This window comes from Zootoca vivipara, chromosome 7 (genome assembly GCF_963506605.1).
Source record: "Zootoca vivipara chromosome 7, rZooViv1.1, whole genome shotgun sequence".
Lineage (NCBI taxonomy): Eukaryota > Metazoa > Chordata > Lepidosauria > Squamata > Lacertidae > Zootoca > Zootoca vivipara.
In genome coordinates, this window is record NC_083282.1 from 50,309,603 (window position 1) to 50,431,498 (window position 121,896).

The following is a 121,896-nucleotide window of genomic DNA, read 5'->3' on the forward strand; positions in this document are numbered from 1 at the left end:
GCTTTAGATACCCATATGGCACAGAAGAGGCGAATGAGCCTTAATAATGCTGCCTGATCAAAATACTGTGGTTTGCAGAGTTCCAATGGAAGAAAGATATACTGTAATGAACAGAGTTGAAGAACTACAAAAGCAAACACTCACAGAGGCACTCGCTTCGCTTTCACATGCAAATATTTGGTCCACATGCACTTCATTTATTGATTGCTTAATGTAGCTCTTGTGCACTGAGTTTCTATAGAGACTCACATCACTCTCCCTAGTCAGTCATTCGTTTTCTCTCCATCATCCTTACAAACAAGCCATTTCAGTTTGCTTGACATTTCAGGTGGGCACAACCAATTCTTTGACCAACACAACTGTTTGTATTCCGAGCCACTAAGCTCCAGAGTCTGTACCAAGGGAGCACAATTTCATGTTTTGGGATCGTCTAAAGGAATTCAGTAACTTTGCAGGCCTTTGCTTATCTTGCACAATTTGTCAGCTTTCAAGATACAGGTGTGGTTTGGTTGTTGTTGTTTTTACATTATCCGGGTTTTCAAGATCCAGGTTTTTATCAGCATTTTGGGGTAAAGAATGGGTTGACAGTGGAGAATGCAGACACCTTGTCACCAATTCACAAGCAGAATAGGAAGCCTGGGAATGACTTCCAGGCACAGTCCTGCAAATAAATAGGGCCCCCATTTGTGGTGCACAGAGCACAGACAAGAGGGAGGATGATCACAGGCGAGTCATTGAGTGGAATGAGGTTTCATGACAGTATGCCATGCTTGACCCTAGCAAAGCTTAAAGAGAGGGAAAGTAGGGAAAGAAATCAGACGTGCTCCACATTCCTGAAAGGGTGAAAACAGGGGGTTGTGGAAATAAACTGCAACCTCCCAAGAGCATTATTGCTTGGGCAAGATTTGCACCACCATCTACAGAATTTTCAGCCACTGGCCATGCTACAGTGCTATTCCCAGCAGACTGGCAAACTCACTAAAAGGGCAGAAAGGGAAATGGGCAGGCATGCTCATGAACAGACATAGGCATGCATGCACACCTATAAATATGTTGGATCAAATACTGCTATAAACTGTTGAGCCAATAAGGCCCGGCCTTCCTAAGTGCATTGCCCCAATTGCTATGCCTCTGCCGCCGGGGAAGCGGGGGGAAGCACGGAGCATAGGGGTACCTGGAAGTCAGCTCTTTAAGCGCAGTCTTTATTTCTTCAGGGTGGCTAATCTGTTTGCACCCAAGGCAAGGCAGGCAGACAGAGATTGAAGCTGCCTTACCTGCAGTGTTGTGAACAGGTACCTTATCTGCAGAGGCCTGAGCAGCATTGCTGTGCTTGTTTATTGCTTTGGAGTAAGCTGCCAAGCGATGGCGTGCAGGTGTTTTTGAGACGGGAGGCTTCTTTGGGACGGGTAGCTTGGAGAAGAAGGGATGCTTATGGGCTGAAAGGGGTTTGGGCATGGAGGGAGGTTTAGCTGTCGATGGAGGTTTAGGGGTGGATGCAGGTTTAGGGACCAAGGGTACCTTTCGGGTAGATTGCACTGGTGTGGGGAGAGTTGAAGGTGGCTCAGGTTTTTTAATGGTGGCTTCAGGTGTGGCTAAGCCACCAGACGAAGGGAATCCTGAGGAAGTGGCTTTTTCAGTTCTTGATTCTGGGGAGGCAGGACGAAGAGTTGTAACTCCCATTGTCACCAAAGAGGAAACAGTTGCATCTGAGTTTGACAAGTCTGAAGTTAGCTCTAGCGAAGAGGTTGGCCCTTCAGCTGTTGGAGAGTCAGATTCTGCTCCTGTTTGGGGACTGTCTGGCGTATCAGGTGCTGAATCTGGTGTGGTTTCCAGAGCTGGGCTTGCAGTCAAGACACCTGTTGGCTCCAGCTTAGGAGATGCGGTGGCGTCTCCCATGTCGACATCAGATTCTGGTGGGGGGAAAGAGAGACCAGCAGAGCAATCAGCAAACAGATGCACAAAGCCATACCCTCCTCCCAGAAAACCAGTGAGAACGGAAGGCTGATATTTCACTTTTGCACAGAAGGTGAGCCCTACTTTGAAACCAAGTGTGGCCAGGGTCACAGGTAGCAGATTCTAGATGCCATCAAAGGGCAGCACATTGCCACCCGTTTCTTCATAACTTGGACTGGAATGTGATTTGAATTATCTCCCAAAGGTGCAAAAGCATCTTGGGCAGAACTCAGTGAAATGGCATACATAGCATAGCACTCAAGACATAAGACACCCCAAGTGGAGACAGAATGTATGAAAGGAATGTCATGGCTTGCAGTGCCATCCCTACTATTAGGGTGAGGAGGTCTGTTTCAGATGGAGCAGCATTAGGGGGCAGCCAATGGTCAATTCATAAACTACAATGCCCAGAATTCTTTGAGGGGGGAAATCTGTTCCAAATGTGCTTTAAAGGTGTAGTGTGTACATTGCCTGTATTTGCATGGAGTGGCATAACCATCCATCTGGGGACCAATAAAGGCTAAGACCTCTAGCTTAGGCTCAAGGTGTGTGTGTGCTGCATGAATTCATATAAGCCAAAGTGCCACTTCCTGGTGCTATGGTAAGGAAAAGAGAAGCTAGCATGTTTTAAACACACTGCCATCACCCTGGGAGAAGAAGGGGATTAATGCTGGCAGGTCCTTGTGTATAATGGTGGTGCACTGAAGGCAGGAGACAGGTGTTTGCAGCTGAAAGGGAAACTGTTCCTCCAAGCATTTTTGCCCATCCTTGGCAAAGCAGCAAAACAAGAGGGAAGAAGGAATTTACTTCTCCTGTTGGAGAACAGCTTTGACAAGGATAATCATTGGGTGAAGGCAGCCAAGGAAATCACTACACTCCTGGGCGGCTGGATAATCTGCAACTGTCAGCCAGTGGAAATTTATTTCACGGTAATCCTGAGCGGCATTAATTTGGGGTGCAGATAAGGAGCTCTCTGCCTTATCTGCTGGCTCCTCTAGTTCCACTCGCTTACCACAGAGAGAGTCCTTACAGGAATAGCCATCTGGGCACATGGAACATGGAGCCCCTTCCTTGTACGGTTTGCGTCCCTTTACGTTCCCCCTGGAAGTGAAAAGACCCAGGCGTTACTCAAAAAAGGACTGGGCATTTCCCTAAGGAAGGAGAGCGTTGACACAATAGAAATAAGAATTTCATTAAATTTTTTGTTGCTCCCCCCACATTGACAGCTGCACCTAAGAACACACTATGATCACCGTTGAGTTCATCTCTCCAGCTCATCACTCGGAAGATGGAAGGTGGCCAGCTCAGCTAAAGAGGATGCTTTGAGGGACTGCCAAAAAGCATCAACTATTTGGTGCCTAGTTACAGGTAGGTAGCCGTGTTGGTCTGAGTCGAAGCAAAATAAAAAAATTCCTTCAGTAGCACCTTAAAGACCAACTAAGTTTATATTTTGGTATGAGCTTTCGTGTGCATGCACACTTCTTCAGATACACATCTGAAGAAGTGTGCATGCACACGAAAGCTCATACCAAAATATAAACTTAGTCTTTAAGGTGCTACTGAAGGAATTTTTTTATTTGGTGCCTGTTTGTGGCTTTTTTGTCCTGGATTCTAGAGCCAGTAGCCCTTATGATGATGTTTGGAAGTTGCCATTTTAAAATGAAGTAAAGGAAGGCAGAGAGAGGACAAAGATCATCGGGAACATACTGACCAATTTGACCCCATTTTCAGAAACTCGCAGCTCTGTAAGTCCTGGAATTAATACAAAAACCTGATGCCAAGAGTAACTGCAGTTTAACTAAGGTTGATTCCTGAAGTGGATCTTCATTATCTTGTATATTTACAGCACCTGTTAACTCCTGCCCGAAGTACACATACAATGAAATCCAAGTAACTGTTCGCTGCCTTGATCTGTAACTATTGCTATTATGGTGTCCCTTTACCTACCCCAGATACTGATGGCCAGCAGTCCTCATAATCTCTTGCCATGCTGCCTGGTCTTGATGGGAGTGGAATATCTGGAAGGCTCTACTTGGACTATCCTTGCTATAATTCCTTGTTCACAATACTATGACACCCCACCCCCAAATGATGAGAGAACAGCAAAACTCTGCAGCCAAGCTGCCAAGAACATAATGCAACAGTTCTGAAGGAGTAGTACTGGCTGTCAATAGGCTACTGTGCTTTGGGTGGAGGGTGGAACAGATGAATCTGTCAGTTTCAGTTTTTCTCAGTTTCTCATTTTCCTCTTCATCAGTCCTTCGCACTTCCATATCAGTTTGTGATTTCCCCCCCCCCCAGCAAAAAAACAAGTCTTCATGAGCATTTCTCCTAATGTACACATTATTAAATTTGCTTAATGTACACATTTTTTGTAAACCAACTTTCCCTTCTATAATATGCTATTTTCATTAAAATATGCATTTCTATGTACACTTAACCTCAGTACGTTCATTACTTGGCTGTAAACTGCATTGCAAAATTAGGAGAACTGCAAATTGCAAAAGGCATCTGGGTTTGGGTTTGGGAGATTCACTTGTCAATGCAAACTGGATTGAATTTCTCCCCCCACCCATAGTGCTTGTAGTGATATTTAAAACCCTACATAGCTTAGGAGCTGGACACTTGGTGAAATGCCTTCTCCCATAACAGACCTCCCTATCTGCTAAGACCAAGGGGGGCACCCTCTTGCCACTGCCATAGTTTTGGGAAATTTGGTACTATGCATTACCACCCACCAGAAGAGCTCAGGGCGGCTCACAGCAATCTATATATATAAAAATGTAAACTGGCCATGTCCGTTAGTATCCACTTTTCACCAAAACCATTCAAATTTTGACACAATGCCACATGCAAATATGAGAGTGACCCCGTACCGTTTTCAAAGACAGATGTCACACCTGTGCTAGGTAAAAAACCCAAAACCCCGTGTTTCGAAACACACCACTCTGACGAAAAGGCATGCTGGGAAAAGAACCAGGTTGCAAACCAGCGCCCTCTAGCGGTGGCTACACTAGTACTGCACCTATAAAACCTTCCCTCTCAACAGCACCTCGGCTCCCGTTTACATACTAGACCAAAGCCTTTACAGACTAGGCCGAATGGAGGTACTGACTCGCCTGGGTGGGGGTTGGGGGGAAGAGGGAGGAGGGGACGGGATAGGTCAGGACATGGTGGGACCAGTCACAGGGATGAGCCGGGGGTGGGGGGGAAGAGGGGGCTTGATACATCATGGGTCAGGACAGGCTGGGGGTCACAGGGATAAGCCGGGGCGTGGGGGAGGAGGAGGCGGGATACGTCATGGATCGGCACAGGGTGGGGGGAATCACACGGATGAGCCACAGCAACGCATGGCCGGGCCAGCTAGTGTAAAATAAAACATCAAAAACAGCTGAAAATAAATGGCAGCAACTGCACAAGCAGGAAGAATCAACATGGTTCAAAGCACACATTCCAGCCAGGCAAAAAAAACACTCAGGAAAAAACCCTCCGCCCCAACAAAATGAAACTTACGGTGGCTCATAGTTGCAGACTACCAAATGCATGTCGGTGTCATTCAGGGATTCCAGGGTTTTGCAGAACACCGTCCCACAGCCCACACGCTCACTAGTTGCCCAGACCACCTACAGCAGTAAAGAAGAGCAAGTTCTGTTTGCTATTGCAGTCAGAAAAAGAATGGACCGATGTTGCCACCCTAGTCTTTAAGCATTTGTATTGAAGCCACTGGTCCCCTGATGGCAGCACAGCCCAGGGGACTTCGCGGGTGACATCTTTAATGCTATCTCAGCCATGAATTAAAACTGAAGCCAAGACACCCTCCACCTTTTGGACCCAAACAATAGAGCCCCATCACTATAGAGTCTGTTCATTTTAGGAATGATATGGGGATGTACACGAGAAGAGCCTGCTGGACCAGGCCAACTTCATTTACTTCAACATCCTGAGGTAAAACACAGCCATCATGGCTAATACCCTCAGCTCTTCCCAGGATGACATAATCCAGAGGTTTTCATCCTTTTCGAGCTCATGGCTCCCTTGGCCAACTACATTCTTTCTGTGGCACCCCTGCGGGGCTCAGGGACCCAGTTATGTCACCCCTTGCCGGCAGAGCTGGCAGCCCCTCACCCTTTTTTGAACACCCTCCCTTGTGGAATGTTCCCTCAGCCTTCTCTCCTTGAGAGTCCTCTGGGCAGATGCTGCTGCCGCCACCCCTGATCTCTGAGCTGCCCCCACCCCCACCCCAAAGAGAGGTGCCTCCTCACACTGCCCCACAAGGGCCTGGGACTTGTCTGTCCATTCCCAACAGCGAGGGCAGGTGGACTGGCTGGCTGGGCTCCCTCGCCCACTTGCTCTCTTACTCCAAGGCTGCTTCAGCTCTTGGCAACCAGCACCCCTGGCCCGGGCCAGAGGCACCATTCACCTAGGGAGCTTGTAGCCAAGCTGCTGCAACAAACAGTTGTGCAAGCTTTTGGGAGGCAGAGACTTGAGAGGGTATCAGAGGAGGGAGGGAAGGAAAGAGGGACAGAGGCCAGTGTTGCCCGCGGGACCCCTGACCATCATTCAAGGCACCCCGGGGTGCTATGGCACACTGGTTGAAAACCACTGATATAATCAGGTACCTGTGTATAGTGACCACACATCTGCCCTTCTTGGCAGGTTAATGTTGTCATATTATAAAAGGCGTACTCGTTGTACCACTCATCCACCGCCATCTTCACATCCAGGTCGCCAGACATGGCAAAGAGGTTCTCGCCTCGCCGTCCGCGCGCCGCATTGTGTTCCCAGGTGCATTTTGTTGCGTAGTCCTTGGCAAAGGCTTCTAGCTCTGGATCCCAGCTCTGAAATTAGGACAAAGCAGGACGTCACCATCATGCAGAACGGCTTCTCATACAGGCCAACCGCAGGAGTGCTTCCCGCTGGAATTTGGTCAGCGTGCCTGGCCGGCCTAGCAATAGGAAGGCCTGGAGCTCAGCCCAAGGCGAGGGAGCTGTTGTCATCAGAAGGAAAAATGGGAGTCAGTCCTCCAGGCAGCTTTTCCAGCTTCAGCTATAAATGGTTTTCACATGTACCTTTCCTAATTAGCTAAGGTATCCAGCAGCAATACACACTTGTTTAGAGACCTCTGAGTGGTTCAAGGCAGCTGTAAGGCACAATCACAATCATTTCTGGCTATTTGGAGACCACTGGACCTCTTCAGGTGCCTTTGCAAATACCAGTCCAAGGCAAATCCGTCTGCAATATCCACGAATAGTGAAAATATTGCAGCATCACTCAACCTGCTTTTCTGCTGAAATGGTTGAACCACAGACAACACAAGATGTTTCCCAACATTACACTCTACAGTATATTCATTTACATAAATAAATTTAAATAAATAAATTTAAAGTAGCAAAACATTGGTGTTCAGCTGGCTCTTTTCTTTTAGATGTGGCAAAACATTTTTAAGCCAGGGAGCTTTAAACATTATGCAGGATGAAGAGCTAAAATTATGGGGCAGCCACTCTAGACTGCAAGTTGGAGATTACATTTTTTTAAGGCTCCAACTCTTGGTTTGCAATAAACTAGTACACCAGCAAAACAGAACTAGTGCTGTCCTCGCTCTGATGACCTAGCTTACTACAAAAAAATTGGTTTTAAAAAATTACTTATTGTTTATTAACTGCATTTATAGCCTGTTCTTCAGCCAGAAATGCTCCCAGAGTGGTTTGTGTCAACAAAAATGACACCGTCTCTGCCTTCATGACTCAAAAGGAAAAGGGGGTGAGGAGGGAAGAGGAAAAACCAAGCAAACTAAGGCACAACATTCTTAATGTTACAAAAGATCTTATAACAGCCAGCTAGGATGAAAAGGGGCTTCTCGGAGTTCAAAAGGCAGGCCTGTCAGACCCCAGAGAAATAGTCTGGTGACCAGATGGAATCTGCCAGCTTCTTATCACTCCTGTCACTAGAGGTAGACCTGTTGCGGTGGGCAGCTGACTCCACCACTCCCCATGCCCTGAGCAGATTGTTTGCTGCTCTTCCTCACAGGGCAGTTGTTTCTGAAATCCTCCGTGAGGATGTTATGTGGAGGGGCGTTTAAAAAATGCTTCCCAGATGTCATAATCCAGTACGTCAGGGAGAGGGCTGCCATCCAGGACTCTCACAGCCTACCACTTCATTTGGCATAATGTGCAGGATGGGCTCGGACGCCAGTAGCAGAGCTGAGGTACAAAGCCCCCTCTCTCCCTTACAACCCTGCTAAGAGGAAGGTACAGTAAATATGCAGAACTCCTCCCTACTGTGAGGATAAAGTCATGCCCAGTTTAACAGCTGTGCTTGGCCAGAGCCAATGCAAACATCTGGAAAGCTCGTTACTTAACAGAGACCAACAGCTGCTTGCCAACAGATCCCTCTACTGCCGCGATAGACAGTCCCTTCTTATCCAGCTGCGTCCACAGGCTACTTTAGCAGCAGCAGTTGCTAAGCAGGAAGAGCAGGGAGCGTTTATGTACAAGAGAGTGCAGTTAGGGAAGATTACAGTACAAAACTGAGGCAATATTTTCTTCTTCTTCAAAGGAGCTGCCAGTGCTTCTGAGCGCTGCCATCCAAAACAGTCGAGCAAAAGCAACAGGCAGCCTTGACTAACAAATTCTGAGGCCCACCCCTCTAAGACATCTTGGAGCGAGCCCTTTGCCGCAAGGAATGGTGTGTCATCTATTTGGTCAGGAGGAGAGAGAAGAAATGGTTCCACTTTGCTTCCAAGCGTGAAGCTATTCCTGACACGGAATCCAGCATCCCTATGGTGAATTTCCCACCCTGTTCTGGCCGCAGGTTTCGTTGAACTCAACACACACACTGAGTTTCCTCTCAGCTTTCCAATGTGACAGGCAGGATTGGGGAGTTCCACAAAACAATGCAGACTGAAGGGTGGGAATCTCAGCACAGAGCTAGGAACAATGCACAATGGAATTGTATGACTATGTCCATGTAGAGGAAGGTAGGGGGGGGAGCCCTGCTGAGTCAGACCAAGGGCCTACTAGTCCAACATCCTGTTACCCAAAACGACCAAACAGATTGTTCCGCAAAGTCCACAAACAGGACATGCAGACAATAGCCGTGCATGAATTCATACACCTCTAAGTTGTCCCCACTTTTCTCTAAACTAAATTGCGCCAAAAATTGTAACCTTTCCTTGTTGGAAGCTGCTCCAGCCCCTGGAACGCTTTGGCTGCCCTCATCTATACCTTTCCCTGTCCTACAATATCCTTTTTGGAGGGGCAACAGCTTGAACTGTGCAGAATATTCCGACAATTTGGCAAAAGGGCAAGCGGTGCAGATCTCTGAGCAGAGGCGTCGTATGCAGAAAAGGTCGCACTCCTGTGAGCAACTGCCCTGCCCCGTACTAACTGCAGCTTCAGGATCAAGTATAAGGGAAGCCCCAGATAAGAGTGCATTGCAGCAACCTCAATGTGAATTTTGGAGAAGGAAAACTCTGGTCCTAAACCTCTGCTGCCTTGTGGGATATCTCCGGGAGAAGAAAACTAAGGAGTAAACCCTGCACAAATCTGGAGCAGAGTCCCTAAGACGGTTGGATGGCGCCTTGTATGCCTCCTTCCGGCAACTCCTGCAGCCAAGCTGGTGCCAAACGTATTGCTCTCGCTTTCCCTTTAGACCTCCCTGTGCACCCTCAGGCAGTCACTCTAGTGCTGCTATGGTTTTTCAGTGGTTTGACTTCACCCCCAGAAGTGCATTCCATTGTCTCTCGAGACTGATGGATGCCAACACCAACATTTTAATGCTATCTATGTTGATATTTCATTTGGTTGATGTCAAAGCAAGATTTAAGTTCCCCATAGCTACTCCATTGTAATATTTGGTGGAGTTTTAAGAAGGAAGGTCTCAGTAAATCAAAGCATTTCAGAGAAGGAGTCTCCTGCGGTTTTTAAATAAACAGCTGGAACTTTATTCAGCCCAAGTGGGATCCAGCAGTAGGTGAAGGCGAACTTCTCTTGAAGGTCACTTTGAGGGTAGCTAGTCTTTTTATTGATCATTATTGTTGTTATTTTATTATTATAATTTATTGCCCGGCCTTCACCCAAATGTCCCAGGGTAGGTTATAATAATTGAAAACAGCTTGAAACAGCTTAAAAGCACAGAAATAAGGTGGGTCCTAAAAATATGCATCTCAAGGGTCAAAAGCCAGGATAAAGGGGTGTGTTTTCAGCATTTGCCAAAACATGTGTAATGAAGATGCCAGACACACCTCTGTGGGGAGCTTTTTGTTGCATGACTTTTGAGGATGCCAAGGAGTGCATACAGAAGCAGAACAGGAATCTTCACGGTCCTGCATTGCAGATGTGAATTTTCAAACTCCCATAGGAATACATGGAGACTTTGCATATAAATACAGCAGAATGGTAGAAATCTCAGCTGCTAAAATGGACTCTCCTGTCGCAACTCTACACCACTTCATGGAAAATACCGTTTTTGAATGCATCAACATGTGGAAGTTTTTTTAAAAAAACTTTTTGCCAATAAAAAGGTAGCCTGTCAGGGTAAAAGTTCAAGTTCCTTTATGTCCTAGTTTTCTATTTGCAGGGAGTTGATTATGCAAAGATCTGTTGTAAAAAGTGATTCGTCCACCTGTAGTCTGGAGTGACATAATCCATTCTCAGAACCATATTCATCAACCTGGTGCCTTCCAGATGTTCTGAACTAGCGCTTTCATCAAGCTTAGCCACCAGAACCATGCTGGCTGTGGCTGTTGGGAGATAGAGTCAAAAATATCTGGAGGGCACCAGGTTGTCAAAGACTGCTTTAGAACTTGCCACTTCATTTGCACCTCATTCTGCTACAAGGATGGAAGCCGCTCTCAATTGTGGTTCTCTCCATTTCTCATTTTCCCAATCTTAAATCCAGTTCTCCACATTTTGCAGCTATTGGGAATTTTTAAAATAAAAAAATAATCAGCATTTTGGGTGCAGGTTTCTCCTAATATATGGATTTTTATATGGTTTTTTTTAAAACAAAAACAAAACTAATGTGCACTTTTTGCAAGCATTTTTTCCTAACCTCGTGCATTCTTGTGTGCTATTTTCATCAATATATTCATTTTTACACACACTTTCCCCTAATAGATGCATTTTTATTTTTAAAAAAACTGTTTGGTGAAATTCAGATACGTGCAAATTTCAAAGGCTAGCTGCATTTCGGTTCACAGGTTATTTCTCAAAGTGCAAACCTGGATAGATTTGACTTCGAATGAGACCTGATGATGTCATATGTGGGCATGGTTTGGAGAAAACAACTACCTTAATTATGCCCACAGTCCCCACCTCCATGGCCTTATGTCAGGCATAGGCAAACTCCGGCCCTCCAGATGTTTGGGACTACAATTCCCATCATCCCTGACCACTGGTCCTGTTAGCTAGGGATGATGGGAATTGTAGTCCCAAACATCTGGAGGGTCGGAGTTTGCCTATGCCTGCCTTATGTTCTTGTTTTGGCTGCTGCATCCACAATGCAGGTTACCCAGAATGCAGTGCTGGTAGCAGCACCTGGCACCTATGAGCCTTTCCAAGACCACTCACTTCCTGCCTGCTATAATATGGTAGCACAGAGTATTACAGAATATGCAGTTCTTTCAATGGCTATTACAACTGCCCTGGACCTGAAAGCACTCTCCTCCTATAGTACAACATATCCCTTCACTTAAACAATATTATGACGCCCCTCCCCTTTTGATCCCGGAGAAAGTTTTGGCAGGTTGCAGGAGGCAGTTAAGTCAGGTGGACTTCACACTTGGGTTTTGATCTGTGCTGGCAGAGGAAGCTGGGGGTTTGGGAGGCTGGCCGCTCATTTTGAGAAGGGTCTTCCAAACTACCAAGGTTGTCTCCAATTCCTTCAATTTGCCGGACTCTATGCTAATAAACATGGCGTCTGGGTCAAGAGGGAAGGTCCGCTGCCGCCATCTGTGGTGGTGAAAAAATATAATTTCGGAAAGGAATGAAAGGTCCTACTGTTACTGCTAAAAAGTAAGCCCAGACCAGAATGCTGAAGGCAACACCAATTGGCCATTTGCAAACAAGGCTGTCAGATTTGGGGGCCTTGGAGAGAATAGCCTAGCTCAGTGGTTCCCAATTGGGGGTCCACATAATCTACCCAGAAGGTCTGTGGCACCATTCACATAACAAAAACATTTTCAAAAGTAGGGAGTCCATGGCTTGACTTTTGAAAAACAAGGGGTCCACAGTACTTCGCTAATTGGGAACCACTGGTCTAGCTCAGAGTTTTCTGGGGAGAAGGTGTTACCATTAAAACTATTAGGTCTGTGGTGCAATCGTTCCCAGTTTTCTTGATCAAAATAGCTTTGAAAGGTTGGAAGAACAGACGGTCAGCTCCCGGGACACTAATGTCTCCCCCTCTGGGGCAGCCCTCTGTATAATTTTTGGGAGGGGCTGAAATGGCAGGTCCAGCTTGAGTTTATTATTCCCCTTTTCGTGAACCAGAGCCAGACTCCATATATCCAACAGCTGGTTTTCTTGTTCCATTAGAATATAGTTTGGCAGACATAGCTTAATGTATATATAAAAATTTCCAAGGCAACCAGTTCTGCTGATCCAAACAAAATTGAAAAGTGTGACTTCAGAGAAGGGGGGGGGAGATTGGGAACAGAAGAAACAGACTGCAAGTTCTGATGTTAAAGCGGGGGGTGGAAAGCATGGGGAGAAGCCTGAAGCAGATGGAGGTAACTTTTAGCATCCACATTTTGAATAGAGAGGAGCATTTCCAGAAGTAGTACTAGGACTAGGACTACCACGCAGGATACATCTAGGAAGTATAGCATAGGGGCTGACATAACTGAAATTGTTTAAGCCCCACGGTTGCCATGTCACCTGAGCAGATCCCGCTCAGTTCATTTTTTGGACTAGCAGCCATCAGCGCCATTCCCATCTGAATTGCAAGTATAATCAAACACGAGACTCCTGAGACACACCTGATAATCTCAAAAGCCTTCAGCTTGGAAGCAGCCTCACAACATCAGCAGGTCTTTCCCACTCTTCAGGCCAGAAGTGAAACAAAAGATAAACACATTGGCAGGTTTTGTTCCACTAAAAAGCCAAAGGGTCCATCCAGACGAGTAGTTCTTCACATTTTCACAACGTCCTGCTGAAGGCCAGATGGAGCATATTGTTCTGGTAGTTGTTGATCTGCAGCTGCTTCCAGTTTTAAAGCTACTTGTTCTTACCTTAAGGTTTAAATGGCTTACAAGGCCTAGGTACTGCAGAGCTGCCTTTCTCTGCACGTTCCCTCCAGTGTTTTCTGGCCAACATCAGAAGCCACAACTGAGACGGGGTGGGTGGATACAAGAAGCAGGGTCTTTTCAGTCATGGCACCAATGCGTTGAAATGTCTTTGCTGAGATCTGTCCGGTCCCATCTTTATATGCATTCCACCAGCTGGCTAAATGTGGGTATTTTTAGAAGACAGATGTTTTTCTAGCTATCATTCTGTCGAGATTGATTATATATTGCTGTCTGATTATGGGTCTGGTTTATTGACAGGGTATTATTTTAAATGTCTTGTTGTTAGCTGATCTGAGCTCAAGAATGGAGGAAAAGTGGGCTATCATTAAAAATAAATAAATCCATGACCTGCTGCAGGAAATCACTTAAGGAAAAAGCACACCACATTCCATGCTCCATTACTGTTAGTGATCCACTTACTGAGAACCCCAAACCCACACACCAACTGCAGAAGGACATACCTAATTAGAGGGCTATGAATGGTTCTTACAGCAGGGGTGGGTAATCTCAGACCCTCCTGATGTTGCTGGATTCTAGCTCCCATCAGCCCCAGACAACATGGCCAGTGGTTGGGGAGTTGTAGTCCTTTAACACTTGGAAGAGCACCAGGTTAGAAAACCTCTAAAAAGTTTTAGACTCTTACTAGTTATCCTCTTCAATCAGAGCTGTTCTTTTTGTGTTTCAGTTGCACCCCTACAGTCACTCACCACAGACACCTGGTGGAGCTCATCTGCTGGCTTCTTTTGGGAAAAGCTAAACCCACCACCAGAAGGTTGGTGAAAACATAGGACAGAGCCTTTTTGGTGGCAGCACCCTGGTTGTGGATCTGCTTCCCTAGGGAGGTTAGACCTGCCCCCATCCCTGGTGAGTTTTGTTTTGGCACGGGGGTAAAAACATTTTTATTCTGGCTGGGTTTTGACATTATTTTAATGTTGGTTTTAAAAGTTTGGCTTAATTCTGTTAATGCTTTGAATTGTATTTTATTTTCTTCTAAAGCCACACAAAAGTGGTGTATAATATTTTAATTACTTTTAAAATAAAGTATAATTAGCATCCTGCAACAGGCAACTACACAATTTGTATGGTTACGCTTGTACAATTCAGAAAATTCAGTATTTTTAAAGAAAACAATTGCAATATTTCAGAAAGAAATGCATATGTACAAGAACCATGCAAAGATTAATACAGGTATGGTGGAGGTATAAAAGGGAAATAAAATGAAATCCATCTGTATCGGCCTAGAAATGCCCAAGACATACAATGCACATAAAATGTCCTTTTAAAAGTGGTTTTTATGCTGAATAAAGCCAGCATATTTCACATAGCTAAAATTTGTTTTTCTGAATAGTACAGTATTTATTGAACTTCTAACTCATATTGTACCTATACACTCGTGCTTAAAAGAAGGCATCCACCCATGTATGTTTGTAGCATCAGCTGGTGTCTGCCATGGCTTCGAGTAGAGTATTCAGCAATGACAGGAGACAGTTCATATATTCAGCTATGAGTCACCATATGAAAAAAAAAACCTGTGCAGTAAAATTTTAGCCTGTGTGTGAATCTGCCCCAAGCAAATATGGTCCACCAAGCAACAACAACAACAAAGTAACTAAGGGTCAGTTTATTCTTGAAGGTATTTTTGTTGGCTGTATGTTTAAGTGTGTGTGCTGGAGCTTGCTTGTCCCTCCTCCCCCTCAATCCTTTTTCCTTGTGTGTCATGCCTTTCTAGAGATTGTGAGCCCGAGGGCAAGCTCTGTCTTAGTACTGATTTTCGTAAGCAGCTCTGAGAACTTTTTTTTTGGCTGAATGGCAGGGTACAAATGCCATAAATAAAATAAACATGATCGTTGCAGATCTTGCTTAGCCAACACGAATCTAAGGACCTGCTTTCCGTTGTATGATTAATCTCATCACAGAGAAGCTGAGAAAAGTGATAACTCCAATTAAGGCTGGTGATCATTTGTCATCCCGTCACTTATCACTCACATTGAATGGGAGACTAACTTTGGGTTAATTTTTATATTTGGGGAAAAAAATGGTTTGTCATCTGTACACAAAATTGAATCATAATGGGGGCAGCCGCTGCTGCCCAAAAGAGATGCTGTTCAAAGTCATCCCCTGCTCACCTTGCTAAGCCATTCCCATCACCTTGTTTCCTCCAAAGCTTCTCCTACCTGCTCCACTCATGGAAGCATCACTTGCTAGCTATGCTAGCTAAATGCGATAGCTAAGTTCAGAAGCAGCATACAGTTATGTGCTCTCTGAAAACATCACAGACGCATTTGGCCAGCCACTGCACGAGCCATCCTAGATGTGATGTGGGAGATCCCAATGGGTCAAAACTGGAATACAGGCACCACGGAAGGGCATGCCTATATCCACTCCCAGCAGCAGGAAAACAGTTTAGATTTAGGCATCTATTACAGGCATAGGAGCAAAGTTTAACCTGCCTCCCAAGCCCTGCGGCTCTTATCTCCTCTCCTCCCCACAGTTGCTTTATAAATCTCAAAAAGAGTCAATATTCGGGAAATCCCATATTCCATCTACTTTGACTCTTAAGAGGTCTGGCTTACATGCAGATGCGCTACTTACTGAAGACCACAAAAAGTACAAGGCAGAGGTGCAATTCTAGCCCCAAACATTAATTCTCCGGATCACCCACCACCACCACCATTTCCCACTGGCATACCCCCCCCCCAAAAAATCAATTCATTTACTCCCAAACTCACTTCTCCTGCCCCGCACAAGATGGGGAAACCCCTTTTTCTCTCACCTGACTTGTGCTTGCCCAGGCCTCCCTCAGTATAGCCTGATTTCTTGTTCCTCCCTCTGCTTCCCGTTCAAAGAGGCGGGGCTCAGATTTAAAATGTCCAATCAGCAGGCCCTCGACATCCCAGCCAGGCCAGCCTACCTCCAATAAATTGCATTCTCCATCCAAACATCGTGCAGGTGCCGGTCCTTCAGCTTTCACTGCAAAGCAGGTAGGCAGTGAGTTCTGCCACCCCTTTCCTGAACCTAAACAAACCTGAATCACCATCGTAGGAGGGGCAGCTGAAGCAATAACCCCAGCAATGAATAAATAAATGTAAAACAAAACTTTTGGGGGGGGGGAAAGATGGGTAGAAGTAGGTGTCAGGGTGTTGTGGATCTTGTCAACAATGATGGCACAGGCACTATCCAATAGATTCCTGATGAAACTAGATGATACACCAGGTCTCACTAGTAATGGTGCTACCATCAGCTGGGCTGGAGGAAGATTCATTTGTAATCAGCCATGCCCAACTGATGTTTGAGTGCCAAGTTTCCGGCAACAGTAGCACAAACAAAAGGGAAGAGGTCTGTTTTGTGTCCCCTGAAACTAATGAGTTACAAATGTGCAGCCTTATCATTTTTTTAATCTTCTTTTTTTCTTTCAGTATGTATAGAAGACTAAATGATGCTCAAGTAGAATTGTGATCCAAGTAGCTGTGCACTCTCAGTACAAACAATAAGGGTGGGAGGGAACAGAGGAAAAGGAACTTGTCCCAAAATGACCAAGCTGCTTGATATCATAACCAGGCACATAATTCTGGCAGCTGGGTCCAAGCTGCCTTCTTTAACTTGTACTGATTCATCACAGGAAGCTGATAAAATGCAGGTGATCCCTCAATTTGAAAAGCTCCAGTGAAATGCTTAGTGCTAAGGTATATACAAAGCTCAAACTCATTAAGGAAACAGACTTCTGAAATTAACAGAACACCTTACACACAAATAGATCACAGTGCTTATAACAAATATTTGGCATGTAAAAGGACACCATGAAGATCTACACAGAAAATCAATCTAGGTGCTCATTTCAGTTAGAACCGAAAAGCTTTGCACTTACTTGTCTCAGTCACCAGTTAGATGCAGACTCACAAAAGAAAGGGAAACTCTAAACCATCATTTTATTAAACAAACAAACAAACAAACAAACAGATGCTATTTCCAGAGAAATATTCTGAGCAAGAAGACAGAAAGTCTCTGAACCCCCACATTGCAGCAAAGTCCAGGGCTGCCCACAACTCACTTACCCTTTTTAAAAATTATTATTAAAGATTTTCTTGATTTACAAAGATATACCGGTATGCAATGTCTCTCGTAATCACTTACCATTTTCAGCATATCTGCGGCTGGAGGGGAAACCTTAGCACGATACTGATTGTGCAGGTCCACAAGTAACTTCTTGTCCTCATCTGTAAAAGAGCAGCCGAGCTCCATCGCTGTGAGCAACAGGAGGAGGAGGAGGAGGAGGAAGAGGGGGGGAATTTGCAGGCCTGAGCTCAGCATTGTGGCACTGTCTTGTTTTAACAGCCCACGGGTCTGGCAGACAGCTTTAAATCCCTTCCCAGAATAAGGAACACCCAAAGCCCAAGATCGCTAGGAGGAAATTTATCTTTTTATTAGAATGCCTTTCGGAGCCATGGAGGGGACACACCCATCTCACAGAGTATCATTGATGGAAGAAGAATAATGGTCCTTAAGGGACGGTCAGATGAGCCATGCCCATTCGATGAAATCAATTGTGTGCATGAAAATGAGGCATCAACCGTTCCTCCAGTAAGAGGAACTCTGGCTTGCGGGGTCATGGTAACCTGATGTAACCTGATGCTGAAGCATACCAGTAACCCTAAGCATGATCCAGCCCATTTGTGCACATAACCCACCCCTCCACGCACTTTCCAAATATTTTACATGTCAACCAAACTCAAAAACTACCCTCAAGGTTATCTTCACTCATTAGCAAAATTGTGCCAGATGCAGTGACTGCATGCGATGGTGCTGCCATAATAATAATAATAATAATAATAATAATAATAATAATAATAATAATATCAGGACCAAAGCCATTATCAGACTTGGATCAACCCTGTGGTCCTTCCAGACCATTGTCTATCTACACGGCTCAGGGTGGGGGAAATGGGCAAGGATAAGCTATATGTCTGAGCAGCAATGAGCCCCTTGTGTGTTGTAGCGCAATGCAGATTGCAAATAATGCAGAGTACTGCCTTCATATTCAACAGAGGGAAAGACTTTTGGCAGTTTTGCACCGACAGCAATGATAAAGGACAGCAACAGCAAAATAGATGGTGAAGGCATATGGTGTTTTAATACTCTGGTGGTATCATCATCTGGAAGTTGAACCAGATATGGCAAGATCTGCATGTCCACAAGAGGTTAGGAGAACTCGACATGAGGATTCATTACCCAAGAGGCCGTTACTCTACATGGAAGATCAGGCTTGGGTGGAAAGACATGCCATCTACAGAGCTGAACGTGCAGATTTTGGAAAATATCTAGCGAGAGAGAAGCAGCCTGTATAGCTTCATGGTGCTTCCCAATGGTGTTTTCCAATTGATGCATATAAATTGTGAAGTTGTTACTTCTGGATCCGGTGCCACATGTATTTCCGGAAGATAAAACTTGGTGTGAAATAGTTTTACTTCTGTGAAAAGTGGTAATTGCTTACTGTAGCAAAATTAAGCTGTTTTCCCCATGAAAACCTAACTGCAATTTTGAATGCTCCGTAGAATGTGGCTGCATGCCGGAGACACTGGTTAGATATGCCTGGGGTATCACATGAAATGAGGGAACAGTTGTGCACCACCACCACCATCAATAATAATAAAATCCTTTTTAAAAATGGCTTTCTAGGCTATGCTCCTCGCTACACTTTCAAAAGGGATAGCAGTGCTAACCTCTTCCCTCAGAACTGCACCGAGGTTGTGACTCCTCCTCCATCTCTCTCTCTTCTTTTCTTTTCTTTTCTTTTGAGTTCTTTGAAGGCTGTGTGCTGCTCCCCACTCTCTCATAAAGGAATGCACATCTGTACTAATCATTTTTGTAAACTTGCAAACATGGGAAATAGGACAAGGTTATTCCTCTGCAGCAAGGCTTCTTCTCCTTTTTTATGCAACTTAACATTGTTTTAGAGCAAGTATAGTGCTATAGTGCTGGTTTTGCCCAGTACAGTAGTGATGTATGGAAGTGAGAGCTGGACCATAAAGAAAGCTAATCGCTGAAGAATTGATGCTTTTGAATTATGGTGCTGGAGGAGACTCTTGAGAGTCCCATGGACTGCAAGAAGATCAAACCTATCCATTCTTAAGGAAATCAGCCCTGAGTGCTCCCTGGAAGGACAGATCGTGAAGCTGAGGCTCCAATACTTTGGCCACCTCATGAGAAGAGAAGAATCCTTGGAAAAGACCCTGATGTTGGGAAAGATGGAGGGCACTAGGAGAAGGGGACGACAGAGGACGAGATGGCTGGACAGTGCTCTCAAAGCCACCAACATGAGTCTGGCCAAACTGCAGGAGGCAGTGGAAGACAGGAGTGCCTGGCGTGCTCTGGTCCATGGGGTCACGAAGAGTCGGACACGACTAAACAACAACATAGTGCTAAGATCTGGGTGATTGATTGATTGATTTGATTGATTTAATCAGTATTTCATGGTTAAACAACCATCTGGAAAGACCCTAATCATGGATGGAGAGAGAGAGAGAGAGAGAGAGAGAGAGAGAGATGATAGATGAAAGAAAGAAAGAAAGAAAGAAAGAAAGAAAGAAAGAAAGAAAGAAAGAAAGAAAGAAAGAAAGAAAGAAAGAAAGACAGACAGACAGACAGACAGACAAATAGACAGATAGACAGATAGACAGATAGATAGAGATTGATTTGTGGCTTTATACCAGGCATTCCCAAACTCGGCCCTCCAGCTGTTTTGGGACTACTATTCCCATCATCCCTGACCACTGGTCCTGTTAGCTAGGGATGATGGGAGTTGTAGCCCAAAGTTGTAGTCTGGAGGGACGAGTTTGGGGGTGCCTGCTTTATACCATGAAGGTTTCAAGGTGACCTAAAAATTATATACAATAAAAAGTGATGTACAGCAAAGAAAAATGTTGGAAGTAGCCCCAGGGTGTTGATTATAACCACCCCAGCAAATCATATCCAAAACCCTCCAACTATTCGTTCACATCAGTTCCATCCCAGTAAAGGGATAATCCACCAAACAATACATGGATTGCCTTTTACAGGCTATCTGTTGTAATGCTATATGAAGACGACCTGGCCATTCCTATCCTTCTGCAGGTCACTGCATTGTATATAAAATCCTAATTTGACTCCTATAAGTGAATTAGAAATAGGTAAGCTCAGTCCCTGTCTATAGCTGAGAAATACACCTGTCTTTTTATAACGATTGATGGAATATGGAGGGTAGCTCCAGTAATCTTGTCCAGTAAAGGCACCTTCTTCACATTAATATAAAGCCATTTGAAGCTGAAATACAAGAGCTAATAGAGGAGATTGAGAGCTTATCGGAGGTACAGTTAAAGGGAAGCAGACTGTGCACAGGCATGGCTGGTCAAGATAAGCTCCGTTTTATATAATATTTAATAAGAAAGTTCATTAACTAAGGGACTGGAAACACTTTAGTTTCAATGCAGTCTATGTAGTAAGATTGTTTTAATTATTTATTTTTAACACATTGCAAGTATTATGGGAAGCCTAAATGCCCATGGTATATAATCTGCAGCTTTTGCAGGTAATTAAAAAAATAGTGGTTTCTCTCCACTGAATGAACCATAACCTCATGGAAGAGGCAGGTTGCTTACCTGCATCTAATTCTTTGAGTGGTCACCTGTGCTGCCCCATATATAGTTTAATGGGTGTTTTTCAAAAAACAAAGGTAGTAACTTTGGAGGTAAATTTCTCTTTGACTGGCACAACCATTTTGCCTGTGGGAGGAACATAAACTCACATTTGCAATATTAAGAAATCCACCAAACACACACAACTTAATAGATTGGCAAATCAACTCTATGAAAGTGGGCAGCCCTCATCCTGCATCTCATGCTTTCACACTTATCTGACACAAAAGTCTTCAATGTGAGCTTCTTGGACATGCTCCTAGTGGTCTCAAACCCAAGAGGGAAGTCTTCCACACAACCCACTTGCTACATGAGTACTATAGACTGCAATTGACATGAAAGACATTTGAGTAAGTACCAAAAACAAGTGGAAGCAAGAGGGCTCATTGTGTAGCCAACGAGAGCTGTCACAGCAACTGAAACCGATTGAAGAGACAATAGCAAGGGCAAACGGGGTGAAACTGAACTTGTTGTCATAGTGGTCCTGGCCAAAGAATTAACTGCAGAGATGGCCTGCTCCCACAGAGTTGCTCAAGAGTCTAATATGACATGCATTCTTTGTCGATTTCTGACAGTGGGCGGCAAGAGCCTATAACATGGGCAAGAGTCTATAAGACGTTTCTCACCCAGGCAAACCAGCTGTGGCCAGAGGAAGCTTGCTCCCACAGCCATGACATTCTTTTTTAAAAAAAAATGCCTGATGCGCTATATGTGGAACTGCACAGAGACCACTTAGAAAGACTTAAGTTTTATCTGTGCTTCAAGGTCAGCTACCATGGCCAAACATGAGTGCAGTTCAGGCTCGAGTTTCCTAGAAAAACAGCCAAGTGCTTCCTCCACAGATCTTGCATCAGCTTTTGATTTCATTGACTATGGTATCTTTCTGGATCATCTACGGAATAGGGGGGCAGTGTTTTAACAGTATCTCCCAACTGCATAAAAGTGTCCGCTTATTTCACACTTTAAAAAAAAAAGCTCTTGTGTTTTTATCTTTTAATTACCTTACATGCAAATCACCTTGAAACAGCAGTTTAGAAAGCAATTCATAAATTGTAATCATCATCCTCACTTTACCAACATGTATACACACATGGCTTCTGCTCTGTCGTGCTCCAGACCAATTTCACTATAATGAGTACAGGGATTAAAACTCAGAACATCAGGAATTTTAACAGAGTACTTTAACAACCAGTCAGTTGGCACCTGTCTGTCTCGGGAGGCAATGGAAGAGTGCGTGTTCAAGGGTGAAGTCAAACCGATGGAGAGTTACAGTGCCAATATAGTGCTACTAACAAATTGCACCAAGTTTATTGGCCAATATAACCTAGAAGGAAATATTCGGTGTGAAAACAGCTCAGGAAACATTTTGAAAACTCATTAGCAGCAGAAAAGAAACCGGAGAACCAAAAACAGCCGCTTAAATTCTTGCTTGCAGCACTTCATCAGGACACTGCAATGTGAGTGAATGCGCCAAAGGGGATAAACAAGCAGGTGAGCAAGCATTCCAGTAGCGATGGAGAGAAAAGAGAGGAATGCAGAAAAGCAACTGAGGTGACTTCAATCAGAGCAGAAGTGAGAGTCTGAAAAGCCCAGTTTGAAATTTATTAATTATTATGATGATTAAATTTCTATACTGCCTTTCATCTGAGGCTCACAGGGTGGGTTACAATATAAAAACACGAATCTACCTAACATAGTAAGAAACTAAAACAATACCCATACAAACACAGTTTAAAGGCCATAGGTTGCTTAATTAGCCAAAGGTCTGGGGAAAGAGCAATGCTTTTGCCTGGCACCTAAAGATATGTAATGAAGGCACCGGGCATGCCTGCCAGGGGGTGGCATTCCACAAATGGGGAGCCACTGCAGAAAAGGCCCATTCTCACATTGCCACCGTCTGGCCTCCTCGCTGAGGAGGCACACGAAGAAGGGCCTCAGGTGATGATCGCAGGGTCTGGGTCGGTTCATATGTGGAGAGGCAGTCCTTGAGGCATTGCGGTCCCAAGTTGTTTAAGGCTTTATGGGTCATATAGACTTTGAATTGGCCCCATAAACTAACTGGCAGCCAGTGCAGTCAGGCCAGAACTGGCATTACGTGCTCAAACCATCTTGCTTCCAGACTGCCATTCTCCCCTCTATTTCATCCCATGACCTTGGAATCCAGTTGCCCGGCAGCACCTGCACCTGACCCATTTCTCTTGAGGCTGCAGAGTCCCAAATGATCATTTGTTGGATTTGTATCCCACCTTCTTCCATAGAACAGTCATAGAGCAGATCACAGCAAACATAGTACATCAACTCAGCACAATATTACATCTGACTGTGGTTTAATTGAAACATTTCTATGCATCTGGATAATATTAACACTGCCTATGCTATTGTGCTGAACAGTAATGAAAAGTGGTTTGGGAAGGTTGGGTTGGGTCCCCCCCCCATTTCAGGGTCCTATCCAGAACTGTTTGTTTTGGAACTGATATTTGTTACACCAAATTCTAGAAGACAGATCGACTTCCCACCCACAGACTGACGAACTTGTCTTCTACGGAGCCTGCTAGACAAATATTAGGTAAGCGCATGAAAATGTGGCTCTCATTATTATTATTAAGTGCTTTAGCATAGAAATGTATGGTCCAACCATAACAAGCCCGGTTGTAAGTGGGGGGAAACAAATGTGGCTACGTAACAGCTGCATGTGCTTCGCATTTTGACACATTGTAGACTAGGAGCCAAGATGACAGGCATGCAGTGAGGCCCTTTATTTCTGCACATAAAATGTTAGGAACATATGAACTGTCCTACTGGCTCAGTGCTGGGATGCAGCTATTGTATCCCCTCAAAGGACAACCAAAGCCAGATGTTTCAGATGAATGCCAGGAACCCACAGTGGGCAGATGTGGGCTAATCCAGATGCACGGTGGCTTCATTCAATAGCTTAATATTGCATCAAGGCAAAAAATAATAACGATGCTCTAAACATTGTTTTGATTGCCGTCTAAATAACACATCACTCTTTTTATCTTTCTACACTACGTATTCCAATATATTGCTCCGTGTACAAGTTGTGTGCAACAATCTGTGAAAGATGCTTGAGTCTCACTGGAGCTTCAGAATTGCAAGGATAACCTGCACATGATGGGAGTGGCCTTGAAAACATAAACACAGTTCAACATACCTTGATCACTGGAGAACCATAAAAAGTCAGACATTTGTCCATTTCTCTCTCCTCTCCACCCCACCCCACCCCCTTCATGCAAAATGGGTCATTCAAAGCGTGGCCCAAACAAGGTAGTTAAAAGCATTTCCAAGCAAATATGGAAGAGATGACATGGAGTGCACACATGGTCAATACACAGTGCCCCAGTTACTACAATAAGCAAGAGGACTCCCTAGCAATTGGGTGGGAGCTTTTTTCGGAGGTGGGGAAGCAGTATATTAAAAAGTGGTATGAGCTTTCAGTGTACATAGAAATTTGCAGCACCCATAGCCCTATGCACAGTCAAAACGTGGGACGGGGAAAGTTTACCTAATGCCGGAGATCAGCATTGTAGCCCTGAGGAAACCAAACACGGCATAAGGAGAGAATGTTGGGCGGTGGGGGTTCTGCTGCTCCTTCTCTGTTGGGTCCACAGGAGAGGGTGCTTCCAGGAGGAGCATGTGCAATATGTCTAAGCTCCTTTTACTAACAAGCAAATGTATTTCCAAGTTTGATCTCTAAAACAGAGACAGATTCAGGCTGCAGTAAAGTTCCAGCATGCTGCTCACATAGCCTGTAATAATGGAACGTCTGATTCAACTTAGTGATGACCATAATTACGGTAATACCTTCATTGTGCTCAAGCTTAGAATGCTGCAGAAGCATATCTTTGTTGGTGGGTTAGGAGCTTGAGTTGGTGCATCATGAGGCAATATGCGTCTTGAATTCTGTGGACCAACAAGAACGCCCTAGATTTTGTGTCTTTTGTGCAAACGGTCTGTGAGCACCTAGAAAGAAACGCTGTGATCACTAAAAGTCAGCATGGGTTTCTGAAAAATAAGTCATGTCAGACTAATCTGATCTCATTTTTTTGACAGAATTACAAGCCTGGTAGATGAAGGGAACGCTGTGGATGTAGCCTATCTTGATTTCAGCAAGGCGTTTGACAAGGTGACCCATGATATTATTGTAAAGAAGCTGGTAAAATGTGGGCTAGACAATGCTGCCATTCAGTGGATTTGTAACTGGCTGACTGACCGAACCAAAGGGTGCTCATCAATGTCTCCTCCTCATCCTGGAGAGTAGTGACTAGTGGGGTGCCACAGGGTTCTGTCTTGGGCCCAGTCTTATTCAACATCTTTATCAATGACTTGGAAGATGGGCTTGAGGCAAGGGCGTACCCACCACGGGGCAAGTTAGGGCAGCTGCCCTACTCTAGAAGCCAGCTGCCGCCCCCCCACAAGGGCGTACCCACCGCGGGGCAAGTGGGGGCCGCAGGCTGCCCCTCCCTAGAAGCAGGGCTGGTGGGCAGAGGCGGAGCACAGCCCGGCGGAGCGCGAGTTCGCCATTCCCGTCGCGCCACGCCGCACCCTCCCTCCAGCTCCCCGGCGCGCCCTCAGGCAAGGCCAAGCATGGCGGGGAACCAGGGAGCGCGGTGCGGCGCGGTGGGCGGGAACGCCGAACTCGCGCTCCGCTGGGCTGGGCTCTGCCTCCGCCCACCAGCGCTGCTTCTAGGGAGGGGCACAGCCCGGCGGAGCGCAAGTTCGCCGTTCCCGCCCGCCGCGCTGCGCCCTCCCTCCAGCTCCCCGTCGCGCCCTCAGGCAAGGCCAAGCGCGGCGGGGAACCAGAGAGCGCGGCGCGGCGGGCGGGAACGCCAAACTCGCGCTCCGCTGGGCTGGGCTGGGCTCTGTCTCCGCCCACCAGCCCTGCTTCTAGGGAGGGGCACAGCCCAGCGGAGCGCGAGTTCGCCGTTCCCGCCCGTCGCGCCACGCTCTCCCTCCAGCTCCCCGTCACGCCCTCAGGCAAAGCCATGCACGGCGGGGAACCAGGGAGCGCGGCAGGGGGGCCTTCCTGCCCTGGCGAACTCCTGCGCCCACCTTTGGCCAGGGTCTTTTCGATTGGGCCATCGCGAGGCAGCGGGAGGAGCTTGGCTCCGTCATCTGCCCGCATGCAAAACCGTGCAGGGGTTGGCAGTTGCTGAGAACAGGGTTGCAAGGAGAGAGGGGCGTCTGCGCAGTTCCAGATCTCTCTTTCTCTCTCTCTCTCAATCTCCCAGCTGGAGGGAGGTCGCGCCACGGTGCGCTCTGTCGGGCTGTGCTCCGCCTCTGCCCATCAGCCCGTTGCCTCTGACTGCACTTTCCCCGCCCACTTTGTGGCCCCTCCCCGTCCGTGCCTTGGCCCCTCCCCTTGCCCCCCCTAGTTTTGATCCTGGGTACGCCCATGGCTTGAGGGCATCCTGAGCAAGTTTGCAGACGACACCAAATTGGGAAGGGTGGCTAATACCCCAGAGGACAGGATCATGCTTCAAAATGACCTTAACAGATTAGTCAACTGGGCCAAAGCAAACAAGATGAATTTTAACAAGAAGAAATGTAAAGTACTACACTTGGGCAAAAAAAATATGAATGGCACAAATACAGGATGGGAGACACCTGGCTTGAGAGCAGTACATGTGAAAAGGATCTAGGAGTCTTGGTAGACCACAAACTTGACATGAGTCAACAGTGTGATGCAGCAGCTAAAAAAGCCAATGCAATTCTGGGCTGCATCAATAGGAGTATAGCATCTATATCAAGGGAAGTAATAGTACCACTGTATTCTGCTCTGGTCAGACCTCACCTGGAGTACTGTGTCCAGTTCTGGGCACCACAGTTCAAGAAGGATACTGACAAGCTGGAACGTGTCCAGAAGAGGGCAACCAAAATGGTCAAAGGCCTGGAAACTATGCCTTATGAGGAACGGCTTAGGGAGCTGGGTATGTTTAGCCTGGAGAAGAGAAGGTTAAGGGGTGATATGATAGCCATGTTCGATATATAAAAGGATGTCATATAGAGGAGGGAGAAAGGTTGTTTTCTGCTGCTCCAGAGAAGCGGACACGGAGCAATGGATTCAAACTACAAGAAAGAAGATTCCACCTGAACATTAGGAAGAACTCCCTGGCAGTAAGAGCTGTTCGGCAGTGGAATTTGCTACCAAGGAGTGTGGTGGAGTCTCCTTCTTTGGAGGTCTTTAAGCAGAGGCTTGACAGGCATATGTCAAGAATGCTTTGATGGTGTTTCCTGCTTGGCAGGGGGTTGGACTGGATGGCCCTTGTGGTCTCTTCCAACTCTATGATTCTATGATTGTCTTGCAGCACAATTCAATGTCATGTTTTATGTCTATAAAACATCTAAATAGTTGGGGTTCTATCCTCTTAGTTTTCATTTCCTACACAAGCATCTCTCCTATTGCATGCCATGACAACTAAAATTCCATTACATCCACCGGGGGAACTGGGTGGCTCTGCTACCCCTGCAGGCCACTGTGACAAGTGGGTCAAAATGCCCACCTATCTATCCTCTGACCATGACATCAAGTGGCCTAAGAGATCTGGACTGGTTGCCGATTTGTAACTGGCCAAGTTCAAGGTGTTCCTTTAGTATAGAAAGCCCTCAACAGGTTGGGATCAGTTTACTTGCGGGATTGCCTTACTCACTCAACCACTTCAATTTGTGGAAACGGCACTGTTACTGCTGCCACGCTATACTCATTCCACAGTTGTAAGAAATCAATCTGTTAGTGTGGCACGATCTTTTTTTTCTTCTTCTTCTTTGCTGTTTAAAAACATTTTAAAGATTATTAAAATTAACTGTTTTTACTGATAACCTGAATATTTCCCATAAACTGCTTAGAGAGGATTTATTACAATCAAGTTTGTTAAATAAATAAAAAATGCAGGGGGAAGGGGAACTTCAAAGGAAACAAATCCAGATTGCGCCCCTGAGTCTTTCTTTTATTCCTTTGTAGGCGCAGCTTGGGTTCAAGCCACGTCTGCAAAAGGCAATCCCTGCCACAGGGATGGGCTCCACCTGGGAGGTCCCAAATGGAGTCGATCCCAACAGAGCTTGCACCTGGTTCCCAATTATAAAGGCACTGAATGCAACCCCCACTTGAAGAAGAACTCTTGGGAGTGCTAAGCGGAAATGATGAGGACTCCTGGTGGGCCTATCTTGGCCAGCGGTACTTCATGCCTGACATAAACAAGTGTGCCTCACTCTTCCAGAAAACCAACCGAAATAACACAACTAGTCCTTTCCTGCATCTAAAACTTTAAATCAGCTATTCTTTAACAGCAACAATTTCCAGATGGTTGCTAGAGGCCATTCTTGATCTGAAGAACTCCCAAAGGGAGACTCCATTATAAAACCACTGAATTGTGACTTATCAAGAAGATCAGTTCTAACACCCATGGCCTGACGGTAGCAGGTCTTATCCCACAATGGCAGGATGTCTGTATCACTACCAGAAATCTAATAATTTTATATCCATTTGCACTGTAGCATAATTGCAATGCTCTGCTTATTTATTTATTTTTCGCATTTCATTTCCATCGGATCACTCTGTTTACAGCTGACCATTCCCCTTCCACCTTCAAATCATGTGTACATGTGTACAAGGATAACATTTCATGCATCTGGTGAAGTGAACTCAAGTCCTTGGAACCTTATATGACTTTTTTTTAAAAAAATGTGTTACTCTTAAAGGCAGGTGGCTAACCTTTGGCATTCCAGATGCTGTTCAACTACAAATTCCATTATCCCTGTCCAATGGCAATGCTGTTGGGGCTGATGGAAATTAAGAGTCTCAGCAACATAGGGTGGTTTAGCCACCCCTGCATTAAGATGTCGCAGGACTTTATTGTTTCCCCTTAACAGTGGGGACTGATGCCACTTTCTAATTTTTGCCATAAACACATTTTGCAACAATTTAGACACCATTTGTCAGTCATCCTAACAAAGGATCAAAAGAAAACACATCAAATGCAAGTCAAATACTTGTTCTTTGAAGGACACCACCTTCTACCCCAGGATCAACCTGAGATAAATATCATTTTAACATTTCCAACATTTGAAAGCATTTGGGTTGTTGTTGTTTTTTAAATCCATTTACCTTCACTGAGGTCACATACCATTGATATATTATTTTCCTCCTCTCTATGGATATTCCCTCAGATCTGAAACTGAAATGGAAGAAATTCCTTCCATCATTTCTCATGCTCTGTTTAATTTTCAAAATGGTACAAAAGCAAGTCATACAAAAGTAGCACACAAATAGGAAATCAAAATCTAACAACTAAATAATATCAGAATGGCACTTATCCCTGTGACTTCAATCTGTCTCTTCCCAGGGGGGCCCTGCTTTTGAAACCACCTTTTCCCCTTGTGTTCCACTCTAATACAGTATTCAAATGTGTCTGTCTTCACTATATCACCTGCACTTCTCCCCCTTTCTTCTTTTTGACCCCAAACTTTAGCAACAAAACCCCCAAGTTCTACAGAGCCAAACGCTACAATCAAAATTAGGCAAGCTAATGTAACTTGGCCTTGTTTTCCAGATTTATGTTTCCTTGGAAAATAAATTGCATATTTATTTATTGGCAGAAATGCTGTCTTTTCAGAACTGCATGGAAGGGTATACTTGAGATTCCTAAAAAACATATTCCCACACACAGATTTCATTAATCTATGAAGGAGGACAAAGAAAACAGTGGCTTTTAGTGACACTTTGTATTTAATAAACAAAAAGAGCCATATGGGGGAAAGTGCATCAACAGCTGTATTTAATTGCAAAAAGTAGAAATTGACCCCACCCACAAACATACAAATCTGACATATTTACATTATTTACAGGCATTTCCCAAGTATTTACAAATGGTTGCAATATATTAATCTATAATTGTTCATAAAATTGCATATTTACATTCTTTTATTAGAAACAAGAGTTCCATAATTTGGTGTATGCGCTTGTCCAAAACTGTATGTGTACATACAGTTACTTTCCCTATTACCCCTGAGCCATTATAATGTATAACAGTGAGCCATTGTACCCATATTCCCTGAACAGACAAAAAACATTAATAAAAAATAAAAGTCATTTGTTCAAGTCTCAAATACAACAGGAAAGCCCAGCATTTCCCACATTCAATGAAAGAGCAAATTACATAGTTTCCTTTTTAAAAGCCATCATTTTCAGGCTTCCTCGAACTATACATTTCCCTACATAAGATAAACAAAGAAAAAGAGCCCAATACTCTGAGATGCTAATGCCTTCCATTCACTGGTTACAAAGCAGCTGAATTTCTTGACACTTGTGATTTGGTCTTTGTGGGCCCAGGGAGCCCAGAGACGCCAGTGTAGCTAATGAATCCTAAGGATGCTCATCATCTGGCAGAACAGTGGTTCAAGGAAGGCCTGATCCTGCAAGCCCAATTCATAACGAGTCTTAATTAAATGGGCTTGCCCCTTCCCTTTCAAATCTAAAACTATCCAGATACCTTAAACACACACACACAGTATCTTCTCCCATTCTGCATCAGGAAGGGTTCTGCTCTGTCTATCATTGTTGAAAAAGACTAAGAATGCTCCAAACTCTCCTTTGCTTCAGAAAAATTGCACAGGGCTTTTAGAAATTACTGTAAGTCTGAAGGTTGCTGAGAGGGGTGTGTGGGGAGGGAATCATGCCAATTTAAACAATAGATGTCCATGGAAATAGGTGTTCCTAGGCAACTGGGAAAGCCTTTATTTGAATGCCTTATGTCCAATAAGCTTCTCTCCTCCCCATTCACTTCTTCCTGCCATTACTTGGATGAAGGTATTGAGGGGATGCTCATCAAATCTGCAGATGACACCACCCTAGGATGGGTAGCCACTGAAGACAGAACTGGGATTCAACATCACCTTAACAGATTGGGGAATGGGGCCCAAACTGACAAAATGATTTTCAATGGGGACACATGTAAGCCAGGACACTTAGGCAGGACAAGAACCAGCTGCACAAATATGAGATGAGGGACATTTGGATTGCCAGTAGTACATGTGAAAAGGATATAGGGATCTTCGTAGACCACAAGCTTAACGTGAGTCAACAGTGTGATGCAGCAGCAAAGAAGCTAATGCTATTCTAGGCTGCATCAATAGAAGCAGAGCGTCCCGATCAAGGGAAGTAATAGCCCCGCTCTATTCTGCTTTGGTCAGACCACACCTGGAGAACTGTGTCCAGTTCTGAGCACAACCTAAGGAGGATACTGGCATTCTGGAATGTGTGCATGGGGGCAAGATGATCAAGGGTCTGGAAACCAAGCCTTATGCGGAATGGTTGAGAGAGTTGGGCATGTAGAGGAGGGGCATGTTGGACATAAGAGACTGAGAGGAGATTTGATAGCCACCTTCCAATTTCTGAAGGGTTGTCACATGGGAGATAGAACAAGCTTGTTTCCTCCTGCTCCAGAGGGTAGGACCCGAACCAATGACTTCAGGTTACAGGAAAAGAGATTCTGACTAAACAGCAGGAAGAACTTTCTGACAGCAAGAGCTGTTCAACAGTGGAGCAGACTCCCACGAGAGGTGGTGAACACTCCTTCCTTGGAGGTTTTTAAGCAGAGGTTGGATGGCCACCTGCCATGTATTATCTAGTTGAGACTGCTGCATTGCAGAGGGTTGGACTTGATGACCCTTGGGGTCCCTTCCAGCCTTGCAAGTCTATGATTCTATGTCACGTCACTTCAGTTTACCAAGGCGATCTGATTTGCTCATAAGGAAAAATCTTTATTACTAAGAAACTGGCAAATGGTCTTCATATCTTGGCTTGTCAACATTAACAACTAAACCTGCCAACCCATGGCGCCATGACGAGCCCCTCCTTTGGATTTTAGTCACAGGATTTAGGAATGTGCTGTAATTTCAGACAGTCACTGATCTCTGTAAATACTGCAGCACAGCAGATGAGACAGTTTGCTTCTTCAGAAGATTAAAAGAGCAAAGCAGGCCAAGGTACATGGCTAAGATCACAGAAGGAACCAAAAACATTTTCTTCAGGAAAGAATTAATGGCGTGCAACAGAAGCAATATATAGGATTCAAGGGGTGTGAAAAATAGTGAGAGCCAATATTTGCATTTATTCCTTGCTGAGCTTCTCTTTTTAAAAAGTGTGTCACCAGAACATTTCATCACAAATAGCAACGGCGTTTGGAATTTGTCCAACTTCCAAGGGTTCTCAGCACATGCTTCTTGCAGACTTTTGGAAACTATTCCATTCCAATGACTTTGAGAGTTTTGCTTTGTTGGGGCTGACTTGTCTCCAGAATAGGTTTCTTACGCTTAATATTTGCATCATTAGATAATTAGTCACAGGCGCTAAGTTCTAGTTCGCAATGAACTTGATCTAGGCAAAGTTTCTTTTCTATATTCTCCAACCATAAATGCAAAAAGGTGCCGACACAACTTCTCTGGCCATTGCCGAAAAGGATGGTAACAGGTGCTTAAAAACACTTCAGAATGGTAGCTTGCACTCCAAAAATCAGACAAGAGAAACTCTGATCTAATTGAAGGCTCTTAATCAGTTGAAAATCAGAGAACTTGGAGCTCTGATTCTTGTTGGGCAATTACTTGTTTTAATTCCTTGCAGCTTGTGAACGAGAAGGAGAAAATGTACTGGAAGTTTGAAAACAAATGATGTAAACTCCAGAGGGAATGAGGCTTGGACATGTGCATAGCACCTCCTAGACAAAGATCTGGAAACCTATGCAAAGACCAAGAGCACGTGGAAAGCCAGTCCGTATGCAGGACAAATTCATTATCTTCGGCCAAGAGACTATTTCCTGACTGGCATTTGAGGTTGGGAAAGAGAAAGCATTTTTATGGGAACACTTGTGCAGCACATGTATAAACTGGCCTTTAAAACTATTCCTCTCTAGAGACCCCGAGTTGACTGAAAGACTGATTCTTCCCCACCCCCTATTAAGCCAACTATTAAGCAGCTAGTATCACTAACACAATTCCCTAAAATCCAGGCATTTCACTATCAAAGCTTTGTTCATGTGTTGACCAATCGCTGTATCTTCCATCATGTAAATTTCTACTTTGGATTTGTTGCTATTTGCATTACTTGCAAGGGGGGGGGGGAAGGATGCCAACACACCACAGTTCATGGCATACTGTACTCTGTGTAAATCTACAATAACCCTTGGTTAAAAGCTGGTACATAAGAATTCCGATACCTGCTAGCTTCAGTGTGTAAATCCCAGCAGCAGAGGGGCCAGGAGAGTAAAAACGATGATGTCACGGAACTTCTATTAACTTATGTGGAATGTGGTCCTTTTCAACTTATCTGAACATGTTGTCCTGTAAATGTTCAATTAAATCGCTCTGCTTTTTCGTTAGAATTAAACAAAGTACATTTTTCCTACTGAACTTGCTATTATCACAAATCTGCTTAAAATGATAAAGTAAAGGGACCCCTGACCATTAGGTCCAGTCGTGACCGACTCTGGGGTTGCAGCGCTCATCTCATGTTATTGGCCAAGGGAGCCGACGTACAGCTTCCAGGTCATGTGGCCAGCATGACAAAGCCGCTTCTGGCGAACCAGAGCAGCACACGGAAACACCATTTACCTTCCCGCTATTTACCTACTTGCACTTTGACGTGATTTCGAACTGCTAGGTTGGCAGGAGCTGGGACTGAACAACGGGAGCTTAAAATGCTTAAAATGATACTTGGGCTCTAATGTAGAGTTGTTGTTTTTCTTTATGGACTTCAAGTAGGTTAATAAAAAGTGTGATAATTTCCTCTATGCAGAAAAGGAAGGTGGGGGAAAGGTTCACCATCTGGTTAAGGGAAACGCTAAAGAATGAGGCAGATTAAATGCCAATCCTCCAAAAACCCAAGTCTCTATAGTGCTGCCTCTTATTTATATACTGTACTGATCTTTTAAACACACATGTATCCAAGTTCACTGTCATATGCATCTCCCACTTAAGACTGCAAATCAGTTTATGCATGTTTCCAAAATAGAATATATACTGGAAAAAGGTGGGGAAGATGCAATCTGCATATCTGCAGAGAATCAAGTAGAATAGGACCCAGTTAGGGACCCTTAATTGCTATTATCATAAAATTAATATACCCCACCTTATCTTCTAGAAAAGATAGATTGCTTGAATCTCTTCCTTTAAAATGACCTATATTTACAAATGAACTTTTTTTTTTACTTTTCATGTGGAAAGTTGCATTGTTAACTTGATTGAAACAAAATAATCCCCAATAGCACATAAAACATGCTAAATTGTATGCCCCAGCCTTCATTACTGGGATCCAACTTCAACCTCACACATCTGCAAATTGTCTTAACGCAGCAGGAACCTAAAAGATTCACTCCTGGGAAGCACTACTACAAATGTAGACAGCACATGCTTGAAACTGATCCTCTCTAAAGGCACAGATGAGCCCATGAGCAGCAAGGGGAAACGCACAAAGCTTGGAAGGAGCTCAAGAATAATCAACATGTATTCAAAAACATGGATTAAGACATGAGAAAACACTAACAAAACATAGGGGGAAAGAAGAGGGCAAGCGTATTCACGGCACAAGCCTTAAGAATCTGTTTGTTCCAATCTTGCCCGTAAAAGCATCCATCCATCAGCATCTTTGAAACAAGAGCTGGACAGTGTTCAAGCAAAATATGCACAAAAAGTTTTAATTTCCTAGGCAGTGATTAAATGAAACCAAGGTAGTCCAACCTAGACAGCTCAAAAAGACCTAGTTTTCAGAAGAGTAGTGCTTGGCATGTTCTGAAATGTTTAAAAAAGAAGAAGAAGAAGAAGAAGAAGAAGAAGAAGAAGAAGAAGAAGAAGAAGAAGAAGAAGAAGAAGAAGAAGAAGAAGAAGAAGAAACCCTCTAGCAAATTTGGCTGCTTGATGCAACTATTAGTCATTTTGAAAAAAATCTTGGATCTGGCATTAAACGGACCCAGGCCAAGAAAGCAGCAAGAATGCGTATCTCAACACTAGGGAAGAGGTGGAAAAAGAAACATGTAGAGTGCATTGCACACTTGTAGAGTGTGTCAAAAGAGCAATTCCACCCTCACCCCACACCAGAACACATCTGCTTTCAAAGAGAAATCTACACACAAAGAAAGGGGAGGCACCTCCAACTCCTACCAAGACGTTTGAAGGACAGGCCAAAGTTATCTTGAAGGTCAAGAGAAGATGCCCTTCTAAAGTGTATTCCTTCCTTCACTGCAGTCACACACAACGGGGTAAAGATACATCCTTGGAAATGGTGGCTAACCATCCTTAAATCTTTCGTATTCCATTTCCTTTGCCTTGGATCCCGAGTGCTCTTATTCCGCAGAAGGCCCACCTCTCGACAGTTTTTAACTGGCAGATCCATCACAAACAACAGTAGGTTCTGATCCCCTGGAGTTAAAGCCCGTTATCCAATAATCCACATTTGCAAAGCCTTTAGGGAGAAAAATGAGAAAACATTGGAAAAGTGATCTGCATTACTATTCTTTTTAAAGACAATGCTATTGACAGTCTTCTCTATGAACTGAGCTTACCTTTCAAAACGTACCTATATGTTAGGATTGCATCCAATGCTGTGTGTGTGGAGTTCTGCTCACAGAAAAGGATGTCCCTTCCCCTCCGCTTCCCACGTACCTCCAAAATCTGCTCCTGAGGGTTCCCCAACCTTCAGAGGAACCTTTAGAGGGTTCCTCTGAAGCAGATTTGGAGGATGCAGAAGGGATGGCAGGGAAGAAGAGTGGGAACTTCCATGGCACAAATGCAATGGCAGTGTTGGGTGCAGCCCTTAGACTTGAAGGCTCCACTCCATAGAAATTAAATTAGAAACAGAATTTCCCTTTAAAAAATCCTCTCTGACTGTTCCTTAGGCCTAACAGTGAAGAAAGGCATTCTATATATTTCTCCTGCCCCGCACTATTGATAACAGAGCATCTTAAGGATTAAACACATTTACTACCCTGTTTCCCCTATTTTAAGACGTAGTCATAAAATAAGCCACAGCAGGATTTTTAAGCATTGGTATGTCAAGTCATACAGGTCAGTTCTTCTCTTTTTTCAGAACCCTAAAGTTTTACAGAGACTCCCACAGTACCGTAAAAACCAATGAATGTATTGTGCTACATGCTTTCATAGCCAAAAATCTACTTCACTAGATGCACCCAGTGAAGATGGATCCTGTCCTATGAATTTCCATGACACAATATGGATTGTATCCAAAGTAGTGCTAAGTAATTTGTTCTGTTAGCATAAGGATTTACACTTGTGCAACAGAATTTCTCCCTTTCCTCCCCTGGTGCTTCCTAAGTCTGTTTCCCCAACCCTCTGCAACACATTTGGAGAGGGTTCTGTGCATGTGCAGAAGACAGGGGAATATTCTGTAGTGCTAAAGGGATGAGTGCAAGGGATTCCACCCCACATTTCTAAATCTTTAAGGTGCCATGAAACTCCTTCATTTTTACTACAGCAGATCACCATAATTATTATACTAGCACACCTCTTTACACCTGAGCCCTTCTCTGTTCCTTTCCCACTTCTACACTCTCTTCTTTGAAATGTAGCAAACGTTAAGTCTAGTGTTCTATATCAAGATGGGTTTGCTTAGTGGCGTAGCGACGTTTTGCAATATATCATGCCCTTTACCCTAAACAGTTATTTGGCTTTTAACTGCTACAAAGCGCTGATCGCAAGCTTCCCACAATGGCGAGGCATCCTTCCAGGTTGGGAAAAGCCAATTCAGAATACCACATTGTGTATTCAGAGTTCATATTTTCCCCCCAATAGACAGGGTGTGGAATACATTTTCTCCTCTGCTGCATAATAAAGATTAGAACATTTAGCAGGGCATAATCATGAGCCACAAGCCGCTGCTTGCCTTTTTCCAGGGTATAAGGTACAATGGGATGCAATGAAAAGTTCCCAGAATGCAACATTTGCTGCTGTGTCACATCATCTGTATTTGTATTTACCAATATCCCCGGCTTCCAGCTCCACTATCACTGTTTTGCAATGTTCTCTGCACAACGGAGAAGGGATAACATTCAAGGTAAGCTGACCACTTCCAACCACAAAGGTGCTCTGCAGTCTGTATGTCTGAAAAATATGAAGATGAAGAAGCTTCAAATTATCCCATGCCCTTTCAGAGCTTTATCGGAAAGCAAGAGAATGAAGGAACACTTCCCTGCAGAATTAACCCAGGTGACACAAAGATGCAGAAGTATCATTCTGGAAGACATCCATGCAAGAAATTTGTAACATAACTAAGCAAGTGCTAGAAATTACCCCAGAATTGGTTTTACTAAATATCTTTCAAGATAACAACGCTCACGCAAATCATAAAGAACTTATAATCCATCTGTTGTCAGCAACCAGAAGCATCATAGCCAGGCACTGGAGGGACTTATCGGGAGTGGGCTTGGACCAATGGTACCAAGTTGTATGGGAAACAGCCCTGCTAGAAAAACTGACCAGTAAGCTGAAACTGACACGGGGACAAACAGAAGAAGACACCTTCACCCCAGTATGGTTCCCCTTCATCACTTATACAACCCAACAGGACAATGACAAACACTTACCGTCAGCATACAAATCAATATGGCTAACTTGATCAAAACACCCTCCCTCCCCACTCACGCAAGAAATTAAGGATCATCACAGCCAACTATAAACAAACAACCACATTCTAAGACACATCCTGACCTCTCTCACCAACAAAGAAGCACGAACAAACAACAGAGAACCTGCACAAACGACGCTGACGCCGAACCCCTACACATATCAAGAAAAACAGAAACATCGGCAATCCACCACACCCAACTCCCCATCCCACCTACCTCTTTCCCCCCCTTTCCCCCCTTCCTCATAATGTCTCAACAAGTTAAAAATTGATGTGTAAAAATGATGCATGAAAAAAAAAAAACCGAGACATTGCACTACCTTTGTAATCTAAGAAAATCTTTAATAAAAATAATTATAAAAAAAAAACAAAGATGCAGAAGAGCTGACTACCACAGAGCTGTTTCCCATAACTACCATCTGAAGCACTTTGCCTTTTAAAATGGACTAGGTGCTCTGTGCTACAGCCGCAACCTACATGTGCATTTATACACTTGGGGAGAAATGTGGACAAGTAGTGATCACCACCACCATTTATCTGAGACAGCCAAGCATAACACATTGGGACAACCGCAGAAAATGTGCATGCATTCCCCACAAAGAAAGGGATCCTTGCCATTGTCTGGGTGAAGATTTTCTGTTGATGTTTAGATGCCTGTTTTGTTTTGTTTTGTGGTTCTTGGTGTGCATTTTATTGTGATGTAAAGTACTTTGAACTTTTGGAGAAGCAGCACAAAAATATTTCAAGAAGCATTAAAATGCTCACCTTATCCTGGAGGCCTGAGTTGTGGATGAGAAAGCAGCTTTTTAGAGAAATAGTCTTTGGAAGCAGCAGCGAAGAGAAGATGGGAAAAATCTCCTGCAGAATCCGAGTTTTATCCAGAGGATTTTGCCTATGGGGCATTTTAGAGAACCAGACTGTACTTAGCATCTTACATTGCTGCCAAGTCCCTTCAGAAGATATCCACCTCTGTCATCCTGAGTCACTATTATTGCCTCCATTTTGCAAAAGTGACCACAAAGGGGGGGGGGCATAAGAATGTGATTTTCCCAGAGCTTGAACTAGAGACTGGGACTCCTTGGGATGAGTTCAGATCACCTATCCCCTCCCAAGAAAACAATATGCTCAGGGAACAAAGAGGCTGATGCAACAACAATATATATTGTTTAATATATATATATTTAAATGTCAAGTTCATTTAATAAAATGCTGATGAAGGGAAATAAAGGAAGGCGTCACCTAGTCAAACATTAACTAAAACCACATGGGAAAGAGTTTGGGAATCCTAGCCTATTCACCATTCCAAGAAAAGGGAGGGCAGGGATGCATTTTAGAAATCCCAGTGTGGGGATCTGTCATGATTCACAGCTTGATATTCTGCACCCAAACTGTCTAGCACAAGTTCATAAAGTAAGAACAGCACTGAATGATATCAACACCGTGTCCCACAATTATGAAGTGCCCAAATGTGACTCAAAGCCTAAAAGCTTTAGGTCCTGAATCTATGCACACATTCGCTTCTTTTTAGGATTGTAGCCTTAAGTTGTTACTGCATGCGAGTTTCTTTGGCAATCTCATGAGCAGCAGCCTCTGAAGTGAGCAGCTTAAACAAAGTGACTTAGGTGATGTTGTTGCCTTTGAGAATTTATCTCCAAGCAACTGAAGATCCCTTTATTCTCTCTCACACACATACTCAACACGGGAGCAATTCAGTATGGGGCTGTTAGATGACATTTTAAACAGGAATTGGCAAAACCAGCACCCAGCATTCTTTGGAATAAAATACTATACTCAAAATTGTTGGGGTAGGGAGAGATTTCTGCAGAAATTCTGGGGGTTGAGCAAATTCCAGCCAAATATGGGCTTCCCTGAATCCATTAGTTACCCCAGGCTGTAGTTGGCCTTTTTAAAGGCCAGTGAGTAGTGGCAAGTATTGGTGGCATCACTTGTATGCACTGTAGAGGCTTCTGCAAAGTCTGTAACCTGCACAATGTGAATTGGACCTCTGCAGTCCCTGCATTTGGAGGAAGGTTACAGGCCTCTAAGAGGCAGAATTTGACCTTTACATTCTGGTGCACCAGTGCTCTGTGAAGAAATAGTAAGGTCTTTACTGATGAGGGACCTTCTAGAAACTGGGGAAACCAAAATGGTTTTGTTGAGTTTCACATCCCAACTCCATTGTATTTTTCTGTGTATTTCACCTCAGCAACCAAACTTTCCGTCAAACCATGTTTGGAAAGAAATCTGCTGGTATTTTTAAATGCTTAAGGAGTCCTACCACAAAAGGCCCTCTCAGAATCCCAAGGCACATGTGCCAAAATGCCACATTATAAACTTGCTTGCCAGCCTGGTGTAGTGGTTAGAGTGTCTGACTAGGACCTGTGAGACCAGGGTTCAAATCCCCACTCAGTCAGGAAGTTCACTGGGTGACTTTGGCCAGTCACTCACTTTCAGCCTAACCTACCTCACAGGGTTGTTGTGATAAAACAGCAAGAAGAACTACATACACTACCTTAAGCTCCTTGGAGGAAATGTGGGATATACCGTTAAGTGTAATAAATATAAAGAAGGAAATAAAATTGAGCGGGCCAATTTTCCATTTGGGTCAAGATGACACATTACATATTAGAATAAGACAGCTACAAAAACAGCAAATCCATATCATCCTTTCTTGTGTTCTTCATTCGCCACCCAGCCTTTTGGAAGACACATCACAGAAAGTTCACTTGGGTCAAGTTCAAGAAAGGGTGTGTGTGTGTGTGTGCAACTTCAGCGAATAGCTCAAACTCACCAGAAAATGTGAACTCCTTGCCCTGAATGACTGCTCCATCTCTCAGCTGATTCCTCCAATATGATGAAATCTGTCAATCCAGGGTACAGAGACTGAAAATGCTTCATTTCAGCATAAGACCGATACTGTCCTGTCTTGTAAGAAAGAGAGGAGATGGAATGGTATTTTTATGAGTTATGTCTTCTCATACAACCAAGGAGTACGCCACATTTTGACAGGCATCCCACACTGTGCAGTTACCTTGATGAAGAGAGGCTGAGTTTGCAGTAGTTTTTCTGATAGCTGCCCTAGGTCAGCAGCAGCCACAAGGTTCTTCACGGAGCAGGAGCAGTTGGCAGTCTGAGACACATTCTGTCTACAATCCAAGCCCCACCAGTCTTGACACTCTTTGAAGCAAAAGGATATATAGGTGGTTTGTGAGCTCCAAGATTGCACTTAAGCAAACAGCAACAGATTCCAAACATTACACTTGTCATTGCTATCTCTGCCGTGGACCATCATGAGATAATTCATTGAAAAGGAGACTTTAAACTTGATATAGCCAACACCTGTCACCCCATTTGAGAGCAAACAAGTGGTACCTCTCACAGTTCTGTCTCAGAATGAGCCCCACACCCCCAGATGGCAATACACACTGTGTTGCTTTTGGATCTCTGTAACCTCCAACAACATTAGGTACACCTTTAAGAGGGATACATTCTTGCTATTCAATGTAGTAAGTGGTTCTTCCTAATAAAGAACTAGCATGGCTTCCACAACTATCCCTTGATTGTTATCCAACAGTGTCAGTAAGCATATTGATAGGAGTGATTCAGTAGATATTGTGTACTTGGACTGTCAAAAAGCTTTTGATAAAGGTCAACGACTTTGTGTGGGTGCTCCCCCTTTAAAAGGGTCAACAAGTTCCAGCACCTCTTTTTCTAGGGGTGAAAAAGCCCTGCTTAACCCTGTCCTTTTTAACTTCTTCATAAACAACCTACTTAGGGGTGAGCAGTGAGGTTGCCAAGTTTGCTGGTGACACCAAATTATTCAGGGTAGTACAAACAAAAAGGAATTGTGAGCAAATCCAAAATGATATTTTCTAACTGGGTGAATGGGCATTAAAATGGCAAGTGTAAGCAAGTGTAATTGATGCACACTAGTGCAAACAATCCCTATCTTCACATACAGTATATGCCAATAGGGTCTGATCTGGTGGTGAATGACCAGAAATGAGACCTCAGTGAAAATGGCAGCTGTGAAAAAAGCGAACTCCATGTTAAAGGGACTGAAAATAAAAATGTTTAAGAACATTGCAACATTGACAAACCAATGGGACAGAGGCATCTAAAATACTGTTATCACAGGGCTGGAAAAGATTCAGAAAAGGGCAACCAGAATTATCATCCAATGTCCAACATTTGGACTTTTTAAGTTTAGAAAAATGCAAGTAAGGGGGTGGTACCATACAACATAAAAGTATAGGAAGTAGATAGAGAAAAGCTTTTCTCCTTCTCTCATCACACTAGATGCTGGAGTAACCCAGTGAAGCTGAAGGGTGGCAGATTCAGGATAGACAGGAGGAAGAACTTATTCACAAAGCACATAGTTCAGACTCTGAAATTCACTACCAGAAGGTACAGTAAAGGCTACCAAATTGATAGCTTAAAAGGTGATTAGACAAATTCACAGCAAATAAGGCTATCATTGGCCACTAGCTATGATGGCTGTGTACTGCCTCCAGTATCCAAGGCTATATGCCTCTGAATACCACCAGTTGCTGGGAATCACAAGCAGAGAAAGCACTGTCACGATCCGGTCCTGCTAGCAGGCTTCCCACAGGCACCTGGCTCACCACTGTGGGGGAAAAGGACCCTGGACAGACGGACCTTTGGTCTGATCCCACAGGGCTCTTCTGGCGTTCTTATGCAACAGGAGCATGTGATTCAAATTACGGGCAAATTATATTTGAGGATCAGGCATTCTGTTTCTAATTTTAATAGGAAAAACAGAGCATAAGCAATTTGCCTGGCCTCATTGGAAATCAAATTTCAGCACTCCCTTTGGGGAATCAATCTCCTTTGATTAGAGAGACTTAGCTTAAATGGCCATTTTACAATACCATATAATACAACAAAATAAGTAAGGCTTTGTCTTTTATTGGTTAGACTTTTTGTTGTTGTAGCTTGCAAGTGATAGTTAACATATGACCCCTTATTGGAGGGAAATGAAGAGATGGTGGCTTATTTCCCACCAGGGTCTCTCCCCTCCCTTTGCAAACAGGTAACTGTAATCATGTTATACAGAACGACATCTCAAGAGCAGAAAAGAGAGGAGTTTTTTCATCATTACACTTTTGAGAAAGGGATTCTCTCAAGAGACAGAGGAAACCACAGTGGTTAATTCTTTATGGCTTGTTCATTAACATCATTATTTATCAAATTTCTGTACCACCCTTCATCCAAGGATCACAGGAAAGCTTGCAATATCTGACTGAATGCTGTGTTTCATGTGCTACCTCTGGGATGTGTTCTAGAAAGATCACAATATGACTTGTTTGTTATTGGAAAACTTGCATCAGAGCCTTCTTAAAAAGATACTTGATAATGACATTGTATTCCTCTTAAGCACACATACAAATTCTTGATGTTTTAGTAAGCAAGAACAATTGCTTCAATGTGCACCTCCCAACGGCACAGAGGCTAAATGACAGCAAATCTCTTATACACAGAGAGAGAGAGATCCAATGGGGCAGAAAGAATCAAGAAAAAGAGGTTGCAAATGATAGCCCTTCAGGGGGCTATGTGGTATTGGTGGGTACGGCCAGAGGTAAAAAGGGACAGAGCAATTAATTTGAATTTTACTTTCGTACAATAGGCTAGGTTCTACACACACTTGCACACTCCTCTCTATCCTAAAAGCATTATCAGAGTTCAAGAGCACATTCTAACCAGGCAAATGCACTTAGGAAGGGTACAAATCAGGGCTGGTAATGTTATTAGCCAGAGGGATGGCTACCCAACAGACAGAGAGGCTGGGGAGCTGCTGCATTGGCCCCAGACCTGCGGATCCCCACTCCTGATCTTAAGGATCACCTTCTGTAACAAGTGATCAACAATGCTTCCTTTGATTTCCTTCAGTACACCCTAACAGAAGACAATACGAAATTCATGGAAAAGGAGGACCGTTAAAATGCTTCTGATGCCTTTAAAGTCTTTGAAGCCATTTCAGGAGGTTTACCCAATTTGAATGACTGAGATGTTTAGCACCGCACAGAGCAATCTGTACGGCTGTGCATTAATCACATCCACCAAACAGAGCCCAAATTATCTTTGCAGCCAATTCTGGGTATTTGCATTCTCAATTGCATGATTCAGGAGGTTTTTGTTTGCCATGAATAACCCACTCAAGTATTCCAAGTGAGCTTAAAAAAAATTGTTTAATCAATCTGAGATTTATTGTTGAGGGTGTTCCTTTGTACACCAGAAAGTGTGTGACTTGCATAAAAAGTGCAGTGGGAAAAGGGAGGGAGGGCAGCAGGCTAGCCTGGATTTGGAGAGAGACTGAAGGGTGACATGGAAGAATAACAGACTGAGCAAAGAGCACAGGCAATGCAAACACAGATTGTACAAGAGGATTGAACTGGAGTTTGACACAGTAGTCTTCTCTCCCCTACTACCCTCAGTTACGCTCCTGTGCATTCCTTTCAGATTATCGGTCTGTCTGTGGGCATACTCAAGGTGTATTTGGCCTTTAAGTGTCGCAGGCCTTGATCAGTTTGCAGCATAGCCAGTTTGTAAATTCACAACAACAAAAAAAGAATATTCAAGCTGGAATGCTGTAGTTAAAACATGTCTGTTAAGGTTTCAAGAGCAATTGTGTTTGATTCCAGGGCCAGCACCCAGTTCTAGATGTGTCCTCACCACCAGTCCCTACTTTCATAAGTCTGCATGCAGAGAGCAATCCTTTTGCAACTACAAGCAGTAGGGCTACAAATATGCATACATACAGGCTCTCATCAGTAGGATCGCCTCCCCACCAAGACTACAACATAGATCAGGCATCCCCAAACTTCGGCCCTCCAGATGTTTTGGACTACAATCCCCATCTTCCCCGACCACTGGTCCTGTTAGCTAGGGACCATGGGAGTAGTAGGCCAAAACAACTGGAGGGCAGCAGTTTGGGGATGCCTGACATAGATCCTTGAAACAAGCAGCTTAAGATACCACATATCTGGGGAGGCTCTCCTTCTCAACTCTTAAAAAGAGGCATGCTACGGTATTTCCAACACTCAGTTCATGTAACTTGCAGTGATGTGTATATCTTCACCCGCCAGTTTAAAGAGACCAGGCACACACAAGAGATTTGCAAAGCTGAGACTAACATAGAAGTTAGTATAAATGAGCTGCTGTTGCCATGACAAAGAGATAACGAAGCTGAAATTCTGCATTTATCTGGCAGAGGATACGGAGACCCACATCATTTAAAATCCACTAAAGGAGGAAGATTCTGTTGTGCTATTACTAAGCAGTATATTTCTGTGCCAAAACACCAAGGAGGATATTTTGATCCTCATTAGACAGCAGAGTCCCACTTTGGCCAGGTCCACACGTCACATTAAGCCAAACCCTAGCTCAGCATAAATGTACATGCTCCTGGAGAGGAGCTCACAGCCACTTCGCTCCTCCCTGGTTCTTCTCACTACTGCACTGTGCATCAAAGGATGCTGTAGAAAAGGAGCAGTTTCTGCATCTCTCCTTGGAGTCTCAGCAGCTTCATATGGGAGCCAGCCTATCACTCAGTCCTGAGGTCAGAGTACTGTATCATTACCAACTGTTTCTCTTGGCTGTCCATACAAACCACCAGGCACTTTTAATTTTTTTAAACCCATATAATCAACATTTTATTCTTTCAGTCACTTCAAATCACTTCACATGCAATAACAACTTTTGGCATGCTAAGAAGCTAATTTGATAGGAAAGATGGACCTCAAAAAGCTAAGGGGGTTGGGAAGTTAAGACACAACAGACTAGATCCAGAGAACTCACAACTGGCCACTGGCTGGGCCCTTTCCTGGAGAAGATGGACCTACCACACCTCCTAGGTTGGGCTGGTTAACTGCAAAACACTCAAAAGTAAGGACTAACCAACTAGCCCAAACATGTTCTGATTGAGAACAGACTGCTTTTAATTAAAGGGCTGGTGCTGTGCTGTTTTGTAATTATTTGTATGGTTTTAATATTTTTTTTTTTATATAGCTAGTTTAATTTTATCAAATCTTAAGTACCGTCAGGGGAAGAGGAGGGATATAAATAAATTTGGTGGTGGTAGCTTTTTGGAGCATCCAGTCAGTTGCCAAGCCCCAAAATGTTTGTCATTGCCTTTATAATTTGGGACCAGAATATTTAAAGGATCATCATCTCCTACGTGCTTAGGACTTCCACTGCAGCTGGTGGGTATGCAAGTCAGAGACTTTATAGTTATTGTCCCCATAAAGGGGAACTTTCTGTCCTGGGAGGCTTTTTGGTTGACATTTCAAGGCCTGGTTGACTGTTTCATTTCAATGTGCCTTTGGCACACAGAGCTTAAATTGTTGTCACCTCCACCCCTTCCTATTTCAAAGTTGGCTCTAGTCACTGGTTTTGTTTCTTAGTGTAGATGTGGTTTTAAGCTGTGCTCGTCTTAAGTTGCTGCTCTCTTATTGTTGTGTTTTAAAGATTGTTTTCTACCCACCATAGGGGTCCGCCTATGTGTGGGATGTAAATATCTGAAAACCAGCCAACTAGCTCAGACAAGCTAGTCCCTAAAGGGGATTTTAGACCAACAATACGCAAATAACAACGACCTGTGGTGCATGCCAAATTGCTTTCGAAATTTAAGGAGCATTTCAAAAGCAGCTTGCGATACAGCAAAAGTGGCTATGTTTCAAAATGTTCAAAAAACCCTCTGGCATGTACAGCCCACTGCGTGTACCTAAAGGGGGCCTTTTGATCCTCAAGCATGTGAAGAACTTTCCCCAGAATGATATAGAAACTGGACAGACAAACCAGAACTGCACATTTTGTCCATAAATCTTAGGTGAATAGCATGTGTGGTGACACTGATATCATACATTCATTTTTTTAAATAAAAAAAAATTATCTTTCATGCCATATAGGCTAAATCATACTACAAATAAACTCAAGTAACACCACGTTGAAAACGTTTTTGCACATCAGGAGCCGAGTAAGCTCGGCAACGCCACATGGTCTCCAAGTGTTGGCTCACACTTTGATTCCAACCCGCAAAATCTGTAACATGCATCCGCCCTGCATAGCCTTGGTAACAGGCTGCACCATTTCTTGGCATGACTAGGTAGAAGTGTCATGCCTGTACTGGACTATCCTGTGCCAAATTATTTATTTGATTCAGGACAAGTAAAGTTCTCCACTAACAGATGAGATCACTTCAGGCAATGTGTCTGCCTCCTTTGGATTTATGCAGGTGCACACATTCAAAATGATGCTAAGATCCTTTAAAGCATAAACTATGAATAACCTGCAGTAGCGGAAAAAAACCCCACCAGTTGTACCATGCTCTACAGCCGCCAACATTACTCCAAGCAGAAGTGATTTTCCCCTGCTTAGCAGACATCCTCAATCTCAAAACATGGCCATATAATGCTCACAATTGCTACCCTCATGTTTTTGCTACCCTCATGACTTGTTTTTTTCTGCAAGGAGAAATATGTATATCAGAATAAAACTAAAAACAGGTTTAGTTAGGGAAAGCAAACCATTATTTTGATTCATTTAAAAGTAGGAGCACAGATTCTGACTTCATTTAGACATTAAAAAAAAAACCCATAGTGAGACTCAATTTTGCATCTGCAAGTCACCAAAAGTAACTTGCAGAGACCTGGACAGTATGAATCCTTCACATTTGAGAGTAAAAGACTGGGGCAATTAAGAAAACAATCCTATGCACACTTCTCTTGGAGTAAGCTTAATTGGACTTAACCTCCAATTAGTAGGGGATTGTGCTCTGAAGCACTGAACTGATACAGTACATGTCTGTCCCCCACCTCCCAGTTTCTAGCTTAGTCACAGTCTTGGTATAACCTGAAGGGGGGAGACCTCATCTGTCATCCTCCCCTCTTATTTCTATCTGTCACCAGAGGTTCTAAGACAGGCATCCCCAAACTCGGCCCTCCAGATGTTTTGGGACTACAATTCCCATCATCTGTTAGCTAGGGATGATGGGACTTGTAGTCTCAAAACATCTGGAGGGCCGAGTTTGGGGGTGCCTGTTCTAAGAATATCATGGCATATCATGACTCAGCAGAAAGGGCTGAAAGGTGCTCCTGTTATGACCACCTTACAGGGATATTAAGTGCTAGAGCCATTAATTATCAAAGTCATTTTTATGGCAAGGATTCTAAGTGTCTTGTGCTATGTGTATTCCACAGTGACTTCAAAATCACAATTTCCATTTTCTTGTGGGGTAAGTTTTAGCTTTTAAGATAGGAGATAAAAACTTGGAAACTGGGCTTCAGCATGAACAGAAAAACTCAAACATTAGAATTTAATTAAAAAGAAATACAGAATTTTTAAAAACCTCAAATTTCAAGCCACAAGAGTTCTAGTGTTCTCATCCTCAGATTACCCCAGCTGGAACAACAGACATGGTTCAGTAGAAACCAGATGTCAAAACTGATTTTTTATGAAATGCACATGCTTGGTAAATGCATGGAGAGAGGGAGAGAGAAAGGGACACATCACTCTACCATGTTTTACATAATAATAAGCATACCAATCCTGAAGCAAGGAAGAAACTGCTTCTTCACAACTTTGCAAAGCTGAACACCACCAAGGTGGAATTACCACCAAGACTATGTGCACTCATATTCAAATATCAACATTTTGTCCAAAATAAATGAATTACTACTTATTTCACTTACTCCATCTCCTAAATCTGCACTTTCTTTGGCCTCCCCTCAATCCCAATGTTTTCAAAGAAACAAATGCAAAGAGGGTAAGACAAGGGGATCCTGCACAGTTCTATGCTGTGGGAGAGACAGTGGTAGGAATGGTGATGGAACAGAAGCCCCATTCCTTGATCCCCTGGGAAATCATGTTAATACCTCTTTCAGTTTCTTTGGGTTACCAAGAAATATAAGCAAATGTTTTCATAGCTAGTTTCTACACCTAAGACCTAAGACGGGTTTTCAAATAGCAGTATGTTAAAATACCCAATTCTGCACGTCTAGTGAACTTGAAAGAATAATTTAACAAGTTATACAATGCAGTGCTCAAGATTTTTTTAAAAAAATAGCTAACTCTCTCAGAATGTGCTCAACATTAAGCTTTGAATGGCAAACCTTATTTGCCACTGGGTGAACCCCAACAGTTCACCCCCAACAAACCCATCTTTTGTGGCCAGATATATATAACATGCTGCTCTAAATGCAAAACAAGGAAAGAGTTTTCCACTTTCCAGATTCCCAAAATAACATGGAGCTGGTTTGCTGTAAGAAATATCCAACAAACAGTTCAACTACTGAATAGCCAAGATAAAGTCATTGTTTAAAAAGAACTTGCACCACCCATCTGTACAAAGCCAGCCTGGACCTTTAAAAATGTGTACCAACACATGTGCCTGTTATTAGGCCTCAGATTATAATAAAATGAGATGTTTCCAATAAGATTCAGGGCCCTGGAGCATCAGTTACAGTTCAGTTCATAATGGTGTAAGGATGCTGCAGCTGGGTTGATGTTAATGGACAACATCCTCTAGAGGCATCAGTATTTTCTGGTGGGAAAGAACACTAAACTGCAAAGGATATCTTTGTGCATGCTCTATAGCAGACACAACTGAAACTATCCAAGACATGATTTAGCCTGAGAGGGCCCTGAATGTTGGACGGAAGCCAAGCATGTCTCACGCTAAGCTAGAGAGCCAAAAAGATAGATATTGTTGCTGCAAATCTTCCCAAATGAACCATTTTTGCTAACCGCACCCTTGTTCATAATTTACGGCTTGGAGGTAGTGCTCAAGGGTTCTGAAATGTAGAAAGACTCCTCACTGCTCCTTCCTATCATATTATTTCAGACCTCAGTTGCAGCTCATTGCTAACAAGGCAGTTGTGGCTCATATGCCAGCTTAAAAGTGACCTGCTGGAATTTCGCCCACCACTTTACATCACGTACCTTTGCAAACAGCCAAAACTAAACCCAAGAGTCTACCCTGTTTTTACAAACAATTTCAGAGAAGCAGAAATGCCTGGCAGAGAACATAATCATTTCTAGTCTTGGATTTGGTATGTCAAAGGAATTTAGAAATGTGGGACGAATGAATGTTGGCCGAGCTCCATACTACCATCATTTTAAAGATACTTCTCTGTGCCAAGAACAAATGGAGGACTTCCCACTGGACCACATCCTAGTGCTAAGAGTAATCATGTCTCCAAATAGCCCTACGTATCTTGGGTTTCACCCAGCACATTATTATATAGTTCATGATTTAAATCTGTGGCTGAAGGATAGATCTAGTCTCTTGAAGTGGGGGAGAAAGGGTTTCTAGAACGTTGAGTTCCAGTTTTGACTGAGACTTTGAACCACACTGACCAAAAATTTCACAAACAAATTTAGACTGTAACATTTGTGATTGGTTGTTGCAACTCCATATAATATCCATCGGCAAAGAATGTGGACATAAGAAACTGACAGACCTGCTAATTAAATGGGGCCAAAACAGTCTTGCAGTCTTGTAATGATCTCGATGACAGATAATAATGAAAAAGTCAAAGTGCCAATATCTATATACCGGTAAGTGTTACTGAGGGAGCATCTTATCCCAAATGCACCTCCCCATTGTGTTAAGATCTTTCTGGAATCTCCCTCTGAAGTGAGATTACTGGTACCATAACCTGGATCGGGATGGAGAACCTCCAGCCCACAAGCCTAATGGGGCCTTCTAGGCCACCCTATTTGGCCCACAAGGCCATTTCAGGCAAGCCACACCATGTATGATGCCAGGTGCGAGGCAAGTAAAAACTAAGCTCAGTCAAACTGGGGCTTTGCGGCCACCACCAATCAGAAGTGCCTGCAAAGCCCTATGCAAAGCACAGAGAAAGATTCTGCATTGAAGGGGGTTTCCAAAAATCGGAAATCGGCTTTGAATTGTGCTTTGAAAGGGTGTAAAAAATAAGATCCCGTGGGCAAAAAAGGCCACCTGATATCATTGTGATGTCAGGAGAGCAGCTGCCCACCTTGGCATGCAATGTGCGGAGGAGATAACTATCTGGTCCACCACTGCACTAGATGATGGAATTCTCATCTACTCGTGGGATTCAATGTGAATGATATCGTAACAATAATAAGTAGGTAAATAAAATAAATAAAAAACAAGATACAGAATTATTTTAAACTATTGTTATACCACTTCATATATGCAATGTCCGAAGTGGTGTACAATGATAAAATGTAACAATAATAATAATAAACAAATTAAGTATTATCTGTAATCCCATCAGAACAGTGTCTATGATAGGCGGTAGTACAGGCATCCCCAAACTGCGGCCCTCCAGATGTTTTGGCCTACAACTCCCATGATCCCTAGCTAACAGGACCAGTGGTCAGGGATGATGGGAATTGTAGTCCAAAACATCTGGAGGGCCGAAGTTTGGGGATGCCTGCGGTAGTATGTATAATCAGTATCAAGGATTAGGAAACACCTGGGTAAGCAGATAAATATTCAACCTCCATTGGAAACACAATCTACAGTAAGCCCGGAATTTACACATGGTTTACATTCTGGGGATTGCGCCTAAACTCAAACTCATGTGTAAGGTTCAGTGGCAGGTGGGATTGCCAAAGTAATTTTTCCCCATAACCTTTCCACCTTCTTTTTACTTTTATTTTCTGCTACACACGAAAAACTGAATGCGCAGAAGTTAAATGTGTGTAAAGTGGGAAGGCTTACTGCAGAAAGCACATGCCACATAACTGTGGGAAGCATGCTACACATGGGAGGTGCTATAACTATAAAGGCCCTTTTACTAGTGGTTTGGAGGTAGCTTCAAAGAGCTGTTTTATCTCTGGAAGGGTTTCCTCTGCAGGAAGATCTATATGGGAGAAAGTGGCCTTCAACCTGGTCCAAAGTTGTTTAAGGCTTCATAAACAGACAATACCACCTTAAACATGGCTCAGTACCAAATACAGTCGTATCTTGGTTCTCAAACAGAATGCATTCCAGGAGCCCGTTCGACTTCTGGAACTGTTCGAAAACCAAGACGTGGCTGCAGAAGCCACACCAGACGTCGGCTTTCGGAAATCATTTGAAAACCAGAACACTCACTTCTGGTTTCGATCATTCGGGAGCCAAAACGTACGAGTTCCAAGGCGTTCGGCAACCAAGGTACGACTGTTCTGAGACCAGTGCAGTTCCTTCAAAAAGGTGTTACATGTAACCAGTGAACAACCATGCTGTTGCACCTACGGTAGCACCAGCTGTAGCTTCCAAACCAGATTTAGGGGTACTGTGCTGCAGTACTCCAGGCTACACTGTGCTAAGCTAGCGCTATCCAGGGGCAGTTGTAGCAAGAAAGAAGGCACACCTAGCTATATTTCTAAACAAGAGATGGTCAACTTCTACATTCCTGGGGGGTCAGAAACATATTTTGCTATACAAACTGACCTCATAAGTGCTTGGCCTCTATGGTGAAACTAGTGCAGTCTAGCAGGAAAGACTTTATGGCCATGGAGCACACAAGCGCAGGCTTTGCCAAAGGGGTGTAGCTGTAAAAAGCATGGATTTTCACATACACAACTTGAGAAGTTTATTTCTGTCCCTTGCACATGAAACAACAGGCAACCCTTGACTATAACCTTAATTAAAACATGATAGGACAACCAGGGTGTTGATATAGTTAGTTCCAGGGCTGGATCTGGCCCATGGAATAAAAAATCAAAGTCATCAGTCCTGGGTGCTCCCTTCAGATTGCCAGACTAGAATTAACTATCCAGCAAGCAGTTCCTAATTTTGACTGTGGCTGTAACAGGGCTATTATCCTCTCAGGTATCAGCCCCTGTAACTTGTGGCTAGTAAGCCCCTTTCTATGGCTATATCTCCTGCCTATCTAGCTATGACCCACTTCAAAAGATCACAATGAAGCAATAATTTGCTAGCAAAGCCACATGGTTATTGGCAGAACACAGTACATGTATAGTCTGTAATGTGTTCCTAGAAAGATGTTATTAGATTGGGGGGGGGGGTTGCACCAGATAACATAATCCAAGTGCATGTCCTTCCAGGAGCCAAAGAAGCTTTATATATCTGTTCTAAATAGATAATATAGTGACCATATTAGTCCAGGCAAAGGAAATATAAAGTGCCCACTACATTTTCCTCTTTCAGGGCACTGCAACAGTGATGAAGAAGTTTTCCATCGCTGTCAATAGCCTTTGCAAACAAGAGCGATTCTCTTCAAAGAGCTCCCTCCTCTTTTCATTTGCCATCTAATTCAAGCTACCAAAGCAATTCCTTTAATGTCTAATCATTTTCATTATGTACTGAAGTGATATTGCAAGAGAAAATATAAACAGCAGCTCTTCAAAGATGCTTGACATCTAGCTTGAGTCAGCCTCTAAACAGGATTCTTCTCCATCCCAGCAAAGCTGCTTAGTTACATTTGCTCTTTGCATTGTACATTATGAAACACATGTTGATATGGCAGCAGCCTTTACTCCCTTTTATCATTTCCCAGCTTAAGAGTTGCAGGGAGTAACTTACAAGGCTGGGCCTAATCAACCAACGAATGCAAGGGCACGGCAGTGAGCTAAATTTAAGATGGAGATTTTGCAGAATGTAGGATTCCTGAAACTAGAAGCTAGTTTCCCAAGCTAGAAAGAATCAGAGAGCAGTACCCTAAACCAGCGTTTCTCAACCGCGTGTGCCGCGAGACGCTGGCTGGTGTGCCGCGACGTGCCGCGGCGAGAAGGGCGATTTGCATTGTCATGTGCCTGGCAGCCGCCAATACACAACGTTGACCCGCAGGAGAGGAAGCAGGCCGGGTCAGTCTGGAGGGCGCGGGGGCGCAAAGGGTGTTTCTCTGTCCCCTCCTCCTCCTCCTCCTCGCATCGCCCATCTGGGGTGGGAATCTCCTCGCGCTCGCTCCCTGAGCGAGGCAGCACTTCATGGCCGCGCGCCTGGGCTGAGGGGCCGGGCTTGGAAGCGGGAACATCGAGGGACGGGGCGGATCTCTCCGCCGCCGGACACAAAGCGCCGCCGCCGCCGCTGCTTTCCGCAATCCCGGGAGAAGGAGGAGGCGGCGGCGGCGGCGGAGGCTGCCCCTCGGGTCTCTCTCTCCGGCCCTTCCTCTCTCCCTCCTTGCGTATGAGTCAGGTATTTCCCAGCCCGCCGTCGGCAGCCGAGGCCGCCTCCTCGCGCTCTCCCCGCGCGCTCCATGGAGGCGGCAGCAGCGCAGGGCGGCGGGGACTCCGGAGCAGCAGCAGCCCCGTCCAGCGGCGGCAGTAACAGCAGCCGCAGCAGCAGCCACCCCACCTCGGCGGGCTCCTCACCGTCCTCCTCCGCCAGCCGGGGAGGGCTCTCGGGCTGCCAAGGAGCAGCAGCTGCGACGGCTACACCAGCGGGGAGGCCGGAGGGAGGCGGCAGCAGCAGCAGCCCCAGCTCAGCCGCGGCCAGCCCAGGAGGGAGCGGGGGGCTGGCGGCAGGCAGGATGATGGAGGCGGTGCTCGAGGGCTCTCTCAGCAAGTACACCAACCTCATCCAGGGCTGGCAAAGCAGGTAAATGTTGTGGGAATGACCTCTCTCAGTCTCATTTTTTGGGGGGTGTGTGTGTGTGTGCCAGTGGGTCGACCTACTTCCTTTCCCCCCTGTCTCCCCACCTTCCCTATTCCTCAGTCCCCCACCCATTCCCAACCCCCAGGATTTGCCCCGTCTTTTAATGGTGGTGTGCCGCGTGATTTTTTTCATGGAACAAGTGTGCCTTGGCCCAAAAAAGGTTGAGAAACACTGCCCTAAACAGCTATGAATACACAGTCCACCAGTCTTTTCTTTAAAAATATGTCAGGAGACCCATCAAACTACTACACTTAAAGCTCTCATCTTCCTAGGAGGGGACAATGCTCCTTGGCATGCCCTTCAATTTGCTTTTGACAGAATGCAAATAGTATCAGATAAGCTATTATACTTGGGAGCTAGAAAAGTACAGTAATTGCTTTAACATATAGAAGCCCAGTGTGAAAATGTGAGGGGGGGAGAAGGATCCTCTCTCTTATGTACAAGCATATGTATGAATAGCCATGAAACAATTCAGTCTGTAATCCTATGCATGCCTATTAGGGTATACGTCACATTGTAGAAAATCAGAGCTTACTTAGAAGTGATTATGCCCAGGATTAAAACTAGAGAGTGGCAGACCGCACATCACATATATGTTCTATGTTTGTTTGATGAAAAGTACTATTGGGAGGCTACAATTTCAAACACAGGAGCAGCATAGGGAGTGCTTAGCCCTTTCCCTGCTAAGCCTTTTTTCAGTCAAAATTCCCACCCAAAGGATTCCAGGTGCTTATTTAGTCTTGCAAATATGCATCCTGCTCTATGCAAAGGTAGAAGCAGTTGGACTGTATGATTTTGAAGGAGACATGATTGGAGGGGAAAAGGTTAAACACAAACACTCCATTTTTAAATGGAGTGTGAGATTTCAGGAAATCATCTTCAATAGATTTAGAGACCTATTACAAAAACTGGACATGGTTTTGTTTGTTTTTGCAGGAATGGGTTTGAGCCAACATATACATTCTGAGCTGAGGAACTGGTTTCAATACCAGTACTAATCTCTGCTCATGATCCTTTCACACACACAAATTCATTTCTGGTTACCTTTCCTCATTTCAACAACCTAATTTAGGCGGAAGGGTTTGTTTTGTTATTGCTAAAAATAAATAACTTTTGAGATAGTCTTTGTTAATCCACTGCCAATCAGCTAGAAAACTACCCATTTTAAACTGGTTTTTTAATATTGTACGATACCATGTTTTAATATTAATGCTATATTTTAATTGCAATGCACTCTGGGACCCTAGGGTGAAGGGCAGGTAATAAGTAGTAGTAGTAGTAATACATTCCAATCTATCGTCTGCCTTACCCACCCCTTGTTCATTCTTAACTGTCACAAAGGAAAAACAACCATTTGTGTGCCACAGCATTCCCAGAAATAAAATTTCCTTCAACTGAGCGCTAACAAAACAAAACAAAAGCAACACATGTAAACATGATAAGGTTTTTAAACAAATCTGCCCGAGAAGGCAGCACAGTTGTGATGACCTTTCTGCTAGCTGCAATTCAGACAGTTCTGCCCACACCCATGTCTGGTTTACGTTAAGTCTTGGTGGTTTATTATCTCAGAGTTAACTGCTCTGAAACCTTCCTGCAGCAGCTGAATACTAAGTTCAGCTACAAAACACTAGTCTCATTCCGAGTTTCCTTGGAGGGGCTTCCTCATTTCTGTTGACAAAGACCTAGATTGCTACATTTCCTGACGTGTACATTTCAATCACTACAGCAAAAAATAAACAGAAGAGATTTGCACCACTACCTTTCATAGCCTACCTGCTGAAATCACATTTTATGAACTTTGAACTAAAGTTCCATGCAGAACTCAAAGCACCACCTTAAGTGCAGAGTATTCCTGTACAAATGCTGCTTTGAATGCTTAGGGCACTAGTGGAAAGACTCGGAATTATGTTGCAAGCTGTTTTTACATGTAATACCAGAGTTAATGGTCACTACCATTAGCAGCATCCTGATCAGGCTCTTTCTATATGCTTGGACATTGTTGAAATACTCCAAATAAAACTAAATGCATGATTTAAATATTTAGCCAAGTGGGAAAACATACAGCAATTCTTAAAGATTTTAACGTATTTAAATGCATTAGAATAACAAAAAATGATAACTGGTGATATCGTTTGTGGATATGTGCTTGATATAGGAGGTGTAAAGCCAGGATCTCTGCATCCTGAGAAGCAGTAAAGGGTGAAAATCTGATGCAACTGCTAAAAAAAAGGAATACAAGCCTTCTGAGTCCAGTTTAAACTGCAGACAAATTTACCGAAGTATTTTTGTTCTTGGCAGCCCTCCAAAAAATGTATAGCTGTATGATAAGTAAAGCATGCCAGGATAAGCTGCACCTGTTACCCTGTTTCTCATATTTTAAGACATACCCATAAAATAAGCCATAGCAGGATTTTTAAGCATTCAAGGAATATAAGCCATACCCCGAAAATAAGACATAGTGATAGGCGCAGCAGCAATGCCGGCCGCGGCAGGAGGAGGAGGAAAAAAATAAGACACCCCTTGAAAATAAGTCATAGTGTGTTTTTTTGAGGAAAAAATAAATATAAGACATGTCTTATAATATGAGAAACACGGTAGTTGCGTAGCCAGAGGCCATCCAGGAAAAACAAAAAGCTGGAAACTCCACCTCTGGGGCAAGTTGCTCATGCTAGGAGGAGACTTAACAGCAGCAGAGAAAAACCTCACCTTGTCCAATTTGGCTTCCCAGAACCTCCCTTTTGCAACACATTATCTTGTGTACAATCTGTGCGTACGTACAATCCTGCACCAATTTCATGAGGTGTGAGTTTGTTAAGCAAGGGGCAAATGGTAACTGGTTCGTTTTCACTCTCAAAAAATCCAGAACAAACTAAACCACCCTCTCAACAATAAGCAAACATCCCTGTGCTTTCTAAACTTTCCTGCACAACGTTAGGCTCTGCCTATCCTCATTTGTGACTGGTTTGCAACCAGTTTTAGAATATTAAAAAAATGCTAGCAGGTTGCCATGCTGCAGAGTGTAATGTCTCAGAACATGCCCACTGGAGCCAATTTGCTAAGCTTTGTTGTTAACACAAAAACAAAACCTTTGAGCATGCCGATGAGTCAATTAGTTATTACTGCAGGCAGACCTCATATAGACCTTGGTAATAGTTCTCATTTTGCTCCCTGTAAAAAGCAGTATTATTTTGCAATGAAAGGTAGGGGCATAATTACTGAATATTTTTCCCTAGCATGTATTGTCTTAGCATATCATCATGGGTGCTACCACCAATGCACTCCAAATAAGTAAATATGCAAATAACTTTCTTACTCTCCAGCATATACTTCTTGGTAATTGGTAAAGGCAGCAGTCGGATATGACTAATGAGGGAGCCCCACGCATGGGTTCTGGAGAGCGTCGTTTCAGGTGGCGAAAGCGTGTGCGGCTGGATCATAAAGTACGCAGTTAGTAAAACTAAACCCAGCATAACTAGGCCCTGCAAGAGAAGACAAGCATTAGATTAGTCACAGGCACTTGTTCAGAGTGAGAACTGTCCCTTTCAGGTAATCATGTAGGTTATGGTAAGTCACTTTGATGCCAAAGCTTGCAAGATGGAGTTACAGAGCAAGGATGGGGAACCTGTGGCCCTCCAGACGTGGATGGACTCCAACTCCCATCAGCCCTGACCACTCCCTGCTTTAGTGTCACTGCCTGCTGACAAAAGCTATTGCGGGAATGTAGGCTCAGATGTTCTAGTGAATATGGTTATCAATGAGGGAGGGATGTTACTTGCAGCGCATTATCGCGCAGTACATGCTCTTGCCTATACATAATGTGCTCCCTGTGCATTTAATAATTCAGCTGTGGCCAAAATGCAAATATGCAACCAGACTTCCAGGAACAAAACTAGGTCAGGCATCCAGGCACCAAAATTTTCACCCTGTGTGCCAGTTCTTTCTAACATTCCTGCCAGACAATAGGCATGGTAACGAAAGGCGCTGCAGGGATTCAAGCCTTTATCTCGCTTGATATATTCTGGTCATTAGGTTTCACTCCATTAGGTTGACCTCAAACTGTGGTCCACTTTGTATAAGGACATGGACAAGTGCAAGATCATCCACAAAGGCTTTACCTTATAGAGTACCATCAAAAGAGGGTAGCGTGGGGGTCCCCTTTGGGGCTCATTTTTTTCCAAGAGTTGCCTGATGAATTTCTCAATGGCCTTTTCAGACATACCACACTGATAACCAGTCTGTCTCACTAAGTCAATGGTCTCCGAGAGTTTATCATAAATGCTGAGATCGCTGGCAGAAAGCTCCATGTCCTCTGGTGAAAAATCCTATTAGGGGAAATTCAAAATGTTAAGAAACAAGATATTCCAGTGCCTCAAAGAAGATCATAGGAGAGGACAGCAAATTCCTAATCTAAGCAAGGCTTCTTTGTGTTAAAATTGCAAAGCTGGCTGCGAGGTCTCATTAACATAGCTCATTAAACTCCACCCAGACCCTGGATTTTAAACATTCTAAAACAGGGCTAGTTTGTTCATCTAAGTAAAACACATGACTACTATAAAAGTATCGTCGTCGTTTACATTGAAAATGCACGAGTTGGCACAGAGAGGGATGAAGTCACTGTGCGAGTGGAATAATGTCACTCATGCAATATAAATTCTCTCTTCCCCCCCCCCCAATCCACTGTGGGGTTCTCCAACCCTCCAGAGCCGATGGAGCTGGGGTAGGAGAAGGAGAGGAACTTCTATCAAACCAGTGGAAACTGTTTCACTGTTTCCCTTATGCAATGACTTAGTTAGATGCAACTGTACACAAACATATTATGGGGAAAGCTTTCATAGACATCTAAGGAAGTGGACTGTAGTCCACAAAATCTTGTGGCATTACAAACATGCTAGGCCAAGTCTCTTTGTCCTACATCTACGAGTACCACCTAATAGGAAGTGGTTGCCTCCATGCCCTCCAAGCATGGGTAACCATAGCAAATGCTGGATTAGATATATTTACAGACAGACTACCATATTTACTCAAATCTAATGCTCACCTTTTGGGCCAAATTATATTGCGAAAATTGAGGTTACGGTAGATTCGATGGCATTAGACTTGAGTAAATATGGATACGGCTACGCAATGAAGTTTTATTTTCTCAAGGCAGCACAAAAGCTATTTCACAAAAGGTCCACTTTTTACAAATGAAGATCTGAGTCACAAAACCTATTTCTGGTAAAGGGAGAGCAAGAACAAAATATACAAGCAGACTTACAGGTAAACTTTTGAGCCTTCTTATAGTTTAGCATTTGTTGAGCATCCGTTTTAGCACCAAACTACCATTCAGTTATCAAACCCTTAATTCACCATTTCTTTACTGCAAGGGTACTGTGTTATTTATGAAACTCTCAACAATTTAGTATCAAGGCCAACCCATCCACGTACAACTGAAAATGTGACAAAAGGATACTGAAAAGAGGAAATATCTAGAGCACGGGTGTCAAACACAAGGCCCGGGGGCCTAATCCGGCCCACCAGACCTCGTCATGTGGCCCGCGTAGCCGCCGCCGACAGTAGCCGCTGACAGTAGTTCTGGAGCCTGCGATTGGCCGAGGGTCAAAACCAGGGGCGGGGCTGCAGGCGGAGGCTGGGGCGCTGGAGCCGCGCTGACGGCCTTGGCCAGGGAATTTCAATTTCGAATGAGGCTGAGGGAGGCGGTGGCACAGCGGCCAGACGGGAAAGTGAGATGCAGGAGGAGGAGGAGGAAGCCCGCCGAGGAGGTAGGAAAGCCCTACAGGCGCCGCCGGCAAAGTTGGTGCCGGGACGGAGCAGTGCTGGATTTTTTTTTGGCGGGCTTTGCTGTTGTCTCCGAGAGCGAGTGAGGCGGCACTGGGGAGCCGCCGCCCGCCGCTTCCCTTCCTCTCCTCGGCTGCATCCGGGAGGTGGGCGAGTGAGCGGGCGAAAGGGACGCGGAGTGAGCCTGAGGGGGAAGTAGGCGAAGCGCAACAGCCGCTCTCTTGATGGAGCCGGGTTTCTCTTCCCTCTTCCCCCGTTTTCTCCTCATAGACACTCGGGAGGGTGCCTGGCTTTTGCTCTGCCCCCCACCCCCGAGCCGCCCTTTGGCTTCTCAGTTCCGGCGGAGCTGCTCCCCGGGGGGCGGCCGGGAGGGAGGCGGCGGCAACGGCACGGGTTCCTGTTCTTCCCGCTCTGCCGCCGCCTCCTCTCAGCCCCTCGTGATGTAGGGCTCCAGATGGAGTCGCCTCGCGGTTTGAGTAGGTGGGAGGTGAATTTTTTTGGTGGGGGGGAGGTTTTCAAGCCTCCTCTGCCTGCAGTCCCGGTAGGGAGAGGCGGAGGCGAAGACGGTGGGGGGGAGAGCAGCTCTGAGGCGAAGATGCACGTCCGCTGGGGCTGCCACCGCCTTCCTCCTCAGGAAATCCGCTGCCCTCCCTCAGCGCGAGGGGAAGGGACTCTGGCGCTGAGGAAGGAGGATGCAAAAGCAAAGCAGGGAGTTGGCGCTGCACCGCATGTTCCTGCCCCTCTCCAAAGCATGGGGTGGGTTGCAGCGTGTGGCATCCTGCCTAGCGGGGTTTGGGTGTGCGCAGGGCGGGAGAGGGAAGCCCTCTTTCCATCTGCAGGTTTTTAATCCCAGCAGTGGCTTTCTCCTTCCTGCCGAAGGTTTAGTTGAGCCCCCCCCCCCCCGGAAGCAGTCAATCCCCACCTTTTGTTCAAATTTCCCTTGTTTACATCCCCTCCCACACACGCGCCACGACGCAGGAATGTGATCCGCGTGGGGGCGGGAATGAGCTTACATTATTACAAAAAACAGTAATAATTGAATGCAGTGACAATAATTTATGATAATAAAGAGTGGACACATAGTCCTACAGACGCAACCGGCCCTTTGAGGGTGACCAAACTGCTGATGCGGCCCCCGATGAATTTGAGTTTGACACCCCTGATCTAGAGGGTCAAGCCATTCCTGAAGTACCCCTCAAGGTCCTGGTGTATGATGACTCTATGCAATCATGAACTGGCGGGAGAAGTGCTTAATTTCTATGCAAAGAAAGAGACTCCAAAATGAGCTATGAATCAACAGGAGGAAGCAACGGGTTTACAGCTGTATTACTATTGTTTTTATAGCATTTTCCCAGCAAAAGATGTGCTTTAGAACTCTGACTTCCTTGTGAGATCTAACACTCCACAACAAACAAGCAGTAACAGCAGCTCTGATCTTCATACACACAGTCAGACCTGATTCCTGATCCTGTGTTGGATTCAGTGTTCCAGCCCTGGGAACGAAACACCCAGCACAATTCCCCCCAAAATGGGAAGTGTGTGTGCAGAAGCAGGGCCGGCCCAATACATTTTGGCACCTGAGGCGAACCACAAATTGGTGTGTGTCCCCCTCCAACACACACACCCCAAGCATGGGCGTACCCAGTGCGGGGCAGGTCCCCCCCCCAGAAGCAGGGCCAGCGCACGAGAGCGGCGCTGCCGGGCAGAGGCGGAGGCGGAGCACAGCCCGGCGGAGTGCGAGTTCAGCGTTCCCGCCCACCGCGCAACGCCCTCCCTCCGGCAAGGACAAGCACGGCGGGGAACCAGAGAACGCGGCGGGAAGCTGGAGGGCGCGGTGCAGCGGGCGGGAATGCCGAACTCGCGCTCCGCTGGGCTGTGCTTCTCCTCCGCCGCCTGCCTCTGGAGACTCCCCTGCTGCCGCCAATCCTGCTGCTGCTGCAGGCGGCCCCCTTGCCAGGCAGCCATCGCGCTCCGGCTCCTGCCCCGCCGTGTGCACTTCCTCCCTTCCCTTCCCTCCCATGCCTTGGCCCCGCCCCTTGCCCCCCCTAGTTTTGATCCTGGGTACGCCCCTGACAAGGAAGAAAGGGTGAGTGAAGTTCTACATCAGAAACAATGGGAGAATAAAGATCTACATCTGGAAGAAAAGGGGGGGTCAAATGAACCTTTGAATTTGTTGGAGAGGAGGATCGTAGGAAGGGATCCTGAGGATCATCTAGTCCAACCCCCTGCAGTTGCCCCATACAGGGATCGAACCTGCAACCTTGGCATTATCAGCACTGTAACCATCTGAGCTATCCAGTCATGCTATAAGTCAATTGCCTCCTGATAATACCTTACAAAGTGATTTTTTGAATATATGTTCACATAATTGTCTTGCATACGTTAGTATATACAGTACATCAGTTAATATGTTTTCAACTAGATATTAAATCTTGTACAATTTCATATATTACAGGATTGCATCAATGGGCCTATCGGTAGTTAGAATCTAGATTTGGGCAATAAACTTTCTCCAGGTGAGACTGGTTTGAGAACCTAAGATTTTTCTTGCCCTCTGTAGCAAAGAAAGAAAAACTATAGATCATCTGTGGCTCCCTTGAGCTACCTAGATTTCAGTCACTAGATATACACATTGCTTTCTGTTGACTTCTTTAATGTACCACATTCTAGCCTCTACTGTTGTTAATTGAATAAGGAGCTGAATCAATTGAGAGGGATGGACAATACAGCCCTGTTTTACTTTATGTGCATATGCATGAAGAGGTAAAGCCTCATCACTTACTGTAAGTCTCATCAAACTGCCAACATTCACAACACTCAACATAAATTCATTCATTCATTCACCTGTATGAAATCAACAACATACCAGAGATTCTAACCCTATATGCCTTCAGGGATTATGTAACACTGGTAAGATTGTACACACTAGATGCAAGAAATCTGAACCTCGACAAGCACAAATGACAAAAGCACAGGCTTATTTATGTCGAACACAAACTTCCAGATTTCTGCTAGGCAGTGGTTCTTCCCAGTTGCTAGTCCGCAGACCCCAGGGAGTCCGTGTAACCCACCCAGGGGGTCCGTGGCACCATTCATATAACAAAAACTACCGTGGAGTTATCAATATTTACAAAAGGATGGGTTCTGTGCTTGGCTTTCGAAAAACAGGGGGTCCAAAGTACTTAGCTATTTGGGAAACACCGTACATGTTAGAACCCACTTAAGGGAGCGCTGGGCCACAATTTCTGGAACTTACTGCTACCCCTTAAAACACCCCTTTTTCTCTCTCTCCCACTGACCGCCACTGACATTCCAAACTATGGGGCGCGTCGAAAGCACCGGCCTCTGACAGCAGCCTGGAGGGCTTTGGCCCCCCACACCCCGGTCTCCTCCGAAGGGGGCAGCCGGCCTGGGACACTCCGCCCCGCCTTTGGGGCTGCCCTTCTCTCCTGTCATGCCCAGGCTCCCGACGAGACCCCCCATCCCCACCAAGCGGCCAAGAGACACCCCACACACACACACCCGGAGGCTTCTCCCGCCTTCACTTGAAAGCGGCCCTCCCTCGCCCACGCGCCTCCTCACCCCATGAACCGCCGCCCGGGTGGCTCCCACCAGACTGGAAAGGCGGAGCAGCAGCGAACATGGGAGCGGCGCTCCCCGTGCAGGCGCGGAGGAGGGCTGGGCCTGGCGCTTCCTGCTTCCGGGCTGCGGAACGGGAGCGAGGCCGCAGATTCCCCGCAGCACTTTCGCCTCGCTGGGAGGCGCCTGAACGGCCGCCCCACCACCCCGGAAAGGGACTCTAGTTCGCCGCTGTTCGATAAGCCGCCGCCCATGGTCGCCAGTTGGTGGTCAGCGGCCCTCGGGCCGTGCGGTGCAGCCCCGTCACGTGGGCGTTTACTCGTGAGGAAGGCCGCACCCTGGTGGTCAACGGGGCTGAAGCGGACTCAGCTGGGTCAAAACCTGCCGAACCCGTTTTGCTCCACACTGACTGGCAGTGGGATGCTGGCTGGTATCCTCTGTCTAGGGCAGTGGTTCCCAACCTTTTTTTTTTTGGCCATGCCCTTTCTAAGCATCTCTAAAATCCTTATCCCCCCCCCTCTGACTTATAATTCTTATTATTCAAAAAGTGAACTATTCATTTGGAGAAAGACATTGACTGTTAATAACTCATTCTCGAATTGTCCCCCTGTTCCCACAGGGGTCTAGGGTGTGAATGAATGAAGGAGCTTTGTCCCAGATGGATAGGTAGATAGATATCTATCTGGGAAGAAGTTTCATTGAACTGGGGGGGGGGGGGGGGTTTACTTCTGAGCAGACACAAATAGGCAAACCTATCCATTCTGAAGGAAATCAGCCCTGAGTGCTCACTGGAAGGACAGATTGTGAAGCTGAGGCTCCAACACTTTTGGCCACCTCATGAGAAGAAAAGACTCCCTGGAGAAGACCCTGATGTTGGGAAAGATGGAGGGCACAAGGAGAAGGGGACGACAGAGGACGAGATGGTTGGACAGTGTTCTTGAAGCTATGAACATGACTCTGACCAAACTGCGGGAGGCAGTGGAAGACAGGAGTGCCTGGTGTGCTCTGGTCCATGGGGTCACAAAGAGTCGGACTTGACTAAACTTGTCTTGTTGAACAGTTGTAAGAATGTCGTCCAGGATGGCTTCTGTGAGATCAAACTTAATGCAAAATACTGTATGTGGAGGTTAAGTCCGCTGAGTTCAGTGGGGCTTACTTCCAAGTAGTAAGAGGCACAGAATTGCAGTCTTCATTGCCAGCCCTGGGCTCATAGTGTTGGTAGATGACATTTTCAAACAGGTTCCCTGGCGATTGCCTCAACATTCACTCAGTCATTTCAGGAAAGTAGGATATAGCTAAGAACCATCATCCTCATTTCCTCCGTTAGGTGCTTGAGTACATGTCTATTTGCAAGGAAAACTGGGGCACCCAAAAAGAAGGTAGTGATTTCTATATACTCCTGGGAATCCCTAAGTAAGCAAAAATATATATGTTTCTAAAATTAAAATAAAACCTAAGTACCTATGGTTTCAAGTACTTCTTCACACAGTGCATAGTCCACCTATGGAACTTGCTCCCCCAGGAGGCAGTGATTGCCACTAACCTGGATGGCTTTAAAAGACAATTACTGTAGACAAATTCATGGAGCCATCAATGGCTACTAGCTATTATGGCTATGCTCTGCTTTCATAGTCAGGCAGCAGCAATGCTTCCAAATACTTGCATGGCGGATGAGTGCTCTTCTGCTCACACTCTGCTCGCTGGTTTGCCACAGGCATCTAGTTGGTCACTGAGAGAACAGGATGCTGGACAAGATGGGCCATTGACTCTTCTTATGTTCCTGAGCTATACAGAATCTTGAGATTTCCAGAGGGCTTGTGGCATCTTAATAGATGACTAACGCATTTATTATAGCATACACTTGCATGGGTTACAGTCCATTTTTCTGGAAACTTACATTGTTACCTTGAGTTGCAGGTATGGGGTGGGGTGGGAGGAATTATAAACAGTGAGGTCAGAGGGAAATGAAATACAGGGGGGAAAGTACAGTGATAATAATTACTGCACACAACCATCAAATAGTTGATAACACAGGAATTGTTAGGCCAGTTAACACAATACGCTAAAGCTCCTGTTTTCTTTCAGTCCGCAAGTGATAGCATGTTTCACACTGCATACTCCCTCTGAAGTTCCTTTGCTCTAGTTGAAGTGGAAAAAGTTTGGAAAAAGAAAAAGAGATTCAGTTGGCAGGGAGGGGATGAAGAGTTTAGTGGCCTGTTCAAGCCTCTAACAAGGATTGCCAATGTGGTGCCCTCCAGATATTGTTGGACTAACTCACATTATCCTTGACTGTTAAATAGGCTGATGGGAGCTGGAGTCTAACAACATCTAGAGGGCACCATGTTTGCTACCCCTGCCCTAACAGGGTTAGAGGGTACATTCCTGGAGACTTAAAAAAAAATCCATCCCAGAAGAAGGAGGTTCCAAGGCTGCCCCCTCACATTTCTTTTAATTACTTTATTATTCATTTCCCTTTGTATCCATTTGAGAGCCAGATTTCTGCAGCATTTTCACTTCCCAATTGGGAATCTGGGATGACTACAAAAATAGCACCCTTGTCATCAAAAATATTTTAGAGCCACAAAGCTGAATATTTTTAAGCTGATGTTTCCTGTCAGATGGCATGGTATTTTAATCTTTGAGCCTGCAAACTCAAGTCCAAAGCTGTAGCAGAATCGAGAGGCAAGTATTATAAGCAAAACAATATTTAAAATGCAGCACACTTGGCACTATTTATGCTCCAATTATTGTCATTATCTCTGAGCAGACACTGAACACAGTGTTTTGTTCTTGTTTACAGGCTGATTTATGATTAGCATGTGGATTTTCTTCATACTTGTGGAATTTGCTTATAAACAGCTGTTTTCATTAGAAAACAAATTTCACCGTTGTTGATTTTTAAGTTGTTTACAGATTTGAAGAAATTCAAATTGGAAGAAATTCAGATTGACCCAACCTTGTTAATACAATCAATGATGAATTTTAAATTGTGTTTGCTGCCATCTTACGGAGAAAATCAAGCAATTGTAAGGCAGTCGCCTTCTGTTATATCTCTTTGGAAAGGGTAGCTAGAAGCAAGGAAAGCGCCACCTTCTGTGCATAACTGAAATAGCATTTACAAGAAACCTTTTTTGTCTATGTGCAGCATCCCAGCTATACATGGATGTTGGAAAAACAAAAGGTGGTAGAAAGGAGGAGGGGATCTGACTATAACATTACAGTACAGTAGAGCTTTCCAGACTTTTAATGTTGGTGACACACTTTTTAGACATGCATAATTTCGTGACACAGTAATTCAGTTTTGCTAGCAAACCAGAGGTTAAACTAACCCCTTATAGGTGTTCGAGCAACACACCTACACACTGCAGCTGACACATTAACATGTTGCTACACAGAGTTTGGAAAGCTCTGCATTACGGTTTTCCAGCTGAAAACATTATAGCTTTGCAACTGTTGTTGTTTAACTTGAATCCCGCATGCTTACATTTTTCTAAATGTGAATCTATACTGATTATTATTTTAAAATATTTGTAAATATTTGAGGACCATGTGCTTTAGTGAGTGCTTTGTCCTATATGAACCTGCCTGTGCCCTCAGATCAGCTTCTAAGTCTTTCCTCCAAGTACCACCCCACTGTTAACAGCAAAATCATGCTACACAAAACATTGAGAAAGAATTTACCAACCATGACAGTGTAGGAATTGAAAGTGTATTAATATGCAAAGCTTACAGAGTTATATAAGAATGAAAAGAGAAGGAGCAAAAAACTAATTTGTTCAGAATGCAAAAACTTGTTCAGAATCAGAATAAGTTTGTTAAATATTGGCATAATAAGGCACATATTTCAGGAGATAATTGCTTATAGCAACTAGCTTGATATTGGGAGGGGGAAATTACTGGTATGAACTAGAAATTCTTCTCTGGCCTGTTGCCAATAAAGTTTACAGAGCAAAGAACAGATCTGGAGGGATATAAGGTTTGAAAGCTGCCTTGGGACACCAATGTAAAATCTGGCCAATGTGAATTGGCAAGGTTCCTGTGCTATATAAGGTGGGCTGAGCACCAAAATCAAGGAGAAACAAAACATGTCTAACCACATAACAGCCACAAGGATCTGTTGAAAGCCATTAGCTTTAAACATCTCATCTTCTGCCTTTTGGTTATGAGCAGCATCCCCTTTTCTTTCCAGATGGCGCTGGAAGCTCCAAAATCTCCTGCTTGAACTTATCTTCATGAGTTTTCAGCAACCTGACATGATAAACATAGAGGGGAACATGTTAAGTATTTTGCTCAAGTCTAGAGGATTTTCAGAAGCTCTTACACTGTGTTCACACAATGCTAAAGCATGGTTTTGTGGGAAATTGCACTCAAACATAACTGCATGAGTGCTACCGGTAGTTGGTGCAAGAAGGGGTAAAGACGACAGATTTAGATTCCTAGACTCAGCTAAGTTACATCCCCTCTTCTCCAATGAAGGAGGAAGTGAAGCCTTCTCCAGGGCTGTCTTAAGCACATCCGGCGCCATGGCTCAAAGATCCCTCCGGCGCCCCCTCCCTTTCCCAAAATTTAGAACTCGGGGCCCAACTTGTGGACCACCTCGCAGCCCCAGGAGCCACCGCCCACAGAAGACACCGCCGATGTGGCCGCAGTGCAGCTGGCCAGACCGCCAGAACCCCGCGCTCGCTTGTGAGGCTCCAGGGCGCCTCCTCCTCTGCTGCCTGACAACGACAGCCCGCTGCCAGCGCTCTTGCTGCTGCCCAGCGGCCCGAGGAGCAGGAGGCAGTTGCCATGCCGCCGCCAGTGCCCCAGGGAGTGGTGGTAGTGGGGCAGCGGGCACCGGTGATGCGGAGGAGGCCCCTCAGGAGGAGCCGCTCTTGCCACTGCCGCTCCTGCCGCTCCCTCAGACAACAGCGGCTCAGAGGGGACAGGCAGCTGAGGGGATTCCCGCGGCCGAGGGAGAGGAGGAGGAGCCATAGGGCTTAGTGGCTCATTGCACCCTGCCAACCATCTGGCGGCATGCAGGGAAAGGGGAAGCCACTGGCAAAGCCGCACAGCTCCCCCACTCGCTGGGCCGCCCCTGAGAGGCCAGCACCCTGGCGCAACGAGCCACTAGGCCCTATGGGAAAGACGTCTCTGGCCTTCTCTTCCTGTTCCCGCTCTCTCTGCACCACATCACTGGCTAAGGAAGATGTGTCTAAGCAAGCTTCAGGCTTACAGCACATATTTGGAACTCCGTATTTGTATTTTCTACCCAAGAGTATTCTGCCTATGTTCTCCTGCTGCTGCTTGCATAAATGCATGAATCTGACCTTTGGAATGTTTTGTTCATAAAGCGTTTAAAATTTACTTAACAATTTGTGGTCTGTTCACTGGAAGAGGGGTAGAATGAGAAGAGCACTTTGCATGTGGACTAAATGGGGTGTGCATAATGTTTAACAGCCTTACATTCCTAACGCTTCACTGTAAAGCCAATGATTGGGCTTGTGGAAGCTGAGTCACCCCATGTACCTCTAAACCCAGGTTTAGTGTTCTGTGTGAACATAGGTACAATTTCAATCACATTCAGGCAATCTGTAAAAACAGTTTACTGAAATATGGATGGGCTATTTCCTGTGTTACAAAATTCCTATCCGGAAGAAACTTCTGCATAATAATTTACTGCATCGCCCCTGTGTAGAATGTTTGATGTTCTATATTTGGTATCTGGGAAAACACATTTTCCCCTCAAGATGTTCTCATCTATTGCTGTTATAATGACTGTGCAACTACATGAGTGTTATAGGCATTTATTGGTTGTTGTCTGTGCTGTTGTTCATGGCAAACAAAACAACCCCCCTCCAGCAGTGGACCTCCATCTGGCTGAGTCTCTGCACCATACCAGGATGGAAGGGAGAAGCGGCACGATGGCAGCATGTTTGGCATGGTGCAAACACACTAGTGGAGCCAATCTGGCACTCCTGCCAGCAGGTTTGCACCATGCCAACCTCAAATCTGCTGCAGCCCTCCACCTCTGTGTCCCAGTATGCTGCAGCAACTCAGCTGTACAGAGATCTGGCGAAAGCCACAGCCCCACCACACCATCTGCTGCGGCTCCCATGCCACACCAAGTCCATGCTGTTTGCTGAAAAGCCACCAGTTACCCACCTTACCAATTTGACCATGGATTCAGTCACATTCTGACCTAAGGCAGCACTGCATTCATTAAATGAGAGTCCATACTCCTGGCAAAAAAAAGGAGAGCAAAACAAACAATGCACATCATTTAAAGCAGTGATAGTTGACAAACATTATGCCTAATTGGGGAAACACAAGTTACAGGTAGGTAGCCGTGTTGGTCTGACGCAGTCAAAATAAAAAATAAAAAATCCTTCCAGTAGCACCTTAGAGACCAACTAAACACAACAACTTTCAGCTCCACCACCTGACCTCGTAGCTACACATTTTTTACCATGAACATGATCAAACGTGACTCTATTCCTGCTGCAGAGATCCACCCTACCCCTGACATCTCATCGTTGACCAAATTATCTTGGCAAATTTTGCTACTGCATATCCACAGACAGAGCAAATTATTCATGACATTCGGGCAAAGGCTTATGTTGAGTGAGCTGCCAGGGGGAGTGGGAAGGATCCATGCCCACAGAGTGCAAAATACTAGCCCAATCTACTTCTCCATCAATGGTATCCTACCTCTTCATAAAAGAGTCAAGACTCAGACAAAGGTGCATGGTTTAAAAGATACAAGGTAAAGGTAAAGGACCTGTGGACAGTTAAGTCCAAGGCGACTATGGGACGTGGCACTCAACTCGCTTTTAGGCCGAGGGAACCGTCATTTGTCAGACAGCTTTCTGGGTCATGACTAAACCACTTCTGGTGCAAAGGGACACCTCCATTGCCTATGGAGAAAAACATGGAACGAGCCTTGCAAACCCCATATGTTCACCTATACCAGAGCATCAGAATCTCTTGATGAGGTCCCAAGACTCCTGACCACCAAATTAATGGCAACTCCACCCACCCAGTAAAAATCCATGCATGTTGGTTTGTTTTTTTAACTGTGTGGTGCTTTTTGCCCTCAAAATGTTGTTTTTGTCTGCTACAAGTGGTAATCAAGAATCCATGTGATCCTTGCAACTAAGTTGCTGAGGATCTCAAGCTGCACAGTTCTACTAACTAAGCTAATATCCTTGTAGGTTTCCTACAGGTACTTGGTTGACCAATGTTGGAAAGAGGAAGCTGGACTAAACGGACTTGGGGCCTGATCCAGCAGGGCTCTTCCTACATCCTGATGTCATTAAGCACAATTGGATTTAGTTAAGAGAAGCAAAAAAAAAAAAAAAAGAGCAATCAGAGGAAGAGAGCGTTATGATTTTGTGGTCACTTCCAAGCCATAGGTGAACACCATAGCTGCCAAGTCTCCCGTATTCCCCGGGAAACCCCCTGTTTTTTCCGGCTGGTGCGACGACCATTTTGGAACTGGGCACAGCAGCATCAAAAGTCACTTCTGAGCATGCTCTGCCCAGTTCCAAAATGGCGGCAGCGCTACTTCCGGTCTGCTACTTCCGCTCCGGTCCCTTATTTCTCAGGCTGGAACTTGGCAGGTATGGTGAATACATATAAGTGCATTAGATTTTCCCCTATGCCTCTGGCCTAAATCAACCAACCTCAAAAGCATTATATTACTTTCAATTTATTCTGACTTTGTTTTGGTTTGCCAAACTCAGGGGAGAAGGCATTACAAAGATAAGAGGAAAGCTAAAGGGTAGACCTTGGCCAAGTGTGCACCGTCCTCTGAAGAGACTCTTCTTTCTGCAGCACAGTCTGTTTTGTTACCAAGCAGAAGGATGACAACTCCATTTTCTGCTCCTTCCTGTGAAGAAATGCACATGCTTCTTCAAATATGAGCTGAAACCAAAATGACAGCGATAAAGGACCGTCTACTGCATTTCTACAGGGGTTACAAATAGGATAGGCTACAAAATAATCCTTCCTGGTTCCTGACAATTAAGAAAACCAAAGTATGTTGAAAATATGAGAGGTCCTCTTGTCTCAACTCATTTTTGCATCCATATTTTAGATACAGTACCTGAGTAAGTTGCCATATCTCTTAGAAAAGGCAAAATCTTTCCCATATTTCATTAAACAGTGGTTTGGAAACTGCAGATGGTATAGAATTCTGAAGCAGACAGTCTAAACATATAGCATGAATTCTAGCAGGACTGCATGGGCTACCAATTTGTTTCCAGGATCAATACAAAGTGCTGTTTTTGACCTATAAAGCCTGATGCTGCTCAGGTCTCAAGGATCGCCTCTCCCCACATCCTGGCCTAAACAGTTATCATCTGAGCCCTTTTTCATCTACCCCCTAGACAGGAGGTTTGGAGGGTAGCAACATGAGCTTGGGCCTTTTCAGTGGTGGCCCCTACTTGTGGAATGCTCTATTCCAGGCATCCCCAAACCTCGGCCCTCCAGATGTTTTGGACTACAATTCCCATCTTCCCCGACCACTGGTCCTGTTAGCTAGGGATCATGGGAGTTGTAGGCCAAAACATCTGGAGGGCTGTGGTTTGGGGATGCCTGCTCTATTCAGTGCTGTCTTTTTCTTTAGGTGCCAGGCAAAGATTCTTCTCTTTACCCATCTCTTGGCTCTTAATTTTAAGGGTGGTATTGTGGCCTCTTTTAGTGTGATCAGTAAGTCCCGATCTGTTGCATCTGTTTAGGTGTGTTTTAAACTAATTATTAGAGGTTTTCAATTGGTGTTAACGTTAAGCCATTTTGGGTCACTCTGTGGTAGAAATGTGACTAACAAAATCAAATAAATAAAACTTCATAACAGTATTGTGAAGCTCAGGCTGACCAGGAATGGCCCCCATTTTATGGATGGAATAATTTTCTTGCCCAGGATTTGATTCAAGGCATTCTAGTTCAACATTCTGTCCCAGAGATGGGAAACCCTTTTCAACCCAAAGGCCACACTTCCTTCTGAGCAACATGGGTGTGGCCAGAGGCAAGAGTGGGCATAGCAACAGATCTGACTCTTACCTTTGTATAGTAGGGTGCATTCCAACCATGCAAAAGCCATAAGTTTCTACACACACAAAACTCTCCATCCTTCATCCACACAAGCAAGAAAAAAAGGCATTATTACAGTTCAGTGAGACATTCCAGCCAAGCAAAAGCACTCATGTATGTTCCAGCATCTGTACTTTTCCAGCATCTATTAGTTCTAATGATCACGGGCCCTTTGCTATTTTAATTACCAATCATGCACTTTCTAGCATACCGTATATTCCGGCATATAAGACGACTGGGCGTATAAGACAACCCCCAACTTTTCCAGTTAAAATATAGAGTTTGGGATATACTCGCCAGATAAGAAATGCGACCCGGCGCATAAGACAACCCCTGACTTTTGAGAACATTTTCCTGGGTTAAAAAGTAGTCTTATACGCAGGAATATACAGCATATATTTTTTTAAAAAGCAGTACAGATTTTTCTAGTTTGCAACTTCCATGACAAGGACATGTCAGCAAATCTATCTCATGATGACTCAGCAACCATCATAAAGGTAAAGGTAAAGGGACCCCTGACAACTAGGTCCAGTCGTGACCAACTCTGGGGTTGTGGCGCTCATCTCGCGTTATTGGCCAAGGGAGCCGGCGTACAGCTTCCAGGTCATGTGGCCAGCATGACAAAGCTGCTTCTGGCGAACCAGAGCAGCACACAGAAACGCCGTTTACCCTCCCACTGTAGTGGTACCTGTTTATCTAATTGCACTTTGAAGTGCTTTTGAACTGCTACAGCAAGCAACCATCATGTACAGTTGTTAATCAGGTCCACAGTTGTAGCCACACGGGAGATGGGCGTAGCCAGGATTTTTGGTGTTTTTTGGGAGGCGGGCCTTTTGTTGGTGGGGGGGCAGAACCTTGGATAGTTATGTATTTTTATTGAGTTGGGAGGGCAGCTGCCCCTCCTTGCCCCCCTTGGCTAAGCCCATGGCATGGAATAAAATCATAGAGAGGTGGATAAGGCTGTAATCATCAGCATCTTTACTGGAAGGAAACGGAACTGACTGCAGTGAGACTTACCTCTCATTAAACACACACAGGACTGCGTTGTCCAAACTCAACAATGCAATCACCCAATCACCAAGAGCGAAAGCAGGGGAAACAAAACCAATAATGGAAGAGAGTTGCTCTCCTTACCTGGATACAATTCATCCAGTACCGCACCTCTGCAAAGCTATGTTCTGAGGTGATGTCATACATCAATACAACTCCATCAGCCTTCCGGAAGAATTGCTTGGTGATACTGTGGTATCTGTTTTGGGGAGAAAATGTGTACTTTTTTCCACAACATTTTTTATACTTTCTTTTTTTCTTTTTCTAGATGCAGCACCTTACACTACCTTTCTTGGCCGGCTGTGTCCCACAGGCGTAAAGCAAAGCACTTGTTATCCACAAAGAGGTTTTTGATCCGATAGTCCATTCCTAAGGGATACATTGCAGCCATTTACAATCAAGTTCACTTCACATCTCCAACCACTTCAAAGAGCTGAAGAGCACAAGCTGGAACTGTACTGATAAGAATAAAGCACAGCAGGGCTCTAGCACTTCCATCCCTGGAGCTTGGGGAAATTAATAAAAGCAAGGGTAGCAGAACACTGAGAAACCTGTTCAGATTTATTATCTGAATTTTGCAGGTGTCAAACCTGACATGGAGTAATGGATTTGACTTCCTTCCATTTTAGAGTTGACTAACCTTCATACAAATAAAAAAAGGAGAACATTCAAACCGAAAGACCACGCTAGGAGGAAATGAGCTGGAAATGCCCTATAGATAAAAAAAATACTCTTCTTGCTGCAGTCCTTTGAATTTCTACATAGCTCAAATTACATTGGGATTGGGACCCCTTGTGGCCATGTGGATAAATTTAACTTACTGACGGGGGCTGGGGTGGGACAGAGGAGGTCAGACATCAGGAGTAGGCGTAGCTGGGCATCTGCCAAGGCCAAGACCCTTGCAGGGGGATCAGCGTCACCCCAGAGCCTCCTACTAGCCCTTCTGCAACTAGTCCTTGCTGTCAATCCCCTCTCTGAGCATGCATGCAGCGACAAGAGTGAGGAGGCAGAGCAGCATCCTTCAGTTGGCTTTGCATTCTCTCTCTGGGCGGTTGTGCAAATGTGAGCCCAGAGGGAGACGGGACAGCGAAGGAGGTAGACCAACTCAGGGAAGAGAGCCCACCAAGGACATCTTGCCCGAGGGCTGTTGAAAAGCTGGAGCTGATTCTTGATATGACTCAGTGTACTTGCCAGCTTAGCAAGGGTTTGAGGGGAGATGTTTTAACACAGGGAGAGTTTTTTAAAAATCCTTTGACGTATTTATTTGTTTCAATTCTGTTCCATTTATATCTCACCTGTCTTCACAGAACCCAAGTTGGTGGGTGTATTGTTCCCAGGCAATCACCCATCTAGACACTGACCGGACCGATACCTACTTAGCTTAAGCATGCGCCCTAGGACCAATTATCTTGCATATGCAGACAAACAGTGACCTGGGTGGTGTTCCCCAGCCCCAAATAGAGGAGGAAAACGAATTATGTCTTCTAAATTGCTTTTGGTTATGCAGATGCCTGCAACAGACTTTCAAGAGGAACGGCTTAGGGAGCTGGGTATGTTTAGCTTGGAGAAGAGAAGGTTAAGGGGTGATATGATAGCCATGTTCAAATATATAAAAGGATGTCATATGGAGGAGGGAGAAAGGTTGTTTTCTGCTGCTCCAGAGAAGCGGACACGGAGCAATGGATTCAAACTTCAAGAAAGAAGATTCCACCTAAACATTAGGAAGAACTTCCTGACAGTAAGAGCTGTTCGGCAGTGGAATTTGCTACCAAGGAGTGTGGTGGAGTCTCCTTCTTTGGAGGTCTTTAAGCAGAGGCTTGACAGGCATATGTCAAGAATGCTTTGATGGTGTTTCCTGCTTGACGGGGTTGGACTGGATGGCCCTTGTGGTCTCTTCCAACTCTATGATTCTATGATTCTAAGAGAATTGGCCTCGCTCAACTCCCACTTGGTTCCTCTCATTCTAAAACCATGCTCTTTCCTTCAAGGGAATGTTTTCTATTAAGAAAACCATGCTCAATTATGGAAAATATCTAATTTGGAGCATTTTATAGCCTCTCTGGTAATATTCTTTCAAAAGTAAAACTTCATGCAAAATAAGACTAACAATAGGAATAACGCAGGTCAATCTCTAATATTGGAGTGTAATATATTGTATATAGAGCTCAGGGTCACTGCCACTCCTTACGGCAAGCCGGTCCAAGAGTGGCCTAATCATACAAAAATATAGGCCAAACTGGAGTATAAATACAAAGCAGGCAACTAGCTATCTTATTTTTTCTTAATTAAAGATGGGCATCAGGGAGTCCAATTCTTGGTTCACACAGTACATGGGAAGAGGAGGTTTATCTCCACACACAAACACTCACTGAGAGACAACAGAGACAACACACCCCATGGGGTTAGGAGCCTTAGAAATAAAAACATGTCTAGCCTAGGGGTGGGGAGAGACCAGGGGTGCCAACTTGAATAAAATGTTGGGGGGGGCAAGTAAGCCCCGTCCTACATAATTGATCGCATGATGCAGTGCACACACACCATTTGGCAATCCCTATCAATTTGGGGGGTCCTGGCTCCCTCAAATATCTTATTGGGGGGCAAAGCCCCCTTGGCCCCTAGGAGTTGGCTCCCATGGGAGAGATGACCCAGTTTCTCTTGTTACCTGCTAGTGAAAGATGGATTCATACCTACAGTCGCAGTCATATTTGCATCGAAGGAATCATCTTGCAGTCGGTGCAAAAAAGACGTTTTGCCAACATTAGAGTCTCCAACAAAGAGCACGTTATACACGTGGTCTGGACAAAAGCAAACGGTTGTGGTGTCTTTGGAAGTTTCTTTCGCATCCACATCCACTGGATAGTCTGCAGCTTCTGCTTTGACATTTGTTTCCTCATCTATTTCTACCCTGACCTCTTGATTCTTCCTACACCCTGGCAAATCCATGCATCCTTCTCTTTTGTCTTCTGATAATGTTGCTTCTAGGCCCTTTGTGCTTTGTGTCTGCAACCCCGGTTGGAGCATATTCTCTAACTGGTGGTTTTGGAAAACGGAGATCTCTGGCTCACATCTTTCATCCAACTTGGGTAGGGCTATTCTGGGTAAAGAATGAGCAGGCGGCTCATCTTCCACTGAGGGGTGTTGAGTCTCATGTATCTTTCTCTCTGATGTTTTAATTTCTGGAGATTGCTCTACCACTCTCTGCTCAGAATCAGCAGGTGGCCATTGAGTCCAGCTGATACCACTGCACTTTAAAACTTGCTTGTGAAGTTGGATCGCCTGTTCTAAAATGAGAGTCTTTCCTTGCATCGAGCTTTCTTTATAGTCACCGGCTGCACTTGTCAACTCTTCATAAACAGAAGACTGCACTTCAGGAACAAGAAGACATCCTCTCTGCTTTGACTCTAGAGTTTTGACTTCCCTTCGTGGCTCAGAGATGTTTTCATTCTTCACCTCCAGAGCATAAGTTAGTCTTTCTTTAAGAAGACCATCTCTTTGCCATGAAGCTCGGCCAGGAAGAGCCTCAGCAATTCTCTTCTGCAGATCACAGTTTCTGGAGCAAGCATCATATGGAGTTAAGTTTTCCTGCATTTTTCCTTGCTGAGAATTTCCTTTCTCTCTAATTTGGCCCAAGAACTGAAAACCAAAGTTATCTATTTGTGGATTATTTGATGATTCAGACACCTTGTTTACTGCTGCTATGGCATCATTCAGCTCTCTAAGCAAAGAGCTTTGGTCCATGACTTCCTGCGGGAAATATTTTTCTGGTTCTACAACAGAGTCTACCCAAGGATCCTCTTCAATGGAGATCACTCTAGTAGTTCTAGATTCTGAGTTGGCTTTGGCCACACCACCAGGTGCCCTATGGGGAAATGATGGATATAGCAGCACTCATTTGGTACAAGATAAGGAAAGTAAGAAACAAGGCTTTAAAAGGGCACGATTCCTGCTGGAGAACATCAAGATCTCATGGGCCTATGAAATGCTAACTCAACCACCAGCAAGACTTCTGGGCTCTTACATTTGTTGCTTTCGCAGAGTAAAGACTGAGTTTATCTGTTTCTAACATGCATGTTTCTTCTTATAAACACAATGAGGGATGAAAGCAGTAATGTATATCAAAAGACCAAATAGAAATATGTTGGTAAACTGAGAGTCATTCCACAAAAATGAGGTAATAGGGTATTTTTAAAACCACTAAAGAATACTATAATCTTCAAGATCAACCGTACTCTAAACTCTGCTGGTTTCCATGGCTCTTCCTTACAATTCACTGATAAGCAGTTTTTTTTTTATTTTATGGGGGAGAGCTAAAAAGTCTGCCAGAGTTAATTTTGAGGCATTATTTAAGAGCTAGGCAGACAAAACAAATGAATGTACTAGGTTCACCTGGGGGTTGGCAGCCCTTGCTAATGGCAATGTCTTGCTAATGTAGTGGGACATTATTATTATTATTATTATTATTATTATTATTATTATTATTATTGTCTAACGATGGAGTGTCAGTGGGGGAAGCCCTGTTTATTGTTCTTGAACCACTCTGAGATCAATGACAAAGCTGCATACAAATATTAAATCTATTCTAATCTGTTTGGCCCCAGGATACTTTTCAAACATGCATTTGGTTTTCTGGTTGCAGCACACGTGAAAGTTCATGAGAATGTCAGGGCTGCAGAAAGAAATAACGTAACTTCTTAGGTGCCGGAGCATGGACTGAGCTTCAAAGAAAACCACTGCCACTCGCTTCCTCACTTAAATGTATTAAAGGAGTATTTGGTACTTACTTCTGAGCAGAGCTGCCCAGTGTATCCTCACTCGGATTGTATCCAAATCTCATCACCAATTCAGAGGAACTCATCTCATTTGCACTCAGATGACCCTTAGAAGAATCACAATGGGAGAAAAGCAGAAAAAGAAATAAGGATCACTTACTACCAATTTCAGTACAGTATCCACTTATGGGGGGTGCCTGTTGATATGGGGGGGATGCCTGTTGATTTTTTTAAAAAAATAATTTTTATTGGATTTTTATACAAACAAAACAAACATGACATACAGTATATTTTCTGTCCCTTCAAATACCCCCCACCCACGAGTCCACCTCTGCCACCTGTGGCACCCGCTGGTGTTGAGAATCAAAGGGGTCCATTATAAGACTGGGTTTGACCTCCCCCCTCCCCCTCCCCCTCATCCCCCCCCCTGCCACTGAGAGGACAAGGACGGAGGGGTTCTGGGGGCAGGTTTCCCCACAGCTGCTCCTTTAAACACAGTACCCATAAAAAATACAAACGCAAAAAGTAAAAAGTAAAAAATAAAAAAGAGAAAAAAAGAGAAAATTTTTTTAAAAAATTCCCCATTCTTATATTCATCACATTGTAATTATGACTTCCTCAGATCTCCTCTTCCTGGTTTTCCTAACTTCTCTAATTAATTATGGCGTGTTTTCTAATCCAGTTCCAAATCTTATCCTTATAATATTGACTTAATCCTCCTCCTTCTTCGTACTGCCCCCCCCACAAGTCCCCTCCTGCCACAAGAGGAACCTGCGAGGCGCAGCACTTCAAAGGTTCCATTTTTGTGTCTGGGCTTCCCTCCACCTCCCCCTCTCCTCCCCAGAGCACCCCCTGCCACCAGGTGCTTCTGAGCAAAGAGAGGGGGAAAGGCGGCCCTCCATCCAAACACTTATCTGAACGCAATCATATTAATACAAATCTAAAAATTGTTTCCCAAGCCATTCTTCTACCTCCCTCCAGAAAACTAAAGTTTTATATCTATTCGCTCCCCCTTCTCCTCCCGATGTCCTTTTCCCCCCTTGAATCAGCAGTCCTTTATCAAGCCAAGATTTCAGAAACTGTTAATCAATCACCAAAATACTTTTTTAACTAAAAAAATTTTTTACCCCACACCCATTCTTTCCCATTTCCAGATCCAGGCCTCTGTCCCCCCCCCTCCCTCTGCCTTTCCTTTCCCTCGGTTACCCATGCCCAATTTTTAGCCCCTCCAAAAGCCCTCTTTTCTTCAGTCTTCAATTCATTTTGTTGTTCTTGGCAGCTGTCACTTTCCTTTTCAAGTCCTTGTTGTTCTTCCTCCAAGTCACTTTTTTTATAATCCACCTCAGTTTTTGCAAAGTCCAGTTCTTGTTCTTTACTTTCAGGTAGGCTTTCCACATTGTCCTCTAAGTCCTGCTCTTGAATCAAAGTCTCTGAACATGTTAAACTGGAGTGTTGCAGTGTCCTGTGAATGTCCTTCAAAATCTCTAAATAGTTCAGAACTGACTCTTGGAAGCTTGATGAATACATTGTTTTCATTCCTTCTAACCACAAACTGGCAGGAGATTAGGAGGTAGAGCACACTGGAAATTTCCATTCGCTCACGCTTTCCTCCATCTTGGTTATTCCATCCATTGTCTTTAACTTTTCCACAAAAAATCGTCTCTTAGGTCCAGATGCTTATCTTTTAATAAAATCTTACAACCAATAGAACTTTGAACAAATTTTTACAGGTTTCCTTGTCTTTTAGCAATTTTGACAGCTTTGACAGCTGTCAAATGAAGCCTTCCCTTTGTGCACTTACTGATCCTTGGGAGGTAGCGGCACCGGAATTTGTAAAGGGATACAAAGTCTTTGTTTCTTTCAGGTGCTAGAGACAAAGTATCTTTTTCGGCTTTGGAATGTTTAATGCGCCTCTTAATCAGCCATTAGGAAGAGATCGACTCCCGTTTTTAAATCTCTTCCGATTTTCCAAAATTGTTAGATTTAGAATCCAAAAAGTCCCAACGAAGATTTCACTTACTTTGCATATGTCTTTTAAGTTCTTGGGAGAATCTGCCGCTGCCCGGTAGAAGACTCGGGGCTTCGCTCTACGGAGGTTCCGATGTTGACCAAAATGGCTCCCGCGACTCCAACTCTGCTGACTCTCGGGGACTCTACTGGGTCCCCGGGCAGCGGAGGAATCGCCGAAAACGGAGCCCGCCGGTCTCTGAGCCTTCGGGATGCTCAACCCGAAGTTCTTATGGGAAATCCACGCGCCCCGCGGAATTCCCCCCCCTCCGCGATGCCAGGGACTGCGGAGCTCGCAGTCCCTGCGTCTTCTTTCTCCAGCGCGGCAGACCGGAAGTGCCTGTTGAATCTCTGCATGATCTACTGCACTGGCCTTGCCTATTTCTAATCTCGTGGGGGGGGGGGGAGAGACTGGATCAGTCCTGATACAGACATGCAACTGAATCGCTCACACTTAGGAGAGGCTGCCTGTTGAATCTCATCACAAGTCACTGCTCTGATTTTGCCTCTATCTGCAGTGCACAGAAGGCATGTCCAGAACACTGATTCATGCAGAGATATGGGAGATAGCCTCTAATGAAAATTGGTCTCTTTTCCCTCTGTAAACTCTGATAGTGCAATCCCTTTGCATGTCTACACACCGCTTTGAGGGTTTTTCCCCCCTACAATCAAGTGGTATATAAATTTTATAAAATAAATTATGATATGAAAGACTCAACTAGAAGCCCCATTGACTTCAGTGGGTCTTACTCCCAGGTAAGTGTGCATAGGGGTGCAATCTAAGGCTGCAATCCTCTACACACACCCTTGAACTTAAGGAGCCTTACTTCCCAAGTAAATATGCACAGGGATTGTGTTGCATTAATCATTTTGGATAGTTTGAGTGAAGGGTGCCTCCAATTTCGGTTCAGAAGAAAAAAAAATGTGCATTGATTAACAGATGCTTGGGAAAGCCTGATTTAAAGTAACCAGATTGCTCTAATGGTGCTATTATATACCGTATGTAGGGTGCTAGATATTATCCCCAGGGCCCATGGGAGCTTAGATTCTCCCATAATCCTATCTGCTGATTGAAAGCACTATGTCAGATGCATTAACATACAATACTCATAGCTAGGCAGCCTTTCCAGGGCAACATTTAGGCTGCTAATTATAGTGGCATCCCATAGGGGGGGGGCAGTTCTGAGTGGCAAAGGATGCAAGGTGAACAATTAAGAAATACCTCTTGACTCTGAGCAGTCTTGACAGAGACTTCCTCTGGCGATCTGCCACTGCCAAGGAAAGAAGGGATACATTGTCACTGTCCCTGTATACCAGGCATCCCCAAACTCAGCCCTCCAGATGTTTTGGGACTACAATTCCCATCGTCCCTGACCACTGGCCCTGTTCGCTAGGGATGATGGGAGTTGTAGTCCCAAAACATCTGGAGGGCCGCGTTTGGGGGTGTCTGCTGTATACTAACATGTGTTGCCTCTGCAGGGGCACAAGCCTAGTAGCAGTAATAGTGCCACAATGCATGGAGCGGCATATATTGAGGACGGCGGGATGCAAACAGGAAATGCAATGGTGCCAACAGGAAGTGGGACAGTGCAAGCAGGAAGTGCATATTATCTCAAGGGGGCTGTGAGGGACAGCGGAACTGCTGCACTCAAATTATACTGTAGCTTTTTGCTTTTTTTTTTTTTTGGAAAGTGACATCTTTTGGGAGGTATCCATGCCAGAAGCAATGGCCAAAATAGCCTAACCACCACCAACCCTTCCAAGGGGCAGCAAATAGTCCAGTCTGCTGAGCTATTCTGCTTTTACCTCATCATCAAATCTGACTAATGGAGCGAATGAACAGGTGTCAGGGGCAGTAGGTGTTCTGATGATGCAACACTTACTTCCCAGTGCAAGAGCATCTGGGGGAAGCCACTCTCTTTTCCACCAGATCAAAGCTAGTTCGTTGAACCTTGGAAAGCCTTCTAATGAAATAGCTGCCACAAGTTAGGCTACAAAAGGGGTTCTCTACCTCCCCACCCACCCCCCAAAAAGGTGACACTGTAGCGGTTAGGGCTCACCTCTCTTCTTTGTGTAACTGAGATACTCTACCCCTCATGAAATCCAGTTGCCTTTGGGTCTTTTGAAGCTGGTTGAGGGTTTTTTGTAGCTGGACCTCAAGGGCAATGTTGGTTTGTTTCAGCTCCTGGGTTTGGGTACTGGCCACGTGCTGCTTTTCTCTAAGACTGAGAAACTGCGTCTCAAGCTGAGAAAGGAATATGGAAAGTGTTCAATGAAGTAAAAGAAAACTAGCAGTGTGGTGGTTACAGAAGAAGAAGAACAGGATTCAAACGCTCATCCCATCAAAGCTCACGGAGTCAGTCTAACTTACATTCATGGGGTTCTTGTGAGGATAAAAATGGGGGGAGAACCTTGCAGGAAATGTGGGGTTGACATTTCATTTTATTTACTTTCTTACATTTCTCCCTTCTGCAAGTAAAATGGTCAAGCCTCTTAGACATGAGGTTCTCAAACTCCTTTCAGGTGGTCAGTAGAAAAGTAATGAAACAGCTGAAAATACAGTAGCTACCTTGATTCACAATCTCTGTCTTTCCCTCACACACACTGGAGACTGAAGCCATTTTGACCAGGGCCAGAGGCTAACGAGTGCTGCATTCACATCCTACATTGAAGGCACATTTCCTCTCCCTTCCAGAAAGGAGAATCCTGGGAACTGTAGTTCGTTAAAGGTGCTAGGAATGGTAGTTCTGTGAAACGCAAACTATAGTTCCCAGGATTCTTCTTCCTGGAGTGCCTTATCTCAGAGTACCAAACATCACACCCTATTGTGGCTGGACAATGGTGTGAGAGCTTTTTCAGTGAAACAAAGCCATGGTCCCTGAGTAATTGGAAGCAGGGGTAGCAATGCAGTGTCCCCAGATACGGCTGGACTACAGTTTCCATCCTTTGATGGGATTGGTAGTCCAACAACACCAGGAGGTCATGATGCTGGCGAATCATGTTGACTATATCAGAAATATTCAGCCACACTGCAAGCAGCTGTGTGTGTAGGGATGGCATATTTTGAAGAGCAAAAAAGGGGACACGTTTGCCAACTTCAACTCGAATCTATGGAGATTCTCATCATGAAAAAGAGGATGTGTCCTGGGAAAAGAGGACATATGGCAACCCTACATGTGGATGATGGTTTTGTTGGCCTTAAATGCTTTAGCAAGAGGAGATGCTTCCAGTAGGTGGTGCTATTTCCTCATGTCACATGGATAACCTTACCTCTTTTTGAACATCGAGGAAATGCTGTATTTCCCTTTCCCTGGCATCCAGCAGCTCTTTCATCTCCACGCTGTGGAATTGGCTTTGGGTTTTACTCTGCAATAAACAAAGGTGGTGAAGCTATAGCTTTCCAGGGAACATTCACACATGAGGCCTGGTTGCATTTGAGCCAAAGCACAAGTGGAGCATGCAACAAAAAGTTGCAGCACGGTTTGCTCTTGTTCATGCTTTCAGACAACTATATCTTTTTTCAGGGTACTCCATTCCGTTTCCACACCATTTCCCTGATCAGCATTCTGTGCCCACTAGGCATGTTCAATCCCTATTGAGCTGTTCTGGGGTTCCCCCCACCCTGAATTTTATTCTACATATTTTGTTGTACTTCTCCCAACTTTGAGATTCCCCCAAGCCTTCTGATATCTTCCTCTTCAGCATGGTTGTGAGTGGTTTTTCTACATTAAGATCCATATTTGGATAATGGGTTTGCTGTTAGTATCTAGATTCTATATATTATATTATAGAATAATGAAGGGAGGAAGGGGAATGAAACCTACTCTGACTGCAATGTACATGCAATTTCTGTCTTCACAGATGGAACAAATAGCGTGACATTTTAGTGCCTTGTGTGAAGTGTTATATGGCTGATTGGTTTTTTGAATTCCCCATTGTGCAATGACATCAAGCCAAACCACACTGTGTATAGTCAGATATTAATATTTTTTGCCCTTTATTAAGAAATAAGGAACTCTGAAGGCCCCTGGCATTATAAGTGTTATAATATCCTTTTTTTAAAAAAAAAAACCTACAAGTAAAACTTTCATAACAGAGAATAGTCACCTTAAGACAGCCAGCTACAAGCAAATATTAGATATATTTGGGGAGGGAGATGTTTGCCAAGGACCTGAGAGCAGTGCTTTTTTTCAAGGGGTACTCAAGGATACACAGTACCGGCACCTCTTTTGTTAGGTAAAGGTAAAGGGACCCCTGACCATTAGGTCCAGTCGTGACCAACTCTGGGGTTGCGACGCTCATCTCGCATTATTGGCCGAGGGAGCCAGCGTACAGCTTCCAGGTCTACCAGAGCAGCACACGGAAACGCCGTTTACCTTCCCGCTGTAGCGGTACCTATTTATCTACTTGCACTTTGACGTGCTTTCGAACTGCTAGGTTGGCAGGAGCTGGGACCGAGCAACGGGAGCTCACCCTGTCGCAGGGATTCGAACCGCCGACCTTCTGATCAGCAAGCTCTAGGCTCTGTGGTTTAACCCACAGCGCCACCTGCGTTATTGCTAAAAAGTGTGGCACTTACTGTAACAACTTCAAAGTTTCTAGAAAGAAAGACGATTACAGTACAGTCCTTTACACGTCTACTCAAAACAAGCCCCATTCAGTTCAACAGGGCTTACTCCCGCCTTGTGTGTGCATAGGATTGCAGCCTTATTCCTTCTCCATGTTTTGGATCAGAGTCCTTTTTTGCAGCTCTCTCTCCTCCTGACTGTCTTATGATGAGGCATCTGCCCCTGGGGTCATTGTGCAGCACTAGAACAACAACACCATCATGTGTTGTTAACGAGGATTTAAACGGTGTGATCCACCCTGAGCTTTTGGGAGAGGGCAGGAACTTAAAAGGAAAACTCAGCGCACCCCTTCTCATAAATCTGAGGAATTACACATGATCCAGTTATGCACCGACCTCAAGCTGCAGCCTTCTTGTCTCCTTGTCTATTTGCTGCTCCAACTCCTCATATAACTGCTGCACCTCCTTATTGTGATCCGCCACTCGCCTAGCGCAGAGGAGCAAACAAGAAGGCTTTAAAGCAGAGTTGTTTAAAGTTATCAGTATCAATATCAGCATCAAAACCTTTATTGGCATCACTTACAAACATTCAAAGTAAATAGGCCAGTACGATCTCATTGCCATATCATCAGTACAGTCGCTTGCCAAAAGGAAGAGGGGCCAACAATCTATTTCACCTCTGTGGGTCTCCAACAAGGGCAGGGTCCTGTAATGTACTTCAGCGGCAAAAGATCAAATAGAGGAACTTAGCTACTGTCTTGGTGAGTGCCTGATCTCTCCCCTGTAATAGGAAGAGTATAACCTCTGTCTCAGGGACGCGGGTGGCGCTGTGGGTTAAACCACAGAGCCTAGGGCTTGCCGATCAGAAGGTTGGAGGTTCGAATCCCCGCGACGGGGTGAGCTGCCATTGCTCGGTCCCAGCTCCTGCCAACCTAGCAGTTCGAAAGCATGTCAAAGTGCAAGTAGATAAATAGGGGAGCGGGAAGGTAAACAGTGTTTCTGTGCGCTACTCTGGTTCGCCAGAAGCGGCTTTGCCATGCTGGCCACATGACCTGAAAGCCAATAACGTGAGATGAGCACCGGAACCCCAGAGTTGCTTTTACCTTTAACCTCTGTCTCTGGTTTCCATATTGGGATACATAGTTGGTCTAGGAATTGTTGGCGGAGATCATCATACATTTTACAATTGAGGACCATGTGAGCTAGAGTTTCCACCAGGTGTTTAAAGGTTCGTAACATGGTGCCCTACAAACGTTATGGGCTACAGCTCACATCAGCACCAGCCAGACTGGCCATCGTTCATGGAGGATGGGAGTCAAAGCCCCCAATATCTGGAAAGGACCACAATGCCTACCCATGTGCCTTAAGAGAGCAGAATTGTCCCTAGGCCCCTTCATTTGCTGATCTCAACATGGCTCCGTGTCAGGCTAGGACTGGAAAATTATGCTGAGATTATGATTATTTAAAAGGAGATGACAAGAATTGAACCTATGACCAGAGCCATACCTGGGGGCTCCCTTGGCAAGGAGATGTATCGGCACCTCCAGAAAAAGATTGACATAATTCAATCATTTCAAATGATTCTTAAACTGGGTGTTTAACAGCACAATCCTCTAAATGTACACTCAAAAGTAAATCCTTCCAAGTTTAATGCGGCTTACTCCCAGGAAAGTGGCTACGCAGGACGGCAGCCTAAATCTGGCAAGCCAGAGGCAGGACCTTCTGACAATACCTTGCTTGTTTTCTTGTTACTTCCGACAAGGCGCCAGAAGAAAGGCACTAACTTGGAGGTTGTGCCCAGAGCACACTTTACTCAGACGTAAGCCACGCTTAAGTCAATGGCCCTTGCTCTCTGGGGTACACATTCAGGGGTGCATGCGCTGGAAGCTGGTCAAGGTGGGAAAGAAACCAGGGGAAAGCGGATCAGCAGTGGTGAATTAAAAGCCTCGCCTAATGTTTCTCAGTCACCATATCTGCTGAAAGGCTGCTCTCAGGGCTAGCCAAGTGAGCAGAGGGCGGGGAACAGCAGCCATGCTGGGATGGTGGGCCAAGTAGAGGTGTCCTCATGGGGAGGGCTGTTGCAAAGGTCCATGCCAGTGGCTGGATTCCCCACTGAGGCACCAAGGTGCAATTTTTGTGCCGCCCCCAGCCTGTGCCGTTGGCTGGGACCAAGCTAACTGTCCGCTAGGTCTGCCTGTGCCTTTCCACAACAGCCTTTCCCAACCTAGTACCCTTCAGATATGTTGCACTATAACGTCCATCAGACTCATCCAGCGAGGCTTTGCTGGCTGATGGGAGCTACACTGCAAAACACCTGAAGAGCAGCAGGTTGGGGGAAACTTTTCTGAAGGAAAGCCACGGCCTCTTCTGTTGAGCTATGTATGCCCCCCTATTCACTCCAACCTTTTCTACCCTTTGGGTTCCAAATTCCCTTTTCCTGGAGTCTTTCTACCCGTACATCCAGTGACCTACGTTTTCAGTATTAACTGCAATGTCTCTGTTGCGCCCCTCAATTCTTTGATCAAGTGTGTCATTTTAGCCAAGAATTCTTTCAGGTTTCCCAGCAGATGGGGTTCATCCTGTCGGAGCTGCACCCAAATCTTCCAGATTTCTGACTGGCTGCAAGAGAGAAGATTGTCTCATTTTTCAGCGAATATTCTGTTGATCCCCCTGAATCCGCAGGGGACCTCTCAGCCAAGGCAGCCTGTCTCAACTGTTCTTAGGATCTGAGAGCAGTTTTGTTTCTTCCTAAGAACAAGCATGTGGATCAATAAGGCAACGGAGCTGTAAAGCAGCTATTGCAAAAGCTGAAATACCTCTTATTGTCATGCATGTCACTTTGAAAATAACTAGTTAATAGATAAAATAGGAAAGTGTCTAGGCCATATTAACTATTACTGTTGCGTTTTTGTGACTGTACCTACTGGTATCAAGTACCTCTTTTTTTGCTCCCTGTGGCAGCCATTTTGTGCTTGTACCCATAGCACTTTTATCCCAGCACTTGAGGTGGTTGCCTCCCTTTACCCAATGGTAGGACTAATCCCAGCTTTCAAGCCCCAAAAGCTACTTCCTTAACTCAGGGTGTTGAAGCATGATCTTCAAGATCCAGAGCATCTTCCTACAAGCTTTCCACTTCCACAACCCATATAGTAACTCAAGCTTAGGTGCAGCATTCAACCCCAAAACTCTTTCACCTGTTCCCTATTCCTCCTTTGCCTGGATCCTGTGTTGTGAGATTCAGTATGAAACTAGCATAAGGTTTGCATGCACTCACTCTTCAAAGATGCTGTCAGCTCCCAGCTGGTTTAGGAATGCCTTAAAGCACACTTGCTCCTCTGTATCAGCTTCCTCCAGAGACAGGTGGGTAGGAGTCCTTATGGAAGGCATCTTTCTCTTCCGGTGCGCTCTTGCCACCGTCTGTGAGCTTAGAAAGTACCCTGCCACGTAGACAATGAAAATCACACCTCTGGACAGACATGGTGCAATACAGAACAGTTTCAAAGCAGTATTTGGCCCCTAGGACCAAATAACTACCTACGACGAAACATGCTGAACCAGAGCAACTGCCACAAGCACTCTGCTGATCCTCAGACAGACCGTCAGAATCAAGAGGCTTCCAGACAGGGGCTTAATATTGTGGACAGGTCATTGGCAGGCAACAGTGGGCGTTTTCCTTTTCCTGATTGGATTGTTTTACCCGGAAAGGGTAAATCTGGATTAAATAGGCAACGGGGGCAGCGGATACAGGCTGGCATCTGTTATGCCTCCCACAAGGGAGGTGCAGAGGTTGGCAACACAAGAACAGGCCTTCTCCGTGGTGGCTCCTGTTTGTGGCATGCTCTCCCCAGGAAGGCATGCTTGATGCAATCCCTATCTGTTTTTGGACACCAGATATTTTCACTGACCCATGCTTTTTGGATGTTAATCTTCTGCTTATCTTTTCAGTGGGCTGGGTTGAGTTGGATTCACTCTTTTATACGCCCTTTTATCGGTGAGCATTTTAGGTTGCTTTTACTCTTATTTTCCATGTTTGTTTCTGTAACTCGCTTTGAATCACTTTTGTGAACAGAGTGAGGACTACTAATAAACCAATACAGTGGTGCCTCGCAAGACGAATTTAATTCGTTCCGCGAGTCAATTCGTTTTGCGAAAAAATTGTCTTGCGAATTGCGGTTTCCCATAGGAATGCATCGAAATTTATTTATTTGATGTAGCAGTGATTTTAGATTGATGCTGGCAAACCGCATCAGATAAAACTAGCTATCAAAAACCTCAGCTATTAAACACAACGTACAGTGCTGGCAAACCTTCCTGTACGTCAGTATGCACAAACACGCATCCACAAGTTGGGTCAGAGGGACATTAGAGGGCAGCAGGTCACTACTGGGCTGGCCAGAGTTGGGAGGATCCTGATGGAACCGGTTAGAGCAGGTTAGAACAGGGGAGGCTGGTCCAAGCCTGAAGGGTCAGACCCAGGTTAGGAAGAAGACAATGGGAAAATGGCAGAGTGGTGGAAAAACCCCAAGGATCACAAGATTGAGAGGAGGGGGATGTTTAAGGAGTAGGCATGTGACAGGGCGAGGTCTGAGGAGTATGTGAGGACCAGGCACTTCCTCCATGGCGGAGTTTTGGGATGTTGGCAGGATGTGACCTATGCAAGGACACCACCTCTTTTGGAGTTGACCACTTGTCATTGGATGAAGGATGCACCTCTAGTTAATCATTGACAGTTCTGAAACTTTACAATAAAAGGGGGTGCCTGCTTTCATTCTGGGCGACCTTCCGGATCCACATTCTGTCTCCCGCTGTGTTCTTTATCCCGTGCTCTCCACATCTTATTTATTTATTTATTTGCCCATTAATTAAATTTCAATGCATTCCTATGGGAAACCGCGATTCACAAGACGAATTTTTCACAAAACGAATTCGTCTTGCGAGTCACCATCAGATCGCAAGATGCATTCATCTTGCGAAAAATTCACCTTGCAGGGCATTCGTCTTACGAGGTACCACTGTAGTAATAATGCTGTGGATGCTGCTGCAATACTTTGAAAGCATGAGAAGCAACCATCCTCATTCGGGCTGGCACAGCAACCATTGCTCCAAACTTCTGCACTTCCTTGCAAATGGGGGCTTCCTGCCAAGTAAGGTGTGCATAGGATTGCAGACAAACATTGCACATTATCAGCCCCATCAGTGTAACACACTAAAGCAATGCATACTAAGCCCCTCAGTGAACTCTTCTGTGGTTAAGTAGCCCTTGCTGTCAGCATCCAGGCCATCAAACACAAGCTCCAGCTCTTTGGTGCTCCAAGGAAAGTCTGCCTCCAATTTCTGAAAACAATACAAATGTGAAGTTAAGCCCCCGACATCAGTCCCTTTGTTCTCAGGCAGCTAGTAAACAGTTCAGTCTGTCAAAAAAGTGTCTTTGTGGGGTCAGAAATGATTAGTGGTCCTGTTTTTATATTTAAAAAACCAGCTGTATTCGCTTCTGTATAAAATTGTGCTTGCTGTCTCTGTTTCCCTGCTGGAGAACCTATCAAGTGTTATGCTAAAGAAAGCTAGTTTGCAGTCCATCAACCCGGTCTTTTTAAGTTGAATGTCTTCCTTTGTCTATTTTTTAAAGGTAAAGGGACCCCTGACCGGTCCAGTCACGGATGACTCTGGGGTTGCAGCGCTCATCTCGCTTTACTGACTGAGGGAGCCGGCGTACAGCTTCATGTGGCCAGCATGACAAAGCCGCTTCTGGTGAACCAGAGCAGCACACAGAAAAGCCGCTTACCTTCCCACCGGAGTGGTACCGGTACCTATTTATCTACTTGCACTTCATGCTTTCGAGCTGCTAGGTGGGCAGGAGCAGGGACCGAGCAACGGGAGCTCACCCCGTCATGGGGATTCGAACTGCCGACCTTCTGACTGGCAAGCCCTAAGCTCTGTGGTTTAACCCACAGTGCCACCCGTGTTAGGGACTTGTTAATTACCTATCACCTCTTGCTTGGAATGTGTTAAGGAGGCATTTTATTGCTCAAGGCCTGTAGATAGATAGCCAAGAGGCACCTAAGAGTGAAAGATTTACAATCCAAGATAACAAAAAGAAATAGCAGGTGCTACTTTGAGGATTCTGCGCATGTTCTGGAGCCTATTAGGATCTCATGAATGTTAGAAAACACACCCAGGGCGGGGCTAAGGCTGTGTGTGCTCCCCTCTTTCACATGCCAAGGAGCAAGACATGAAATGGGCGTTCTGGAAAATCTATAAGCTGTAAGTCTTAACCAATCGGAAAGCAGACGGAAGAAAGGAGGAGGGAGAAAGGGGAGAGAGGGAAAAATTAATGTTTTAAAAGCCTGATGCAAGAGTCCTCGTGGCCGGCATTTTCCTTCCCTTTCTTTGGAGATGTTTGTGTGCTTTATTCAATTGAATAAACAAAAGTATATTGGATCTCCTGTCTACAGGCTCTTATTGGCATTAGCAGCGCCTGGGACAATAAAAAGGTCTGATCAGCAGACCCAGCATCATAACATCAAGTGGAAAAGAGTCGTAGTGTTTCACTCCATATGCAGGGTCTTAGACACCTAAATAATGTTAAGATGATCATTATTTGTCTTAAGGTCACACAGAATGATCCATGAAAAGGCAGTGTCGAGATCAGGGTTTTAGCCGGGCCTTTTCTCATTCATCATTAAGGTATTCTACCTCCACTGTCAAGAGGCAGCCTGTCTCAAGCTTCCAGCAAGAAAAATGCAACATCTGGCCCTCAAAAGCAAATGACGTACACACACCACCAATTTACCTGCATATCAGCTCGTGTGATGAAACCTTCCTTTTTTCCATGTCCCTGGGAGAGGTCCCGAACCTTTTCCATGAGTTCAGAAAGGCATGGCTCTTCCTCTGAGATCGAAGATACCCGTGTGCCGCCCCAGGTCCCTCTTGCTTGCTTCCGGCGGCTCGACCCAAACTTTTTGCCAGCCATCCTCTGCTTATCCATGGCCCTCCCAGAGATTTACATTCAGTTCTTTGGAAAGAGGAAGGAAAGGGAGGGGGCATCATCCTTTTTCATATCCTCCGTTGCCTCATACAGTAATTTGACACGCCAGAGACATGGCACTTTATGACATGATGCAGAAAGGTTCTTGAACCCGCAAAGGCTGGTTGTGCCAACTGTAAAGCAGTGGTGCATTTGCTCATGGATCTGCATGCCTACACTAAACCCACTTTGCAAGCAAGCATCAGGAGCTGCTGAGGTTAGGGACCAGAGTGCATGAAGTATATGCACTATTGCCCCAGGTGAGTTACAAATCAGAACATTTCCCTGGTCAGTTAAGATTGTCTAGGCCTCTGCCTACCTAGGATGGACATCAGCTCAAGAAGAAGAAGAAGAAGAAGAAGAAGAAGAAGAAGAAGAAGAAGAAGAAGAAGAAGAAGAAGAAAAGAAGAAGAAGAAGAAGAAGGAGGAGGAGGAGGAGGAGGAGGGAGGAGGAGGAGGAGGAGGAGGAGGAGGAGGAGGAGGAGGAGGAGGAGGAGGAGGGTTTGGATTTGATATCCCGCTTTATCACTACCCGAAGGAGTCTCAAAGCGGCTAACATTCTCCTTTCCCTTCCTCCTCCACAACAAACACTCTGTCAGGTGAGTGAGGCTGAGAGAGACTTTCAGAGAAGTGTGTGACTAGCCCAAGGTCACCCAGCAGCTGCATGTGGAGGAGCTATGTGGAGGGAGACGATTTATGTAAGCTGTTTAATGGCACATTCAGGGCCTAAAAGAAAAGAAAAAATAACTCCCAGTTATGGAGGAGTTGTAGCTCATAACTTTGCATGCAGAAGGTCAAAGGTCAAATTAAAAGGAGAGCAGGAAAGATCTCTCAGTTAGGCAGACAGGCTACTGTTACTGCCAGTCAGGGCATACAATGCATAAATAGACCACATGTCAGTGAGTTTACTAATTTATAAATATTTCCCAGGCTGTTTGCAGTTGGGAAGTAATTATTTGCCACAGGCAAGCAAGTTTTTTATATGCCTCCACTAATCCTGGTTCCCCCTCTGCACTGTATCCAAAGAGATCTCTTCCGTCATTTCCTTTGTTGTTCTAAACCAAAAGTAACCAACATGGTTTCCTGAAGATGCTTTGGACTGCAATCCCCATCACCCCTGACTATTGGGCCATGTTGGCTAGGGATGATGGGGATTGTAGTCTGAAATATCAGGAGGACACTACATTAGCCACCATTGGGCTAAACATACTTTGGCTCCCAGCTTGCCAGTGGATATCAGCATTGATCCAGTGCGCGCGCGCACATTGCAACCTTCACTTCTGCACCAAGAATCCTTATCTAGATCAGGAAAGGAAGTGACAGGATATACCTGATGCCAGCTTCCACATACGTTGTGCTACACCTCTAGCTTACGGCTGTTTTGGACTTGCATTCGCTCCAATCCTCCCTGTTTGCCGAGGATGGGCGCTACTTGTTTTCAAGTTACAATGTGGTTAGCCTGAGTTACTGATGTCATCACGCTTTAGGGCTCAACTCCCAACCTCAGCTCTCTAGAAGCAGAACATCTGAGTCAGAAATGGGTGCACATTGTCTCCAGTGCACACAAAAGTACATATATGTGCACGCATTCTGAGGCACCACGGAGCACACAGCCTGCCATTTCACATGCAACGGCTGCTGAGGTTTATGGATAACATACCATTTATGAAACAATTGTGTTTCTCTGAAACCGGAAACAATTGTTTTCCGAAACAATTGTGTTTTTCTGAAACCAAAACAGTAAACACGCTGCTGCTGGCTCTTAAGTTCATGGAGGACAGATTATTGCTGGGCAAATGAACACATAGGAGGTAAACAGTCTTCACTAATATAAAACAGAGGAGACAGTTGTGTTCAGAAAATGATCCTTGATGTGAGAATAGAGAATATTCAAGCATACCCCTATTATCACCCGTGAAACCTTGCAAGATTTTGTGATCCCTTGTGCTTCAAGCAACACCTTTTTATTAGGCCAATGGTAGATTAGCATAATAAGCTTTTAAAATTGAGAAAGTTCAGCAGTCAAGAAAAGTCTTGTGAAACTCAAAAGCTTGTTATAATATTGGCCCCAGTACTTTTTTTCGGGGGGGGGAGATGCAGGGGAACGCATACCCCTAAACATTTTGTGAATCTAAGTTTGGCCTCATTGAGGGGCAGTATTTCAATATAAGTGGGAAAATGAGAGTACCCCTAAACATTTTTTTTGGGGGGGAAGCACTGATTGGCCCCCTTTTTAAAAGTTATCATCTGAATCATTAGATCTTAATCAGCCTTCCTTTGAAACCATCATGCTAACTGCACTTGTATCTAATTATAGAAATTATGGTACAGGAGCCCACAACTTTCTAGCATTTGTAATTAAACCTGTTCGCAGAAAGAGGAAGTACTTACTCTCAAAGAAGATCGAGAACTGCTTGCCTATATTGCTGGCGGTGAGTCAATAGAATTTCCCAGGTTGAACAGTGCAGTGGGGACCAAGCAGACTTTGCAGACTTGACAACACACAGCAACAAAAGTTGGTTAACTAGTTTGAACTGGAGCCTTTTCAGGGTGTGTGAAACTGAATGCAGAAGTCCAACTCTCAAATGATAACTATGATCTAGAGTGCGCTGTCTGAAGTGCCTTGCGACTTAAAAAAAACCATTTCCTCTTTTTCTGCTTCTTTGTGGGGGAGGTTAGACTTGTATGGTTAGACTCAGCGGTGGAGCAAGCACACATGCCCTGTGCCCAGGGGCGGGGCCAGTCGCCTGCAGGGGCGGGGCCAGCCAAGGCAGGACACTCCGCAGGGCCTCCCTACAGCTCAGGGGGAGGCAGCAGGCTGACCATTTGGGGCAGTGCGAATCCTGTGGGCGCCCAAGCCATTGTGTCTCTCCCAGGAGAGACACGTGGCTCAGGCGCGCTGCAGGCCCGCGGTGAATGCCGCCCAGTATTTTGTCACCCCATCGCCACCCCCTTCATCCGCCCCTGGTTAGACTTGTATTAACTTTTGAACGAATGGCTTAATATGAGCATAATACTGATATTATTATTATTGGATATTGTTCACTGACCTGTTGGTATGTTTTATGCTCCTTTAAATGAACTGCAATTGTTGAATTGGTAATTGCAATATATTATAATTATGGCTACTGTATTTAAATTGTCTGTCCTGTAAACCACTTTGGACACAATGTATCAGGGGGAAATACAATATGCAGATAAATAGGCTATAACTAGCACTACTTCTGTGGGTTTTCTGGATATTTTAGATGACCAAAACTAAGGCCAGGTCCCTGCCAAAAAGCAGCTCATGGTTCAAAGTTTACACATGATATAACCAAATGTTGGGTTGGAAATAAGGAGGTTTATTCCACAAGGGTGATCATATAGTTTCCAGTTGCAGGATAGTTTCATGCTTTTGATTCTATATATTTGGTGACTTCATTGGGCTTTTGCAGCTAGGGTTGCCAGATGTCATGTATATGAAATAAGAACTTTTCTTGCTAAATTTGTACATGTGTTCTTAATAATATAGCCCAAGTGCCTGCCCAACCTATTCTTCAAGCAGGACATTAATCTTCACAACACCCTTACATAAGACTAAGGTTCCATTAGCAATAGGCATGGATAGATGATGCAACTGGTACGAAGTCAGAAAGCTTATTTTAAAGTCAAGGCAACTCAAGCCCTGCTAGCGCTCCATATCCATGCAACCTCCTAATTGGTTGGTTCTCCTTGGTGGGTTGTGTATCTGCAGTTGACCAACAGAGAGCCTGCAGTAAAGCTTTGGCAAACTACAAAAAAGTCTGCTTACATTAGAGACGATAGTTGTGCAAACCATCAGTATGGATTCACACAGCCAGCGCATGTGGTGATTTTCCACATACAGTACTTAACACCTATAAATAAGTTCCCACCTTTTGCTTGTGAACACTGATGAAATGACTGCTGGCAAAGGATGAAATTTCAGTTGATTTGGGCTGTCATGACAGTCAACTATGTCTGGCAAAAAGCAGTTATTTTAGTCTGCTCTAGAGTATATGCATTTACATGTCTACTCAGAAGTAGTCACACAGTTAAGAGGGTGCAGGTTTGCAGCATAAGTGTGATTGAGTAATCTGCTGTAAGAGGTGCTGTTTGCAAATTTTTTAATGTTAAAAGTGGAAAACAATTTCTTCACATCACTCTTCAGGGTTGTTTTGTTTTTGTTTGTTTGTTTGTTTGTTTACAATACCCCCCCCCCAAATAAAGTGCTGGAGAATCATACTACAGTGTACAGTCCTGGTGTTGCATGCAAGGGCCCAGGCAACGATGCGTAATATATTTTCAAAAGGAACCTGGATTTTGATTCAAACTCGCTGTATGGGCAGATCTATACCATACATTTAAAGCACATGACTTTCACCCAATAATCCTAGTTTGTATGTAAGTCACTCTGGAAGCCTTTTCAGTTGACAAGCAGGGTTTCTCAAACTTGGGTCTCTAGGTGTTTTTGGACCACAACTCCCATCATCCCTAGCTATCAGGACCAGTGGTCAGAGATAAGAGACAAGATATCTTTATTGTCATTGTCCCCTTGCGGGAACAACGAAATTACAACGATGATGGGAACTGTAGTCCAAAAAGAGCTGAAGACCCAAGTTTGGGAACCCCTGCTGTAAATAAATAAAAACAAATAAGAGAATTGTAGGTCAATGGCTCCAGCTACCAGGAATGTTTGGGGTAAGTCATACGCACTAAATGTGTGCTGAATGTGCTTTAAATGTATGGTGTGAATCAGTCACTAGGGCTATCAACTCTCCCTCCCCCTTTCTTTGTTTGTTGTACTTATATTTCACACTTCCTCCAAGGAGCTCTGAGTGGCATGCATTTGTGGTTTTGTGCACCATTTTATTCTCACAATCCTGTAGGTTAGGCTGAGAGATGGCGACTAGCCCAAGGTCACCCAAGCAAAAGCTTCTTGGCTGAGATGAGCCTGGGTCTTATCCACACCAACACAGGTACAGGGACCCCAAATTGCATAAGTCCTAGCCAGCACGGCCAACAGTCACAGGTATTGGGAGGTGTCGTCCAACAACATCTGGAGGACCGCTGGCTTCCCATCCTCACTCCAACCACTATTCCACCCCTCTGGCTCTTAATCAGGGGATCTGTGCTTTTAACAGCTGCACAGCAGGCAGAAATTCGGCACATGGAAATGCAATACCAAAAGAAAACTGTGTTTTCTGAATTGCTGCTGGTTAAAGGCTTCCTTGTGGAAACTCCTAGCACTCAGTATTTCCACCGTTAAAATAAAATCTAACTCCAAAATAAAGAAAAGCCTCCATGTGTTTGTTCTTTAACGAATACGTCGACTCAAGACGTCACTCCCTAAAACACTAGCCAGACCATAAAAAGCACTTACCATTCGCCAGCATCTACAGGGTTCTCACTCACTGCAAAGAGCAGGACACCTCCTCTTAAATGAGATGGTTCCTTTATTTTGCAGGCGGAAGTTAGCACCACCAAAGGAGGGAGAAGGTGGCTGATTTCACCAGCATAACGGAGACATTTGTCCTGTCACTTTCCTCCTTGCTCAACTCATCTTTCTGTTGTGGGCTCAGCAAGAATAGCATGCTACAGCCACTCATGTTATTTTAACGGTTTGTCCTACAGATCTCTGTGAAAGATATTGCCTTGAGACATTTAATGCAAAATAAAAATTTGCTGCACAAAACACAGTTGGTTTTCACTTTTACTTGGGAGAGGCCATATTTCCAGGAATATAAAGTGTTTTGCTGTTGAATGAGAGACCAATAGTATTGCCTACATTGAGCCATTTCACAAATGTGGAACAAGCTCAAAGGTCAGCCTGTCGTAAAAATTGTTCATGGAACAATTTGCAAATAGAAATGTGATTGTGTTAGCAAGATTATTGTGGCTACCTAGAATACAAACCAAGTGTGCAGCCACCGCAAAATTTGGTCTTTCATTTGTAGTGTTTGGAAGCAACCCAGTCTCTTTTGGATCTGTACTGTATCATTCCAATTTGTAATTCAGGTCCAGTTCGGAACTGTTAAATCCAAAGCTCTGTTTTACTCCTTTTAAATATAAAAACTATAACCTTTTCCCCTTTTCACCTAAGTGAATGAAATTTTCAGGCAAAAGAGGCCTTCCAGAGTAAATTAAGACTGCCCAGAATGGAATGCAAATAGCAGCCATGGTGACCCTTTCTAAGGGGATACATTCTGCCAAATTTCAGAAAGATTGGTAGGGGAGAGCCACTGTACCTATTTGCACTCTTATTTCCCACAGCCTGCCAGGCAGGTGATTTCAAATGTGCGGTACTGGGAAAGAATATCTGAATCTATAAAACTGTATGGGCTTTTCTTTAAACTCGCCCCTTTCCTTACTCTCCACCTTCTGTTCTTTAAGGGTCCCATTTTTTCAGCCTGCTCCCTATTCAGAGCCTGCCCATCAAACACTTTTACCATTGTATCTGACTCTTGGTCTTTTACTTTCCTGTAAGCCCTAGCATCTGTTTTAACTTCCTTATCATTTTGCCCGTACTTTAAGTTCCTAGGCCTATGATGGCCTTCCCCACCCAAACTTTCCATTCCATGAACTTAATGTGTTTTTGCAAACATGGTTTTCAGTCTTTGAAATTAGAATGCCTGTGGATATTCTATAATGTACTGCAACAATTCAACCATTAGAGTGTAAATACTATTACCATGATGTTTCAGCATGCAAGAATCCAAGGATGGAAAGAAGAGACTGACTGACAGCTGGCATAGTAATGCCACTAAGTTCTCCAGCTCCTATTTGATAGACAATGCATGCTCCCCACTATGGTTTAACAGTCACGGCATGTATTTGGCAATCAAATTTGATCTCTACCACCTATGGCATCCTCTGCTGTGTTTCCTGATGGCGGTATGGCAGCCCTTTGCCCATGGTTTTGTCCCACACTACTGGTAGGAGGAATAGTGTCTTTCCATTTGTCTCTTATCTCCATTAAAAAAACTAACCAATCCCCAAGAGTCCTCACCACCCAGAAAATTCAAGCTTGATCAATCCCACATGAAATTAAATCAGACAAAAGTGTTGCTCCATTATGATGCAGCTTTTATTTTAAGGTCTATACTTAGTCAGTTCAGCAGCATTATATTCACAAACAAATGGATTAGTGCCGAGAGTCCTAGTATTACGCAATACCCTGAATTGTAGAAGTGCAGTGGTCCGAAGTGGCTAGGCCTTTCCATGGCAACTCTAAAAATGTCAGAAATCCACAGGCAAACATACTATCTTAAGGAAGTGCCTGAAGCTGTGCTTCTGGGTAAGATGGGTCTTCTTCCAACATCTTGCTCACAAGCCACAGTTGTTGTTTGTAACTAGTCTAATACAGTATGGCTGATAGTACTCCCAATTTCAGCTGCTACATTTCCCCCCTCTCTCCATTCCAGGCCTATAACAACAAACAACCCACTAGGCCAAGTGCTTGACATCTCCCCCCACCCAACTTTTTCTTGGAGGAAAAAAGATGAAGGTGCCGAACAAAGCACGAATATGCTCCTGCGTTGTCTGTCAAAGGCAAAATTGTACCCGTCAGTAATGTGCTGGCATTAATCCTTTCCCACGGCTGTAGGGACTTCCCCACCGCTCTTGCAAAGCAGATGCAGTTAATTGGGCACACCCTCCGTTTAACTAAAATGCGATCCTCAGGAGTTCCAAGTGTTCCAACCCAGCTCCAGCCTCTGGAATAAAGCAAGAGCTCCCGAAAAGCACACCGCGATGAAAGATTCAAGATTTCAGCAGCGGGTGCTATTCCAGCAGCACAGCGGTAAAGAACCCGTTGCAAAGGGATAGAACAAGAAAGGCAAAGTTAGATTTGACTTGGAACGTAGTGATGATTCACATGAAAGTCAGATTTGACATGCACATGGCAAAAGGCTACATTTCAGATTCCAGTGTTAAACACTGCACCCAATTTTAACAGGTGGTGCTTTTGGCAATAAGATGCCAGTAATGACTGAAGTATCGGTCCCAAATTCAGACAGGAACAGCTGTGAGTTTAATTGTCTCACACCAAGTAGATGTGCTTAAGCTTTAAGCAATTTACTTTCCAATTTTAAAAGGGTAAAGGAAAGCTAGCCAAGAGCACAGGTAGCTGCAGAAAGCATGGAAAGCAACACAAGTTAAATCCTTTATCGTTATTTCATGCTAGAGAGAGATGTCACAAGTGATCCATGTTTCCAGAGGAGATGGAAACTCCGCGGGCATGTCTTATCAAGCCTCGCTAGCACTCACTGGGAACTCAAATCCCACAATATTCTCACCAATTAGTACCATACCAAAGGTTGTATGCTGTCGAAGGATGGATGAGTCGCTATGCTGGCAATATGTGCCTGCAGGCTGCATGGTAGAAGTAGAGTAATATTTCTGAGCTCAAACATCTGGTTCCCACTGGCTACATTTCCCCCCTAAGGCTAGTGTTATTTGCATGATTTGAGTCAACAGCATTATTCGATAGTTTAAGGAGGGGGAAAGGAAGTTACAGTGCTCACACACTATTCAGTATTGTCTGATAATGGAATCCTTCCTGCAACAGTAATGGTACTGATTTGTGATACTACTGCCCACAATAGGAAGATCTTCATCTTTGTAAAAATGAATGGATTAGCTTTCTGGATTGGAAGTCTTTTTTTCTTCCCCCTCACCATATTCCTTTAAACCTAGCAGGACAAAAAGCATCACACACACACACACACAGAGCAAGATCACAGACCTAGGAAAATACAACCCTTCAGACCTTGCACCTGCAAAGTGACTCATACCTGAGACAGGTGTATGAAAGGTCTCAGCCACAAGCAGTACTTGCACTGATCCTTCCCTCTTGCCAGCATGCTTAAGCATCTCCCCCAGCAACTTAAGTCTATTTTAGGATAAGGCTTTACAATATATTCCATTGCACATAAAGCTCCAGTGCCATCATAAATAAGGAAAATAATTCTACATCCTTCTGAAGTGTTACACTAGTCCGCTACATAGTTTTTTATGTAAAGTAAGAGCCTCAGAGCAGAAGTCATTACTCTAACTAGCTGCTCCTTCAAACAGTCAAGTCTGCTGCCTGCACTGAGTGTCGTGTCCAAGTTGGCCATTCCAGCTAATAGCGGTGAAGGCAGGTCAGCTCCTTTAGCCCAGAGACTGCGTGGATGCATTTTGCTTGCAGTGTAGTTATCATGGGTCTGACTTGCAGGGGACAGTTCTCCGCTTGGAGCTGTAGAAGTCTGGAAAAGAGCAAAAGGACAAATTGAACATGCCAGCCAAGGGAGTGTCAGTGTGAGTGCCTGGGAGATATCCATTCATGCCCAAGGGCAGTCTGCTCAGAGAATGCAAGGCAATCACCAGCCAAGATCCTGGAGTTCCCAACACAACCGTAACTGGTATTCAAGGGGGCTTACTTCAAGGTCCCACTTCACAACTTGACAGCCATATACATGAAGGAGTGCCTTGCCAGCCCATGGTTTAAGACAGGCTTCCTCAACCTCGGCCCTCCAGATGTTTTTAGCCTGCAACTCCCATGATCCCTAGCTAGCAGGACCAGTGGTCAGGGATGATGGGAATTGTAGTCTCAAAACATCTGGAGGGCAGAGGTTGAGGAAGCCTGGTTTAAGATTTGCAGGACAGACCGTGCTGGTGATCTTGTCAACAATGGTGCTTTGTTTGGTTGGTGCAACGCTCTCAATCATGGCAGCTTGGCTGTGGAATTCCCTCCTAGTAGATATTTCCATGTCCTGTTATTGGTTTTTCACTTGTCAGCTGAAGACCATCAATATGACTACTGGTTGCATTCTGCTGGATTCTGTGCTACTGAAGTTTTAAGTGATTGTTACTAAATGTGACTATTTGGTTTAAACTTCTATAGCTATGTGTTCAATTTTATTTTAATTGTTCGACCGCATCCTGGGAACCTTCAGGATGGAGGGGTGATTTAAAATATAGTATTTTATTTTGTTAAGGCGCCGGGGGGGGTGGGATAAGAAGACTTCCTCTTAAACCGACAACAAGACAAGCAAAATTCCCAATATCAAATTCCAATTTTGAGCTCAGGTTCAGAATTCAACTGGTGAATTTGAAACAAATGCAATTTCACAAAAGTGAAATCCACGTCCAGGGCAGCTATGGCCATTAATTCTACCCTCCTCTCTGCAAATGTAAACACAGAAGACAAACAAAACTGGCAGCTCCTTACCTTTGATAGTTGTCTGCTTTCGCTTGGAAGACCTCGGGGAGCCAGACTTGCGAGCCTCAAAGTCCACTTGCATTGGCCTGTCTGTCTTTGTGTGCATCTTGAGAAGCACTGGGGAGCTCAAGCCCTTTTCACAAGCCTTTTCACAACTGTTTTCCTTTGTGGGGCTCAGCAGATCTTGAGAAGGCATCCTGTTTCGATGAGAGACCTTTTCCCATTTATAGTCCCCTTCAAGTGGGGTTTCCGATTCAAAGTCAAAGTTCCATTTCTGCCGAGCCTCCTCCAGCTGGGCCTTCATCAAAGACTGGAAGTCCTTTTGAAGCTGGTCGTGATCGACTGGTCCAAAGAGGTTTCTGCAGAGCTTCCTGCTGCAGGGAGACCGAAGGAGGTTGCTCTTAGACAGAGGCATGTTTCCAGCTAGGAGAAATACAAGCGACACGTTTTAAGGTTAAGTTACAACAGACCACCTTTAACAATTATAAATTAACAATAAAACTTATAAATCAATACAGTTGTTTCAGCAAGTAAAATAAATTGATCATTTTTTTTAAAGTACCATGGGCAAAGCTAATTTTACTAGGTCAAAAGCTTGGCAAAAATATCAGCATTGACAGCACAATGAAAGGCCTTCAAGGTGGAAGCAAGACGAGCCTCCAGGGGAGGAAATGCTGTAGCTTGGTTCCAATACAGAAGAGACCCTGTCCCAAATTACTGACCAACCACACCTCCTAATGGCAGCAAGACCAGCAGCAAGGCCTAATCAAAAGAACTCAACAGCATAATGTTTACACATGTTAACTGTTAATTGTTATTCATTTTTAGTGTTCTGTTTCAGCAAGTATATGTCTCATTATGTACTGTTACTGTGTTACTATATTCTCCATAAACTGCTTCGAGCACAGATTTACTTGTGGAAAATGCAGTACATCTATAAATGGACACGGCAATTTTTATTGAAGTGAGAATTGAGTGGACTGAGTGAAGTGGTGCATACAAGGCGATTGCTGTGTGATTGTGTATGTGGTGGTCGAGTGCTTAGAATAATGCCTGTGTAGAGTGAATGTATAGGTGACTGTTATTGATGGTATCAGTTGTCTTGAGGGACAATAAAGTGCACCTCCAGGGCTGAAGCCATGGCTGTATCATGCTTTTTTGGTAACAGTTATGAATTTTTAACTGTTAAATAGGTCACTTTACTTATGTACATTGTTTAGATATATATTTGGTTAAAGGTAAAGGGACCCCTGACCATTAAGTCCAGTCGTGACCGACTCTGGGGTTGCGGCGCTCATCTCGCATTATTTGCCGAGGGAGCCGGCATACAGCTTCCAGGTCATGTGGCCAGCATGACAAAGCCACTTCTGGTGAACCAGAGCAGCACACGGAAACGCCGTTTACCTTCCCGCTGTAGCGGTACCTATTTATCTACTTGCATTTTGACGTGCTTTTGAACTGCTAGGTTGGCAGGAGCTGGGACCGAGCAACGGGAGCTCACCCCGTTGCGGGGATTCGAACCGCCGACCTTCTGATCAGCAAGCCCTAGGCTCTGTGGTTTAACCCACAGTACCACCTGCGTCCCTATATATATTTGGTTACAAAACTCCAAATGAAGAATTATGATGGTGGTGGTGATTAGGAATATTGTTTAATTTTGAATAAGGAATTTGTATTGTATTTGATTCCTTTCTGTTGGGAGATTTCAGTTGACATTGTTGTTTAGTCGTGTCCGACTCTTCGTGACCTCATGGACTAGAGCACGTCAGGCACTCCTGTCTTCCAGTGCCTCCCGCAGTTTCGTCAGACTTACGCAGTTTGTTCAGACTCAGTTAACATTAAGAAGTAGCATATAAATTGACTATATAAACCAACAAGTTGGGCCCAACGATTTAAACAGTCCTTACCTTTGAAAGAACTGAGCAACATAAAACTAGGGATGGAATCTGTAGGGAAATTCTCTGCCAGGAGATCATTCAGATGACGTTTGAAACTGCTAAGGATTCCTCTGAGTAACTGCCAACGTCACCAAGAAAGGTGCTCTTTGCACTGTACACACAAGCCTCATCATCCCCACCCTTTGAACAGCAGCCTTCAACCAAGAAGAACGCTACCCAATAGCTACATGTAATGGAGCTCCCTGGAGATTAAAAAGGGTTTGCAAGCCAAGATCCAGTTGGCTGTGTTCCATTTTTAGTACTCCCTTTCTCCCACATAATTATTTCCATGCAGTCATCCATCAGACAACTCTTGTTAAATTAGGAAAGCATTGCCACAGCAGTTATCATTGGGCACATTGAACACACTCAAGGAGGCAGTCCCATGTTTTCCAGACACAGCCCTTTGCATATTGCATAGCACTTGCTGTTTTATGGTTGGCCTAATGTGAAGCAGAATCTTCCACATCAGATCTTTCCACTATTTATTGATCCCCTCCAGACAATTAGATGCAAGTGAACTGCGTTGCATAAAAGTGTCTGTTCTGTCAGTTTGTACCCACCCATTCCAAATGATAGTTTCTGTACAGAATCTTGATTGTGTTGGTCGTTAGTTATGTTTTTAAATACAGTGGTACCTTGGTTTAGGAACAGCATAGTTTATGAACTTGGATGAAAGAATGCTGCAAACCCAGAAGTAGGTGTTTTGGTTTGTGAACGTTGCCTTGGAAGCAGAACATGTTGTGTGTGTTCCATTTTTAAATTGAGTCCCCCACTGCTATGGGAAAGCACACCTTGGTTTAAGAACGCTTTGGTTTAAGAATGGATTTCTGGAATGGATTAAGTTTGTAAACCAAGGTAACACTGTACTGATATGAGACCTAATAAAGGAGCCTAGGAGCACCCTAAAGGAATGGCCCACATTTGACCAAATCTGGATGATTCAGAAGGACAGAGTCAGAACCCAATCTTTATATAGAAAATACACCCACAGTTGTGTTGGTACAGTCCTAGGATGTCCAAGTACCTATTTTAAAAAGCACATGGCAGCACAGCAAGACCTTGAGTCCAGTACAGTATATAGCAGTCCTCAACATGGCACCTGGGCACTACAGCACCTTCAAACCCAAGCCCCCCCCCACTCTAAAATGTTTTTTTTAATTGAATGGGGTTGGGGAAGTTGCCTCCTTTTTTCTGTGCTTTATTTCGGGAGGGAGGGTGTAGATGTTTTGCCTGTTTGGGAGAGGTTTCTGAGCATTACCAGTTCTGTGAAATGGGTGCTTTTTGTTGCCAAGAATTGTTTTAGATCTCCAGCCTTGAAAAGTTGGGGAGCAAGCTGCACTGAATGCAGTGTGACTTTCATGTTAACGTGCATGAAAGATTGCACTGTTCATGTACTTTTAGCACTGAATGTGGCCAAACGCCACCTGCTGTGTGTATGCAGTGTAGAACTAGCTACAATTTACAATAAAATGTTAAGTCACCAGCTGCTAATGGACTTGGGCATCACGGACTGTTCAGGATTCAACACACACACACACGATTTGTACAGTTAAGTTTGGGTGCATGGCTTCATCAAATCTGATGCCTTTGGCCCACATAATCTTAGCATTTTGACTTTTGCCCTGCCCCCTTTCATCCATCCATATTGCAGACAAAGCTGATCTCAAGGCCAGCAAGAGAGAGAGAGTTTCCATCAATACAAGGTCCTCCCACACCATTGTTACACATTTTCTCTAGTGCTGAATGGCATTAGTGAGAGACAGAATGCAGCCAAATACTGTAATGACCCACCTTGACATCACACTGTAGATCAATTTAAGTGTCTTGTGTGAAGTGACCTCTAAGGCTTACTGCCCATACACACATTTGGGTTTATAAGGTTTGGGTTACCAAGATGCTTAAGTGGACTGTGTTTTGTAGAGAGTACATTTCCAGACCACCACCACCACCACCTACACTGGCCAATGTGTTTGCAAGACTGCCTTTCCTCCAGTGTTCAGGCTTGGGAAGAGGCAAAGAGGTTAAAAATAGCAGCAGCCTTCATGCTCTCTTTATAAACAGCTATGCTGAATGACATCATTGAGAGGTTTAGGCATACCAGAACAAGTCCTGGCAGGTAGCGTGGCTGCCGAGGGCAGGCCTCAACTTGATATCTTGTCAAGTTGCCACTTCAGGCCACTGGAGCAGAGTGCTCACAAGGCACCTCTACGGTAGTTCCCTCAGCTGCTCACCCTGCAAAGGTTGGTGCCATGCAAGTTCTGAACTGCTTCTTCCTCTTGGTGAGAGAGAAGAGCCAAGGCAGCAGCCTTCAACGCATTGAGCTTTAAATCTTTATTTCATTTAATTATTATAACATGGAATATATGCTAGGTATACAGAATATACACGGATAAAATTCCCGTTTTCCATTCTGTGTCTATCTCATTCTATTGTGACTTCCCTCCACCACAGCTCGACATCCTTTGATATATATTGAACTAGTCATTGTGCTATATATATTGGTTACTTTGGCTCTCAAAACCATCTTACAATAGTTTTTTCACACCTTTACAAAGTTAGTGCATGCATATCAATAAATTTGTTTTGGAACGATGTTTTGTCATATATTCTTCTAAGCAATTCCATTCCTTCTTAAGTTGTTGATTCGACTGAAGTCTAACGGCTGCTGTCATTTTTGCCAATTCTATGAATTCACATAGCTTGTTTAAACAATCCTCTATTGAGGGGACAGTGTCCCCTTTTCCAGTCTTAAAAACATTGGATTGCAGGCAGGCAAACAATTCACTCGCATCACGGGAAAGTGCTACCACGTCTCTAATAAAAACCCCACAAAAGGTTCAAAGAGCAACTTTTGCAGTGGGTTGTCAAATTGAATGCTATGCACACTGGTTCATGCACACATACATACATACATATAGAGTCAGCTACAGGCTAGAAATCAACTCATACAATCCAACGTTTTAAAATGCTTTTCTTGCAGCAACTGTACCCCAAGGTCCTGAAAGTCAGCCCTGGGTGTTAATTTTCAAATATCTTTCTTATTCACTTCTTACTTGAGATCACAGCTCTGTTGCCATTGCACAGGCTCTTCCTTAAGACAGCTGCAGGAACAAAGCATTTTGCTCGATTCTGCATTTGGGATGGAGGCTGCAGCTACAAAATCACTGCCTACCACACAGCTGCTGAAGGCCCATATTTAGCCCACCCAACTCAGTGTATCTACTTTCTGACAGCAGCTTTTCAGACAGCAGTCCTTCCCCGGCCGTAGGTGGAGGTGCCAGGAACAGAACCAGGGACCTTCTGCAGACAATACACACTCTCTTTCAGAGGGGCTTGCGCATAAGTCGGCCACCTTACTAAACACAGCGCATCATTATAGTATTTCCTATTTATCCTGCAAACATGCTTCGGTGGTTGCCGGTTAAGAGCCAGCCAATCACAATGTAGGTCACCACTGTTGTTGAAACAGTAGCTTAAAAACCCTGCGCGTAGTTCAGAGGAGCGTCTCTCGCAGTTGCAAAACAATCCCGACCGCTTGGTGGCCTGTCTCGCTGGCGATCAGCTGCTGCGCCTGCCGGGCACAGGGCGAGCTCAGGGAGCCCGGCTCCTTCGGCCCCCAAGGCTGGAGCAAAGCAAACAGGACTTGCTTATCGTAATAGGAGGAGCCCGGGAGGTGTGCGAGACGCTCGCGGCGCTCGCCCCGGGATTACGTCATCTGGCACCACAGCAGCTGCGTCACGTGCCGCGCTGTGGGGGAGGGAGGGAAGTTGCGAAATCGCGCTTGCCACACAGACCTAGTTCTGACTGCCACAGGCAGGGAAACAAACACGGCCCCGAGAAAACTTACTACGGCCCCGCCTCGCCGCCCCCTCCAACAAGCATCCGGCGGATTGGGGGCCGGTTTCAAGGCGCTTCCTTCCACCCACCCAAAAAAAAAAAAGGAAAAAGGGGGGTGAGAACAGCAGCAGTTGGCAAAAGCTCATGGTTGGGGAGTTGGGCTCAAAAAGGCGAGGGGGGCGGAAATCCCACCCCAAGAAGCTGTTTGGGGGGGCGCCTTTTTAGGAGGGAAAATGTGGCTGGGAACACACAGCAGTTCGCAAAAGCGGGCTTCGGCTGCTCAAGCCCCGTAAACGAAAGAACTGCTCCTCCTTTTTTTTTAGGGGGGGTGGAGGAAGATGTGGGGGTTTTGTTGTTGTTCTTTTCCTCCTCCCCACCGAGGTCTCTTTCCAGCCGCTTCCTCCTCCTGCAGCGCAGCGTTGGGTTTGCGCGCGCCTCTTTCAAAGCGGCGTAATGGGGCTGAGTGACGCTCCTGTGAGCACAACAAGCACAAAAATAAAACTCGGCTTGGGAACAAGGAGTTCCCGGCCCGAGAGAACAGAACATCGCGGCGGGCTGGGCGGGGAGTCAAAAATCAGCTCGTGCGCGTCTTTCAAGTTCCACACAGGCGGGGCTTCTCCTCCCCCCCCCCTCGCCTCTTCCTGTCTTCAAGCTCCGGGAGCGAAGCGAAAACCCGCAGCCTCCTCTTTTTTTTACCCCTTGCTGCAGGAAAGGCAGTCCCGCCGGGCGGCTGCCTCGGAAGCGCCCCGGGAACACTCGAGGGCTTGGCCTGGCCCTCTTACATCAGCCCCGGCGGGGAGCGAGCGAGTGGCGGCCACTGAGTCACAGCCGCCGCCTGACTACCTCTCTTCCCCCCCCCCACCCCCCACCAAAGCCGAGCGGTAGTCGCCGCCTCCTGCAAGCCGGGACATGCCCCGGCAGGCTCTCCTGGCCGTGCAAAGTCACCGTCCGGCTCCCGTCTCGACAGCGCCCCCTCTCGCAAGGCGCAGGAAGAGCCCGCAACCCTTCGCAAAGGGCTCGGGCTACGTGGGGCATCGCCATTACCCAAGCGGTGCGATAAAGTCCAGATCCTTTAATGGTCCTCTTCCCCCTTCTCTCTGCCCCACCCCGCGCCCTCTCCAAATGTTCACCCTCGCTTCCAAAGGTTGCTTTGGAAGGCCCTCTTGCTCCTTGCGCTGAGCGGGGCCCGAGACTTCTGCCCCGACAGCTCTCCAGCCGCTACCTGACTCAGACAAACACAGGCACCTCCCTGCAAAGGCGCACAGACAAAGTAACTCGTCATCCAGCAAAACAACGCTCAGCTTCCTCACCCCCGGACTGGCCGCTCCGCGCTTCTTTTGGGGAGCGTCAGTCTGCTCATCTGTCAACAACTGACTAGTTGGTAGGCGTAGCACGGGCACCTACCCGAGACGTTTTTTGTTTCGGTGTGCATGGTCTGTGCAGGTTACGCGCAAGTGAGCGCGCATCACTGCCCCTCTCCCCTCCCTCAGGTTATAGCCCCCGAGTCTTCAGGAACAGGATGACATACATAAGCAACACGCAAATCTGAACAAACAATGCCGTTGTGTTTGGATAGCGAGCGGAGGAGTCGCCAGGCTCCTCCGACTGCGATGGACAGCACCGCCATCGCGCACTTCGGGGAGGTGCTCGTACCCCAAAACCGACCGAACCCATTTTAAGGGTTCCTTTGCCATCTCCTCTCGTGAGCAGGTGGGAGAATTCCGAGGTGGTGAAGGCGAAAAGCCACGCCGAAACTCTCCAGGCTGTCTAAGGGAGTGGCTAGAGATGGAAAGAACAGGTGGCTCAAGGGATGAAGAGGGAAGGCGACGTCTCCTGGACTCTGGGAAACGAAAGAAGGGTGGGGAGCGAAAGAGATTTCCCCCACCCACCGACGGGGTCAGGGCTGGTCCACTAATATTTCCCCACCCGGAGACAAAATACGAGATCTTCGACGTTACACAAGGTGGATGGGGGTGAGCAGGGAGTCAGAAGCCGGGATGCGCTCTCTCCCTTCGCAGCATAGCTGACCTCCGCAAATGAGGATGAAAGGGAAAAATCCCAGGCGGAGCGGAGGTCGAATGACATCGAGGGAGGAAGCGAGGGGGCTGCCACCTCCGAAATGTGGCTAGGGTGGGAGATGTCGACGCAGGTTCTCCATCACAATCACGGGTAAATGTTCCTGTTTTCGATACCTTAAATATTTTCCATGCACGTTACAATGCCGCCCTCCCCCTACCCAGCATTGAGAGCTGCCCAAGACCCTCCGGCTCCCAGACGGGAGAAAGCAGCGCTCACCTCTCTCTCTTTCGCTGCCTTCCTTCGCTCGGAGGCGCCCTCTGCTCTCGGTAGCTCTGAGCGTAGCAGCTCCCGGCAGGACTACATAAAGCCTTTCCAAGACCCCGCCCCCTCTCGTGAAGGGGCGGGGCCTCGCGCCTCTCCTCCCCGCCTCCGAGGAATTTCCAGAGCACCTCCTTCCTGGTCTCCGTTGTTGACTGCCTGGGTCCTCGCTTGCACACACGCCCGAAAAGGAATCGCGCCGCCGACAAATTCTTCCGCAAAGGTACGCCGGCATTTACGTCTACGAGCATAAAGAGCCGCGGCGCGACTCTTTGTACAAGATGCTGCAAGATGTAAACCGACCGTGTCTCCTCTGACGCTGATGCAAAACACCGGGAAGAGTGCCGGCTCGGTTGCGCTTTGTTTCTTAAGCGACTCTTTGTACGTTTTCCCTGCCCGGTATTAACACAGATTGCCGTGTCCTGTGTGGAAAAGCACTCAAAAGTATTTTTAGACATGCCTTGAAAATTTCTGCAAATAAAATTTCTGCACTCCTTAGACAGGCTGGCAGGCTGGCAGCCAACGAACTAACCAACCAACTGGCCGGGGAACCAACTAACCAGCCAGCCAACCAACTAACCAGCCGGCCAACCAACTAACTCACACACCTTTCCTCCCTCCTCCCTCCTGGCGCATTAAGAGCTGTTTAATCTGAAGCAGGTGTGCCCAGCTATTGCTGTTCGCCTCATTCTATCTCCAGGTTCTCCCCTGCATGGCGTCATCAGCACCAAAGTGCCGGCCTGTAGCCCCCTTCCCACTTTATTCCAGATTTTTCCTTGCGGGGGGGGGGAGGAGAATTCTCCGCAGTTTGGTGTTCTTTTATAATTTCCTGTTGTTAAATAAAAAATAAAGCAAAAATTAAAAATAAAATAATTAGCTGTTGCTTCAAAGTTCCCTCTTTCTGTCCTGCACACAAGCTACTCGTGGGTAGAGGCCTTGAGATTAGCTTCAGCTGGAAGTGGAACAGCTCTATTCCTAGGTGTCCCCAAAGTGGCATGAAGGCTGAAAGGCAACTGTGGACCCGCCCACTTTTCTCTTTGTGCATCGCCAAATTGTTGCAGGAGCTTTACTTAGTTGCTTATTAGGTTTATATCCTGTCTTGTCTCAAAGGAAACCATGGCAACATATGTACATCAATGCACCACCTGCTGCCTCCATTTTATCCCCCACAACAACCATGTGAGGAAGGTTGGGCTGAGAGAAAATGACAGGCCTAAGGTCACCCAGTGACCTTCACTGAGTTGGAATGTGAACCCGGTGTCACACTGGGCCTACCAAGGGTTGCCATATTTTGAAGAGCAAAAAAGAGGACACTTTTGCCGACTTCTACTTTTAACTATGGATCGCTATGACGACACTACCCATGAAAAAGAGGACGCGTCCTAGAAAAAGGGGACATATGGCAATACCCTCAAACTAAGTTAAAATCTGGTTTCCTGAATTCAAATCCATTAAAGTCACTCACACCTGCCATGATAGGCCAATGATGAGGATGGCGAGTCCCAATCATTTGGTATTTGTAGCATTTGTTTTATAGTCTTTCTGTATCGGGTCAATTTTTGTTGCAACATCTAATTGTCTGGAGAATGTACTTTATTTGATACAAGGCTGTGACCCTTGATTCTTTTCGTAAGGTACTGTTTTGTTCTCTTGTTTTTGTTTATTTTATTTCATAATTCTTACTGGACTTTTCTTTTAACTTCATAATACTGCAAAGTATTGAGATAATCATTCACAAATTACACCTTGGTCATATGAACTTTTAGTGATGTGTGAAGATGCTCCACTTCAGGGCTGTTGAGCTACAACTCTAAGGTTGCTACCACCCTTTCTGGAACCAAATCAGGACCTTTAACAAAGGGAACCATGCATCTGTTCCCCGCCCCCTCCATATATCAATATTTAACATGGCAGGGCATTGCTAGGCAACATTGTTAGCCACCTGCTTCAAAAGTCTTAGCTGTCTACTTAGTAGGTTGCCACCTTTTGGAGCTGGGCTTCTGCACCATTATCAGCTGTGTAACAGGCAGAAATCTACCAGGCATAGCTTTCCTCACTGCTACCATGCACTGATGGAAAGGACACTTGTTGAAAGACTGCTCAGTCTGCTGTCCAGCTGCTAACAAACATCATGGTTGCTGACCCTTCTTAACTGCTCTTTATCTTTAAAATAGACTTAGGAGGATGCCTTCAAACAGAAGACAGCCTTCTGCAAAGTACGGCACAAGGTTATGCTAATTACTTTTTGTCTAGCAGCCTCTGCGTTATAATTTTTTTTTTGAAAGACAGACAATATTGGAGTGGGGGCAGAATTTGTAACTGTGTAGGACTCCTTTATTCTCCACTGTGGATTGGGATGAAGTAAGCAGCAGAACTATTATCTAGACTGCTTTTTCCATACCTAATGCAACATTGGTTCATGGCTAAAGAACCCCATTATCTTCTATTTCAGAATACGAGGAAAATCAGTTAAATCAGCTGGTAGCCAGATTTCGAAAATTGGCTTCCAGGGATAAAAAGCGAACGTTCATAGTAAAAGTGCCTGGATAAGCAGCTTTCAGAGCGAAGTGCTCTTAACAAGGAACATGTTTGGGCATGTTATACTAAGGAGGCTGCATCCTGATGAAGTGGCCTTCTTCTGAGTTAATAACAGTCCTGGTTTCAAAAGTAGAATATGCTGCTGTGATCACAACATCCAGATAAGAGGCTAGACTGGAGTTGCATTGATTGTGGCACCGTTGTGCTCATCAGCTGAAATTAGGGCTGCACATTAAGGGTTCGATTTACCATACCTGAGCCTGTGTGTGCGTATTTGTGGGTCGATGGAACAGCTCCTGGCGTTCTCACATTTGTTGGCGGCACAGCCCCTGTGTGTTTAACAGCTGGGTGACTGACAGGTAGAAATTCAACAGATGCAGTATCCTCTATCATTGCAATTCCATTAAGATGTAGCATTTCTGCCTGCTGTGCAGATTTTCTTGAGGCACAAGGGTTTGGCCAGGTGCTAATTCTATTAATGTCCAGGCTGTGTCGATGAAGAGAGACTTGTGGTCAGATTGAAGTTGGCTATTACCATCTTATAACAATTATGGCAGGATGCAGCTAACAAGCCTCATCAGTGGAAGTCCTGTGCAAGCACTTCCACTTGGACAGCAATGCTTTCCCGGCTTACTTCCCCCTTCATGTCTACCCCCCCACCTCATGAATTGGGATGGATGTGTTAGGACGTGAATCCCCAGAACAGGATGTGGTGGTTGGGATGTGGGGGTGGAGAGAGGGGAGGAGAGGGGAGGGGGATTTTCCATGTGGCAAGTTGAAATGCTCATGCAGACAAAACGTTCATCATAGTGCGACATTGAACCCTGCCCATAGATACTGCATGCTGTGGAATAAAACCTAGCAGGAACTATTCTCCTTAGAACATTTCATGCCTGTGAAGTGTCCCCATTATTTCTCCTTTGCATTTAAGTTTTTGATTTGACTCAGTCGGTTTTTAATGGGCAAGTTAAAATTCCAAACCCAGCATCGTAACATGCATAGATTGCATGGGTACAAAGAATGAGGCTTTAAGACTAATTAAATCTCTGCATCCTTTGCATTTAATAACTGCTCAAACTCCACTCCGTGACTGGCTCCTTTTTGGTGCTGCTGCTGTAGGACCTCCCCTTGGCACTGGGCCCTGTGGAATAGAGTTCCCTTATTGTGCCCAGTCAGTGCCCTCTCACTCTGCTAAACAGAGCAGAGAAATTACGCTTTAAAATAAATTAGAGTAGAGGGCATGGGAAAGTGTTAATTTCATGCCAGGAACTCTTGCTACTACAAGCTAGCAACAAGGGATATTAATGATATTACTATTATTATTATTATTATTATTACTACTACTACTACTACACACCATTTGAATGCTACCAACAAAGTCAAAACTCTTACGTGTAGAACAATAGCAGATGCTGTCCTGTTTTTACTTTTTTTAAAAAAAAAATATTATCACATGCCTAGGACTCATTGTGTGCCAGAATGTGGGAGACATGCTGTTTTGAAAAACTAGGCCATCTGAGCCAGATCTGCCCACTGCTCACATATCCTCTTACTCCCAACTGCTCCATGGTGACTGTATCTCTAGAGCTCTGGTTCTTAAACTGAGAGGCAGGCCCCCCACCCCTCTTGTCTGTGAGTCCTGGAAGACTTGCTCCCTGCCCTGCAAGCCTTTTTCCACCCAGCCTTGAAGGACAGGGCCCTGACTGACTCCAGCTGCAGAAGCTGAGGTTGCTGAAGACTCTTGGGCTGGGGTCTTTTGTTGTTGCTGTTTTTAATTTTTCTTCCCCTTTGTTTCTTTATTTTAAATATTGTGATTTATGTGGAAATAGTTCAGTCTGCTTGTGTACTTTTAAATGTTTTATTTATTGTTTATTTATTATATTGTTTGTTTATTTATTATGTTTTATTTATGACTCCTTTTGTTATGTTGCTGTGATGCTATGCTTGGTTTTTTAGGTTGTAATCTGCCTTGGCATGGCGTACAAATAAAATTATGTGTGTATGTATGGTAACACACGGCATTTGAAGGCAGGCAAATAATTCAAGAAGGGAGAAGCTCTCACAGTGGGCCCAGCAAAATACCTCTTTCTATCCAGCAACAGAGTTATGCCTGACAGTCACTCAAATAAGGCCGGCCAAAGGACAAGATATTGTGTGTGTCCCCGCCCCCCATTCCACATATAGATGCCCACTAGCCTAGCTGTTGAATCTCCAACCAAAGGGAATGACTGCCCTTCAGTGTCTGCTGCCTGAGGCAGTTGCCTTGTGCCACCTGGTGGTTGGGCTGGCCCTGCACAGCAATTCATCCCATTTGTTATTCCAGGCAACCAATGTTTACGCATATTGCCTCCAACAGTGGAGGCAGAATGTAGCATTTGTGGCTTGTGGGCCATGGATAGATTTATTATCTTCCATCAATTTGTCTAATCCTTCTTTAATGGTGTCCAAATTGGTGGCCCTGACTACATCTTGTGGGAGCAAATTCCATCCTTTAATTATGGGCTGTGTGAATAAACACTTTCTTTTGTCTGTCCTGAATCTTCCAGCATTCAGCTTCCTTGAATGTCTGCAAGCTCTTTTGTTATGGGAGAGGGAGAAAAAACTCCTCTCTACCCATTTTCTCCACACCTTGAACAATCTTAAACACCTCCGGAGGTTCATAGATCGCCCTGTGGTGAAAAGAAGCCCTTGTCTGCTGTGTGTATTGCCTACTTGTCCCTCTTAAAGCAATCTTAAAATGTACATTCAGAGGTAGAAAAGACCTGTTGCTCACAGATAAGGAATCAAGGCATGCTTCCTCTAGCTTAGAGCCCAGGGCCATTTCCTAGTCAATTATTTGTTGGGCTATAAATGAGCTGGGGGTGTTTTTTTTGGGGGGGGGTATTCCCAGTCACTTTCTCCTCCCTGCTGAGAATTTAATCTGAATACAAAAGAGGCATTGTTACATGTAAGAGGCATGCTAAGCCTATCTACAAGACAGCCAAAAAAGTCACTACAAATTGCAGGATGGGGTTATTGTTATAAGGTGTTGAGAAGTTATCCTTTCCTCATCCTGGAGTTCTTTCTTGGGGCAGCACCAAGGCCTCCTTTTTGTCTTCTCTTTCACATGTTGTGGGCAGCATGGATTGTTTGTAGCTCTGCCGAGTCACAAGCAGCTGCGTAACTAAGTGTCTGGTAGTTTGGGAGCCTTTCATACTATTCAAACAGTTCACGTCCATGTTTTTAGACCCTGTTTGCCATGTCCCGGTCATAAAGGTCTCACTGTGAGCATTTTTTTTATTTTTCTCGTTGAACTGTTATGAGTTATCTGGTGACTGGTTAATTTTATTGGCTATTAATATGCGGTGTCTCTCGCCTGTTGTTCTATGACTATTTAAACTCTGTTATAATTAGCGAATTATACGAGTGAAATTTTGGAAGTTGTAAACTGCTTTGAGCAATGTTGCCATGGAAAAATGGCATACAAATAATCTACCATAATGACAATGCAAAAGAGTGTGTTTATATCCATTTCCCCAAGAGGGGGAAGTCCTAGGATAGCACGGCATAAACTGCTGAGCCTCTTGGGCTTGCTGATCAGAAGGTCAGTGGTTCGAATCCCCGCGATGGGGTGAGCTCCTGTTGCTCTGTCCCAGCTTTTGCCAACCTAGCAGTTCAAAAGCACGCCAGTGTAAGTAGATAAATAGGTACCACTGCAGTGGGAAGGTAAACAGTGTTTCCTTGTGCTCTGGTTTCCATCACTGTGTTTCGTTGCACCAGAAGCGGTTTAGTCATGCCGGCCACATGACCTGGAAAGCTGTCTGTGGGCAAACACCAGCTTGCTCGGCCTGAAAGCGAAATGAGTGCCGCAACCCCATAGTCACCTTTGACTGGACTTAACTGTCCAGGGGTCCTTTACCTCTACCTTTTACCTTACTTTTGGATGAGTACAGTGGTGGCTTTATTGACAAATCCACAAATAGAACACAGCAGGAAAAAAGCACACCAAGACATTTCTTCAGCAGACAGCAGCACCCTAAATATCAATCTATGAAGCTTTCTCAAGGCTGCACACCCTACTCTGGCTAATTCCAATGATAAACTCTCCTCTTGCTTTCTGCTCTATCATTTCAAACTGCAGTTTCTCACATACTCATCTGCAGGTCACTCCTTCAGCCTCCATCCCTTCAAGTGAGTTTGCCCATTCACAGGACCATTCCCAGTTGTTGTTTTTGCAGGCGGGCATACGCTCCAACATTTCTCTGATGAAAATAGGGACGTCTTATTCCATAATGATAAGTTTACTATCTACACATCTTGCTGGATTGCCCCAGCCACTCTGGGCAGCTTCCAACATATATAAAAACATAATAAAACATTAAACTTTTTTTTTTAAAAAAAAACCTTCCCTATACAGGACTGCCTTCATATGGCTCAGGGGTTGGATAACTCCATACCCTCCAACATTTCTCCAATAGGGACATCCTAAGGAGAAGTGGGACATTCTGGGATCAAATCAGAAACTGGGACAGCTTCTCTAAATCAAGGACATCCCTGGAAAATAGGGACACTTGGAGGGTTTGTGGGCAGGGTGGGGTAAGTAGTTGTGGGATTATGCCTTGCAGGTGCCAAAATAAGTTTAAGAGTCTTGGGTACTATGACTTTACCCCTTAATTTGGGAAGGGAGGACATTTGCTACTCTACCATAGGCAGCAAAATGTCTCAGCTGGTCCCCTGCCTTAGATAACCAAATATTAAACTCCTAATATTAGTAAGGAGGAAAAGAAAAGAAAAATCCTAAATGTCGTATTTCAGTCCTGGCCACCACAGAAGCTAGAAACAGTATTTGTGTGACGACAGTCCATAAAGTTTGATTCTTCTCGACTTCAGATTATTTGTTTGATTGGGCTTGTGTAAATTTACTCACTGGAGAGATTAGCATGGGATTTAAAAGGCAGCCTTCTGCAAGAACAGATCGGATGTGGAGATCTGCAGTCAAACCCTTATGCAAGGTTAGATTAAACGGACATTCCAACATCTCAGAGGGAACATAGCAATCTCAAAGAGGCAGAGGCAGAAACTTTGTGGATTCATTCTGCCAAATACTTTGCAAATCTTTTGTAGCAATCGGAAGCAGACCTTACACAACAGCTCTCCACCCTTGACCAGGTTGTTAAAAAGGCTTGGCCCGACTCATGCATAGAGCAGGGAGAGGGAAACTGTAGCCTCCAGGTTGCTAGACTACATTTGCCATTATCTGTGTCTATTGGCCATGCTGGCTGGGGCTGATGGGAGTTGGAGTTCAACAACATCTAGGAGGGTCATGGATTTGCTCTCCCTGGCCTAGAGAGATCTCTGGCTCAAGAACTTTCAGGACCACACTGACAGCTCAATCTTATGCTTCAGTTTCAGCTCAATCCTATACTTCGATTTCAGCTGTCAGGAGCCTTGGAGATCTTAAAAATGAAGGACTTCATGCTGGCATACCAACAGGGTTACACCAGCGCATTTATTATGGCGGTGTAGCCCTACTTGCTGACACCATTCTGCAGTCAAAAAAGTCAAGGGAGTTAAGCTCTCTCTGACCTTCAAGATGATGTCACATTACGCTTTTAGCACTGTAAGTATATATGTCACAAAATGTGCCTACAATATACAATAATACAATGCATACCTGAATGGAAGCAACTGAGCCAAAACTGACTTTGGCTCTGTCTCTTGTTTTCATTTCGTTACACTTTGAGTTGTTTAAAACGACCAGACTGTGACATTGTCAATACTGTGCTCTCTCTGAACGCTATCACTGAAAGAGCCATGTAACTGATACCTGATTTAAACAACTGGTTTTTTTCTCAACTGTGTGTTAGGTTTGCTGTCTATCTTTCCATCCAAATGAACGCTCAGAGTTGGGTGGCCATATGACAATGGGAAAAAAGGCCTCTGCAGCTTTAACTGTTGTGTAGAAGAGGCATAGTTTAGCCGCTGAAATTCCCTCTTCTACACAACCATTAAAACTGCAGGAGCCTTGTCCTCCCCCATCAGGGCAGCCTAGCTCAAAGTGGGATGCCAAGTCCAAGAAAAGCAACAACACCACAAAGTGAACCATTCGGAGAAGCCAATAAAGCACAATCCAAGGAAACAAGTGAGTAGCAGCAAATGTCAAGTGCCTACCTGAATATGAAGGCCAATTCTGGGTACTAATTGCTCATCTTTCATGCAGACACGCCTCCTGTGATGAAGGTGGAGATCAGCTGGCAAACCAGTCAACCTGGAACCCTACTTGCCATGCCTGTTTTTTTTGTTTTTCATTACAGTGACTGTATAAGATGAGTAATCCTAAACTCAGCAAGAAGATGGTCCTGGAGGGCGGTTCTGCACCAGAGGAAAAGAAGATTCATTGGGAGAGGAGGATTCAGTCAAACATGTCTGAACATATTCCTTTTGCCCTTTGGCAAAAAATGACAGCTCTGGGTCAATTAAAAAAAAAAAGCAACAAAGCTGCAAGTTTTTAGACCAAACAGGATGTATTGGGACTGAGGGAAGCTTTGGATGAATTTTTAGTAAGAGTCCTGCTGGGTTCACCGAGTCCAGCATCCTGTTTTTCAATCAGCTAGGTGCCTCTGGGAAGCATCAACACTAAGAATTGTTGTCAGAACACGGTGGGCAACCGGATTTCACCTTGGACTATGTGGCACTTGGTCGTGTGTGATTTCAGGGCCAGCACAGCCTTCATAGGCAAGATTCCCTTCAACAAGGCAAGCAAGTATTAACAGCCACAGATGGAAGAGACAATGCATCAGGATTCAAAGAAGTGTGACTAGCCCAAGGTGCATGTGACTAGCAGCTGCATGTGGAGGAGCGGAGACGCAAACCCGGTTCCCCAGATTATGAGTCTACCGCTCTTAACCACTACACCACGCTGGCTGTCTTCCGGTACTACTTTCAGGCTAGCAGAGTCTGTAACCCGAAGTGTTTGTAACCCAAGGTGCTACTGTATTCCAATCCTGCTCATGTAGGCAAAGGAAGCCAGTTTAAACCAGAAATAAGCACCATAAGAAACTGCATGTTCTTCTCACAAGTTAAGCATTACATTTAAAACAGACTCCAGTTCTGATTTAACATGTGACTGTGTGTGTGATATATATATATATATAAACATAGTTATAGTTAAAAATGCTTCTGTCAACAATTCTGTAACCACAGAGAGTAACTACAGCTTGCTGGGAATCGAAAATGGATTTACGAGGTCAGAAGGAGGTGCTTGTAAACAGGCAGAAACTTCTCCTTTTCCACATTTACCACTAGGGAATAAGAGTACATTTGATTTTATTCAGTACTGCCTGCATTAAAGAGCAAACCTAAAAGAAAACCAAGTCATTCCTAGAACCACCTGATGAATGGGGCCAGGCTGTACTATAGCAACAGATTGAAGAGGCATATAAAATACATTTTAAAAAAAGATTTTGAAACTATTGTTCCCAATTCCTACAGGCTGCTATGCAAAGGAACTATAGCCCTCGAAGTGTGTAATTGTGGAATACATTGAAATAATCAGTTCAGTTAGAAAACAGATTTTTAACAGAGTGGGGCCTTTTACATTTAGGGTCTATTTTACAGTCCTCTATCTGCAGTTAAGAACCATAAAAAAGGAGAACGGGGGACGTGGAGGTAACTGCCAATAATCTGATAGCACCTGGACAGCTACGATAATGAAATGGATTGTATTTCTGTTTTTAAAATAGTAATTATTTCTAAATTTGTACCTAAGTATACACAAAGTTTGCAACGTTTTTGTCCTCTTATTTTGCAATTCTTTAAGTAGCCACCCTGTTTACATTCAGAAATAAGTGTTCGATGGCTGTTCTGTAAGTGTTTAAAATACTATTCTCCAAGCATGACCCATCCACACCCAAGAAGAGGTCATGCACCAGCAGGCTTGGGGAAATTCCCAAGGTTTGCAGAAGTATGACCAATATGTGGGGGTGGGAGTTTAAAACCCACAAATCTGTAGGAAAAAGAATCCTAAGAAAGAAGACATTAAAAACCCACAGTCCAGTAAGAACTGGGTGTGCTTAGTTGCCATGGAATGCATACAGGTGTGTGTTTGTGTTGAAAACTAGGAGAGAATGGAACGAAGTAGCCTGGGACAGGATATGGCTGGCTGAAACCCTGCACAGGAGCACTTATTCGCTCAGATTCTGTGACTCTCAAAATCTATCCAACTATATGTGAGCTGCCTACTACCATCCTTCTGTAAAAGAATTTGAAAGATGACATTTCCATGTATCCAAGCAAGAAAACAGCATAACAAGGTTCCAGGCAGGACTGCCACCGCCCCCTGCTTTTCCCCATCTCTTGGCAGGGCAAGGATCAGAATGACTTGCTGGGAATAAATTGTCTGTTTAGCTATGACAGTACAAACTCCTGTATGTCCCCAACCGCTAAAGCACATCCCCTTCGAAACTCCCTGCATGTTGGTAATAGGCAAGCACCTTCACTGTGTTTTCGGTGTCTACTAAAATATTTTTTGCTTAAGCAAGCCTATCCAGACATGTAAAATTTGAGCTGTGTTTTAATATGTGGTTTTATTTTACAATGTATATATTTCAAAACGGCTGATTTTATCTTTTAGAAAAACAGGCTAACCTGTTTTTTTTATTGCCAACCTTTAACGCCTGCTTTAATTAAACCAGTTAAGAGGTTTTTTAATTCAGTCAAATAAGATAATGGAATCGTAGAAATGTAGCGTTGGACCACGAGGGTCATCTAGTCCAACCACTGCAATGCAGGAATCTTTTGCCCAACATGAGGCTCGAACCCACAACCCTGAGATTAAGCGTCTCATGCTCTACCAACTGAGCTAAAAATAAATGTAATTAGGACAGGGGTGGGGAACCAGCAGCTTTTCAGCTCCTACTCCCATCAGTCCCAGCAGCCAGCATGGCTGATAGTCAGAGTTGAAAGCAGTTGCTGACCTGGGGGGGTGCACCTGTCCCCACCCCACTTTAAGACAAGGCGGAGAGGATGTGATCCCAGCACAGGGATGTGAAGAGA

General features: G+C 44.8%; 4 protein-coding genes across 6 annotated transcripts; all 4 read right to left on the reverse strand.

The window, feature by feature from the left end:
- Positions 1-515: 515 nt before the first annotated feature.
- PI16 (peptidase inhibitor 16) lies at positions 516-19,876 on the reverse strand. Its single transcript, XM_035123173.2, has 5 exons — positions 17,369-19,876; positions 6,573-6,791; positions 5,467-5,576; positions 2,966-3,054; positions 516-1,910 (listed from the first exon to the last, which is right to left on the reverse strand). Exons 1-5 carry the CDS (start codon positions 17,543-17,545, stop codon positions 1,069-1,071), a joined length of 1,437 nt encoding a protein of 478 aa, XP_034979064.1. The 5' UTR covers positions 17,546-19,876; the 3' UTR covers positions 516-1,068.
- Positions 19,877-26,793: 6,917 nt separating this feature from the next.
- C7H6orf89 (chromosome 7 C6orf89 homolog) lies at positions 26,794-63,771 on the reverse strand. The gene is made up of 8 exons (XM_035122978.2): positions 63,522-63,771; positions 58,277-58,483; positions 57,475-57,640; positions 40,581-40,726; positions 40,341-40,474; positions 38,315-38,441; positions 36,903-37,026; positions 26,794-35,371 (listed from the first exon to the last, which is right to left on the reverse strand). Exons 2-8 carry the CDS (start codon positions 58,463-58,465, stop codon positions 35,286-35,288), a joined length of 972 nt encoding a protein of 323 aa, XP_034978869.1. The 5' UTR covers positions 58,466-58,483; positions 63,522-63,771; the 3' UTR covers positions 26,794-35,285.
- Positions 63,772-65,174: 1,403 nt separating this feature from the next.
- RAB44 (RAB44, member RAS oncogene family) lies at positions 65,175-98,935 on the reverse strand. 2 transcript variants are annotated; one of them, XR_004693036.2, is made up of 17 exons: positions 94,399-98,935; positions 91,774-91,995; positions 90,206-90,317; positions 88,258-88,420; positions 87,456-87,602; positions 85,380-85,470; positions 83,687-83,782; positions 82,477-82,661; positions 81,639-81,687; positions 78,422-78,516; positions 76,328-77,499; positions 73,928-74,009; positions 73,725-73,839; positions 71,287-71,388; positions 69,663-69,739; positions 67,613-67,766; positions 65,175-65,657 (listed from the first exon to the last, which is right to left on the reverse strand). XR_004693036.2 is itself a non-coding variant. In XM_035122490.2 (16 exons), the coding sequence occupies exons 2-16, from the start codon at positions 91,966-91,968 to the stop codon at positions 67,679-67,681; spliced, it is 2,769 nt and encodes a 922-aa protein (XP_034978381.1). In that variant the 5' UTR covers positions 91,969-91,995; positions 94,399-98,935; the 3' UTR covers positions 65,175-67,678. The 2 variants fall into 2 exon arrangements, 1 of the variants encoding a protein (XP_034978381.1); XM_035122490.2 differs by having other exon boundaries at positions 65,175-67,766.
- A 141-nt stretch (positions 98,936-99,076) lies between these two features.
- Positions 99,077-110,363, reverse strand: CDKN1A (cyclin dependent kinase inhibitor 1A). Of its 2 annotated transcripts, none has more exons than XM_035122493.2 (3): positions 110,284-110,363; positions 102,221-102,634; positions 99,077-101,255 (listed from the first exon to the last, which is right to left on the reverse strand). In XM_035122493.2, the coding sequence occupies exons 2-3, from the start codon at positions 102,624-102,626 to the stop codon at positions 101,206-101,208; spliced, it is 456 nt and encodes a 151-aa protein (XP_034978384.1). In that variant the 5' UTR covers positions 102,627-102,634; positions 110,284-110,363; the 3' UTR covers positions 99,077-101,205. The 2 variants fall into 2 exon arrangements, with proteins under 2 accessions (XP_034978384.1, XP_034978383.1); XM_035122492.2 differs by lacking the exon at positions 110,284-110,363 and adding an exon at positions 104,119-108,644.
- Positions 110,364-121,896: the final 11,533 nt, after the last annotated feature.

Excerpts from the sequence above, each read along its gene's own strand:
- PI16 (XM_035123173.2), bottom strand. The coding sequence starts at position 17,545 with ATGCTGAGCTCAGGCCTGCAAATTCCCCCCCTCTTCCTCCTCCTCCTC. Across the intron at positions 6,792-17,368 it reads CCGCAGATATGCTGAAAATG|AGCTGGGATCCAGAGCTAGA; the intron begins GTAAGTGATTAC and ends TCCTAATTTCAG. Across the intron at positions 5,577-6,572 it reads TGTGTGGTCACTATACACAG|GTGGTCTGGGCAACTAGTGA; the intron begins GTACCTGATTAT and ends TTACTGCTGTAG.
- C7H6orf89 (XM_035122978.2), bottom strand. The coding sequence starts at position 58,465 with ATGGAGCTTTCTGCCAGCGATCTCAGCATTTATGATAAACTCTCGGAG. Across the intron at positions 38,442-40,340 it reads CAAGGAGTTCACATTTTCTG|GCAAAATCCTCTGGATAAAA; the intron begins GTGAGTTTGAGC and ends AATGCCCCATAG. Across the intron at positions 37,027-38,314 it reads ACTCAGGCCTCCAGGATAAG|ACATACAGACTGCAGAGCAC; the intron begins GTGAGCATTTTA and ends CATATTTTTCAG.
- RAB44 (XM_035122490.2), bottom strand. The coding sequence starts at position 91,968 with ATGGATAAGCAGAGGATGGCTGGCAAAAAGTTTGGGTCGAGCCGCCGG. Across the intron at positions 90,318-91,773 it reads TCACACGAGCTGATATGCAG|AAATTGGAGGCAGACTTTCC; the intron begins GTAAATTGGTGG and ends TATTGTTTTCAG. Across the intron at positions 78,517-81,638 it reads AGACTGCTCAGAGTCAAGAG|GGTCATCTGAGTGCAAATGA; the intron begins GTATTTCTTAAT and ends GATTCTTCTAAG.
- CDKN1A (XM_035122492.2), bottom strand. The coding sequence starts at position 104,140 with ATGTTGCTCAGTTCTTTCAAAG. Across the intron at positions 102,635-104,118 it reads GTTGCTCAGTTCTTTCAAAG|CTGGAAACATGCCTCTGTCT; the intron begins GTAAGGACTGTT and ends TATTTCTCCTAG. Across the intron at positions 101,256-102,220 it reads AAAGCAGACAACTATCAAAG|ACTTCTACAGCTCCAAGCGG; the intron begins GTAAGGAGCTGC and ends GCTCTTTTCCAG.